The sequence below is a fragment of the Quercus lobata genome, chromosome 5 (assembly GCF_001633185.2).
Source record: "Quercus lobata isolate SW786 chromosome 5, ValleyOak3.0 Primary Assembly, whole genome shotgun sequence".
Taxonomy (NCBI): Eukaryota; Viridiplantae; Streptophyta; class Magnoliopsida; order Fagales; family Fagaceae; genus Quercus; species Quercus lobata.
The window spans coordinates 60,463,243-60,600,875 of record NC_044908.1 but is presented as its reverse complement, the minus strand read 5'-3'; the positions used below and the strand labels follow the sequence as shown (position 1 = coordinate 60,600,875).

The window sequence follows — 137,633 nt, the reverse complement described above, 5'->3', positions numbered from 1 at the left end:
CAACTTCCTTCTTAGAAAAAGCCTAGACTAAGCATTGTCTAATAACATCAAGACGCGTGTCTAAGGTACAAGAAACGTAAGAAGAACCCTCGACAGAGATCTTGATATATATATTCTATATTTCTCGCAGAGACAAAATTTCCTAAAGCTCATTTTACAAGGATCAGAGTAACAAAACTTGAATTCCATCAATGTTTGACCAAAATTTCCAACAATGATAAAAAGATTCAAAACAAACCAATGTAAAACTCACAATCTTAAAGCAATAAACCCTCACGAATCAGCTCTAGATTTAGATAGGAGGGGAAATCAAGTTCTTGAACAAATATCTCCTCATTGAAAATTCAAGCCTAGCGTTGTTTAATCTACATTGTGTTTACACGGGTTTTACACTTGGGGGTATTTTTGGTATTTTCATATTTAGTTGAGGGTAATTTAGACTTTGCGCAATGAAATATTTCAGGATTTAAAAGATTCTGTTTCGTTTAAGTGTGAGTAACAGAATAAGGGTATAAGGTATTTGCTCATTTTTGAAACATAGTGAAAGACATTGTTTGGTTTTAAAGATAATGGAAGGAATTGTGAACTACCCAAAACATAAAGGGGAGAAAGTAATCAGAAAATGCTTTTTCCCCATATTTATTTATTAGATTTTTTAGAATAATTTGCTCCAATTGGTTGGCCCATTTAGGGTTCTTAGTTGCCACTTAACCCATGATGCTTCATGCTAAAAACCAAGTTACTATTTAGCTTCAATTTCTTTCTTTCTTTCTTTCTTCTTCTTTTATTTATTTTTATTTATTTATTTTTATATAGAATAATTTCTCTTTTTTTTTTTTGTTTTTTGTTTTTGTTTGCTAACAACCAACAGTTTTTAGTGTTTCTAATTTTTATGCATATTGGTGTACATAACTGTGGTATTGCAATAGTGTTATATATATGGGCTAATTACAACTTATCCACTTGAGGTTAGCTCAGTTAGTGTTTTGTTACCCACCTCTATTAAAAATGAGGCTAAATATGTATTTTTGCTTTCTTTTATGCCTCTCTCCTCTCAAAACATAAAAAAATATATATATATATATATATATATATATAAAAGAATAAGAAAAAACAAGATCAAAAAGTGAAGTTTTTGGTAAAAATTATTAACAAACATTTACATATCAGGTTTTGATCATCCAATATGTATGCAAACTAGCTTTCAAATTTTAGTTTGAATCATGAAGTTGCTTTACATGCTTGTCGTGGATTCCAAGCTGGGACCATGTGACAACTTCCAAAGTTCCATACAGACCATACCCAGATACCCACCTATCATATGGATAAAAATCAGTAATTCAATTGTCCACAATTTTAGAGTCTGAGAGAAAACGAAAGTGAGACCTAGAAGAGCAATAAAATAGTCAGAATAGCAAGCCATATCAGCTTTCCTTTGATGCATGTCTGATACCAGCCTGACCTCCCTAACTATTCCCCAGTTATCTGCTCAACAAAGAACAAGCCAATATAAATCACCAAAGAAGAACTTGTGGACTAAAAAGATAGAATATATATACAAATCATCATTTGTTTTAAACATTTAAACTCTTATGAAATCCATGAATCTAATAGCTTCTATGGTGGTGGTAATATTTGTTCATAATTTTTACCAAAAAATTCACTTTTTGATCTTGTTTTTTTTTTATTCTTTTATATTTTTTTTTATGTTTTGAGAGGGGAGAGACATAAAAGAGAGCAAAAATACATATTTAGCCTCATTTTTAACAGAGGTGGGTAACAGAATCCTAACTGAGCTAATCTCAGGTGGGTAAAGTGCCAAATTTCAAACTACGAGTAGCCAACTTAAATTTCGGCCAAATTACAGGTGGGTAAGTTGTAATTAGCCCTATATATATGTTTTCAATTTTTTTTAGCTATTATGAACCTTATGTGATTGTCATGCCATTTTATAAGAAAAAATAACCATCGTATCAATATTTTCTTCTTCTTTGTTTTTGGGTGCCAAATTACCTTTAAACTTTTGGCAATTCTTACCGTATGCCTTTTTGTTTTGTGCTGTATTATTATCCTAAGAGTTAAAATCTCCTTTCCAAGTTAAAAAACTTCAATTATATTATTGAAATTTTTTATTTAAGTTAATTCTTGATTAAGCTATACATCAGCATAATAACTAGCATATATTTATAATGCATTACTTGACACAACCACTTAGGTATCCTTGTGGCTAGGCATGCAGTCTCTAGTGCGTAGGCAGAAAAATCAACCCATGACCTAATTCACCAAACTAGTGAACTACCCACAGGTCTTAACAATTATGGGTCAGGCCATGTATCGTAAGCTTTTTGGCAACACTTATATCACCCCCATTTAATCCCATCAATTTGTGTAGTACAATGTATAAGATTCTCACAAGTCACAAAGTGTCTTCATCCTTTTTTAGACGAATTTATCCACCCAAATCACAAATCAGGTGAGATTTTTGTTCCAGACAAGCAGGTCAGTCTGTCAGTGACAATATTATAATGGCCTAGGACTTGGTCTGTGATTAATTAAAAAGAAGAGTTGTACAGGTTATTTAGTGGTTAAACTAGATTTTGATTGGGACTTCATGCATGATATAGTGTATGAGTTTCCATCAAATACTATTACACTAATCATGAATACAATTTCTTGACTGTTTGTCTTTATTGATGGAACAAACTAAATAGATAGAAAGATCACCCTTCTAAATTTAGGAAAGAACTGCAATTTCTCTCTTATCTTTTCCATGGAAAATATTTTCTTTACTTTTTTTTCTCGAGTTACTTAGTGAGACTATTGTTGAGACCCATTTTGACAAAAAAAGAAAAAGAAAAAGGCCAATGGCAAGAAGAAGCCCAACAATATATCAAAGGGTGAAGAAAGAAGAATTAGCAAAGTAAGAAAAAACCATTAGGCCCGAATGGCAGGAACGATGGTACACGAGCCCACAAAATAGTAAAAAGGCCCCAAAGAAAGCAAATTGGCCCAAAGGAGCCCGAAGGAAGGAAGTAATAAGCTCATGAGAATTGTAAGAAGTGGAAAGCAAGATAGGATGGGTCGGAGGAGCCCAAAGAAAGGAATTAGTAAGGGGGTTGGTGCAAAGGCCTACAAACCCCAAAAATAAAGGATATGGTAATTGGGCCGGGAAAGCCTGAAAGATTTAGCAAAAAGCCCATGGATGCCCAAAGGAATGAAGCGGGCCAAGGATGCCCAGAAAAATGAAATGGGCCAAGGAAGCCCAAGATGATATGAAAACTAACCCAGCGGAAGTACTGGGCAACACGAACTAAGTAAGGGAAAAAATAAATACATGGCAGGCCCAAAGGAGGCCTAGCAAGCACAGCTAAGCAATGCATGGCAGAAACAATACAGTGGTGTGGCAAAAATAATACAGTGGCGTGGCAAAAATATTAGTCAACCCACAAACCAACAGTAAAAGGAAACAGGGGCCGAATTGAGGAGGGCCCATGCCCAAGCAAGACCCAGCCCAGAGAAGAAACGAGATGCAAAGAATGAAGATCTAGACTCATCCAAGCCACAAAGGGTTAAAAATAAGCAGCAGAAACGCGCAATGAGACCAAAAAAACCCACAGGCAACGGCAAATGCATGAACAGCAGATAAGCCATGAACTTACATGGGAATGTAGCACACACAAATCTCAGGCACCACCCAATTGTATCCAGCCAATACAAGTGTGGTGGGCCATGGGTTAGAGGTAAGAAAGGGTATGGTTTGGTAGTAGGGAGAAAAGGGAAGTCTATTTTGGGATTCCTGCTCAAGCTCTTTTGGGGGAAATGTCCTGCTAGGATGACATACCACCTAAAAGAGGAAAAGATGAGCTGCAATCACTAGGTGCATGCTGTAGGAGTTAGTAAGAGAGAATACCTAACCCTTATCCAAATGAGAATGTCACAGAGAGCAATGAAATAAAACAAAACTCTTTTTGTATGGGAATGGAATGTGGCACAGCCAGCACAAAATAGTGGTGGTGGCTAAGCAGCCAGCAGACCAGTGGGTGGCTTGGGAAGGACACCCACACCAAGCCAAAGGTAGTTAAGGGGTAAAATGGTAAACCTAATCACGCAGGTAGTATAAAAAGGCCTTAGCTGTGCATAGTGAACAACAAGAAGGACGGGAGGAAAAACAAGAGGGAAGAACGAAAACATAGAAAGAAATAGAAAGCAGAAAGAAAAATAGAGAAGATAAGTAAGGAAAGAAAGAAAAACAAAAGACTGAGAAGTGAAGTGAGAAAACAAAAGTATGATAAAGCATGCACCAATAGGCTTCTCCCTTCTCTCCCTCTCAATAGCCTACTCTCTAGTCAGCCAAGAGATTCGAGAATAAGCCACTTAGGTCCGTTCTTTCAAAGTGGGTAATTTCTATGGAAGGATTTCCCTGTGAGATTACCCACATTGGAGATTGATTCCCTTCTTGGACTTAAATCTGCTAAGGAGCTAAGTCTAGCAGACCAATCCCCTTCCCCTATTTTATCATGATTGTTTAAGCATTAACACTGTTCGTTTCATTATTGTTAATTTATTTCTGCAATACTCATACCATTGAGTTTTCTTATTGTGAAAAAAAGAAAAAGAAAGTGTTTTAATATTATCTTTGGCTGGAAGTAAGCACTTTAGTTAGAATATCTTTCTTATTATCCTGTTCTATTATGTCTCTTGCTATAACATTTTTGTGATAGCATCCTCTGCCGAGGGCACGTGACCAAGATCTCTGCAAAGGGGTCCTAGCTTGTGCACAAGCTAGCTTGAGGTGAGTTTCAATTAAGCCAATCCCAACTCTCCTACCCCAAAACTATTGGGCCAAAGTACGGTAGGAAACAGCCCAGTCTAGAATACAAAAAGGCCTACCACAACTATCACAATCTTAGCTCGCTCATACAAGATTTTTTTGGTTTCTTAGAATAGGTCTCAGTACCAAGAAGTCAAAAGCCTTGTTTTCTTGAAACACTATGCAAGTATAAGTTCTTATTTATTCTCTCAAAGCATGTTTACACTGTTTTTAAAAATACACACACACACACACACACACACACATATATATATATATATATATATACACACACACACATGCCACAATGAATATCGCATGTCAATTGCATAAAAGATTTGAAGCGACATCAGTGGAATTCTTCAATGCCCAAGTAAGTAATATCACCAAAGGATATAGTAATTATGTAAACTGGAGTTGTTCTCTCATACCCTTAGGGCTTGAAGTGCTCACTATTTGTATTACTATTGGAGATTGAATTACGCCATGATTTTAGGAATTTAATCTTGTGTAATTCATTTCCCTCTAATTTCGAAGTTATCCTTTAGTTGGATATGAATATCCTCCCTTATATGTGGAGACCTAGTGGACTTGACACTTCAATATTTCTTCTCCATCAATTTATCTCTTATTTGAAATTTTTTCTTTTATTAAAAAAAAAATTTGAAAAAATTATATTTATTATTATGTTTTAACATTAGGCTTTTATTTTAAGATATTTCACTTAATTCACGACTCATATATTTTCATATTATATACTTGTAATTAAAAAAAAAAAAAAAAAACATAAAGTGATGGGTAATATACTTATACTGGACATTATATAAACCAAAGGATATTTTTAGAAAAATAAATATTTTTTATAAAATTCTTGAGAATAAACCAAATATGGGGATTTCACATTTCCAAAGAATCTTATAAGATTCCTAATTAAAGCACATATTTACATTTCAAGACATCACATTTCCATAGATTATATATAGTATACCAAAAGACATTAGATTCCCGAGTTAAGAATACAAAGCATCTTAACCTCAAAATTACGAGAAATTATAGGGTCCTCATGGTGGACAAGTGATGTAATTCACTATTCCACTAAAAGACTCCTACTTGTTTAAAATTGCTGAGTTATAAATTTTTTTAAATAAAAACTAATTACTGACTCGGCAATTTTAAACAAGTGCAAGTTTTTTAATGGAATGGTGGACAAGTGATGTGGTCTACCAGCAAACTGTATAATTTTTCCAAAATCACAGACCTTTAAAATAGAGATGGCCAAAATTATAGGGTGATTCTTTATTGTTATGATCATTATTTTCAATACATATATTTAGTTCATTAATTCAACAGTGAAAAATCATAGGAAATCTTTTTATAATTATTATTGATATATATATATATATATATATATTTGATAAAAATTATTGTTGATATATATAATTCAATAGTGAAGGAGAAGAAAATTTTGAACCTCAAAACATTTTTGTTGGAAGCAATAGAATATTGAATTACAAGACTTTTTGGCATATTTATATCCTAATATGATGATGATAACAAAGTTTGTCAATTGAACCAACTGAAAGTCACCTCTAAAATCATAAATAATAGCAGTGGACACAAATGTCTTACGAGGGCCTTCTCACAGGAATGTGGGTGCTTATTTAGATTTCATATTTAACCTCACGGAGTATGATTTTAGCTGGAAACAAATCGGCTGTGACTACTACTAGCATTGGATGGATTTCTTACCACGACCACTCTTTTTCTCCTTCAGTGACCGATGGAAATTATTAGAGCAGGAGTGAGAGAGAGAGAGGCAATATATTAGAGATTTGATTGGACCACGAGTATAAAGAAAAGGCAATCACTGAAAATATGGAAATTCTAAAAATAAACAGTAGTTTCTCAAATCGTCCTCTCTGTTCTCAATTCTCATACATTGCAGAAATTTACAAAATTCTGTTTTCAAGGCCTAAAAGCTAGAGAAAACCACACCTCACAAGAAGAAAATAATAATAATACAAAATATCACCACATAGAAACAATAAGAGAGAATGATTTTCTGCTTCGTAGTATCTGTACGGAACTAATTGTGAAGAAACTAGTATCGGACAATATCTTGAAGGCAATCATAAAAGTGAGAGATCTTAATCTTCTCTTTGCCAGCATATATTGCCTCAGAATCTCCACCATGTTCACCCTGGGCTGCCATCTCAATCAACATATAGAGCTTCTTGATAGGCATCTATGAGGAGAAATTGAACAGAAGTAAGAAGCAAGAAGTGAGTGATCATAATAATAAGTTCCTTTCCATACTACTAATTTCTTCAGTAACAAACCAAGCAAAAGAAAAGACAGTTGACAATATCCAAGGTTCAGAATATTTACTGTTTGGTTAGTAGTTCTGTCACGACTTACACAAGTCAACTTCATGTAAACAAGTACAAGCACAAATGATGGATTAAACTAGTTACTGTAAAGTTTCCAGCGAAAGAATTATGATTTCATGAGATGGGAAAATTTTCATTTTTGTTTCTCTTAATCCATTCTTTGATTGGTAAAGGCAGAGTTTATGAGAGGCGTGTGTTGCAAAAATATAAATTAAAATGACCCAAGGAATATTACAAAAGACTGATCAAGTATAAGCTTACATCATTCAGGGACTCTGCAGCTGTATTGATGTCTTCATTAGCAAAAACATTCAGCTGTTCTAGCACCTGAGATGAAAAAGAGTAGATTAAAATACATTGAACTTTGAAGCTAAATGTTTGTTATAATATAAATTTCCTTTCAGCATTCATGAAATATATGTAATGAAATGAACTTGAGGGTCGTAACATTCATCCAGACTCCAAAAGACTACCAAGCAAGGAAAGAATCGAAATAATGACATCCACAAACCACTTGATCAGTCCAAACATCTGTTTAGCAGAGAAATTATCGGAACTTTTACTGGAAGCAACTCCCTAGTTTCCCAGCATTGTAAATCATGAATCAATTCTTACCAACCTCCACTTGTAAAAGCCTTACATACAGATTTCATAATTTCTGAGTCAATTTACAAACATACCCTAAACGGCAGCTTTCTTTCACTACCACAATGAAAGTGAAATAAACACACCCATTTATTAATGGACACAGACTGCCTTATCATAGTTAAACCATAAAACAACTCATCAGCACCATTTTTAGATGTATCATTAGGCATATACTCCATTTTTATTTTTGGGGTGAATCATATACTCCATTTTCCTTGCACAATGCATAAGCATTTCAGCATTACTGCCGACCCCAGCCAATAATATTTCTAAAATAAAAAAAGAAAAAGAAAAGAAGGCTAAATTATTCCCACTTAAAAGTTTAAAATATGATATGCAAAATTTTCAATTCCAGCCCTGCATTCCTGATAATCCATGCAGCATTTCCTAAATTATATTTAATACGTCAAAATATACAGGCCGGAATATACAAAGGGCAATTTGACCATTTCAGCCTAATTAGTGTACTATTACCACACCATCCATCCTCGTGTCCAATTTAGCAAGTGCACAACTACTAGACAAAAATCAGTAAATGTCAGGCTCTTAAAGCAATTACATAAACCACAATGACACTATTCTTTAGCTCCTTTTGTTTAATTTACTAGCATTGATGGAAATTGATGCTAACCAGAAAAACAAGAATACCACAATTACTCATATTTCTGGGACAAGAACAGAAGTACAGAACCACAACAAAAATATTTTACCTTCTTTGCATCACTTGTCTTCAATGTAGGAACATTGTAAGTGACAGAGAAATTATCACAAAAACCAATAGAATCTAAGAAGCCCACTTCACTTGTTGTCCCTATGACCATAAGTTTTTTCCCCTGACAACAAAGCACACAAAATGAACTAGTAATGAGAACTTCAGGAAGGTCAGAAAATTACCATTCATCAAGTCAGATATCACATAACTACTAAAGGAAAACCATGTCCCAAAGATATCAGAAAATATCACACATAAGGCTGTTGATGAATGCTCTTTGTACAGCCAGTGATGGTGACAATATGGGGCTGAATAGTCCCAAACAATTGACCAGACCAGCTTCCACCAGTACATCAAATAGCATTATGATTTTATGCATATATGTAGCTCCCAAAAAAGAGTATATAAGGGATAGAACCTGTGCTCATCCTTTCACTCTGTTATGGGGGAGGAGATCCCAGATCTTAGCTACACTTTCAAAATTTGTAATCTACAATGAATTCATTGTTTTTTTTTTCCTCATTCATGCTGGGTAAGACTCAACGAAGTTGTGTGTCTAAGAGGGTTTGAAGAGTGGAGACTACATATTCAATATGTCACTGGAAAGATAGCATGACCATAGTTCAGAAAGAAAATATAACAATTTTAAAATTGGATTTCACAATTGCTACCACTTTGAAACCATTGACATCTTTGTGAACAATTTATATCTAGGTCTATAGGTTTGGTAACTACCAACATGCATAACACATGACTACAGTCGGTCATAGGGAGGGAATTTCCATACTGCCTATGATCCAAATCATACATGATACATCAACCAAAATATTTTGAACCTGAGGTGTAAAAATAATAATAGTATTAACCTTCATTTCAATTTTGCATAATTTTTCTGATATGTTCTTTTCCCTAAAGGGAGGGGGGGAAATAGGTGATTCGAACTAGTGACCTTTGCTTTGTGAGGCGTAGGTGCCCAGTAGATTAAGCTGCCCTTAGAGTACAGGATTAATCACCTTACTTGCTCTCATGAGGGGAGGAGGTGTCAGTTGAGATAGAGCTCATCAGCCTCACATCTTACCAAGTTTAAATATTTAACTTGAGATAAAGCCACCATTTTTTCCAAAAGAAATTACATACTCCCTCCATGAGATGTTGAGTGTCTTGTTTTCCTTAACGTCCCAAAATGAGTGCACACTTACTAAAAAAAGAAATAAAAAGCCAAGCATTTATACCTAAACCTTCCCATATTGCCCCTTACTAATTCAAAAAACAATCAATACTTTTGGCATTTTGGCTAGAGTGCATGCTCTTTCTTCCTCATTAAATATGTGACATGCCAAACTTAGACATTCAAATTGGTTTTTTGTTTTGAATTTTGATAGGTCTTTGACATTCAAATTGGTATAGAGGGAATACTAAACTTCCACTAATTCTTTCAATCTATTTTTTAAAAAAAATAAGGAAAACAGTTACATCATGCAGAGAATTTCACTGACCAGAATAGAAGCATTTGAACATGTACCTATATTGCTGTCATTGTGTCATGCTCATTGAAAAATTTTGCATAAGAAATCACATTATTTAATTATTTTGGATAGCTCGCACACTCCAGCACAGGGCATTACATGATTTTAAGATTGTGGTACAAATGACAGGTAGAGAAATATATGATGTGACCCAAAAAGGTACTGCATTTACATCACAGGGAAGGAGGGTGGTTACAGGATTGTGAATTGGTAAAAAACATCAAGGACTCAATTGGTTGAAAGTTGTTTCTCCCTGTTCAAAAATTGGAGATTTTCAGTTAAAGTAGTCTTTTGGGAAGTTTATTCAAGTAGAAAAAATTTCATAGTGAAAAGTTTTATTTCATAAGTTCTGCTACATCAAATATTTACCTCAACAGATGGTGAACCACCCAATGCAGAACATCTTATGTCATTTATTTGCCCATCAATTTATCATTACTCACTTCCAGATTTAGTGTATCTTATCATACCTGACATATCTTGAAAAGGTGAATAGAATCCTATGAATTACACTCAATTCAGATATAAATGAAGAGTCTAGTTAACGGGTGCCCTTAGGACATTTGTTAATGGACCAATTTAGGAAAATTTTGATACTACTTTTATGGAAAATATAAAAAGCTGTCAAAAAAATTAAGTACTTTTTCTTTTCGCATTAAAAGTATTTATAAATGTTTCCTAAACCAATGCCTTTAGAGCATCCGTTTACTTTTCCTATAAAAAAATATATCCACCCCTTACAATTATACAATTTGAATAAAGAATTATTCTTCATGAAATTCACTGATAATAATATATTAGGAAATTATAAAACCAGTCCAGCCAATAAAGACAAAGAACAACAAAAAACCTTTGGAGGAAGCCGCTTGAGTAGGACCAATAGTGTCTGAGAGATTATATTTGAAAAACGAGGCCCAATGGCAACATACTCCAATAACCTGCATCAACAATTACAGTAAAATCATCTAAGACAAGTTGTTCATTAACATTAATATATGAAAAACGTGCACCGGGAGAGGGGTGGGGTGTTGTTCTGGAGAAAAGTAGTACAGCTTCATTCGATTCACATCAGTGGATTTACCTTTCAATGTCATCGAGGACAATGATGCTCAATGGTGACTTGTATGCATCCTCAAACACCTATTAAAGAATATCATTATAAATAAGGCTTCAGAATTTCCTCCCAATCACATAAACCAAAGAAAAACATTAAAAAGTATATATCTTTCTAGTGTAAATAGACAATAAATAATTGATAACTCTGCAAGTGCAGTATAAACTTGTCTTAGATACATCAAATCTCAATTTAGACTAGGAACTGGTTCTATCCCATAAAGGAGGAAAAAAAAATCTTTTAAAATGCAACCAAGAATGGTCAAAGTCTTAGGGCCTGTTTGGTAAGTGAAACCAGTTCTCAGTTTTCAGTTTTCAAAGGCTTTTGCAAAATTCTGTTTCAATACATGCTTTCTCAACCAAAACAAAACTTGGTCTGTTTGGCAAGAGATTTTCACTTAAACTGGTAATAATATTCATCTAATAAAAATTTATCACAACCCAGTCTCAGTTCTCAACTGAGATCTGACGTAAACACACAGAGGGAGGAACAAGAGAGACAAACAGAGAGAGGGAGGAGCAAGAGAGACAAACAGAGAGAGGCAGTGGCCAGATTTGGATACCCAGACCCGACACCGCAGCAACACTTGGGATGGTGCTCCACCGCCATCTCTGAGAGTTCTACGGTGTGTGCGTGTGTGTGAGAGAGAGAGAGAGAGAAACAGAGACAGACAGAAACAGAGGAGAGAGAAAGAGAGAGAGAGAGAGAGGAATACGTAATAAAAAAATTTATTATCTTAATAATACTAACTTTGAAAACTGTTGCTCAAAACTAAAACTGCCCGAGGTGTTCTCAAAATTCAGCACTTAAATCCCCTAAATTGAAGACTGATTAAAAACTACTTGCAAAATATTGTTACCAAACACTTTCTTTTTTGGACCCCACAGTTTTCAGTACTTAAATACTAGAAACTATAATTTAAATACTGCTTCCAAACGGGCCTTTGCATTTGACAAACCTTGACAATCTGTGCACACTTAGTGCTTTCATGAAGACCAATCATTGTTTCTGCTGAGACCTACCCAAAAAATGGCAAAAATTAGAAATACGTATAAATGGAAGGGACAGTAGAAGAGACTGCAAAAATTCCTTGAAAGTAACAAGATAGAATATCCAAAATATAGGGCAAGGAGCTTACTATCTTGACATATGGAAAATCACTGTCAATGCCAACAGTAGCTGCTAGTGCGGTTTTACCACTGTCCAAAAAGGGTAAGATTCAAAAAAGATGCAATTAACAAAGTCAATTAAATTAGAGAAACCATGCATACCTGCCACTTGGGCCTTCCAGAAGACAAGTAACAAGCGGACTTCCTTTACTCACTTTAACTTGCTCCACAAGTAGCATAGCTCTTTGATAAATGTGCTTATTTCGCTCACCACAGTCCACCATGCCATTCAGTCTACAAATCATGTTAGTAAATAGAATCAAGCTTCCAGCAGAAACAGAATACCATTTGTTACCCAATTTTTTGGACAGCCAACAATATCATTATCCCAAATTTCTCACATAGTAAACAAATTAGTCATATATGCTATGCAATGCAACATAAACTATTCCACAACAAAGGGATTTAAGTCAAAATTATTAAAATCTCAAAAGGAAGACTTATCTTGAGCATGACAATGTGATGTGAGTTAAAAATAAATAAATAAGTAAAATCTGAAAGATAAAAGCATTTTCAAATTGCTCAAAACTATACCTGCACCGCTCAAGGTCATCAGTGGAGGCTCCAAATGCAGGAATTATTTCGTGAAGTGCATTCAAAAAATCATCCATGGTAACTTTTATACTCTCTTCATCCACTGGCTTGGTGAGATCATCAAGACTTAGTTGTCTATTCAAAGCATAAGATACTGCACTTTTTACAACACCTTCAAGTTCGGCACCACTATAGTTTTTCGTACGAGCAGCTGCACTCACAAAAATAGATATCTGAATCAATCAAGACCTTCATCTATCATTCCTAGAGTCCAAAACAATGCAACAACTTAAACGTTCAACACATGGTCAAAAGTATTTGTATAATAAAGTAAGAAACAATTTAAGAATCACAGCACCCCCACCCCCCCCACCCCCCCCAAAAAAAATAAAAATAAAAAATAAAAAATATCATATCCTTAAGTTTCACCACTTAACAATTGGTTGTAACATATAAAATCATTAAGGGTGTGGTCTTTTGGGGCTAGATCTAAGGGAGATATTAGATTAAATTGAATTATAAATCATTTGGTACTTTAATTTTCTAAGATCCACACAACTGCAATACCTTTTCATGAGTTTGACTATCCAAGCCAGCCTAAAGAATGTTCTAGTATAGATTATGTTCTCAATATATTATAAATTTATATATATATATATATATATATATATATATAGACACACAACTCGAATCAAAACCTGGTGGCAAATATAATTTAGATATAATCGTGTCCCCATATAACAGTCACTTCAGCCATATAATAGATGAATAAGTAGATATCATAAGCATATCTCACTAATGGACATACCAAGCTCTTGAAGGTTCACATCAGGAGCAAGAAAGGAACTCTCTCTCATCTTGTTTGTATGAATTTGAAGAATCTGTAAGCGACCATTCTCATCAGGAAGGCTTATCTCAATTTGAACCTCCAAGCGTCCTGGTCTATAAATCAAGAATAAACAAATTAATAAATGAATTTTATTTAGTAATTACACATGCACCCAACAGGTTTTGAACCCATGATCTCACCCTCCACCTCGCATTTTACGAGGAAGTGCAGTTTGAACTAGAGGTCATTGGCAAGAATAAATAAATAAAATTTACTGGACTTTGATTTAGAGTCCAATGTTGACTAGTAGTTGCTACAACCTACGTACATCAATGTTAACTAGGAGTTGCTATCCATGCTTTTCATGACATAAAACAATTTAAGGTTGCATGGACAGTTACGCAACACAGAAGAGGGAGAGAAACAGACCTTAAAAGGGCTTCATCAAGTAAATCTTTTCTGTTGGTCATTCCAATAAGCAAGACATTATTTAAAGACTCCACACCATCAATCTGAAAAGTAAATAATCTTTTAGTTATTAGCAGAGAAACACTCTGATTTGCAAGTTTGTAAAAGCAATTGAACCTCTAACTAACCTTTGTAAGAAGCTGGTTCACAATACTGTCATGAACTCCTGTACCATCTCTAGTTGAACCTCTTGACTGCAAATGCAAAGTGAGAACATGCATTGAGCTCTTTCCATTTGCTAAAAAACTTGGATTACATAACCAGACAACCTTAAATCTAAAAATTGACATTGTTTCTTTGACATATTAAACAATGCAGACCTCAGGTGGAAATCTAACCATGTAGGTGTTACCAATTTGTTCTTGTGCTGTAGCTTTTAAAATCATACTAATAATAGCATGTTCGCTTAGAGGTCAAGAAGGGAACTAGGATTCAACTTAATATATACATACGCATATATAAATATATTTTATGTTCAAAGGCCTACTCATCTACAACTCTTAGCACTATGTCACTTAGGATGATTCTTTGACTCAGGGTCCCAATTCTTGGAATGGTCATTATTGTTCATTAAGACAACATAAAGAGTTATGAAACTATACAAAGCATTTCTAACCGCATAAGGAAGTTAATCTATAGATTCCGCACAACTTAGATATTCAAATAAATGACACTCCAGGACAATCAAGAATAACAGATTCAGTCAGAGGTAAATGCTAATTAACTAACTAACCAACTAACTATACATACATGCATATATATATATATATATATATATATCTCAAGGACAAACAAGGTAAAGTACTTCCAATTATGCTAATCGTCAAAAGCAACAAATTGATGTCACTATCAATCTACTGGCAGGAAAAAAAAAATGTCAACAAATATTTGAAGAATCATGTACCTTACAAATAGCATCAATTTCATCAAAAATTATGACATGCAGATCACTTTGGTCCCCTGAAAAGGAAAAGAACATGACGGCATTAGTGATCACCAAAAGACCAACCTAGGAAAACACCTGCTATATCTCCCTTACCTCGAGTTCTTTGATCATTCTCAGCATCAGCAAATAGATCCCTAACATTCTTTTCAGTTTCACCAACGAATTTGCTCAAAACTTCAGGGCCGTTAACAATCTATAACAATTTGTCACAAAAAGGGTAAAAAATAAAAAAGATGGTCCATCAACTGCAAGAATAGATTTTCACCATCTTATAGAATGTGAAGCATAGAATACTTATAATTTATTTGTTTTTTTAAGTAATAGAAATTTTATTGATAAAAAATTATTTCGTCTTCACAATGATGAACATTAAGTAATTAAAACAGCATAGAATACTAATAATAATTTGTTGCTATAATAGAAAGCATTCAAACATGTTTAGTTAGCTTTGGAACCTGAAAACAATGTTCCAGCATCAAAACGAAAAGTATGCACTAGCAAGTGAGCATATACTCAAATGAAAATTGAGCACACCAAAAGACCCAGTGACTATTGATATTTAAACCATGGCATAACCAAATGTGGATGGGTGGATGTGCATTAGGTTTTATTTTGCAAGGAAATAAAATAGAGATGACGCTGCCTGCCTTCTCATATAAGATATATCTTCATGAGATTTTGTGTCAATCATGTGCCTGAGAAGCATTTCTGCTTGACAAATTAAAGAAAAAGAGTGCGATTCATCGTGGTCATCATTTCAGGATAAATTTGTATGTCTATGGAATAAAGTTCAATCAATGTCAGTCAAATAGTAAGTGAACTCATGGTCTATGCTCAAACAAGACTAGAAATAATCTTAAACATTTGATATTTGTTTTTTGAATTACTAAAGCAATTCAACTGCAACATACCAACCTAGAGATAGTTAAAAAGTTTCATTCTACTCAATTTCGTGCATTAGATGCTTGTTTTGAAACTTCATAGACCAGTTTTAAAAGATGAACTCAAAGTCTTTAGGTCAATGAAATTATGGAATTACAATAAACAAAATGTACAGAACAAATCAATTCTTTGCTCATTGCAAAGTAAAAATGACAACGCTAAATTTTTTAATAAGATTAGCAGGCCATGTAAATAAGAATATAAACTTATGAGCCTTGAGAAAACACTAGTTATAATTTCATCAAGGTCTAAAAATATTATCAAAATCATTTGTCTTTATAGTTACTATTACTACATTGTTACCGACAAGAAACATTTATTAAAACTTTCTTTGGTTCTTACTTATAAAAAAAATAAAAAAACCTTTCAATGGCTCAACTCTCCCTCTCATTTACAGGACGGGGGGAAGGCAAAAATAAACTCTTAATTCTAAAGATGGAAAATGATAAGGTGTTAGCCTCATAAATCTATAAGTTTTATCATCTGGAGAAAGACTGAAAAGTATATAAATAAAATAAACCAAATACAAACCTTTGGTTCCCTTCCATTCAACATTTTTCCAATTTGACGAGCCATAAGTGTTTTGCCAGTACCAGGAGGCCCATAAAGCAGCATACCCTTCACATGCTTAATCCCCAATCTAGAAGATGAAGAAATTTCCAGGTAAGAGCATGTTATGGAGATAAAACAGACTAGAAGAATTAATGCATAAATGACAAATTGAAAATATTACTTATTTGTCACATGGGGAGGGAAAACACGCGAAGCAAAGGCTCTTCGAAATATATCTGCAAACTCTGCACTTAGGCCACCTATACCAAGTGATTGAAGATTAAACTCCTTCTGCCTGAAGATGTTGCTACTGGCTGCCTCACGCTGATTGACTATCTGCAAGTCAAAATATAAGTTACTGAATTTAATGTTTGACATTAAATTGATCAGCCTATAATTACTCTGAGCAACTGTGATCTGTATAAATGCTTATCAGGCTACACTGATCATGTTCTGTTCAACAGAGGAGGAGGTAAATAATTAAGGGGAGATGATAGTGTAAAAGATATTTTGACTGATTTGTCATGGCAGCACCTTCTCCAGCATGCATTAAGCATAAAAGAAATATCAGGTACAGAATCCACCAATCTAATCGCATTGATTTGTTAATTATGCAAACAAACAAATGATGGAAGAATTTTTCATTAAAATCAAACAATATACCTGAAGTTAGTTTTGTCAATGGCATTATGTATATAGAAAGTTTTTTGTATTATTATATTAAACTCTAGGATAGCAAACCATTTTTTTTATATATTGTAGGGAACTTTTCTAAAGAAGAGCCCTTTGAATTTGCCTCTAGGTAGCAAAACCTAAAGAGCAAATGACCCACCTGCCAGAACTAGTTGCTAGGTAATCCAAGGGAGTTCACCACTGATAGGCAAAGCATATTATGCCCATGGATAGCAAACTCATCACCAATTCAATATAATTAAACCTAACCAGTATAGGATAGCTTAGTGGAATAAGTGGAGAAAGAAGCCAATGAGCACTAGCTCAAATGGCATCTCCTCCTAGTAAGAACAAGGCGGAGGGCGAGTTAATGAGTTCAAGACCCACTAGTGCAAGTGTATTTACCAATAAGAAAAAATTCAAAACAAGAAAAAAAATATGTGTGTACAAAGACTAGTACACAATCAAATACAGAAATATACCTTTATTCCACTCGCATTTGATGTTTCAAAGACAATGTATGTATCACTTGATATCATCCCTCTTTCAATAGTACTAGATTTTTCTTGCCCCTCTACGGCAGCTTGAATGACTGTGAAAATATAGTTATTTCCATGAAACTCAAATGACACCCTTTGCCCTGCTGTCATTACCTGCATATAACAAGAACAATAATCCACAGCTTGAAGTGATATCATCCAAAGAGATTTAGGAAGAAAATAAGGCAGGCAAAACCTATAAATACACTGGCAACATTAATACAAGTCTCATATGTTTCCTGTTAGGGAAAAAAAAGGTGGGGCAAGAAGCATGCTAGGACGTAGCTTTTCCTTCTTTTTCATCTCTCCCTCTCGGAGGGTTTTTTTTTTTTTTTTGGGGGGGGGGGGCTTGAAATAGAACCATTCTTTTGTTTTTGTGAGTAATAAAGAATCTTTTATTAAAAGAATTAAAACTAAAAAAAAAAAAAGCTCAAAAGCAGTCATAAGCTTAAAATGATCCATAAACTCAATTAACATGTTTCAAGAGATCCCCAAAGCATAGTAGGCCATTCACATAAACTGCCCAAAAAATTACACTCAAGCTCAATAAAAGATTTCTCCACACCCTCAAAAATTCAGCAATTCTGCTCCCTCCAAAACACCCACATAAGATATCGGGGTTACATTCCACATGACACATTCTTATGTCTCCCATACATCCCATTACAGCAACAATATACATCAATTATTTTTTAGGGCATCTCAAGAGCTGATAAAAGAAATGACCATAAGTTTTGGGCAACTTAACAGGGTAGCGAAAGGAAATCCACTGAATCATTGTTGGCAATACAGTGTAGCAAAAGATGATCCACCTATTCATTGTTTGCCTTACACATACAACACCAAATGACCGATGGTATATTCCTCTTTATAAGATTGTCTATGGTCAAAATTTTATACAATATTGCTCTCCACAAAGAATGATACTTTCTTAGGCACGTAACTAGACCAAATGCATCTTCTTGTAAGAAGCTTCCAGCTAGCATTTCTAAAACGTTCATAATATGATCAAACACCATTGCTATTCAGTATCCATATCACACAATCAGCACCTCCAGCAAAGGGCGGATTATCATAAAACAAATCCATTGGAGAATAGACCCCCTCCATCTCCCAATCATCAAAATTATGAATAAATCTCATATTGCAATAGCAGGAGCCATTCTGCCCTCCTACACTCACCATAGAAGATATAGAAGCATCCTCTTTCTTTTTTCTTTTCGTTTTTCTTTTTTAAAGTATAAAGCAAGCATCCTTATTTTCAGCAATCAAAAAGATTCAAATACAATTGCTTAAGACCCCAGTTAATTACTAAAATTTCATCAATTTGAATAGGCAAGAACTTTGATTTTAACGTAATCATGTGATAGCAATATTTATTAAATATTTACAATTTTTTTGGGAACGTGGCTCACACGCAGTTAAATAGAAATAAATAGCAACTCAACAAGACTGCTAACCTCCCTTAATCCTTTCCTACCACTCAGCTTCTTCAAGTGAAATGGTTCAAATTACTAACAAAATTATGTGAACTCCCACTTCATGGATCCATGATCTGCTCAGCCTTCCTTCCCCTTGTCTTATAGCTTTTTAACTTTAAAAAAAAAATCCCCTCCTTATGAACACACTTGATGGCTCGTTTAACACAATAACCATCCATGGGAACTCTTATTCTTCCACAATAATTTCAACCCTCATCTTCTCACCAATTACTACATATCTAATTCTATCTGTTACAATCTTACTTTCCATCCATCGCAACTTCCTCATCTCAGCTAGTTACAAAATGGCAATGTTGTTTCTCATGACTAACTACATTTCTATATCATTAAACACGACTCACCTTTTTAGCCATCCGATCAAATTACCCTTTTAATTTTATTAGCATTTAGTGATCAAACAACAACGCTAAAGCGCAAATTCAGGTAGCAGAAGAGAAACCCCCAAGTACCTAAAAAGTCCCATTTATTTCAAAATCCTCAATCAATTACAGCCAACGCGGGCAACCAAGTAATATTACCAAACACAAAATGGAACAATAAGTCATAAACATATAACTCTACCTGGTTCATAAATCTCTTTTTAAGCTGGCCAGCAAGCAAAACAGCATCAACCTACAAAAAAAAAAAGAGAACACCAATTTTTCAAGCATAAAATAAAACCCTCCATGAAGTTAAAACTAAGATTATTGACTGAAAGTCAATAATAACCTGTTCACTTTTAGTCCCCTTTTTCACAAACTCCAACTCAAGTGTAAGCAATGCCAGGTCGAAATTCTCCGGCGGAATAAATCTAAAACAAATTACAAACAACACACAACAATTAGAAACAATACGAAGAAAAAAAAGACGGCGGTGGTGGTGGTGGTGGTGGTGGTATCGAATCGAATGAGCTCTGACCTGTTAACCGATATGGTATCACCAGATGAAACCCTGGCATGCCGACGCTGAATCGCATTTAGAGCTATGTGGCCATTTCGTACGCTCTCGTGAGCAGTATCATCATCAACTCTTAGTTAAGGCCACCAAAACAAGAATAATAAAAAAAAGCCATCAATCTTAACAAAAATTACACGCAAATCTTAGTTATGCATGAAATCAACAAATTTCAGAGCAAATTCTAAAAGCGACTTTTCGGATTTACATCTAAGCAAATAAGATATGGCAAATCTTAGCTTGTGCAAGAAAATTCTACTATAAATGATCAGAATTGGAAATGTGCACGATGGAACAAAATTTCAGAGCGAAATAAGGAGCAGTAAGAAATGAGAGAAAAGGATATGAGAGAGAAAGAACAAAGGAATCGGCGATGGAGGCGAGGTAGAGCTTGGTGCCGGGGACGGCGAAGCCATGAAGATCGGCGTGCGAGCAGTAAGCGAGGTTCGTTAGGGCGAGGTCCGCCGCCGGAGTGTTCGTCACGATCATGTTTGTCGACGACGGTGAAACCCGGTTTTGCTCGGGTCGGGTCCGTGGAGTCGGGGTTCGGATCGAATCGAATGGGTTCGGTTTGCTTAACTGCGAAGGAAAATGGAGACACTTTTAAATGTTTCTTCGCGGAAGATAATAAAGCCACACGAGATTCCAAATGCTTATACTAGACTTAACTATTAAGCATTTCTTTTTCTTTTTCTTTTTCTTTTTCTTTTTTACTTTTTTTTTTTTTAGTTTTTATCCAAAAATATGGCTGCATAGAAAGAGGCGCAATTCGAATGTCCTGAGATTTGGATGAACGAGGAAATGAGGGATTAAGGCCCAAATTAAACCCAATGTCTTGAATAGATGAACGCTGGTCCGATTTGTTTAACAAGAGCATTTGCATCCAAAATTTGTAAACAATTCTATTTTACTATCTCAAAACCTACTTTATCATTTATATCATATCATTTTATAACACTCCAAATATTCCAACTTTTATTTTCCTATTCTACTCATTAAAATAATATTTCTACAAAATAAAATAATATATTCCAAAATCACCATTATTTACCATACAACACATTATTTATTTTTTCTCTCTCATTCTTTCTATTAAAAAACAACCACAAATTTACTGAAACCACTATCACCATGAGCCCACCACTGCCACACTACACACACCTGACACCACCACCACCAACAACCCATAATTTACCATCAACACCCAAAAAAAAAACCCAGACCATCAACACCACCCTCTTCGAGCATCAACACCACAAAAAAGAGAGCAACCCACAGTGGCAAACCCAGGCCCAGACCCACGGCAAACCCAAATCCACACCCATGACAACAAACCCAGACCCATACCAATAAACCCACCCCTTCACCACCCATGGCAACCCCCACCTCCACGACTCCACCATCACCAATCACCACACCACCACCAAACCAACCTAGTCATGACCCACTCAATCTCCACTGCTCGATCAAAACCCATGAACCACGCTGATTTCCACCGCTAATCAAAACCTACGAACAACGTCAATCAAAACTCACGAACCACTCCGATCTCCACTACTAGACGATCTCAACCCACTTGATCAACAACCACGCTGAACCATGCTCCACTCCACCAAGACCACACCGCCAAACCACCATCTCTACCCACTCTGTTGGACCCACGACCATGCCAGAAAAAATGAACCACTGTTGAGAGAGATGAGACTAAGAATGTTCTAGAGAGAGAGAGAGAGAGAGAAGATGAGACAATGTGAAGAGAGAGAAAGTGGCATATATATAGGGGAGAATTTGGTTTTGCAATAATGCTACAATACCATTGCAAATTTGCAATGGTACTGTAGTAATATTGAAATTTTTTTTGCAATGCCAAGCTTTTACAAGTCTAGATGTGGGGTGATTTTTGGGCTTTAATGCTAAATCTATCCTACATATGGCATTTGGCAGTCCGGATGTGAATGCTCTAAGAGTACTAATTTAGTAAGGATGGAATGTAAAATCCATATTTTACACCCTCCAATAAGAGCATGCTACATCAGCATATTACACATTATTACACATGAGTGAATAAGTAATGTCACACATAATCACAACTCACCCAAACCCAAATCTTCTCACTTTCTTTTAGATCAATCAGCCACAAGCTCCACCTCTCGCCAGATTCTGCCATCGTCTATGGAGATGGCTCCCAAACTCTCAAACTGGATCTACCGTCATCCGCCTCTCATTGGATTCTGCCACCTCTCACTGATGGGTTATATTTTCATTTTCATATTGGTATAAGGACTTTCAGATGAGCGAGAGTCGAGTGGAGAGAAAGGGAGTAAGTGAGAAAGAGAAGCAAGTCTCTTGGCCACCACCAATGGTGGTGATTGATTGAGCTTGAGGCAACTCTAGCTATGGGTTGAAATGGAAAAGAGAGATTGAGGGAGTTTTGGGGTATGGAAGAGGTTGACAATGATGGAGAAGATGGAGGGGTTAAAGAGGAAATGATTGATTTTGTGAAGGAGAAGGTGGCGGAGGTGAAAGTAAAAGGGGGAGGGGAGGGGAGCACACAACCATGATGGCTAGCCTGATCTGGGACACAGGAAAGAGAATGCATATGGGTATTGAGGAGAATTAATTGTGTGTGGCCATCTCTATTTAGAAATTTGTAAAATGTTTTTGAAATACTTATGTATCATTATTTAATTAGATGGTGTAAAACAGAGGTTTTATACCACATCCTTATTGAATTTAAACTCATTTAATAATCGTGTTAACTACTAAAAATACAACTTATTTATTAAGTGGGTTAACACAACAAAATCCATTTCAATTGGTTTAGCACACAATCCAAGAAAAATGAAGTGAAAATATAGTTTTTTTCCCACCTTGTTTTGGGTAAAATTTAATAAAAAATTTATCAATATAACCATTAAAAAATTTATTTAATTATATTAGGATTCAAATTTATTTCAAATAAAAAAAAATTGGGGATATTACATTTTAACCCCTTAAACTATGAAAATGCACACTTGGGGTGCAAAATGTTACATGGGTAATAGTTTAGAGGAAGTAAATGTAAAAGGAGGTATAGTTTAGGGAGGTAAAGTGTAATTTTTTTCCCCAATAAAATGACATTTATTTAAATGAATCAAGTCATTTCAGGTTAATTGTAGGTTAAGCAATACAACACAAAATTGACCCATTTATTAACCATGTTAAAGTTTTTGACCTATTTTTATACAAATCCATTTATATTAAATACTAACCTACAGTTGATTGTGTCGTATTCGTGAGTCGTGTCAAATAATGGCAACCGTTATATAGAACAACATATACTTGTGTTGCACTTGCACCTTTATCTTTTTCTTTTTAGAGAAGTACTTGCACTCTTCTTGATTATGCCGCCATTAATTTTAGAGAGGTAAAAGCAACCCGAACTCACTCAATAGATTGAAACCCAAACCCACCAAATTTTTTTTGAGCAAAACTTAGGTACAATGCCTTAGGTCTTGTACCTTAGGTGCCCTTTTAAAATTCAGCCACTCCTTAACATTTTCAATAAACAGCGTTAAACATCTTATGTTTCCCATTAGAAAACCCATCTAAAGTTGAAGAAAAAACCTCATCTAGTCACCCATTTGAAACTGACTTGCATATAACCCAAACATAGACCCATTGAATTATTAAAGATTTAGTATATAAAAGATAGATCAAAGGGAGAGGGGTAAATTAGAGGATCTAATATGGTTTTAGAGAGAGAGAGAGAGAGAGAGAGAGAGAGAGAGAGAGAGAGAGAGAGAGAGAGAGAGAGAGAGAGAGATTAGAGAACCACCACCTGAGGTGGCGGTGATGAGAGGCAATGGCAGTGAAGATGATCTTGATTTAGGGTTGGGCTTAGAAAGAGGTTAGGGAAAGTTAGGGAGAGAAAGAGTGATGAGGGTTCAGGTCGAAGACAGCCACCGCTGCTGGTGAGTGGTAGTAGGCAGAGAGAAAAGCTTGAGAAACTAGCCATGGTGGATCGGCTGTATTTCCAAGAAAGAAAGGCTGAAAGAGCTTTGGGATTTTTTATCTCTATGATTTCAAGGGGAGTGATAGAGTTCATGAGGGAATAGAATAATTTTTCTTTTAACGTGGTTTAGATGTGTTTGTTAAATAGCAAATATTAAGTGGGTTGTTATTGGCTATTTGGGAAAAAAAGTAAAAGTTGTGGATTCAAATTAAAACTAATAACAAATCTTAAGGTGGACAAGTAAGTAATACCCAATTAGATAAGTATTAATTGAGTCTTATCCTAAAAGTACCCAACAAATCAGTCATCAATCTCATATCATATTATTTCATATACCATATAATAAAAGTTGAGCTTAGAAATCATAGTTGCACCAAGTGACTATACCAAAATGCAACAATCCTTTAGATAAAAACAATAACTTTTTTGTTCTTATTAACTTTTTCTCTACTACAGTTTTTCCTCCACTGCTTTATCACTTTTTTTGATAAAGTAACAATTAAGGTCCGTTTGGTTAGAGAAGTGAAAAAGTGGGAGGATAGAAAATTAGTGGAATGATGAAAAAGTGGGAGGATAGAAAAGATTTGGTTTTCCCTCATTTGTGTTTGGTTGGAGGGGTGAAAAAGTGGGAAGGTGGAAAACTTTTTTATTTGGTTAGAGAGAAAAAGGGGAGGATGAAAAATGTAGTTTATATAAATTGACTATTATGTCCTTATTATATAATAATGGGAAAGTGAGAGGGGTAAGTGAGTGTAATAAAGTGAGGGTATTTATGTAAATTATATTATCAACATCTTTTCCTCCCCATTTTCCTCCCAAATTGGGAGGATAAAAAAGTGTGGGCTCGGAGGGATTATTTTCCTCTCCATTTTCCGTCTCTCTTGTTTTCTCTCCTGAACCAAACGGTAGAAAATGCCATTTTCCACCTTATTTTCTTCTCCCTATTTTTCATCCTCCTTGTTTTCACTCCAACCAAACATACCCTTAGTGTTTTAAAACTTCTTCTCCTTTTTTATTTTATTTTTTTTATTAAATGCAAAAAATTATATAATAAAAGTTGGACTTAGAAGTCATAGTTACGCCAAGTGGTTATGCCAAATTACAGCAATTTTTTGATAAAAATAATAGCTTATTTGTTCTTATTGGGATTAGAAATCATAGTTGCGTCAAGTGATTATACCAAATTACAACAAATTTTTAGATAAAAACAATAGCTTATTTGTTCTTATTAACTTTTTCTCAATTGCCCTGCTTTTCTTATCAGCTTTTCCTCCACTACTTTATCACTTCATTGGATAAAGTAACCATTATTGTTTTAATCAACTTGCTCTCCTTCTTTGATTTTTTAATTTTTTTTTTATGTTTTATTAAATGAAAAAAAAAAACTATTTAATAAAAGTTGGCTTCTATGATTTCATCTACCAAGTACATACATGAGTGGGATCTAAAAGTCTCTAAGAAGTTGCATTCTCTTAATATACAATGTTTGTATTATGCACAAGATTAAAGAGAAATGAAAAACTACTTTAGTTTTCATGTGACAGAACCTTCTGTGACATCAATTTGCTCTTCTTGCACCAATATCAATTGCTCGAAGGACGCTTGAGTTACAAAACATTAACTTAGGTGATGGTAAAGTGACGGTGGAGCAATGGTAGAGAGGTAGTGTCACTGTGGTGTCGCGGTGGTGAAGTAGTAGTGGAGCCGAATATGATTTTGATTTGGGAATTTAGGGTTAAATGATTTTGATTTGGGGAGAGGGCTGCTATGCATGCACGAGAGAGAGAGAGAGAGAGAGAGAGAGAGAGAGAGAGAGAGAGAGAGGTTTTGTTTTTAATTGATTAGGAAGAGGGGTTTTTTGGTCTTTTCACTTTATGGTGCAAAGTGTAATCCGGCGGATATAGTTTAAGGTGGTAAATTGTAATTTCCCCTAATTTATGTGAAGCAATCTCTATAACATCCATGAAATGAGTTTTGGTTGGCAGCTTTAAGAAATTCCAACAGAACCCTTGAACCAAACAACTTCACAAAAGAGCAACCCTAGTAGTTTAGGACTCCTCTGTTTCAAACCTTAAAAACCACTAGAGTCAACTTGATTTTCAATAAGAAACAAGACTTGAGGACCTTCCTCCCTCACCAAGCAACAAAGATTCATGTAGTGTCTTTAGGATCCTAAACCCACGACAGTCATCCTGAATTTCCTTTTTTTGGTTTAGGGACTTGAGTGATAAAATCAGTTGTTTTGATAGAATTTTTATCTCGTAGAAAGCACTTCCAACTCCTCAATGTGGATCTATTGGAGACAAAAATTGATAGTGACATATAACATTCTAAAAATAATAATAAAAATGACAAGAAAAAAATTAGTTGACGAGAATAAATATGGAATTTTTTATTCTTAGCCCATTTGGTAATGTTGTTCTAATAACGTTGTTTATATTTTTTGAAAATACGTGTGAGTGAAAAAGTATATGAAAATACGTGTAATATTATTTAAAAATTGAAAAGTGTTGCTTAAAATGCCATATCAAATGGCCCAAATCATTGTGGCACACATATTTTCCTATAACATTTTTGGGTAAATTACAAGTTTGGGACCTTTTGGTATTGTGTCAAAATAATCTCTATTGTTAAGTAATGGATGGAAAACACTGAAGTGGCTAACTGCCAAAATATATAAAATAAAAAAATTATACCACATCTGTCACGACCCAAATCCATAGAACATGAATTTAGATGCATGACTAACCTGCTAAACTTATATAATTCCATAAACATAATTAATCCAAAATAAATCAATGCTCCAAAGAAAATAATACTCTTAAAAAACTCTTACAAAAATCTAAACTCCACAAATGGGAAATAATCTCCATAAAAACATGAATTACAAAATAAGGTAACTAAAATTCTATAAGTCTTCAATGCATACTAAAGTCGCCTACAACTTCCATGCTCTACCTCGCACCTTACAAAGCGACCCAACGGTTCTATATTTCCAACTATACTTTAATCTGAAAAAAAGTAATTGATGGGGTGAGCCACACATCTAGTAAGTAATTATACAGAATATACAACGGAATAGAGTCAAGCAAAGCACGAGTATTTTGATTTTTCACAAACTCATTCAATGATATCAAAAATAATTATTCCACAAAGCATATAATGAATCACTTAATACATATGTAATCACATCTTAAAATCATTTGAAATCACATACATATAATTGATCAGAGCACAGTGTCACATATACACATCACATATTCTCACATACTATGCGAATACCAACATCTAACCCCTGCTGGTGAGGGATCAACACATATTCTCACATATAATCCTGTGAGCGGTTTTACACATATATCTGATATATCTGATCAAATAAAAAAAAACACTTATTTTGAGTCACATATCACAAAGCAAAATTTATACAAAATATAATAATTTACTTGATATTAACAATTTCTTTTCAAATATAGAGGCATATCAAAGATCACAATATCGAATAGAACATAAATCAAAGGATGCTTGCCTCTCATGGGGAACGAATAGAAATTGAGGAGTTTATATAAATATATTACAATTCTTGAGTAAACCTGGAATTCAATTTGCTAAAAGAAATATTTTAAATACCATTTGGAGAATAGGAATATGACTTTGAAATCACTTGGTTTAACAAATTTAAAAAACAAGAACCTTTTTAGAAAACTTACATTGAAACTCAATTATTTACGGAAAATAGTTTAGTTTAGAAATAATCTTTTAAATGAGATTTGGACATTCAAAACTTATTTAAAATTCGAAGTATCTCTTTAAAACATTATTTAATAGTCGAAATTTCTCTTTCAATGATACCAAAAATGCTTTTGACAAACTTTAGAAAATATAAGCTTGAATACAAAACTTTTGAAAACTTTTAAGAACCTAATTGACAAAACTTGTGCATATTATGCATAATTACTTACAGCACTTGAATCTCTCTGAAAGTCATGCCGAAACAACATCCAAAAAGCCTCAAAAAACTCTTAAATAGGACCTATCATCAATCATAAAATATGCTTAATATCCTCTACAAAATATAAAGCTTATAGAACTATACAAATGAACTCATTAGAATTATACTTTGCTGAACTAATAACACTTTCAGCACTAAATTAACGTTTTTCTAACCGATGGTATTCTAACCAATAATACCTCCTTGTATTAATCGAAACTCATTTAACCAAGAGGAATGCAGTAGCAGCACTTTAGAATTTAATATAAGGATTTTTGGTATGAAATCTTAAAATTGCCACTAGCCTTATAAATTTTGGACAATAGTCAACACCTAGGCAATAGACTATTAAAGCTATCAGTAAAAGAAAAATAGGACCTTGACAAAAATAAGAGCCAACTAGTGACAAAGGGTGGGGTCGGGTGCAAATTCTCCAGCAAAACAAAATTAATATTACAGTATGGATCAGCAACCCAAAAGTTCTTATAGCCTTACAAAAGTGATGCTAGCCTTATACATGGATTTAACAATTTCGGCTTTTGTTCAAGGGTCCGAACAGTGGCAATCTAGATTCCAGAATAATTGAAACCGTGTAAAATCATAACCTAAGAAATTACCAATTCAACAATCTACACATCACTAAAATTTTCTATAATAAAAATATAAAATTCTAACTCTTTAATTCTTATTTCTAATGGTGAGAAATCATACCTTGAACAATCTGATTGCCTTTTCACTTGTACGTGCTTTAAACTCCAAGGAAAGACCTCTTAACCTCTTTGATAAAACCCTTTCTATGAAAATCCTAGTTTATCTTTTCCTCCACCTTATATATTAACAGGGGCGGAGCCAGGAATTTTTATTTGGAGGGGCCAAGTTGCAACACTAATATATTTATCAAGACAACCCCATACACACACATAAATACACATGCTTTTTTTATTATATACACACTTTTTTATTTGATAAGTTATATATATATACACACACCCAACAAAAAAAAGAGCTTAATATTTTCAATCAAAATTATGTTTGATGGCTATCTTTCATAAAATTAATAAAATACATTTTCACAATTTTCATAGTGAAATTCTTAAAAAGTTTTTGTAAGGACGCGATTCGTGGCGGACCGTAACAGTGTCGGGTTCGCACGTAAAAAGGCCCCTAACAATATCATTTGTAGAGCGTGGGTTTGGAAGGCTAGGCCCTGGTTGACAGGCGGTGGGTTTTTCGCGGTGTTCGTACGAGTTTAAGTTTTCCTTCACCCCTGGAGTCTTTCTCCTGGAGGTGGGCTGGGAGGCTCTGGTTTTTGGCCACTTTTCCCAACCCCTGTTGGGTGCACTAACTTTTACATTATATAGTCCTTCTTGGTTGATCCTAGCCCTCCACTTGTAGGTCAGGCAGGAGCTTATTTCTGTATCCATCCCATCAACCGTCCCGTCTAACTTTCTATTAGTTGCATGGATCGAAGTTTACACCGTCCAAACGTCTTTTCTCATTAATCAGCTCTGAGTATTGGCAGGTGCATTTACTGAAGAGGGGACGCATTTTCCTTGGTCCAATTTCACACCCTGCTTCCCTATGGGTCCCATTCCGTTCACATCCCCTTGAGGGGGCTTTTTAGGGATTGCCTACACCATGGTGTTGGTCTTCCCATTGAAGCTTTGGAATGCCGAGGACAGGGTAGGTTCTCAGCCGTTCCCCTTGCTACCTCGGCCAATGATCATTCGTCTTCGGCAAGATACCTCCTCGGCACGGGCCTTGGGCCCAGATAGAGTTTGGGCCGGATTGCAGACCTCTCGGACCCACAGTTTTATTTTCTATAAAAATTATCAAATTTTATACTAATGTAAGTAAAATTATTCAATTGAACTAATGTAATTTTCAAACACAAGAATGATCCAAAACTTGGAGGAACAAATTAGGCTCCAAACATATTTGAAGTTATTTTGCTTTGACCCATTGTGTGGCAATTAAAGAGACATTTCATGTGTAGTTTTAGTGACAATAATTTTAGTCAATGACTTGTTAATCGCCACATAACAAGTTGAAAAAGATAAATTTAAACATGTTTGGTGCCAAACTTTTTCAAATATTTAACAGATATAAAAACACATTTTACAATAAAAAATAGAATTGCGAAAAATAAAGTTATGTCTTTATAACTATTAGACCAATTTTTTTTTTTTTTTTTTCTAAATCATCATTGGACTAATTCAAATACTTAGGGAAGGCCAACTCTTATTTTTGTAGACTAAATTTTAAAAACATTAAAATAATTATATATATATATATATATATATTTTTTAATTTTCAAAATTTTGGGGAGGCCATGGCCCGCCCACCCTTTAACATGGCTCCGCCCATGTATATTAACACATAAGAGATGTGGGCTTGGTGGGGTAGTGGGCGGGAGTTTAAAACCCACTTGAACTTATCTCTTTATTTTGCAAGGAGCCCATAAAACATCTTCATCTCTTCTTTTTATTTATTTATTTATTTATTTTAATTGCCTCACTAAATTGTATGCACTAAAATTTTAATTTTCTCACCTATTTGTAGCACCACAAAATTGTCTACTCCCATCTTATTGTGCACACACATATAGTACCTCAACTCTATATAAAAATTGACAAGGTACAGTGATAATCATAAAATCAAAATTGGGGTATTACAACATCAGTTGACACATGTAATGCCAAATGGAATAAAAAAAATTAATAAAATTAAAGATTTTGTTGAAATATCAAATCTAATTTAATCAAAATCTATTTTTTTTAATTATCAAAATATGCTTTAAAATTATAAATTAAAAATCCCAACCTGAAAATATTTCAAACAATTGAGATCCCTGGGTTTGGAAACTTCAAGGTGCTGTTGGGTTTTATCGTGGATAAGAAAAATCAAGAACTATTGGACGGATATGGAAATACAATCTTTATAATTTTATTCATTTTTCTTTTTCCTCCCTGCTACTACATAAAAGAAAGAGGGCTTGCCTTCATTTTCCTCAACTTCATCATTATGCTTGTAACTCCATCCTATGAATCATAATGTTTTTAATGTATATGAAAAATTAGAAGGTGTTAAAAAAAAGAAGAAGATAATTTCAACCTATAATATCCATTGTTTTTTATTCAATATAAATCTATTTGGTGATTTAAATACAAAAAAATGATGGGTCTCACTAAAAATCAATTTATTTGGTTTGGTGTTTTCCAAAATCAACTTAATAACTATGATCCCAAATAAATATTGTGCAAAAAAATCTTGGGGTGCTATTGGGTTTGAATAATTCTCGGGAAATGCAAAAATTACATTTTGTAGTTATGGTTTTCTCAGGTTTGAAACTTTGAAGCAGAGGGGTTGCCGTGGGTCTTGGTCTGAAAGGTGTTTTGAGGCTCAAATATGGATTAGATGTTCTGTTTAGACGCTGAGAAAGTGACGAGAATATTTTAAAATGATTTTACTTTATTTTGTATTTTTTAAATTTAAAATTTAAATCATATTTTGATCAATTAAATTTTTTTTTGATTAAATTGTATTTGATAATTCAACAAAAATATTTAATTAATATTTTTATTTCATATGGCATTACATGTGTCATCTAATGTGACATAAAAACAATTTTTTATTTTGATTGTTAGCGAAGTTAGTGTTTTTCATTTATCACTTAACAGCAGTGACAACTTTGACATGGTACCAAAAGGTTAGAAACCAAAATTACACACTTGAAAGGTTAAATACCAAATTGACACATCATGTAAAGGTTAGAGACCAAACCTATAATTTGCCCAATTTTTTTGTTCTTATCTCATTGTCACGCACATAATTTCATAAAGTGAAAGTTTTTGTTGTATATAGGGGTATGTAACAGCAAAAGAAAAGGACAAGTGTTTAAAGTTCATCTGGTCATGTGCATTGCACACGTCCCTTTCTATTTGCTGGCACATACCCCTGTATGTAACAATTGCTGCATAAAAGTATGCAGCAGAACATTTCCCTTTCAAAAAAACAAAAAACAAAAAACAAACAAAGGGCTAAATGTTTTTGGAGTTAAAAACTAATATAGAATTAAAAATTAGCAAAAAAATAAAAGAAAAAGAAAGAGAAGTTGATAAGAATAAATATGGAATTTTTTTTTTATTCTTATCTCATTATGGCACATATTTTTCTCGCCTTGTTTTTTTTTTTTTTTTTTTTTTTTTTTTTTTTGAGAATGCTAAATATTTTTAATATACACGAGGAGAGAGGAGAAGTCAGTGCTGTGTATTCAAGAGTTAGGCTATTTCTCGCCTTGTTTGTTTCAACAATAACAGTTTTAGAAAAATGAATCATTTTTCAAAAAGCAATTTCTAGAAAACTATTGCATTTTCCTATGTTTTGCAGCGATCTTAAAATGGATTAGAATATTTTCTCTTGACTTCCCTTATTAAGATTTGTGTGAGATAGAGTCATTTTTCTTATTTAACTTGGTGTGAAATGGTGTCGTTTTCCAAAAAAAATTAGCGAAAAAAACTCTATCTCATGTCAAACTAAATAAGGGAAGTTAAGAGATCATTTTCATTTGACAATTTTCTTTTTATATTACCAAACTTAAAAAAAAAAAAAAAAAAGCATAAAAATATATTTATATGAGGTTTTCCATTGAAACAAATGAAGCAAACTATTTTTTTTTTTTTAGAGCAGCAAACCATTTTTTTTTTAATCTCATTGTCCCACACTTATTTTCATAAATGAAATAGAAAAGGTAAACGTTGTTGGAGATAAAAATTTGATATAAATTGTAAATTTGTAATTTACAACTATGTTTTGTTGGTTTTAATTTTGTACCAAATTTGATTGTAATTATGTTCAATCTTTTGTACCCTGTATTTCATGTGGGTTTTATTTGTAAGGGTTGTGTGTGAGAGAGAGACTGTATGAAGACTTAAGGCAAATTGAAGATTGAAGTGTTTTCGCGGGTAGCTCACAAGTAAGCTTCCCGCAAAGTGAAGCATATGCCCTACACATGACTGGAATGCGAAGAGTCAGAACAGGATGGAGACAACTGGTTTTTGTGAGTGTCTCGTAGGTAAAGCCTTCCCGCGAGATACCCGCGAAACATTCTGTTTTGCTGAACTGTCATTTCTGATACACACTATCTGTACTCACACTATATATACCCCCATTACCCACAGATTTTGAGGAGTGCTTCTGAGAGAAAACCCTAACCACAAACCTTGAGAGTTAGAGATTGTTATACCCACAATTCTCTACACAATTGCTTGTGGATTTTCCTAAATTCCTACCTCTCCATTTCCATACCATTGAGAGGTAGATAGCCCAAACACTTACCACATCCTTTCAGAGTATTCAGTGAGGTTTTGGTACTGCTAGAAAGCATTGGAAGAAGCCAGGCTTTGGCGGATGCAATTGAACGTATTGCGGGATCTGGAATGTTAGACAAGATATGGTTCCGAGAAGCCTTGTTGGAGTAGGAGCTTAGAGGGCTTAGGTGCATCGAGTAGATTAGGCTTGGAGGGTCTCTTGTTAACCCATGTATCCTAACTAATTGTCTAGTGGATCGATTATCGCTTAGAGGGTGGCGGAGAGATTTTACGCTGAGTACTTCGGTTTCTTCTTCAATAACACATCAGCGTGTTATCTTATGTTTGCATTCTTCTTCCCTACTCTTTTAGCTTTCATATTACTGCTGTGTTATATTGAATATGGCTTAGAGTAGTTTATTTGTTTATCCACTCGCATTTACTCTATTCTGTACTTAGTATAAGTTAGAGTAAAATCTATTGAGCGGTAGTTTTTTAATTTGGGGGTCTAAACAGCTCTTGTGTTTTAACACATTTTCAAGCTTTCAATTAGTATCAGAGCTGGTACATTCGTTGTGGTTTTATTACCTGAGTGTGATTCTTGACCCTTTGTGATGGACCGATCACAATCACTCAATGCCCCACCATTCTTTGATGGGAGCAACTATGCATTTTGGAAGGTCTATATGAGGGCTTTCTTGTGTGCTATAGATGAGTCGGTATGGGATTCTGTCGAGAATGGGTATGTTAAACCCACGACAACCAAGTCCGAATTGGGTAAGGCAGCTCTTGCATTGGCAAATGCAAACAATATGGCTATTAACGCTATATTCTATGATGTGTCTACTGATGAGTTTCATAGGATATCGCATGTGGGGACTACCAAGGAAGCTCAGACGATTCTTAAGACTACCTATGAGGGTACTAAGAAAGTTAAGGATACAAAACTCTAGATGCTTATCACCAGATTTGAAGAGCTCAAGATAGGTGACGATGAGTCTTTTGATTCATTCTATGGGAAGCTCAATGAAATTGGAATTGCTAAGCTCAATCTTGGAGAGAAGATTGAGGATGCTAAGGTGGTGAGAAAGATTTTAAGGTCTTTACCAGAGAGCTTCCGAGCAAAAGTCATAGCTATAGAGGAAAGTAAAGATTTGGATGAGATCAAAATCCAAGAACTCATTGGATCTCTCCAAACATATGAGTTGGGACTACCTTCTCACAAGATAAGCAAATCTCTTGCTCTCAAAACCATCACCGAGAGAATGGATGATTCCTCTGAAGAAGATGATATAGAGAAGGAGGTAGCATTCTTTGCAAAGAACTTTCGAAAATTTCTGAAGATGAAAAACAGTGGGATGCCATTCAGTAAAGGAAAGTTTTCATCCTCCAAGGGTGATAGGAAGGAGTTTAAGAAGAAAGATGGGAAGGAGTTTTAATCCCCTCAAGGAATTGTGTGTTACAAATGCAATGGCCATGGGCATCTCAAGGAGTGTCCTAACTACTTTAGAGGGAAGGGCAAAGTGTTTGCCACTACTTTTAGTGATTCTGACTATTTGAATTCAAACACTGAAGGAGAATGTGATAGTGAGGGGAACTACCGAGCCTTCATAACAATTGTCTCCATTGATTTAAAGAATGATTTGAGCAAATTGATTGATGAACTTGGTGATCTTTCCGAGGATGAGGAAGTTGAAAAATCGGAAGATAAAGACAGATACCAAAATGAAGGCAAGAACAATCTTCAAGAAGCCTATGATTCTATGCTGGAAGATTGTGGCAAATATGCCAAAGTTGCAAACCTTGCTATGAAAAAGATGAAAAAGGTTGAAGAAGAGCATAGGTGTATACTTGTGCAACACAAGGAAGCAAAGTGTGAAGTGGAAAGCCTCAAGGGAGAGTTGGTTGAAGCTTACTCTAAGATCAAGTTTTTTGAACTTGAAATTATTCAAGCTAATGTCAAGGTTGAGCGCATCTCCACTAAGAAACTTGACAATGTGCTGTCATCTCAAAAACTTTCACATGATAAGACCGGTTTGGGCTATACCGGAGAAGGAAGTTCTAGCAGCGAGCCCAAGAAGGAAGTAAGGTTCGAATCAGCCAAGAATGAAAAGAAACTCAAAAAAGTGAAGCCTAAGATTGAGACCCCTGCTATAGTAAAGAGAACCATTGGTGCAAGACCAAAGGAAAAAGGGAAGTCATTACCCAAAAATCAAAGGGGGCCTTAAGTAAAGCATTTGTGTCACCATTGTGGCGCATAAGGGCATACCAGGCCTAACTGTTTCAAGCTTCATGCACTCAAAAAGGCTGACTCTATGCGTGGCCAAGAAATTTCAAAGAGAAGACAAAGGGAGCACAAGCTAAGGGAGATAGTGAGGGACATCTCATTGCAGACGTTATGGAGATGTTGAAAAACATACCACTGTGTCTTGCTAGCTTCACTTTGAGGTTTGAAAGTTATGTTGGTCGTACCCTTCTATCTAAGGCTCTCACCCAAAATACTATAAAGAGTGGGTGAAGAAGGGTACCTATGCATGATCACTCTCTATGCCCATGCATTAATACTTCCGATGTTTAGGGTCATAGGTTCATGCATCATGACATACATAATTCAATTTGTGTCATTGCTTTAGGTTTATAGCATGTTTCTTTTACAAGTTTTGTTTTGTACTTGTTTTTGTTGATCATACTTGTTCTATTTTTGAGTGTGTTTAAAAAATTCAAAAACCCATAAAAATTGAAAAATCTCCAAAAAGTTTGATTGCTTGTGTTGTGTATATCACATGTGAGTTTGGCCTAATACCTTCGTACTTATAGTGTAGTGCATTTACGAGCTCAGCTTGTTTTGTATGCGCATATATCTGTGTGGGAGAAATCTTGAAAATTATGTGTGATTATTGTAAATAGATCTTCAAGCTTGTCATGAATGATTGGTCAATAGTCTTGATGGTCTTGATACTTGCATAGACTTGTGCCTATATATCTTTCCACCTTTATTTTTATATTTTCGCATTAGAGCTCACCAAATATAAATCTCAAAATGAAAAAGAGATTATGAGCAGCAAAAGCCGTCACACATACTAGTATTTGACTAGGAAAAAGGGAAAGCGACATTTTAAATTGAAACGTATAGTGCTCAAAAAGCCAAATGCTAACTCTCAATGTTGAAATATCAAAAATTTCAAGCACCGATCTCAAAAATGAGATGTATTATTCAAAAAATGATCAAATGTTATGATTTGTGTAGAAGCCAAATGAAAAGCTTCTAAGTTTTGTAATCATTTTCTTGTGGGAGGTCATATATGTTTATTTCTATAATTGAGATAAACCACTTTACTTAGTACCAGTTGTGTATGACTTGATTGAATTGATCATTGAAGCTTCACTCTGGTCTAAGGATTATTCCACATTTGATACTCACCCACAACACACAAGTTTAGTTCAATTAATGCTTATCTCATTTGTGTGATTGTACATGTTCAAATGTGATTTGTATGCTCAATTGCTTGTCGATCAAACTCAAAAAGATTTTTGAGTATTTTATATGTTTTTTAAAGTGATTTTATACTTTTGTGCTTTTAGTTTTTGTTCAAAATGCATTTTTGGGTTGTTCTTCAAAAACTTGTTCAGAGGCATTTTTGCAAAAATCTTGCAACTAAGAGCTTCCTGCGAAAAGAGTTTAAGGGAAATCTAAAAATCTCATTTTCATACAGAGAGTATCGTGACTGTCTCGCGACTATTTCGCGACCAAGCTCTTCCCGCGAAATGATTTTTAGGCAAAAACTGGAAAAACACAAGTTTCATACAGAGGCTATCGTGACTGTCTCACGAGTGTTTCACGACTAAAAGCTTCTTGCGAAAGCTTTTGTGCTTCAGTGGTGTTTTTCGCGACCAATTTCACGACTGTCTAACCCACTAAAAACGCGTGTTTTTTCAGTTTTATAAGGCTGATGTGACAGTTTTTTAAACACTCTTTATTTCCCTCGCACTGCCTCTCTTGAACCTCTCTCAACCTAAATATATTTTTCTCTCAAAACCCCATCATTTTTAGGCTTATTTTCTGCAAAATCAACTTCAAGGTATGTTTTCTTAAACATTCTTTTTCATTTTTGTCTTAAATCATGTAGAAATTAACTTAGGGTTTTAAAATTGGGGATTTTTGAAAAAGGGGTTGGGTTCATGATTTTTAAGCAAAATTTTCCAAAATTTTGACTGGGTTGTGTCCCATTTCACTTATGTGTATCTGTGTTGGCCCCTTGTGGCATTTTAAACTTGTATTGAGGCATTTTTCTATGTGTTCATGCATTGTCCATTCATGTAGTACAGTGTTGCATGCTAAGTATTTGTCAAAATGTTCAAGTGACATTTTTGTATTGATTTGGACTCAAATGAGTTCCAATTTTTGGGAATACCCTTGATTGAACTTGGTTACCATGTTTTGATAATTGGGTATGTGTTTTACACACTTTGCCCAATTTGTGCCTCACAATGCCATGCCATGCACCACCTAGGCACACACTAGGCACACACATGCACACTAGATGCACACACATGCACAGTTGCTTATTTCTTGCACTTTGCTAAGGTTTACATGTCTTAGCACTTATAGCATGATGTTTTAACATTGTTTGTGTTTTGTTTTGAGTTTTTTTTTTTTTTTTTTTTTTTTTTTTTTTTTTTTTTTTTAACTTTTTTTTTGGACTAACATGAAGCTAATAATGTTTGTGCTATGTTTTTGTGTTTGTGCACCTGTTTCCTTTCTCTATTCTCTATGTACATGTGTAGATGTCTCCCACCAAGCATTCAGCGTCCAAGAAATCCTCCAAGTGTGCTCGCACGGATTCTGACAACTTCAAGTCTATTGAAGCAAACATGACCTATAACGACTGCTACAAGCAAGCCACGATAATTATGGAAATGGTTGTTAAATTGGATACCCTTGAGGACACTTGCATACCTAAAATGTTCAAGAAAAGGACATGGACGAGGCTGCTGAATCTGAGTGGAGTTGTATACTTGGAAATCATTAAAGAATTCTTCTCGAATGCTAGTGTGGAAGGAGATCATATAAACTGCTGGGTGAGACATAAAGAGTTTGTTATCACAAGGGAAAGCATACAAGAGTTCTTGGAAGTTTGTCTTCTTTCACAGCCAATCACGGTGCAATATGATGATTGCTTGGAATCTATAGAGGAGATGGTGACCATTCTTGGTGGTACACTTAAGAAGTCCTCCATGAACACAATTCCATTCAATCCGGAGATAAGGATTTTAGCTTATGTGATGATCCACAATCTGTATCCGGTCACCAACCTAATGACATTGTTCGCTCCAAGGACAATCTTCTTGTATGAGCTCTTCACTCACAAGGAGATTGATATTTGTGGACACATCTTCCACCTCTTGACCGAGAGCATTGAGAAGCGGAACTCCAGAATAGTCATGCCATACCCCTCTCTCATTATGGGCCTCATTGCAAAGGCGAGGCTCAAACTTCCGAGTGGTCTCATCGTCGTACATAGAGATTACCTTATTGGAGCATACATGGTGACTTGTAGCACAACTCACATTAAATGATCCAAAACCGATGTGTCTTAAATACCGAGGGATCATGTTGAGGAAGAGGGAGTAGATACAGAGGAGGAGATTGAGAGATTCACCACTGCTCCAGAGAGTTCTGCTTAACCATCATCTTCAGCACCAGCACGGGGACCCGATAGACTTGATCGCCTCCTTGCTAGAGTAGAGCAGATGTATACTATGCTAGACTCCCATGTGCAGCACACCGCGGACTAGTTTGCATACATCCAGGGTCAAATCACTACAATATCTTCACAGATCGAGGATTTGTTCATGGAGCAAGGAACAGATTCAGAGTCCAACCAGTTCTAGCCTCTTTGGCCATTCCGGTCAAAAAGGGGGAGAAACTTTTGAGGGGGAGCTTGCACAATTGAGGCGGAGCATAGCTTAGACCATAGATTTTGGTTCATTTCAGGTGGTTTAGCATTATTTTTGTTTAGCTTAAACTATTTTAGTTTTTATAACTCCTGGATAGTTGTTTTATTGCTTTTCTTTAAAGCTTAAGTACTTTGTTTTTTATATTTCAGTTTATTATTCAGTACGTGTGTTTACTTCATTGCTTTGTAGCAATTTTTCCACTTTTAAGATATTGCTAATATGTCTTAAGTACCTCACACTTGTACCCTTGTAGGATCTTGTATCCTAGATGCATATACTTCTTGTATTTTGCATTGGTTGTGTGTTGGACTGTGAGAGACCGCGCCCCCAGCCCGTTTTCATTTGGAATGTTGGGCCAAACCCACGTGAATGGGTGGAGTCGTGTTATTGTCTCTCAAAATGGAGGTTCGACTAGTTATATTTTTCCCTTTAGATTAAGGGTTTTACAATGGAGTCGCCACTTATTTAATTATTGGAAAAAATAAGAAAACCATGAATGAAAAATTCCTCATTTTATTAATTTGAAATTGAATTTACATTGATCATAGGAAAATTACATGGCTTTGGATACAATCTAAGATAAAGTACATGGCTTTGTTTCCTAATTACAATCTAAAAATCAAAAATTACATGGATAAGCATTTGATCTACTAACCCTTGATCTAAGCTCGGAGGCTATGTTACAAGATGGGAAGGTATTAGGCACCCACCTTGCCCGGTGAAACCAGTCTTCTAGACTATGGTGGCCAACATTCATATCACATCATCCAATATGTCAATCAATTTGTATGTTGAATTTAATGTGTGTGCATGTGATAAACCTTAATTCAATTTATTAAGCATGACGTTTGGATTAAAAAATGAACTCTAGTGAATGTGTGTGGATAGTGATAAACCTAGATTCAAGGATTTGAAAGAATTACTAAACAAACATGTTTTTCATATTTTTGATGTGGATTTAAGATTAAATCTAGTGATATGCATGAACATGTGATGAACAACTAAGAACATGTGAAGAACACAAAGAACAATTAAGAACATTCAAACATATTCAAGAGAATTATCATGCTTTAATCCTAAATTTTCATCATGACAATATAAGCAAACAGTTAGGGAAGAGGATTATACCTTCATGCAAGATCCATATAATGGAGGAGGAGATTCTTGATGGAGGTCCTAAGGGTGGAGGAAAAGAAGAACTAGGAGAGGGAGAGTGAGTCTCACTCAATACCTTGAGTCTCAGGAAGACCAAGATATGACAAGACTACTCAACTTCACTAGAACTCAAGAGAAGAGAAGAGAGGGGGATTTTTTTTTTTTTTTTTTGTCTCTTGGAATGAAGGAGAGGAGGGTTTATATAGTAGTGGTGGAGGAAATATGAATGGAAGACCATTTAATGAGAGTTGACAAGGAATCATGAACCTAGACCTCATTTTAGCCTTTGGGGAAATCTGGTGCATTAAATGGAAAGACTGGTAGGAGTGAGGAGCAAGCCAAAATTCGGTTTTCCCGTAGCTGCTGTCACAGCCCATAGAGCCAATTTTGAAAAATCATATCTGCCTCAATTCTGATCGGAATTGTCTCATTCTTGTACTCAAATTGAAGCCCCGGATGTCTAGTTTCTGGGAAAAATAACCTCATTCACAGATTCAAAATATTCTGAGAGATATCAATGAAATGGTAAGCAGAGGTCATTTGTTAGAAAATGGTTTCAGCACAATTAACATTAATAGGTCCCCAAATTAGCTCCCAATTAACATTAAATGGCTCCAATCACTCCCATTTCAGACTTAATTGGCTCTAAATTTACTCTAATTAAAAGATAATTGCATAAATTACTCATTGAATAATTAATATTTAACTATCTAGTTAATTAGGTGTATGCAACTCTACCATAAAATGTAGTCCTAACCAATCAAATTATGATACATCATCGATCTCAAATTGATTATATTTATAACCAATTGAAATCAATTGTTCATAATCACATATAGTCAGACTCAATTTGTAATAGTGCATCTCAGCCATTAAAACTTGATTTGATGATAATTTTCAATCTAATGGTCCGATTAAGGCTCATGACCAGTCGATTTGATCGTTACAACATCAAGATCATTTTGGTGAAATGAGATTAAGGATCTAATGACCAGAATCAAGATGCATATTTCTAATGTGAAATTACCCTTTTACCCTTCATGTGAGGTTAAATACGGGTTGCAAAATAGGGTGTCAACATGGACATGCAATTGATCATTGTGATTGGTCTTTATTGCTTTGCATGTTCGGATGAGCATTTACTGGTTAAATGGTCATTGTAATCATTCTTTAATAATTGACCTTGTTTAATCAAGATATGCTTACATGTTTTATAGTGTTTACAAACTTGATCGCACTTTACTTGCTCATGTACGTACCATGTATTCAACTTGTCATAAGCTTAATGAAAGTTTTGTTTGTGTGCGAGTGTTTCAGGTTACAAGTATATACGTGCAAGTGCTTCACAGCTTCTAGATTAGGTGTGAGTGAGTTTTGCCACTATTCCCAAACTCACGTTTAAGTCTAGAGTCTGTTTTTGGGGTTTTGTCACGGAATAGCCAAAGGGGGAGATTGTAAAGTTGTAATTTACAACTATGTTTTTGTTGACTTTAATTATGTGCCAAATTTAATTGTAATTATGTTCAATCTTTTGTATCCTGTATTTTATGTGGGTTTTATTTGTAAGGGTTGTGTGTGAGAAAGAGAGAGAGAGAGTATGAAGACTCAAGGCAAATTGAAGACTGAAGTGTTTTCACGAGTAGCTCACGAGTAAGCTTCCCGTGAAGTGAAGCATGTGCCCTACACATGACTGGAATGCGAAGAGTCAGGACAGGATGGAGACAGCTGGTTTTCGCGAGTGTCTCACAGGTAAGGCCTTCCCGCGAGATACCCGCGAAATATTTTGTTTTACTGAATTGTCATTTCTGATACACACTATTTGTACTCACTTTATAAATACCTCCATTACCCACAGATATTGAGGAGTGCTTTTGAGAGAAAACCCTAGCCACAAACCTTGAGAGTTAGAGATTGTTATATCCACAATTCTCTACACAATTGCTTGTGGATTTTCCTCAATTCCTACCTCTCCATTTCCATACCATTGAGAGGTTGATAGCTCAAACACTTACCACACCCTTTCAGAGTATTCAGTGAGGTTTTGGTGCTGATAGGAAGCATTGGAAGAAGCCAGGCTTTGGCAGATGCAATCGGGTGTATCGTGGGATCCGGAGAGCTAGACAAGACACGGTTTCAAGAAGCCTTATTGGAGTAGGAGCTTGAAGGGCTTAGGTGCATCGGGTAGATTAGGCTTGAAAGGTCTCTTGCTAACCCATGTATCTCAACTGATTGTCTAGTAAATCGATTACCGCTTGAAGGGCGGGGGAGAAGTTTTACGGCGAGTACTTCGATTTCCTCTTCGATAACACATTGGCGTGTTATCTTGTATTTGCATTCTTCTTTCCTACTCTTTTAGCTTTCATATTACTGCTATGTTATATTGAATATGGCTTAGAGTAGTTTATTTGTTTACTCGCTTGCATTTACTCTATTCTGCACTTAGTATAAGTTAGAGTAAAATCTATTGAGCCGTAATTTTTTAATTTGGGGGTCTAAACAGCTCTTGTGTTTTAACCCATTTTCGAGGTTTCATAAACTATAGATTGTAATCTAGAATATATATAGTCTGTAGGGTAGGGTGGGTGGTACCGCTTAGTTTGTGGCCAATCACCCTGGTCAAGCCTAGAGCCTGTGAAACTCATCATTAACTTGTAAAGGTGTTGAGACCTTAACATGGCACATGAAACTCATCAAGACTTCTCCAATAAAACTCCACTTTAGTCTGTTATAAGCTTTTTCTAAATCAATCTTGATGGCCATGAAATCAATTCATCTCTCTTCTTGCCAATCATATGAATATTTTTTTGAACTATAATGACATTATCAATACCTTTTATGTTTGGGACAAAAGCTTAATAGAATGGACAAGTCAAGTTATTAAGAAGGGGCCTTAACCTAGTTACCATAATTTTGGTGACAATTTTGTGTTATATAAACTAGGGGAAATTACATTTTACCATTTTAAATTATACCCCAAATTACACTTTGTATCATAAGCTTTCAGAATGCACAGTTAGCATCCTAAACTATAACTCGTACTATACTTCACACCCCATTGTCAATTGGGTTATTAACTTGGAACGGAAAAACATGACATTACATGAAAAGATGTAATTGCCCCATCAATTTAATCTTTTAAAAACAAAGAATAAATTACACTTTTACTACCAAAAATTATACTCTCAATTACATTTTGTACCAAAAACTTTGGTTTTCCATCCAAAATAACAGAGGGTGCAAATTATAACGCGAGTTATGGTTTAGTTTAGGGTGCCAACTGTGTATTCATTCCAAAAGTTTAGGGTATAAAGTGTAATTTATGTGGCGTTTGGTATGAGGGAATCCATATTACTCCTGACATCCAAATTACTGAGAATGTAATGCTTTGTAATCTGGATGTCTAAGAATGTAATTATTCCTATGTTTGGTTTAATTGGGAACTAATAGGATTCCTATGAATGTGAGATTATAATATTTGGTTTATTCCTAGGATTCTTAATTGAATTATTTATTTTTCCCATTCTATCCTTAGATTTGTAAATCCAATATAAGTCTTTAAAAAATATATATATATATATATATATATATTTATATATATATATATATATATATATTCCTCTAAATAAATAATGAAAAAAATATATAAATTGTAAATTATGACAAATTCATTAAAACTATAGTCTAACATTTCAATTTTTTTTTCACACATGAAACCTAAATAGAATTTTGCTCATGAATATATCAACAGAGTTATTTATCTTGTTTATGTTGTTTTGGTGGGAAAAGATAATGTTGTTTAGGTGGGAAGAGATAAAGACAAAAGAAAAGATATTGATGATTTGTTTTATATTTGATCTCAATTGATTAAATGATAAGGAAAGAAGGTTAAAATTGTCAATTTATAAAAAAATATAATTTCCTTTAAGCTTGGAAATCTGACCCAAATGTTTTAAAGGAAATCCACATTCCTACTGAAAGGGGGAATTCAGATTCCCCTGGCATCTGAATCCCTAGTATGATTTGCAACCAAACATGAGAATCTTTAAACATTATCAGAAATCCTAAAATATTACCCCTTACCAGACGCCACATTATGGTATGATTTAAGGTAGCGATGTCTAATTACCCATAAACTAATTGGTCTAAAATTTCCTAAGATTTTTGGCTCTTGAATTTTTGGAATAAGGGTAACATGAGTCTGGTTTAGAGATTTTGGAATTTTTTTTCACCCTAAAAATCCTTTTCACTTCCTCAACAATTATTTCTCTCGGACCTAAATTAAAATAGTAAAAAAAATCTACGACACAAATAAAAACACCCCATAAATAAAGGGGCAAAAATTAAAAAATTTACATTATTTTAACAAGAAATGATCATGGATAATATATTACTTGAAAATTGAAATTATTTTCAACTAAAGATTACATTTCTCCTCTGTGCCACCTTTTCCGCCAAAACAAAAGGTATAACCTACTTTGTTGTTTTTGTATGACTGATCTCCTTCTAAGTAACAACGAGACTCCGCAGTTTGAATATCATTTGGTGAATTAACTAATTGATAATTGTTATCAATATATCGTACATTAATCATGTTAGCAGTTCGTTGATATATTCCATTATCAAATTTTCCACTACCCATTTGAGGGCTAGTCTCATCCCCTGGCTGAGTGAAAACATAGCCTCCCCATTTCAATGTGTCTGCTCCATCACTTAACTTAGTAAACAGTTTGTTTGAAAAATACCCAATTGGTGTAGGTTCTTCATTATAAAACAGCCACCAAGGTGATTCCTTCTTTGGATCCTGTTGTTATCAAAAATGAGAAAAAGGAAAAGGAAAAAAAAATTGAAGATCATAAATTCTACAAATTTTTGTGTCCGTTTAGTAAGGCGTTTTGGAAGATTAAAAGAACGTTTTAGAAATCCAAAATTTTGTTTTGCAACTATATCTCCTCGTAACTTTTAAAAACATTCGTTTTAAACTTAGAACGCAGATTTCCAACAACTTATAAAAATAAACATAAACATAAAAGGTAATTATTACCTGGAGGAGGCTGAAACGCAAAAACACTTGATCGTCGGTACCGTAGTCAGAGACATCATGTATAGCAGTGCCAATTGGAACTTGGGTATTTATTTGTACAAAACCTTGGCAATTAAGATCAAAACATCCTGGAACATTTGTTATGTTCTAGTTCATGTACAGTACATGTGAAATCAAATTAAGTTAGTACTATATTCGTTAATATATATATATATATATATATATATATTATCCTCCCAAGAACCTTAAATCTGTTTAAGGATAAAAAATACTTACGGTTACTTGAAAAAACCAATGAGTGAAACTGTCCTGGAACTGCAATGGGAACACCTGAAGAATACCACAAATAGTTACCAATTCCACATTTTCATATTATAAATTATATATAGTCATGATAATGTAAGAAAAAAATTTATATTTGAGAGATTAAAAGAGCGTATTTAGAACCCAAAACCCAAAGCTCTGATTTGCAACCACAACTCCCATAGCTTTTTTTTACAAACGTTTATTTTAAACTCAAAACACTTTTTTCCAACCATTTATAAAAACGCACCCATTCTCAAATAAAAATTAATGATAACCGACCAATTTTCAAATCCTTTTCTCTTCCCTAATACTTACAGTCCACCCAAATTGTATTCGAGTGTAGTCAGGTCCCTCTCCTACTTCAGCTGAGATTGCAACTGAACTATATTGGTTAGGTCCAACGTGTTTTGGATTCCATACAGTCATCACGCCTGAGACTCCTTTATACTTTTTGTCTGGGGTTGTTTTCGCAAATATTCCTGCAAACTGATTATCAAAAAGAAAAAAAAAAAAAATGCATGCAAACTATGAGGATGATCATTCCATTAAAGATAAGAAGACTCTAATTGCATTACAAAAATAAAGAAGAGAAAGGAAAAACGAAAATTTTCGACAAACATTAAATAAGAGAAAACCCATATAATTCACTTACTTCTAAACCATGTTTCCACTGATCATCGTTCGGAAAAAATCGAGACTTATTTAAGTTTGATACATTTTTCAATTGGTCTTTGTCTGCGACCCTCAGAACAGGGACAGTCCCTTTTGGGCAAGCTTCATCTAACTTTATCTTTGCATAACGATGACCAGGCGACAGCTTCTTGGATAGCATTTTGGCTCTTAGTTTTCTTACATGATGGCTTGGTCTCATCTGTTGAGTATTTTATATACTTCAGTAAATCAACATATCATTTAAAATGAAATATTATCAAATAAGCATCCGAGTTGTTAGAGTAGCATCAAATTTTATATATATATATATAAAACTGATTTTCACGGACAAGAATGACGCATTTTGTGGCAGCAACCTTGGAGATTTGGAAGTCAACAATAACCAAGACAATGATGACAATTTGTGGAAATTATTTGAGAGTTACTTGGGATCAAGCATATCTACAAGATTACGTTGCTCATTTAGGGTAAGTTTGGCATTAGCTTTAAACTTTAGTTTTTACTTTTTATGTAACAAAGTTTCTCTCTAAACTTATCATATATCTCTTTTTCGGGTGTGAATTTTGAAAATCTAACCTTTGAATTTCATGTTTTTTATGTTTTTAACATGCATATCAAATTTCGTTCAAATCGGATTTTATTTACTATTTGATCAATGAACTTATTTTTTATATACAATTTTAGATTACAAAAACTTGAAATTTTAACATTTATTTGATGACATAACAATTGATCTTTGATCTTCTTGAAATTTTGCAAGCACAAAAGATATAATAAGAACATGCAATCTAACGGTTAGATTTTCAAATTTCACACTTAATATAAAAATATATTGGAGAGAAACTTTATTAATTTTTTAAAACCTCACTTCTTTCTCACTTTTTCAAATTTTTCGAGGTACAAGTATACTTTAGCATACTTTCAACAAAAAACTAGATAAGTTGTTTCCATACAGACGCTTAATGTTAATTTGCCAATCACACACAAGTTCTGCAGAAGATATCTTCAATAGAAGTCCTGAGGTAGAAGTTGGAAATCAGCAAATCACGTCCTTAGTTGATTTTTTTTTCCCCTCTCTCTTATTAGTATCTTAGCTAACTTAGGAGCCTATTTGAATTTGAATTAAAAGATATTTAGTTTATTTCATTTCCTTGTTTATCACAATTATCATTAGATTTATTGTTATCCTTAGTCTCCAAGTCTACGGTAGGTGCACTTGTACTATAAAAGGGGATGTAAGGAGACCTTGGGTAAAGGAAGTTGATGTTATATAAAATTGATTATTATAATGAAACCTGTAGATTTTCATCAAGAGTTGTTGTAAGTTGTAACACTCTTCTATCTCTTTGTCTTGGTCATGACTTGACAAACCATAGATCGGAGTAGAATCATACCGTTGACTCTTGTTTTATACATCATTCCATTGTGTTGTTTTTCAATAGCCACGGGCCCAACTTCCCGAGAAATTATAAGGTTTTCATTGTGGACAAGTGACGTGGTCCACTAGAGTACTGTATAATTTCTCCAACTTCCGCCACGTCAAGTGGTATCAGAGCAGATCTTTCATGTGCAAGCATGACAAAACTTTTAAAATTTCCTAGATTTGATAGTCTTTCATATCATTTAAAATTGAAAATAAAGTGTCACGATATACACCTTTAGATTTATAAAATTTAATATGAATTATTAAAATGATAAGTTTCAAAATGATTATGGCGTGGACTATGTAACCTTGTGCCTGCCCTGCTCCTTTTCTCCAATACCTTGAAATTGAACTTAAATTTTGAAGAAATATTAAACGCAAATGAAGTAATAATATGAACCTGAATTGTATGGTTCCAGAGCAAAGGATTTTTAAAACTTGCTTGCTTGTATATATCCACGCAATCATAGGTGTCTCCATGCTTAGTCTGGATAAAATCTTATTATTGTGAGACTAAATCTCAAGCTATAAGTAATGCAAATACTTAGTTAGAACGAAAATTGCAGTTGCTTTTGCACTAACTTGACATGTAATATTTAGGAAGAAAAAAAAGAGAACGTTAAATAATGAATATTATTTGCACAAGTAAAACAATTGACGAGCATATAATGGAAAATACCAAAATATCTTTGATGGGTGGTAATTCTGAATTCAAATCATTGAGATTATTCCCCTTTACTATGGCTTCATTATGGAATGAGCCAAAATATAACAAGACATATAAAATAACAAACGCTTTGAAAGCCATTGATCCTTAGTTCTCAACAACAAAAAAGAAGAAGAAGTTTATTTTGAATGTGCACTTTCTCATGTCTATATATACTTATATATAAATGGATTCTAAATCACACACCATGTAAATGCAAATAATAAGAATAGAATTTCCCTCTAATTATAGGTTAATCCCTGCATTCATGGGGATAACGATAGAGGAAAATTTTTTAATAAGTCAACTTTACAACATTTTAGGGCTAGTTAATGCACAAAGATTGGAATTTTTTCCCCTACTTTCCGAGAAATTATAAGATCCACATGATGGACAAGTGATGTGGTCCACCATTCCACTAAAAAACTTCCACTTGTTAATTGTTAGTTAGAATTTTTTTTAAAACAGAATTTAGTTACTGACTCACCAGTTTTAAACAAGTTGAAATTTTTTAGTGGAATGGTGGACAAATGACGTGGGAGTACTCTATAATTTCTCCTACTTTCTGGGTATGGGTTTATAACCTCTTAAAATACTCCAAGCAGGTGCGATGTAAGAGACAAAATGAGAGGCAACTTATTTTTTAAGCATACGTTACATTATCTAAAAATAGGAAAGTACTAATGAGAAGTTAATAAGAATAAATATTGAATGATTATGATTTGGGTGGGGTTTTCGGTTGAGAAAGAGAGGCTGTGACTTCGGTGAGCAGTTTGCTGTTGTAGATGATTTGGGTGGGGTTTTCGGTTGAGAAAGAGAGGCTGTGACTTCGGTGAGTAGTTTGCTGTTGTAGAATGGGTAAAAAGGAGAGAGAGAGAGAGAGAGAGAGAGAGAGAGAATACTAATGAGAAATTGATAAGAATAAATATGGAATGGTTATGATTTTGGTAAGGTTTGGAGAGAGAGAGAGAGAGAGAGAGAGTGTATCAAAAAAAAAAAAAAAAAAGAGAGAGAGAGAGAGAGAGAGAGATCCTCTAACTTTACTTTTGTTCAATTGAAACCTTTAAGCTTCAAATATATTCAATTCATACATTTGGCTCTATTCCATTAAAAAATTGCCATTAAATTTTTTTTCCTCACATTAAAAAAAAATTTATAAAATTAACAAAAATGTTTTATAATTTTTTTATGCATACTTAATGGCAAATTTTTAACGGAATTGGATGAAATGCCTGAAATGAATAAATTCGAAACTTAAAGAACTTAATTGAACAAAAGTAGCCAAGGATCTTGTAGCTTAATTAGCATCTCCTCATGCACAAAGTGTTTGGGAGTTCCGAGGGGGAGGGGGGAGTTTGAGCTAGTTAGCAGCATATTGTAATTGTATTTACCTTTTACAATTTATATGAAAGATACTTAATTTTATCGTGCATGTTCCAAATAGGAAGTTCTCATGAGGGAGGCACAAATAGCTAATGTAGAGACACAAATGGTGATAAATTGAAAGTTAACAAAGTTAAATTTTTTTTTTTTTTTGAGAATCCAAACTTGTCGTTATTTTATTAAATAACTGGAAAATCTGCAGATACAAAACAAAAAATATCTGGTGGAACATCCTCCATCCAGATTAAAACAGGAAAAGAAAGCCTTGCTCTCTGAGTTAAGGCATGGGCCACAGTGTTACCCTGCCTCCTAACATGAGAGAAAGATTTGGTTTGTAATAAACCACTTATAGACTCAATGTCTTTTACAATGTGTCCTATACTATGCAAAGAACTGTTCCCTTCAGCAAGTGCCTTAGTAACAATCTCTGCATCTCCTTCAAAGATGGCATGTGCAAAGCCCAACTCAAGAGTGAACTGTACTGCTCTCTGTGCTGCCAAAACTTCAAGTACCTCTATGGAAGCTGGTTTGGGGATTTTTTCTGCTAAGGCCGCCATGACATGACCCCTATGGTTTCGAACAACCACACCTATCCCTGCTTGGTCCGATTCTACAAACATAGCCCCATCAAAATTCATCTTCACCGTTACTCCGTCTGGTGGCTTCCATTTGATGTTTCGCTGTGTCATTGTTTTTGCTCCATACTTGACACTGTTCTAAAATTCCATCAACAGGGAAGCCGCACTCTCCAAGATTTTTCCCAGTGGCACGCTCGGTTCGTTGCACCTGGTCTTGTTCCTGCGACACCAGATGAACCAAGCTACCGTTGCAAAGAGCTCCAACTGTTTTTCTTGCTCGCCAACCAGAGCTACCAGGTCCGAGAATTCTGAAATCGCTGGGTAGTCTTTAAAAACCCATCCAAAAACCGTTTCCCACACCGTGAGCAATTGTTTGCATTCCCATAGCGCATGCATCGTGTTCTCAGCTTCCGCACCGCACATAGAGCAAGTTGGATCGTCTAACACTTTCCTCCTAACCAAGTTGCATCTTGTAGGCAGCGCATCGGTGCACGCACGCCAAAGAAATATTTTTATCTTATTTGGAACTCGCATCTTCCAAAGGCGTCTCCAAAAACCCCTATAACTTGACGAGTCCGACCCTGATGCTTTGTTCTGAGTGTCCATCTCGCAGAATAGGTGGTAACCAGTTTTCACCAAGTATAAACCATCCCTACACCTTGGCCAAACCATGCAATCAGTCTGATTAGAAAAACATAAAGGGATTGACTTAATTTTTGCTGCTTCAAATGGAAGGAAGAGGAGATCAATCTTTTCTAAGTCCCACTGTATTGTGTCTTGGTCGATCAGGGAATCCACACGCACATCTCCTGGTACACCTACCCTTGGAGACTTAATTGTGGAAGGGAATTTTCCTGGTAGCCATTTATCCCAATATACCCAAATAGTTGATCCATTCCCCACCCTCCACATCAGCCCAGCTTCTATGACAGGTCTAGCTTTTAATATACTTTGCCATGCATATGAGCCGGATGACTTCTTTGCTTCAAACACCGTCCCATGGGGGAAATATTTGGCTTTGAAAACCTGGAAAAATAGGGAAGACTGATCATGCAGCAACCTCCAGACCTGTTTAGCGAGCATGGCCTCATTGAACTTAACCAAATCTTTGAACCTCCCAACTCCTTGGTAAATTTATCTATCTACTATGGTCAACACTTTCGCCAGTTTTAAATTCAAACCCTCACTTAGGCTTGCCAAATATGTTTATAATTCTTAAGGAAAGAAAAAAGTCATCAACACACATAGGAAAACCCTTATAATAATAATAATATGGGAACTATATGATAATATAATTATTTCTATTGAAATTAAGTTATAAATCCTAATCTATCTTGCATTTAATGCTCTCAATGGAGCTAGAACATGTGACACACCCTCCCTCCCATTGAAGTCTTTGTGAGGTGATCACCACGTCATAGTTCATTGTGGTTCTTACACCAATTAATGTGTTTTAAGCAAAAAAATTTTAAACTTTGGATGTTCCCAAGGGTCAGCCCCCATCAAAGAATGATGTTTTGGGGGCCCAAAACTCAAGTTTTCCTGGTCTGGGAATGAGTCTACTTAGGCAAGTTCGAGGCATGCGTACACATGCTTCCCAAAAACCCTAATTTCAACTACACTGGTAGCCTAATTTCAAATGGCCATAACTCACTCAATATAAATCCAAATCATGCAAAATATATGTTCAAATTGAATTCCGAGATGTCTAATTTCCAATAAAACAAACCCTTACTCAAAAATTAGAATTGACCACATAGACATAGCTGCTGCCTGCCCGTTATATATGTTCACTTTTTTGTTTTGCTTTGCTTTGGAGTAAAACGGACTGAACTTTTCAGTGAGAGTTTTATTGATTAGTGGTGAAGGCTAAAGAAGAGCCTAAAGTTCAACTTTAGCAATGTAGCAATAAACTTAGGCTCTTCATTTTATATTCAGTGTATTCAAGGTGTTCGAACGCTTGTCCAATTTATGCTAACAATTATACTATTGTGAGAATCGATGGGAATTAGTGTTCATCTGATTTACTGTTTGGAGAAAGACATGTACTGAAATTGAAACTTTGGGATGCAAACTTTGCCTTTCAATTGAATAGCACTAAGGTTTTGTTTGAATCGAGTTCCAAAATTTTTGCTTTGGCTATTCCTTTCAATTGGTTAGTGCTCCTTATTGCTTCCTGTTATTTCTTTTAATTTTTTGAGAGGAAGTATGTAACTTATAAAGGCTTTTTTCTTAGGTGTGAAATTGCTGAAATCTTGTGACTGAACATGTTCTGTTCTAAATAGCAAATATAATCCTGTGTAGCAGTATATATTCCTCTACTGTTGAAAAGTTTCAATTCTTATTTTAATATTGCTTTTCGTGTTTTTTCGGCCCATCATCTTAACTAGTTTATTGCTACATCGCTTTTCACTTCATTAGTTGCTAGTACTGGCAATTAAAGGGTTGGTTTTTTTTTTTTTTTCCCTCTTTAAGAGGAGATGGCTGTTGTGTTGGGATTGTTATAGTATTGCTAATTGATATGTCTTAAAGCTTCAGTTGAGAATAGTTCTTTAGGGATAAAATGAAGCCTTTTTCTATATGAAATAATGGTATGAACTATGTTGCAGTAGTGCCAACTGATCTGTCTTAAAGCTTCTTTTGTTCCTAATTTTTTATGGATCATCATGCTACATCATTAACAAACCTATGTTTTGTTTAGATGAGTAAGAAAAAGGAGACTTCAAATATCAACACTAAACCATCCCAAAATATCTCAAATTTTAGAGTTCAATGGACATCAAGACTAACGCCAATCTTTTGTGAAGCTTGTGTGGATGAGGTATTTAAGGGTAATCGACCTAATATCCTCTTTAGTAACTAGAAGGAATATTCAAGGATGAACTATATGGATAAGTGGGATAGATTGAAGAAAAATTAGATACTTTGAAATAAGTTTGCCAAAGGAACAATAGCTGCAACTTGCAACTGATGAGTGGTGGGAGAGGAAGCTAATGGTATGTTTCATATAAACCATTGTACTTATGTTGTATAAAATTGATAATCAAACATGTAAAATGCTATGAGCTTGGGTTAAACAAAATTGATAGATAATAAAATTGTGCCACATATTCAAATCCAAGCAACAAATGATGGTCTCAATCATTGATGACAGCGACAGTAAAACATGATAAACCATAAATTTACTTTCAATTATTTGTGTTCTCATACATTCTCACACGCAAAAAAGGCGAGAGGGAGACACTCTCACACATAAAAAGGGTGAGGTAGACACACTAGTGATAATTCGCTATCTAATCTTGAGAACAAGGGAAATAGAAAGAACATCTATATGCTACCTGTGGTGGTGGTGGTTGTTTAAAAAAAACCCCACAAACCATGCCATGTCTAGCAGTAACTTGAGCAATGCATGAAAAAGCAACTTGAATGATCCTAGCTATATCTCACAATTAAAGGTGGTAATTGTCCCAATAGCTTGTGTAGTGGGTAATAGGGTTGTATTTTTGTGGAGGCCTTGATAGAAAACATGCATATGGTGATGGCAGTGGTGGTGGTAGTCGAGAAAGCCCAGGAAAACCATGCCATATCGAATTAAGGAATGGCCTTGAGAGTGATCTATATGCAGGCCATGGTGTCTTAAACAACCTTGAACTACTAGAGGGAGGGACACGACCAACTGTGCTGTTACATCCACCCCAACCATGTTTGATGCCATGCATTGTACTGCGAGTAGTACTGCTCCTTTTGGATACATACTCATCATCATCATCATTATCATCGCATGCAAATTGGACATTGTTCTTGACATTAGAACCACTTTTCTCTTGTGAGGGGGACTTCTCAAAGAATAAAAGCTCTGCCGGTTTGCCAATCTTTTCAAACATCTGCATTAATATTGTAGGTACTATGTCACCTATAATCGTGATGGTCCCTTTTTTTGAATCAATATTGACTGAAGCCACTCCTAATTAAAGATATGAAAATTAAATCAATCACATGTGACAAAAAAAAAAAAAAAAATGGTACAAGTGGAAAAGATAAAAAAGTCATAAATTTTTTTTTAACAAAAAGCTAAATAAACTGTTCCTAAACAAACATTGCGTATTCGACACAAAATACTCAGATGAGATTGCATGAGTTGAAAAACAAAACACACCTTTGGTCTTCAGCAACTTCTTCTTCAATTTAATGGGACACTCATCACAACAAGTGATCTCCACTTTCAAGATACAAATCTGATTGGAGAGGATCATTTGTTCAAATAAAAAATTTTAAAAAAATAATAATAATAAAATAGAAAGAAAATGCACATACATACTGATACTGTGAACAAGTGAGTTTGGACCCAAAAAGAAGAAGAAGAAATATTAATTTACCGAAGGTGATGGCATATGCTGATACCCCATTGAAATAGCTTCAAATAAAGCAGCCAATATAACTTGTATTTGCAAAGAGAGAACTATTTTATTTATAGCGGGCTTCTTCCTACAAAAATTTAAAACTTCCCCCAAATATTTGTATGCGAGAATAAAGAGGCAAAATAATAAATTGAGATATGGAAAATTTTGAGAAAAATAAAACGAAAAGGAAAAAGAATCACGGTAGATTTTTCATTTTTACTAGAATCTCGAACAAATCATATATAATATCTTAACAAATTTGTAGCTGCTTGTTAGGAATATATATATATATATATATATATATATATGTGTGTGTGTGTGTGTGTGTGTCACATAAGATCTGGAATTACACTAATAAGGAATTTTTTTTTTTGCTGAATACACTAATAAGGAAATTGTGTATAAGATTCCATGCCTAATTTATTTCTTAATTCTATAATATGAATATGTTAAGTGCTCATGAGCGTCAAACTGATAATGAAGGACGGAAACCATATTTACAAGATAATATTTTCATCTAGGATTCTAACTATTATTTTTAAGAAACGTGTTATAAAAATATGGTGTAAAAAAAAGGGGAAAATAAAACGTAAATAGACATTACAAATTTAAAGAAAACATTCGTCACCAAAATAGTGGTTCTATATTTATAATAGAGCAAGACTTAGGTAAATATAATATATATGAAGTCATTTCTTATTATATTCCAGTTTTTTTAACATAAAATAAAAAATCAACTAAATTTCTTTTTTATGTGAAAAAAATCAACTAATTAAGTATTTGATATTCTTCTTTTCAATTTTAGTTGTGATTTTAAGCTATTAAAGTATTAAATAAGTTAACCAAAAAAATGATATTATATAAATATATATATATATATATATATATAGAGAGAGAGAGAGAGAGAGAGAGAGAGAGAGGTGATTACATATAAATATTAACACAAACAGATTTAATTTATTTATGATAATTCAATAGTTGAAGTTGGAGGTGTACATGCTTTGATAATTCAACAGATTCAATATTTAAGGTTCAAACATGTTTTAATCTTGAATATTTCTATTGGAAATAACAAAAAGAACCAGTTGAGTTACAAGAACTTTGAAAATTCTTTTTTATTTTATTTTATTTTAATTATAGATCACATATACATTACGCTGAAATGATAGTATTAATTATAGCGTAAGTAATATCAGTTAGGTTAGTTACTTTGAGAGTGTTATCTGATATCGGTGATTCACGTAAGGGGGGGCTCTTTTTGTATTCAGCATCACAATCGACTGCTTTCCTAGCTACATCCGTAATAAAACCTATCACTTCCCGATAAGACTTTGCACTTGAAGCCGTGTATGCAGCTCTCAATTTCACTAGTGCATCGCTAAAATCAGTTAGGCAATTCTGAATTCGATACTTATCCAGTGGGTCAGTGAGCGTTTTAAGAATATCTGGGATTTGATCAATGGTAGCTTGTACTGTATCAGTGTTTATAGCAATAGAAAGGAGGGCAAGACCATCTTGATCAGCTAGAGCAGTACGTTCGTCTTCATGAAAAGTTGACATGCAAAAGTCATAGTCCTGGGTCTCCTGGCAAATGCTATCAAGTAAGGCTTGGTCAGCCTTCACTTCAATTATTGCATTTGAAGCTTGGTAGAAAAGAGAGGTGACCAGTAGAGGGATTACCAAGATTGATAGGCAGCTAATTAGAGAGGTCATTTTCTTTTCCTCTTTTCTAAGTTCTTTGTCAAGAATGATATTGATTCATCTATATAATTTGTAATATATATATAAACGAAATCATTTGATTTTTGTTTATTCTCATAATATTATATTATATATATACCACATAAACTTTTGATGTCTTATAATTTTATACATCATTATTTTAATATATATATATCTTTCAATTAAGTTTAAATTCTATTCTATATTTAAACCCTTCATTAGAATTTTAGTAAATTATATTTTCTCTAAATAGTAGAACACTTAATTTCAGGATTTCAAAAAAGAATATTTAATTTCATATACATGCATAATTATAATAAATACCTAATTTTAGAATATATAGTTCCATTTTAAAGCCACAATCATAATAAACACATAATATTAGAACATATAGTTCCATATAAAGTCAATTATAATAAATGTATATAGAGCTTATCAAAAAAATAGTAAATGCATATAGAACACATAGTTAATAAGATTGAATTTATCAATGTAATTCTTTTTTTTTTTTTTTTTTATTTTTTATAGGTGCAATAGAGTTTCAATCTATGATATCCGCTTCTGATGATTGATCTTTATCATCAAGTCAATACACTAATAGATTTTTAGTGTAGGTGGGATTCGACTCTCAGATCTCTTATTTGATAACACAAGATTTTACGAGTTAAGCAAACTGAAATCCACATATTAGTGTAATCTTAATTCCACTCGCTCAAATTAGTTGATCGTTAGCCTTATAGAAAATCATCCATGGTCTGTAAAGATTCCATAAAATATTGTTATGTACAGACTTTGTGAGCACTCGCATTACTAGTAGCATTAATAAGAATTTCACTATAAATTATAATAAATAAATAAATACTTTAGGTATAGTATTTTTGGTACACTACATTAATCTTTTCAAATCAATTCAAACACATAACTGCATTTAATTTAATTGTCCTTAAAAAAAAAAATACCAAACTAAGTTTTGCCCCTTGCCCCAAAAAAAGACTCCTCATTGTTTTTTATTCTTTTAAACCCCTCATTGTTTGTTGTTCTTCAATTTTAATTTACGCTCTATTTGTTTCAACATTAACAATTTTTACAAAACAAAACATTTTCCAAAATTCTCATAAAATTATCTCATTTTCCTATGTTTTGTAGCAACTTTAAAATGTGTCGGAATTTTTTTTTTTTTAACTTACCTTATTTAGTTTGGCATGAGGTAGAGTTGTTTTCCACGAAAATTTTCCTTTGACCCACTATTTTTTGATACTACCAAACGCAAGAAAACACAAAAAAAAAAAAATTAATAAATAAATCTTCATGTAAGGTTTCCTATAGCCGCTTTGCTTGTTTCGACATTAAAAATTTCTAGGAAATGAATTATTTTCCAAAAACAAAATTAATAAACTATCTCATTTTCGTATGTTTGGTAGCAACCTTAAAATGAGTTAGAAAACTATTGTTTGACTTTCCTTTTTTAGCTTGGTGTGAGAAATAGTTTTTTTCTAGAAGAAAATAACTCTATCTATGTTTGATGAGTGAGATAGAGTTGTTTTCCACTTCTGGAAAACAATTCTATCCCACGCCAAGCTAAATAAGATAAATGTAGAGATAAGTTTCTTTCGACCCATTTTTTTTTTATATCTCTAAACATAAGAAAACACGAAAAAACTATCTTTACATATGAGTAATTCTTAGATACTCCCAAAGTATGATAAATGGTGTTCCTTACTCTCACATTCATGGGTATAAAATTTATCTCTAAACATAGGAGTGAGTACTATTTCACTATACTCTGGAAGCACCTAGATATTTTCCTTTACATATAGTTTTCCATTAAAAAAAAAAAAAAAACTTTTTGAGTTACATGCCACAATGAATTTTGCGTGTCAATTCAATTGCATAAAAGATTTGAAGTAACAACAGTGGAATTCTTCAATGCCCAAGTAAGTAATATCACCAAAGGATATAGTAATTATGTAAACTGGAGTTGTTCTCTCATACCTCTTAGGGCTTGAAGTGCTTACTATTTGTATTACTATTGGAGATTGAATTACGCCATGATTTTAGGAATTTAATTTCGAAGTTATCCTTTAGTTGGATATGAATATCCTCCCTTATATGTGGAGACCTAGTTGACTTGACACATCAATATTTCTTCTCCATCAATTTATCTCTTATTTGAAATTTTGTCTTTTCTTTAAAAAAAGAAAAGAAAAGAAATAATTATATTTATTATTATATTTTAACATTAGGCTTTTATTTTAAGATATTTCACTTAATTCACGACTCATATATTTTCATATTATGTATTTGTAATTACAAAAAAAAAAAACATAAAGTGATGGGTAATATACTGGACATTATATAAACCAAAGGATATTTTTAGAAAAATAATTTTTTTTAAAAAAAATTCTTGAGAATAAACCAAATATGGGGATTTCACATTTTAAAAGAATCTTATAAGATTCCTAATTAAAGCACATATTTACGTTTCAAGACATCACATTTCCATAGATTATATTTAGTATACCCAAAGACATATTAGATTCCCAAGTTAAGAATACAAAGATTCATAACCTCAAAATTACGAAAAATTATACGGTTCTCATGGTGGACAAGTAATGTGATTCACTATTCCACTAAAAGACTTCTACTTGTTTGAAGCAATAGAATATAACAATTGAATTACAAGACTTTTGGCATATTTATATCATATGGCATATTTATATCCTAATATGATGATGATAACAAATGTCTTACGAGGGCCTTCTCACAGGAATGTGGGTGCATTTAGATTTCATATTTAACCTCACGAGGTATGATTTTAGCTGGAAACAAATCGGCTGTGACTACTACTAGCATTGGATGGATTTCTTACCACCATGACCATGAAGCCACCTCTTTTTCTCCTTCAGTGACCGATGGAAATTATTAGAGCAAGAGTGAGAGAGAGGCAATATATTAGAGATTTGATTGGACCACGAGTATAAAGAAAAGGCAATCACTGAAAATATGGAAATTCTAAAAATAAACAGTAGTTTCTCAATTCTCATACATTGCAGAAATTTACAAAATTCTGTTTTCAAGGCCTAAAAGCTAGAGAAAACCACATCTCACAAGAAGAAAATAATAATAATACAAAATATCACCACATAGAAACAATAAGAGAGAATGATTTTCTGCTTCGTAGTATCTATACGGAACTAATTGTGAAGAAACTAGTATCGGACAATATCTTGAAGGCAATCATAAAAGTGAGAGATCTTAATCTTCTCTTTGCCAGCATATATTGCCTCAGAATCTCCACCATGTTCACCCTGGGCTGCCATCTCAATCAACATATAGAGCTTCTTGATAGGCATCTATGAGGAGAAATTGAACAGAAGTAAGAAGCAAGAAGTAAGAAGTGAGTGATCATAATAATAAGTTCATTTCCATACTACTAATTTCTTCAGTAACAAACCATCCAAAAGAAAAGACAGTTGACAATATCCAAGGTTCAGAATATTTACTGTTTGGTTAGTAGTTCTGTCATGACTTACACAAGTCAACTTCAGGTAAACAAGTACAAGCACAAATGATGGATTAAACTAGTTACTGTAAAGTTTCCAGGGAAAGTATTATGATTTCATGAGATGGGAGAATTTTCTTTTTTGTTTCTCTTAATCCGTTCTTTGATTGGTAAAGGCAGAGTTTATGAGAGACGTGTGTTGTAAAAATATAAATTAAAATGACCCCCAAGGAATATTACAAAAGACTGATCAAGTATAAGCTTACATCATTCAGGGACTCTGCAGCTGTATCGATGTCTTCATTAGCAAAAACATTCAGCTGTTCTAGCACCTGAGATGAAAAAGAGTAGATTAAAATACATTGAACTTTGAAGCTAAATGTTTGTTATAATATAAATTTCCTTTCAGCATTCATGAAATATATGTAATGAAATGAACTTGAGGGTCGTAACATTCATCCAGACTCCAAAAGACTACCAAGCAAGGAAAGAATCGAAATAATGACATCCACAAACCACTTGATCAGTCCAAACATCTGTTTAGCAGAGAAATTATCGGAATTTTTACTGGAAGTAACTCCCTAGTTTCCCAGCATTGTAAATCATGAATCAATTCTTACCAACCTCCAATTGTAAAAGCCTTACATACAGATTTCACAATTTCTGAGTTAACTTACAAACATACCCTAAACGGCAGCTTTTTTTCACTACCACAATGAAAGTGAAATAATAAAACCATTTATTAATGGACACAAACAGCCTTATCATAGTTAAACCATAAAACAACTAATCAGCATCATTTTTAGATGTATCATTAGGCATATACCCCATTTTTATTTTTGGGGTGAATCATATACTCCATTTTCCTTGCACAATGCATATGCATTTCAGCATTACTGCCGACCCCAGCCAATAATATTTCTAAAATAAAAAAAAAGAAAAGAAAAGAAGGCTAAATTATTCCCACTTAAAAGTTTAAAATATGATATGCAAAATTTTCAATTCCAGCCCCGCATTCATGATAATCCATGCAGCATTTCCTAAATTATATCTAATACTTCAAAACATATAGGCCGGAATATACAAAGGGTAATTTGACCATTTCAGCCTAAGAAGTGCACTATTACCACACCATCCATCCTCGTGTCCAATTTAGCAAGTGCACAACTACTAGACAAAAATCAGTAAATGTCAGGCTCTTAAAGCGATTACATAAACCACAATGACACTATTCTTTAGCTCCTTTTGTTTAATTTACTAGCATTGATGGAAATTGATGCTAACCAGAAAAACAAGAATACCACAACTACCCATATTTATGAGACAAGAACAGAAGTACAGAAGCACAACAAAAATATTTTACCTTCTTTGCATCATTTGTCTTCAATGTAGGAACATTGTAAGTGACAGAGAAATTATCACAAAAACCAATAGAATCTAAGAAGCCCACTTCACTTGTTGTCCCTATGACCATAAGTTTCTTCCCCTGACAACAAAGCACACAAAATGAACTAGTAATGAGAACTTCAGGAAGGTCAGAAAATTACCATTCATCAAGTCAGATATCACATAACTACTAAAGGAAAAACATGTCCCAAAGATATCAGAAAATATCACACATAAGGCTGTCGATGAATGCTCTTTGTACAGCCAGTGATGGTGACAATATGGAGCTGAATAATCCCAAACAATAGACCAGACCAACTTCCGCCACTACATCAAATAGCATTAGGATTTTATGCATACATGTAGCTCCCAAAAAAAGAGTACATAAGGGATAGAACCCGTGCTCATCCTTTCACTCAGTTATGGGGGAGGAGATCCCAGATCTTAGCTACGCTTTCAAAATTTGTAATCTACAATGAATTCAGTGTTTTTTTTTTTTTCCCTCATTCATGCTGGGTAAGACTCAGCGAAGTTGTATGTGTCTAAGAGGGGTTTGAAGAGTGGAGACTACATTTTCAATATGGCACTGGAAAGATAGCATGACCATAGTTCAGAAAGAAAATATAACAATTTTAAAAGTGGATTTCACAATTGCTACCACTTTGAAACCATTGACATCTTTGTGAACAATTTATATCTAATTCTATAGGTTTTGTAACTACCAACATGCATAACACATGCACTACATTTGGTAATAAAGAGGGAATTTCCATACTGCCTATGATCCAAATCATACATGATACATCAACCAAAATATTTTGAACCTGAGGTGTAAAAATAATAATAATATTAACCTTCATTTCAATTTTACATAATCTTTCTGATATGTTCTTTTCCCTAAAGGAGAGGGGGAAATAGGTGATTTGAACTAGTGACCTCATCAGTTGAGATAGAGCTCATCAGCCTCACATCTTACCAAGTTTAAATTTTTAACTTGAGATAAAGCCACCATTTTTTCATACTCCCTCCATGAGATGTTGAGTGTCTTGTTTTCCTTAACGTCCCAAAATGAGTGCACACTTACTAAAAAAAGAAATTAAAAACCAAGCATTTATACCTAAACCTTCCCATAGTACCCCTTACTAATTCAAAAAACAATCAATACTTTTGGCATTTTGGCTAGAGTGGCATGCTCTTTCTTCCTCATTAAACATGTGACATGTCAAACTTAGACATTCAAATTGGTTTTTTGTTTTGAATTTTGATAGGTCTTAGACATTCAAATTGGTATAGAGGGAATACTAAACTTCTACTAATTCTTTCAATCTATTTAAAAAAAGAAAAAGAAAAAAGGAAAACAGTAATATCATGCAGAGAATTTCACTGACCAGAATAGAAGCATTTTAACATGTACCTATATTGCTGTCATTGTGTCGTGCTCATTGAAAAATTTTGCATAAGAAATCATATTATTTAATTATTTTGGATAGCTCGCACACTCCAGCACAGGGCATTACATGATTTTAAGATTGTGGTACAAATGACAGGTAGAGAAATATATGATGTGACCCAAAAAAGTACTGCATTTACATCACAGGGAAGGAGGGTGGTTACAAGATTGTGAATTGGTAAAAAACATCAAGGACTCAATTGGTTGGAAGTTATTTCACCCTGTTCAAAAATTGGAGATTTTCAGTGAAAGTAGTCTTTTGGGAAGTTTATTCAAGTAGAAAAAATTTCCTAGTGAAAAGTTTTATTTCATAAGTGCTGCTAAATCAAATATTTACCTCAACAGATGGTGAACCACCCAATGCAGAACATCTTATGTCATTTATTTGCCCATCAATTTATCAATATTCACTTCTAGATTTAGTGTATCTTATCATACCTGACATATCTTGAAAAGGTGAATAGAATCCTATGAATTACACTCAATTCAGATATAAACAAAGGGTCTAGTTAACGGGTGCCCTTTGGACATTTGTTAATGGACCAATTTAGGAAAATTTTGATATCACTTTTATGGAAAATATAAAAAGTTGTCAAAAAAATTAAGTACTTTTTCTTTTGCCATTAAAGTATCTATAAATGTTTTCTAAAGCAATGCCTTTAGAGCATCCATTAACTTTTCCTATAAAAATATATATCCACCCCTTACAATTATACAATTTGAATAAAGAATTATTCTTCATGAAATTCACTGATAATAATATAATAGGAAATTGTAAGAACAGTCCAGCCGATAAAGACAAAGAACAACGAAAAACCTTTGGAGGAAGCCGCTTGAGTAGGACCAGTAGTGTCTGAGAGATTATATTTGAAAAACGAGGCCCAATGGCAACATACTCCAATAACCTGCATCAACAATTACAGTAAAATCATCTAAGGAACTTCTTCATTATCATTAATAGATGAAAAACGTGCTGGAGAAAAGCAGTACAGCTTCATTCAATTCACATCAGTAGATTTACCTTTCAATGTCATCAAGAACGATGATGCTCAGCGGTGACTTGTATGCATCCTCAAATACCTGTTAAAGAATATCATTATAAATAAGGCTTCAAAATTTCCTCCCAATCACATAAACTAAAGAAAAACATTAAAAAGTATATATCTTTCTAGTGTAAATAGACAATAAATAATTGATAACTCTGCAAGTGCAGTATAAACTTGTCTTAGATACATCAAATCTCAATTTAGACTTGGAACTGGTTCTATCACATAAAGGAGGGAAAAAAATCTTTTAAAATGCAACCAAGAATGGTCAAAGTCTTTGGACCTGTTTGGTAAGTGAAACCAGTTTTCAGTTTTCAAAAGGTTTTGCAAAATTGTGTTTCAATACATGCTTTCTCAACCAAAACAAAACTTGGTCTGTTTGGCATGAGATTTTCACTCAAAAACTGGTATTAATACTCATCTAATAAAAATTTATCACAAACCAGCCTCAGTTCTAAACTGAGATCCGACGCAAACACACAGAGGGAGGAACAAGAGAAAAACAGAGAGGAGGAGGGGTCAGATTTGGATACCCAGATCTGACGCCACAGCAACACTTGGGATGGTGCTCCACCGCCATCACTGAGAGTTCTATGGTGTGTGTGAGAGAGAGAGAGAGAGACAGACAGAAACAGAGGAGAGAGAAATCAGGTTGAGAGGGAGAGATCAGAGAGAGGGAGAGAGAAAGAGAGGAATACGTAAGAACAAAATTTATTATCTTAATAATAACTTTGAAAACTGTTGCTCGAGGTGTTCTCAAAATTCAGCACTTGAATCCTCTAAAGTGAAGTCAGATTAAAGACTCCTTGCAAAATATTGTTACCAAACAATTAGATACTAGAAACTATAATTTAAAAACTGCTTCCAAACGGGCCTTTGCATTTGACAAACCTTGACAATCTGTGCACACTTAGTGCTTTCGTGAAGACCAATCATTGATTCTGCTGAGACCTACCCAAAAAATGGCAAAATTTAGAAATAGGTATAAATGGAAGGGACAGTAGAAGAGACTGCAAAAATTCCTTGAAAGTAACAAGATAGATATCCAAAATATAGGGCAGGGAGCTTACTATCTTGACATATGGAAAATCACTGTCAATGCCAACAGTAGCTGCTAGTGCGGTTTTACCACTGTCCAAAAAGGGTAAGATTCAAAAAAGATGCAATTAACAAAGTCAATTAAAATAGAGAAACCATGCATACCTGCCACTTGGGCCTTCCAGAAGACAAGTAACAAGCGGACTTCCTTTACTCACTTTAACTTGCTCCACAAGTAGCATAGCTCTTTGATAAATGTGCTTATTTTGATCACCACAGTCCACCATGCCATTCAGTCTACAAATCACCATAGTAAATAGAATCAAGCTTCCAGCAGAAACAGAGTACCATTTGTTACCCAATTTTTTGGACAGCCAACAATATCATTATCCCAAATTTCTCACATAGTAAACAAATTAGTCATATATGCCATACAATGCAACATAAACTATTCCACAACAAAGGGATTTAAGTCAAAATTATTAAAATAATGTACCTTAGGAAGACTTATCTCGAGCATGACAATGTGATGTGAGTTAAAAATAAAATAAATAAATAAAATCTGAAAGCTAAAAGCATTTTCAAATTGCTCAAAACTATACCTGCACCGCTCAAGGTCATCAGTGGAGGCTCCAAATGCAGGAATTATTTCGTGGAGTGCATTCAAAAAATCATCCATGGTAACTTTAATACTCTCTTCATCCACTGGCTTGGTGAGATCATCAAGACTTAGTTGTCTATTCAAAGCATAAGATACTGCACTTTTTACAACACCTTCAAGTTCGGCACCACTATAGTTTTTCGTACGAGCAGCTGCACTCGCAAAAATAGATAACTGAATCAACCAAGACCTTCATCTATCATTCCTAGAGACCAAAACATTGCAACAATTTAAACATTCAACACATGGTCAAAAGTATTTGTATAATAAAGTAAGAAACAATTTAAGAATCACTGCAACTTTTTCAAAGAGATCAATTTTGGACACATTAAACAGCATCCCCCCCACCCCCCAAAAAAAAAAAAATCATATCCTTAAGTTTCACCACTAACAGTTGGTTGTAACATAGAAAATCATTAAGGGTGTGGTTTCTTGGGGCTAGGTGTAAGGGAGATATTAGATTAAATTGAATTATAAATCATTTGGTACTTTAATTTTCTAAGATCCACACAACTGCAATACCTTTTCATGAGTTTGACTATCCAAGCCAGCGTAAAAAATGTTCTAGTATGGATTATGTTCTCAATATATTATAAATTTATATATATATATATATATATATATATAGACACACACAACTCCAATCAAAACCTGGAGGCAAATATAATTTAGATATAATCGTGTCTCCATTTAACAGTCACTTCAGCCATATAATAGATGAATAAGTAGATATCATAAGCATATCTCACTAATGGACATACCAAGCTCTTGAAGGTTCACATCAGGAGCAAGAAAAGAACTCTCTTTCATCTTGTTTGTATGAATTTGAAGAATCTATAAGCGACCATTCTCATCAGGAAGGCTTATCTCAATTTGAACCTCCAAGCGGCCTGGTCTATAAATCAAGAATAAACAAATTAATAAATGACTTTTATTGGTAATTACACATGCACCCAACAGGTTTTGAATCCATGATCTCACCCTCCACCTCGCATTTTGCAAGGAAGGGCAGTTTGAACTAGAGCTCATTGGCAGGAATAAATAAATAAAATTTATTGGACTTTGATTTAGAGTCCAATGTTGACTAGTAGTTGCTACAACCTACGCACATCAATGTTAACTAGTAGTTGCTATCCATGCTTTTCATGACATAAAACAATTTAAGGTTGCATGGACAGTTACGCAACACAGAAGAGGGAGAGAAACAGACCTTAAAAGGGCCTCATCAAGTAAATCTTTTCTGTTTGTCATTCCAATAAGCAAGACATTATTTAAAGACTCCACACCATCAATCTGAAAAGTAAATAGTCTTTTAGTTATTAGCAGAGAATCACTCTGATTTGCAAGCTTGTAAAAGCAATTGAACCTCTAACTAACCTTTGTAAGAAGCTGGTTCACAATACTGTCACGAACTCCTGTACAATCTCTAGTTGAACCTCTTGACTGCAAACGCAAAATGAGAACATGCATTGAGCTCTTTCCATTTGCTAAAAAACTTGGATTACATAACCAGACAACCTTAAATCTAAAAATTGACATTGTTTCTTTGACATATTAAACAATGCAGACCTCCGGTGGAAATCTAACCATGTAGGTGTTACCAATGTGTTCTTGTGCTGTAGCTTTTAAAATCATACTAATAATAGCATGTTCGCTTAGAGGTCAAGAAGGGAACTAGGATTCAAGTTAATATATACATACACATATATAAATATATTTTATGTCCAAAGGCCTACTCATCTACAACTCTTAGCACTATGTCACTTAGGCTGATTCTTTGACTCAGGGTCCCAATTCTTGGAATGGTCATTATTGTTCATTAAGACAACATAAAGAGTTATGAAACTATACCAAGCATTTCTAACCGCATAAGGAAGTTAATCGATAGATTCCGCACACCTTAGATATTCAAATAAATGACACTCCAGGACATTCAAGAACAATAGATTCAGTCAGAGGAAAATGCTAATTAACTAACTATAAATACATGCATATATATATGTGTGTGTGTGTGTGTGTGTGTGTCAATCAAAAGCAACAAATTGATGTCACTATCAATCTACTGGCAGGGGGAAAAAAAAAACGTTAACAAATATTTGAAGAATCATGTACCTTACAAATAGCATCAATTTCATCAAAAATTATGACATGCAGATCACTTTGGTCCCCTGAAAAGGAAAAGAACATGATGGCATTAGTGATCACCAAAAGACCAACCTAGGAATACGCCTGCTATATCTCCCTTACCTCGAGCTCTTTGATCATTCTCAGCATCAGCAAATAGATCCCTAACATTCTTTTCAGTTTCACCAAGGTATTTGTTCAAAACTTCAGGGCCGTTAACAATCTGTAACAATTTGTCACAAAAAGGGTAAAAAATAAAAAAGATGGTCCATAAACTGCAAGAATAGATTTTCACCATCTTATAGAATGTGAAGCATAGAATACTTATAATTTATTTGTTTTTATAAGTAATAGAAATTTTATTGATAAAAAATTACTTCATCATCACAATGATGAACGTTAAGTAATTAAAACAGCATAGAATACTAATAATAATTTGTTGCTATAATAGAAAGAATTCAGACATGTTTAGTTAGCTTTGGAACCCGAAAACAATGTTCCAGCATCAAAATGAAAAGTATGCACTAGCAATTGAGCATATGCTCAAATGAAAATTGAACACACCAAAAGACCCAGTGACTATTGATATTTAAACCATGACATAACCGAAAGTGGATGGATGGATGTGCACTAGGTTTTATGTTGCAAGAAAATAAAATAGAGATGACGCTGCCTGCCTTCTCATATAAGATATATCTTCATGAGATTTTGTGTCAATCATGTGCCTGAGAAGCATTTCTGCTTGACAAATTAAAGAAAAAGAGTGCGATTCATCGTGGTCATCATTTCCGGATAAATTTGTATGTCTATGGAATAAAGTTCAATGTCAGTCAAATAGTAAGTGAACTCATGGTCTATGCTTAAACAAGACTAGAAATAATCTTAAACATTTGATATTTGGTTTTTGAATTACTAAACCAATTCAACTGCAACACTACCAACCTAGAGATAGTTAAAAAGCTTCATTCTACTCAATTTTGTGCATTAGATGCTTGTTTTGAAACTTCATACACCAGTTTTAAAAGATGAACTCAAAGTCTTTAGGTCAATGAAATTATGGAATTACAATAAACAAAATGTACAGAACAAATCAATTCTTTGCTCATTGCAAAGTAAAAATGACAACGCTAAATTTTTTAATAAGATTAGCAGGCCATGTAAATAAGAATACAAACTTATGAGCCTTGAGAAAACACTAGTTATAATTTCATCAAGGTCTAAAAATATTATCAAAATCATTTGTCTTTATACTTAATATTACTATATTGTTACTGACAAGAAACATTTATTAAAACTTTCTTTGGTTCTTACTTATAAAAAAATAAAAAACCTTTCAATGGCTCAACTCTCCCTCTCATTTACGGGGACAGGGGGAAGGTAAACAAAAAAATAAAAGAATAAAAAAAATAAAAACTCTTAATTCTGAAGATGGAAAATGATAAGGTGTTAGCCTCATAAAGCTATAAGTTTTATCATTTGGTGAAAGACTGAAAATATATAAATAAAATTAACCATATACAAACCTTTGGTTCCCTTCCATTCAACATTTTTCCAATTTGACGAGCCATAAGTGTTTTGCCAGTACCAGGAGGCCCATAAAGCAGCATACCCTTCACATGCTTAATCCCCAATCTAGAAGACGAAGAAATTTCCAGGTAAGAGCATGTTATGGAAATAAAACAGACTAGAAGAATTAATGCATAAATGACAAATTGAAAATATTACTTATTTGTCACATGGGGAGGGAAAACACGCGAAGCAAAGGCTCTTCGAAATATATCTGCAAACTCTGCACTTAGACCACCTATACCAAGTGATTGAAGATTAAACTCCTTCTGCCTGAAGATGTTGCTACTGGCTGCCTCACGCTGATTGACTATCTGTAAGTCAAAATATAAGTTACTGAATTTAATGTTTGACATCAAGTTGATCAGCCTATAATTACTCTGAGCAACTGTGATCTGTATAAATGCTTATTAGGCTACACTGATCATGTTCTGTTCAACAGAGGAAGAGGTAAATAATTAAGGGGAGATGCAAGTGTAAAAGAGATTTTGACTGATTTGACATGGCAGCACCTTCTCCAGCATGCATTAAGCATGAAAGAAATATCAGGTACAGAATCCACCAATCTAATAGCATTGATTTGTTAATTATGCAAACAAACAAATGATGGAAGAATTTTTCATGAACATCAAACAAAATACTTGAAGTTAGCTTTGTCAATGGTATTATGTATATAGAAAGTTTTTTGTATTATTATATTAAACTCTATGATAGCAAACCATTTTTTTATATAATGTAGGGAATTTTTCTAAAGAAGAGCCCTTTGGATTTGCCTCTAGGTAGCAAAACCTAAAGAGTAAATGACCCACCTGCCAGAACTAGTTGCCAGGTAATCCAAGGGAGTTCACCACTTACAGGCAAAGCATTTTATGCTCATGCCCAAGAGCTAGGATAGCAAACTTATCACCAATTCAATATAATTAAACCTAACCAGTATAGGATAGCTAAGTGGAACAAGTGGAGAAAGAAGCCAATGGGAACTAGCTCAAATGCATCTCCTCCTAGAGGTAATGAGTTCAAGACCCACTAGTGCATGTGTATTTACCAATAAGAAAAAATTCAAAACAAGAACAAAATATGTGTGCGTAGAAAGACTAGTACACAATCAAATACAGAAATATACCTTTAATCCACTCGCATTTGACGTTTCAAAGACAATGTATGTATAACTTGATATCATCCCTCTTTCAATAGTACTAGATTTTTCTTGTCCCTCTACGGCAGCTTGATTGACTGTGAAAATATAGTTATTTCCATGAAACTCAAATGACACTCTTTGCCCTGCTGTCATTACCTGCGTACAACAAGAACAATAATCCACAGCTTGAAGTGATATCATCCAAAAAGATTTAGGAAGAAAATAAGGCAGGCAAAACCTATAAATATACTGGGAACTTTAATACACGTCTCATATGTTTCCTGTTAGGGAAAAAAAAGGTGGGGCAAGAAGCATACTAGGACGTAGCTTTTCCTTCTTTTTCATCTCTCTCTCTCTCTCTCTCTCAGAGGGCTTTGTGGTGGTAATGGGGGGGAGGGGCTTGAAATAGAACCATTCTTTTGTTTTTGTGAGTAATAAAGAATCTTTTATTAAAATGATCCATAAGCTTTAAATGATCCATAAACTCAATTAACATGTTTCAAGAGATCCCCCAAGCATAGTTGGCCATTAACATAAACTGCCGAAAAAATTACACTCAAGCTCAATAAAAGATTTCTCCACACCCTAAAAAATTCAGCAATTCTGCTCCCTCCAAAACACCCACATAAGATATAGGGGTTACATTCCACATGACACATTCCTATGTCTCCCATACATCCCATTACAGCAACAATATACATCAATCATTTTTTAGGGCATCACCCTCTGCATCTCAAGAGATGATAAAAGAAATGACCACAAGTTGTGGGCAACTTAACAGGGTAGCAATAGGAAATCCACTGAATCATTGTTGGCAATACAGTGTAGCAAAAGATGATCCACCTATTCATTGTTTGCCTTACACATACAACCATTGACCGATGGTATATTCCTCTTTATAAGATTGTCTATAGTCAAAATTTTATACAATAATGATGTCTCCACAAAGAATGATACTTTCTTAGGCACGTAACTAGACCAAATGCATCTCCTTGTAAAAAGCTTCCAGCTAGCATTTCTAAAATGTTCATAGTACGACCAAACACCATTGCTATTCAGTATCCATATCACACAATCAGTGCCTCCAGCAAAGGCAGTTTGTTATAAAACAAATCCATTAGAGAGTACACCCCCTCCATCTCCAAATTATGAAAATTACGAATAAATCTCATATTCCAATAGCAGGAGCCATTCTTCACACCCGAAACCAAAAAACCCAAAAAATGACCAAAATACCCCAAAGCCTAAAAATTACCAAAATAATCACGAAATCTACAAAATGACCAAAATACCCCTAAAACCTAAAAATTATCAAAATAATCACAAACCTACAAAATGACCAAATACCCCCAGGAATCCAAAAAATGACCAAAATATCCCTGAAATCTAAAAATTACCAAAATACCCCCAAAACCCATAAAATGACCAAAATATGCCCGAAACCAAAAATTACCAAAATACCCCCCAAAACATAGAAAATGACCAAAATACTCCTGAAACCCAAAAAATGACTAAAATACCCTTGAAACCTAAAAACGAACAAAATACCCCAAAACCCAAAAAATGTCCAAAATACCCCCGAAACCTAAAAAAATTACCAAAATAATCTCGAAACCTAAAAATTAACCAAAATAACGCCAAAACCTAAAAATGACCAAAATACACCAGAAACCTTAAAAATGGCCAAAATAACCCCGAAGCCTAAAAATTGACCAAAATAACCTAGAAACCAAAAAATGATCAAAATACCCTCGAAGCCTAAAAAATGATCAAAATACCCTCAAAACCCAAAAATTAACTGAAATACCCCTAAAACCTAAAAAATGACCAAAGTACCCCTAAAACCTAAATATGACCAAAATAACACCTAAACCTTAAAATGACCAAAATATCCTCGAAACCTAACAAATGACCAAAATACCCCAAAACCTATAAAATGACAAAAATGCCCCTTAAACCTATAAGTCGATAAAAATACACCCTAAACCTAAAAAATTACCCAAATCCCTCCTAAAACTAAAAAATGACCAAAATACTCCCTAAACATAAAAAATGACCAAAATACCCTCTAAACCTAAAAATGACTAAGACAACTTGGAAACCTAAAAAGTTATTAAACGACCTCCAAAACCTAGAAAATTACAAAAAATGGCCCCAAAATCTAAAAGTTAACGAAACACCCCTAAAACCTAAAAAATTAGTGACATTCCCTCAAAACCTACAAAATGACTGAAATACTCTTAGAACCTTTAATTTAACGAAAATACCCTCGAAACATCCAAAATACCCCAAACCCCCTATGTTGGTAATTTTAGAGGCTTCGGGTGTTTTTTTTTCATCTTATAGGATTAGTGGTATGTTGGTAATTTTAGATATTTTAAGGGATATTTTGGTCGTTTTATAGGTTTAGAGGTACTTTCGTCGTTTTACGGGTTTCAGGTTATTTTTAGTAATTTTAGAGGTTTCAGGTTGTTTGTGGCCACTTTAGAGGTTTTGGGTTTATTTGGGTCATTTCAAAGGTTTAGGGGTATTTTCGTCGCTTTATAGGTTTGAGGGTATTTTGGTCATTTTTTAGGTTTCATGGGTATTCTGGTAATTTTTTAGGTTTAGGGGGTATTTTGGTCATTTTATAGCTTTAGGGGGTATTTTGGTCATTTTTAGGTTTCTAGATTATTTTGATCAATTTTTAGGCTTCGAGGTTATTTTGGCCATTTTTTTAGGTTTCAAGGGTATTTTTGTCATTTTTTAGGTTTTGGGGTATTTTGGTCATTTTTTAGGTTTTGGGGTTATTTTGGTCATTTTTTAGGCTTTGGGGTTATTTTGCCCATTTTTTAGGTTTTAGAGAGATTTTGGTAATTTTTAGGTTTCGGGGGTATTTTGGTCATTTTTTGGATTTTAGGGGTATTTTTGTAATTTTTAGGTTTCGGGGGTATTTTGGTAATTTTTTGGGTGTCAGGGGTATTTTGGTCATTTTTTGGGTTTTGGGGGTATTTTGGTCAATTTTAGGTTTTGAAAGTATTTTGGTCATTTTTTGGGGTTCGGGGGTATTTTGGTCATTTTTTGCAATTTGGGGCGGTATTTTGGTAATTTTTAGGTTTTTGGGGTATTTTGGTCATTTTATGGGTTTTGGGGGTATTTTGGTCATTTTTAGGTTTTGAGGGTATTTTGGTCATTTTGTAGGTTTTGGGGTTATTTTGGTAATTTTTAGGTTTTGGGTGTATTTTGCTCTTTTTTTAGGTTTGAGGGGGTATTTTGGTCATTTTTAGATTTAGGTGTTATTTTGGTCATTTTTTAGGTTGAGGGGGTATTTTGGTAATTTTAGTGGTTTTGGGACATGTTAGAGTTGGGTGATTTGTAGAAATGATAGTTAGATCATAATTGGGTACTCAATTAAAACCCAATAAACATTAATGTTAATTAAGTTAATACCCATTTAATCCAATTAATAATTGGGTGGGTTTGGGTCTCATTTAAGTGGGTTAATTTGGGTGGGCAAATGGGTTTGGGATGACAAATGGGTTTGTGATGATTTTACCACCCTTTTAAATATTTACAATTTTTGTGGGAACATGGCTCACACGCAGTTAAATAGAAATAAATAGCAACTCAACAAGACTGCAAACCTCCATTAATCCTTTCCTACCACTCAGCTTTATCAAGTGAAATGGCTCAAATTACTAACAAAATTATGTGAACTCTTACTTCATGAATCCATGATCTGCTCAGCCTTCCTTCCCCTTGTCTTATAGCTTTTTAACTTTAAAAAAAAATAATAATAATTAAAAAAAAAAAAAAAAATGTCCCCCGTCTTACTAACACATCTTGAATGGCTTTCTTTTAAACACATAACCATCCATGGGCAACTCTTATTCTTCCACAAGAATTTCAACCCTCATCTTCTCACCAATTACTACAATCTAATTCTAATCGGTCAATCTACTTTCCATCCACACACACACCACTTCATATCAGCTAGTAAATGGCAATGTTGTTTATCATGACTTAACTACTCTATTCATTAAACACGACCCCCACTTTTAGCCATCGCGATCAAATTCCCTTTTTCATTTTATTAAGCATTTAGTGATCAAACATTCAACGCTGATGCAAATTCAGGTAGCAGAAGAGAAACCCCCAAGTACCTAAAAAGCCACTTAATTTCAAATCCCTCAATCAATTACAGCCAACGTGCGCAACCAAGTAAATAACCACTTCTCTCAACAAAAAAAAAAAAAAAAAGTAAAATTACCAAACGCAAAATGGAATAATAAGTCATAAAAATATAAACTCTACCTGCTTCATAAATCTCTTTTTAAGCTGGCAAGCAAGCAAAACAGCATCAACCTACAAAAAAAGGAAAAGAGAACACCAATTTTTCAAGCATAAAATAAAACCTTCCATGAAGTTAAAACTAAGATTATTGACTGAAAGTCAATAATAACCTGTTCACTTTTAGTCCCCTTTTTCACAAACTCCAACTCAAGTGTAAGCAATGCTAGGTCGAACTTCTCCGGCGGAATAAATCTAAAACAAATTACAAACAACACACAACAATTAGAAACAATACGAAGAAAAAAAGACGGCGGTGGTGCCGTCGTGGTGGTGGTATCGAATCGAATGAGCTCTGACCTGTTAACCGACATGGTATCACCAGATGAAACCAGTGGCGGAGTCAAGATTTTAATTTAGGGGGGGCAAGATGAAAATAAAGAGCCGAAGATAAAATCAATTTCAATTTTTTTAATTAGTATAATTAAAAAAATACTTAACTAATTAAAAAAATTGATTAAAATATAAAATATAATGTTAGTGTTAAGTTTTTTTTTTTCCCCCACGTTTGTAACGTTAGATTTAGTATAAATGTTGTTGTACTTAAGATACTTCATAGGTGACTACAAGTATATTTTTCAAATAAGTAAAAGATTTAAAAAAAAATCAATATATAGTCATTATTATACGAAGTTAATGGAGCTTCTTACTAATCACCAGCCAAGAAAAGTGTATTAAAAGTGGAGCCAAGAGTGACAGCCCTGTAGCACAATTACATGCAGAGTTGAAGACCATAAGCTTAGAGCAAAGAGAAACATATATAAAGCAAGACTAAATCTAAAAGAAAGAAAGATATATATATATTAAGGGGGTGGGGTTTGGGTGAGGTCAGGGGGGGCAATTGCCCCCTCTCGACCCCCCCTAGCTCCGCCCCTGGATGAAACCCTGGCATGCTGACGCTGCATCGCATTTAGAGCTATGTGGCCATTCCGTACGCTCTCGTGAGCAGTATCATCATCAACTCTTAGTTAAGGCCACCAAAACAAGAATAATAAAAAAAAGCCATCGATGTTAACAAAAATTACACGCAAATCTTAGTTATGCATGAAAGCAACAAATTTCAGAGCAAGTTCTAAAAGCGACTTTTCGGATTTCCATCTAAGCAAATAAGATATGGCAAATCTTAGCTTGTGCAAGAAGTTCTACTGTAAAGGATCAGAATCAAGGTTGATCAGAATTGGAAATGTGCATGATGGAACAAAATTTCAGAGCGAAATAGGGAGCAGTAAGAAATGAGAGAAAAGGATATGAGAGAGAAAGAACAAAGGAATCGGCGATGGAGGCGAGGTAGAGCTTGGTGCCGGGGACGGCGAAGCCATGAAGATCGGCGTGCGAGCAGTAAGCCAGGTTCGTGAGGGCGAGGTCCGCCGCCGGAGTGTTCGTCACGATCATGCTTGTCGACGACGGTGAAACCCGGTTTTTATTCGGGTCGGGTCCGTGGAGTTGGGGTTCGGATCGAATGGAATGGGTTTGGTTGCTTAACTTTTTTTTTGATGAACAAGAATTTTTATTCACAAAACAAAGACAGAAAATACAACTAGCAAACAAGAGACACTTTTAAACGCTTGGTTGCTTAACTGTGAAGGAAATTGGAGACACTTTTAAATGTTTCTTCGCGGAAGTTTAATAAAAGCCACACGAGATACGTTAGTGAATAGTGACTTTATTGACTCTTTTTTTTTCAGACCAGACTTTATTGACTTAACCATTAAGCATTTCGAATCTCTCTCTCTTTTTTTTTTTTTCCTAAAATTTGGCTGCATGGAAAGAAGCCCAATCCAAATGTCCTGAGATTTGGATGAAGGAGGAAATGAGGGATTGAGGCCCAAATTAAGCCCAATGCCTTGAATAGATGAACACCAACCCGACTTATTTAATAAGAGTCTTAATTTAGTAAAGATAGAGTGTAAAACTCATATTTTACATCCTTCAATAAGAGCATGCCATATCAACATATTACACATTATTACACATGAGTGAATAAGTAGTGTCACACACAATCACAACTCACCCAAACCCAAATCTTCTCACTTTCTTGCTAGATTCTGCTATCGTCCATGGAGATAGCTCCCAAATTCTCAAATTGGATTTGTCACGCATCCACCTTTCATTGGATTCTACCGCCTCTCGTTGATAAATTAGCTTTTCATATTGGTATAAGGATTTTCTGATGAGTGAGAGTGTTGATTAGAGAGAAAAGGAGTAAGTGAGAAAGAGAAGCGAGTCTCTGGGCCACCACCAATGGTGGTGAGTGATTGAGTTTGAAGCAACTCTAGCCATGGGTTGAAATGGAAAAGAGATATTGAGGGAGTTTTGGGGTTTGGAAGAGGTTGACAATGATGAAGAAGATGGAGGGTTTAAAGAGGAAATGATTGATTTTGTGAGGGAGAAGGTGGCGGAGGTGAAACCAAAGGGAAGGGAGTAGGTAGCCATGGTGATTGGCCTGATCTGAGACACGAGAGAGAGAGAGAGAGAGAGAGAGAGAGAGAGAGAGAGAGGTATTAAGGAGAATTGATTGTGTGTGGCCATCTTTATTCAGCAATTTGTAAAATGTTTGTGAAATACTAATGTAGCATTTTTTTTTAATTGGATGGTGTTTTACACCACATCCTTATTGAATTTAAACTCATTTAATAACTGTGTTAACTGCTAACAATACAACTTGTTTATTAAGCAAGTTAACACAACACAATCCATTTCAATCGGTTTAGCACACAATCCAAGAAAAATGAAGTGAAAATATAGTTTTTTTTCCCACCTTGTTTTGGGTAAAATTCAATAAAATTTTTATCTATATAACCATTATAAAATTTTACTTAATTATATTAGGATTCAAATTTATATCAAATAAAAAAAAATTGGGAACATTACATTTTACCCCCTTAAACTATAAGAATGCACACTTATTACCCCTACTAAACTATGCTCATTTTATATTTAACCCCTCTTAAACTATGAGAATGCACACTTACTCTCCTAAACTATTATCCATAGGATGGGGTGCAAAGTGTTACACGAGTAACAGTTTAGAAGAAGTAAATGTAAAAGGAGGTATAGTTTAGGAAGGTAAAGTGTAATTTTTTTTCCCTATAAAATGACATTGATGAATCAAGTAATTTCAGGTTAAGCAATACAACATGAAATTGACCCATTTATTAACCATGTTAAAGTTTTTTGACTTGTTTTGACACGAATCCATTTTCATTAAACACTAACCTACAATTGATTGTGTCATGTTCGTGAGTCATGTCAAATAATGGCAACCCTTATATAGAACGACATATACTTGTATTGCACTTGCACCTTTACGCTTTTCTTTTTTGAGAAGTACTTGCACTCTTCTTGATCATGTTACCATTAATTTTAGAGAGGTAAAAGCAACCCAAACCCAATCAATAAATTGAAACCCAAATCCACCAAATTATTTTTAGGCAAAACTAAGGTACAAGAGTCTTGTACCTTAGGCACCCTTTTAAAATTTAGCCACTCCTTAACATTTTCACTAAACAGCGTTAAACACCTTATGTTTCCTGTTAGAAAACCCATCTAAAGTTGAAGAAAAACCTCGTCCAATCACCCATTTGAAACTGATCTGCATAAAACCCAAGCATAGACCCATTGAATTATTAAAGATTTAGTATATAAGAGATAGATAAAAGGGAGAGGGGTAAATTAGAGGATCTAATAGGGTTTTAGAGAGAGAGAGAGAGAGAGAGAGAGAGAGAAGTGGAGATAAATCAAGATGAGAGAACCACCACCTAGGGTGGCGATGATGGGTGGCAGTGGTGGTGAAGATGATCTTGATTTAGGGCTAGGCTTAGAGAGAGGTTAGAGAAAGATAGGGAGAGAAAGAGTGATGAGGGTTCGAGTAGAAGACAACCACCACTGCTGGTGAATTGTAGTAGGTGGAGAGAAAAGCTTGAGAAGCTGGCCATGGTGGATCGGCTATATTTCCAAGAGAGAAAGGGCTGAAAAAGCATTGGAACTTTGTATCTCTATGATTTCAAGGGAAGTGATAGAGTTCACAAGAGAATAGAATTATTTTTTCTTTTAATCTCGTTTAGATGTGTTTGCTAAATAGCCACATGGTTTATTTTTAAAAGGGGAACCTAAGGTACAACCCCTTACCTAAAATATATCTAAGTTTTGTCTATTACTAAAAAATGCTATGTCCACAATATTTTTACAACACTTTCACAATAAATCTTAAGTAGCTGGATGTTATTGGCTGTTAAGGGTGGGTAGCAACAAAGTAATTTAAGCCATGGATCATATTAGAACCAATAACAAATCTTAAGTTGTGGATTCAAGTAAGGAATTACCCAATTAGATAAGTATTACTTGAGTCTTAACTGGGTTACTAAAAGTACCCAACAAATCAATCATCAATCTCATAATATATTATTTTATATACCATATAATAAAAGTTGAGCTTAGAAATCATGATTGCACTAACTGGCTATACCAAAATGCAACAATCCACTAAATACAAAAAATAACTTATTTGTTCTTATTAACTTTTTCTTCTCTACTATAGTTTTTCCTCCACTGCTTTATCACTTCTTTTGATAAAGTAACAATTAGTATTTTAACTTCTTCTCCTTTTTATTTTATTATTTTTTATTAAATGCAAAAAATCAATATATATATATATATATATATATATAAGTAGAGACCTCATGTGCGAGAGCATGAGGTTCTACAAAGTGGCGCATTGTATGACAATTTTTTTTATTTGGGCTTCCACCTCATCTAAATTTAGCATTTATATCAAACTATTAAGCGTGCATTTGGATTGAGATTATAAATGAAAAATTATTTCACTATTTAATTTATTTTTGCAACTATTCATGGATCCCACTGCACTTGTTGGCACTATTCGTGGGTCCCACTGTACTATTTCAACTAACTTTTACCTTTATCTATAGTACTTTCAGCAATAATTTTTTAATTTCAGCAAAATAAGTGGTATCCAATCACACTCTAAGTAAAATTCAAAGAATTTGTATATATTTATAATTTGAAATGCTTTGGATAGATACGGATGAATCTAAAAAGTCATGAGAAAGATAGGAATTAAGAAAAATTTTCAATTTTATGCATAAGACTAACTTCAAAGCAGAACTGCAAGAGTCAGATTCAATGAATATTGAGTAATATGATTATTTGTCTCCACATTTGTCTAATATAAATCCCCATTTCCTTTGAACTTAAAAATCAAACTTCCATAATTTCTCTCACGATATCTTTAGTTCCCTTTTCTGAGAGGTATGTTAACTTCCAAAATATTATGTTCGTCTTTAATATTTTGTTTAGATTTTATGTAGTCGTTTTTACTAAAGTAGCATTGTAATGTGGTTAGGATGGTTTTTTCATATTATGTGCTAATTTAGATTTTGGGTTTTCCGTATGATGCATATACTTGTCAAGGATTTGCAGTATATTTGGTGTTTTGGCTGCTTTTAGCTCAATTAAAATTTGGAGGTTAAATTATGATATTATTGCGTCATTATGGCATTATTATTTCTATTGTTGTATCATGAATTCTAGCAATTTTTATAGCTAATTGATTAAGATATCATTTTTTCAATTTTCACCCTATTATAGTTAAGGTCTTAGAAAATCAAACTTTTCTTCAATTAAAATATTAATGGGCCTTAATTTTATCTATTATCAATTTTGAAACTAAAGAAAGGCTACTTTCACTGACATAAAAATTATAAGTGTTGATATAATGGAGATACAGACTTTAGTGGCATAATAAATGTAGAAATTAACACTATAAAATCTATATATAAAGTATAGGGATAAAGGGCCCAGAAATGGATATTGGGCTGTGGGCCATGTCCGAAGACGTTAAGTCATCCGAGGACAAGTAGATACTAATGGGGGCATACAAGTTATTAGTCCATAGAAGAGGTCTGGTCATGAAGGATTGGGAGTGTAGTCCGAGGAGAAATACCTCCTCGGCTAAGCAAAGTAGAGGTCAAAGGTTCGACCTTTCATCAAGAACAACACACTAGACAATCATACTGGTAAGGATAAGCATCAAAAGGGGATAAGACAAAGGAAAGCTAAGAAATATCTAAGAGAAAGCTGCTATCACCGCATTGAATGCTCTGCAGCTAACTCTCTGGCCGCATTAATTTGAAGGTGATACCTGAACAGTAACATTTAGCCTTACAACTACCCACAAAAACTTCACAAAGGTGTTGATGGGACAAGGATCAAAACTAGTAATTTGATCTACATGTGGAGGGCTGAGATGAAGTAAAGAAGGAGAATATAAAGAAGAAAAACCCCCATTACAAAGGGGATCATCAGATAAAATGTAGAAAAATACTGTACACTCAAGAACTGTAATTATGCTTAAGTCCAAGAGAAATATATAAGAACTACCTTCCTCGGACTTTGTCGAGGAGGATTTTCCTTGCATAAAACTGTTTATTCTTACTTTGTAGTATCATTTAACCTACTATGATTGTTGTCCAACTCATAGAAGTCCAATTTCTAGCCCACTCTTTACAAATTCATTATATTGGGTTCTTTAGGCCTTTGTCCTTTTCATTTTTGGGCTTGGGAAGCAAAACGTGCCCTTACATAAAGCATAAATCATACAATAAAGACACCTAAGAACCACCGGGTTTGTATTTATGACAAACAATAAAAATATTCATGAAATCAATTGATCATAAATAATTTCTTACTAAATTTATCAAAATGCACCGCGCATCGCATGAGATATCCACTAGTTATGCTATAATACATATACAACATTCTCCAAAACCATCTTACATAAAACATTACAACATTATCTGTGCATTGCATGGATAACTTACAAGTTATATAATAAAAGTTAGGCTTAGAAGCCATAGTTACGCCAAGTGGCTATATTAAATTGCAACAATTTTTTGATAAAAATAATAGCTTATTTGTTCTTATCGGACTTAGAAGTCATGGTTGCATCAAGAGATTGTACCAAATTCCAACAAATTTTTTAATAAAAACAATAGCTTATTTGTTTTTATCAATTTTTTCTCTACTGCCCTGCTTTTCTTATCAACTTTTCCTCCACTACTTTATCACTTCATTGGATAAAGTAACAATTATTGTTTTAATCAACTTGCTCTCGTTCTTTGATTTTTTTAATATTTTTTTTATGTTTTATTAAATGAAATATATATATATATATATCTCTAATAAAAGTTGGCTTCTATGATTTCATCTACCAGGTACATACATGAGTGGGATCTAAAAGGCTCTAAGAAGTTGCATTCTCTTAATATACAAGATTTGTATTATGCACAAGATTAAAGAGAACCAAAAACTACTTTGGTTTTCATGTGACAAAACCTTTAGTGACATCAATTTGCTCTTCTTGCACCAATATCAATTACTCGAAGGACACTTAAGTTAAAAAACATTAACTTAGGCAATGGTGGATTGATGGTAGAGCAGTGGTGGAGCAATGGTGGAGAGGTGGTGTCATGGTAGTGGAGTAGTGGTGGTGCCAAAGATGATTTTGATTTGGGGAGAGGGCTACTATGCGCGCGCGCGTGCACGAGAGAGAGAGAGAGAGAGAGAGAGAGAGAGAGGTTTTGTTTTTAATTGATTAGGAAGAGGAGGTTTTTGATCTTTTCACTTTAGAGTGTAAAGTGTAATCAGAGTGTATAATTTAGGGTGATAAATTGTAATTTCCCCTAGTTTATGTGAAGCAATCTCTATAACATCCATGAAGTGAGTTTTGGTTGGCAACTTCAAGAAATTCCAAACAAAACCCATGAACCAAACAACTTCACAAAAGAGCAACCCCAGTAGTTTAGGCCTCTTTTCTTTCAAACCTTGAAAACCACTAGTCAACTTGATTTTCAATAAGAAGCAAGACTTGTGGACCTTCCTCCCTCACTAAGCAGCAAAGTTTCATGTAGTGCCTTTAGGATCCCAAACCCACGACAGTCATCTTGAATATCCTTTTTTTGGCTTAGTGACTTGAGTGATAAAATTAGTTGTATAGCGAGAATAAATATGGAATTGATAATGACATATAACATTAAAAAAAAAATAAAAGATGATAAAAATCACAAGAAAAAAAAAATTAGGTGATGAGAATAAATATGCAATTTTTTATTCTTAAATCATTGTGACACACATATTTTCCTATAACATTTTTCGGTAAATTACAAGTTTTGGTTTCTAACTCTTGCACTGTGTGTCAATTTGGGACCCTTTGCTATTTTGTCAAAATAGTCTCTACTGTTAAATAATGGATGGAAAATGTTGACGTGGCTAACTGCCAAAATGAATAATAATAAAAAATTATTTTTATACCAACATCAGTTGACACATATAATGCCAAATGGAATAAAAAATAAAATTAAATATTTTGTTGAAATATCAAATCTAATTTAATCAAAGTCTAATATTTTTTTAATTATCAAAATATGCTTTAAAGATTAATAATTAAAAATCCCAACCTGAAAATTATTCAAACAATTGAGATCCCTGGGTTTGGAAACTTTATGGTGCTGTTGGGTTTTATCGTGGATAAGAAAAATCAAGAACTATTGGACGGATATGGAAATACAATCTTTATAATTTTATTCCTTTTCTTTTTCCCCCTGCTACTAAATAAAACTAAGAGGGCTTGACTTCATTTTTCTCAACTTCATCATTCTGCTTGTAATTCCATCCTACAAATCATAATATTTTTAATGTATATGTAAAATTAGAAGGTGTTTTTTTTAAAAAGATAATTTTAACCTGTGGCATCCGTTTTTAACGATCGTTATTTATCCAATATAAACCTATTTGATAATTTAAATACAAAAAAATTATGGGTCTCACTAAAAATCAATTTATTTGGTTTAGTACAATCTTGGGTGCTTTATGGTTTCTCTCTCTCTCTCTCTCTCACTCTCTCTCAAGTGCTACTGGGTTTGAATAATTCTCAGGTTGAAATTTGGAAATGCAAAAATTACATTTTGTAGTTATGGTTTTCTCAGGTTTGAAACTTTGAATTAGTGGTCAAGGAGAGGGGTTTCCGTGGGTCTTGGTTTGAAAGGTGTTTGGGGCTCAAATATGGATTAGATGTTCCGTTTATATGCTGAGAAAGTGATGAAAATATGTTAAAATGATTTTACTTTATTTATAGACTAGTTAAAGGTCCGTGCGTTGCACGGTTTTATCATAAACTTATAGAATATACATTTTGATAGGGGAGCAGAAAATTAGTCCAACTCCAATTCGTCCAAAGTGGTCGTCCAGATCAAATTGAGCAAGTTCGACTTGGAATCACCCTAGAAGAAGTAAAAGTGTTCATAGACAATAATACTATTCTTGATTAGTAAGTCTCCCATGGATGATAAAGTCGTCCATGATGAAGGTCGTCCATGGACGACCTTCAGATGTCCATGGACGACCAAACAGTCGTCCACCAGATGGACGAATACGCAACACTTGGAACTTTTGACTCTCTGTAGCGGTTACTAAACCCGCAACTATCTCGACGAATCCATCAAATAAGTTAACTTCCGTTAGCGGTTACAATTTTAGTAGCCGTTGAGGAAGTTAACTCCGGACTCGTTGGCTTCCACAAATCTTGGGAAGGTTATTGGATAAATAACCGTCCCCAAGATCCCTATATAAAGGACCGGTCTGAACCCGACAAAGGTAAGATTTTCTCTGAGACATTACCCCCAAATACTTGGAACTCCCTTCTCTGCGAGACTAACTTCTTCATCGGAGAGGGTTTGGCCGGTATCCTCCGGTCTCCTCTTTGACTGTTTGTTTCTTGTAGGCCTTCCACCACAGAAGTAGCCCACCGAAGCCAGATCATCCACCTTACTGATTCGGAGCGATATCACATTTTATTTGATAAACTATAATCTCTCAAATAATTATTATAATAAGAAAAGGAAAAAAAATTGGTATAATAATTATCAAATATAAAATGATAACACCTACTAAAATTATTATTTTGTAACCTACCAATTGTGCTGTAATGAGAATTTTGTATCTTTGGGAGATTGTTGAATACTTCTTTGTACACTATATCCTTGTTCTTGTTTGTCATTGTTCTTTATAATAAAATTTTACGATTGATAAAAAATCATGTCAAACCATATTTAATGATTGATAAAAAAATAAAAATAAAAACTAAATGGATAGATTGACTTCTTTTATAGATCAAAGTGTACAACTCTAATAGTTAGCCAAAGTTGTTCAATCAGGAAAAAAAAAAAAAAAATCAAATTATTATGAACAATTTATAATCAAATTTATATCAAAACATGCTTAATTGTATGCTAAAAAGAAGATTTTTCTCTAAATCAAAATTGAGAGGATGAAAGAAACATATCACCATTAGAACCCATGTCATAAAACAAAAAATAATTTAAAAAATCATGCCGAAGCATATTTAATGATTAATTCTCAAACCATAATCATATAAATTGTATAAATCATAAGCAAATTAGGTTAAACAAAAAACAAAAAAAATACACAAAACTTATTCAATTTAATGAAAAAAAATTAGAGCAAACAAATACATCTTTGAAAGGTTGTAGGTAGAAGAAGAGAAGTATAAAGAAAAAGAACCGTATAGTACATATTCATTATAAATTATTTAGTATATATACACTCCACATTGAAGAAATTGATAGTCTAATGTTAGTCTAATTTGTGGGAGTGTAAAGCTGAAGTCTAAATCTTAAAAAATGTGGCAAGAGGAAATTCAAAGAATTTATTGTTTTATTTAAATACTACATGTACTACCTTGCTGATTTTTTAAAGTGTACAATGTTGCTTTCTTTTTCTTTCTTTTTCTTTTTTTTATTTAAATTTTATACGTGTAGTAATATAATTTAAATTAAAAAATAAGGATAAGTTGAAGATTTTGGATTGTAATCAAATTGATATTATTTATCAACTTATAAATTATAATAAGAAAATGATTAGATGAAGAATTTGGATTGTAATCAAATTATAAACTTAGAAATTATAGGAGAAGAAGATAAGAACAAAAAAAATATGTCTATTTTAAAATAATAAAAAATCTAACAAAATTTCTACAATTTGATGGAGAGGGAGAGAATTTTCAATTGTGTGGAAATTAGATTTCTAATCATTTTAGGAATTATAAGAGAAGAAGAATCAACTTAGGATGTATGTTTATCCAAAATCTTCATCTAATACTTTATTTTTACATGTACTATGTTGATTTTTTGTTACTCGTGATAATATAATTTAAATTAAAAAAAGGATTAGATGAAGAGTCCATTGATTTTAGACTTTGTTGATAGCATTTTAAATTAACACAACTGTTATAATTTTAAATGAAATACTATTTTCTTTTATTACTTGATTTGTCATATTTGTTCAAAAAATATGTTTATATCTATTCTTAAAATCTAAAAATTTATTAAAATTTCTGCAATCTAGTGAAGTTACTTGGCGCAACCACGGCGTCTAAGCTCAACTTTTATTATATATAATATGATATGATTTAAAATTTAAAATTTAAAGCATGTTTTGATAAATAAAAAAATAGATTTTGATTAAATTATATTTGATAATTCAACAAAAATATTTAATTTAATATTTTTTATTTCATGTGGCATTACAAGTGTCATCTGATGTGACATAAAAACAATTGTGTATTTTTTTTTTTTTTTTGAGTAACTACAATTGTGTATTTTGATTATTAGCAAAGTTAGTGTTTTTAATCCATCACTTAACATGGTACATGAAACTCATCAAGACTTCTCTAATAAAACTCCACTTTAGTCTGTTATAAGTTTTTTCTAAATCGATCTTAATGGCCATGAAACCAATTCATCTCTATTCTTGCCAATCATATGAATATTTTTTTAAAGTATAATGCCGTTATCAATTGCTTTTATGTTTGCGACAAAAGCTTAATAGAATGGACAAGTCAAGTTATTAAGAAGGGGCCTTAACCTAGTTACTGTAATTTTGGTGACAATTTTGTACATTGTGTTACATAAACTAGGGAAAATTACATTTTACCATTTTAAATTATACCTCAAATTACACTTTGTACCATAAGTTTTCAAAATGCACAGTTAGCACCCTAAACTGTAACCCATGTTATACTTTAAACCCCATCGTCAATTAGGCTATTAAATTGGAACAGAAGAATATGACATCACATGAAAAGACGTAATTGCCTCTTCTATTTAATCCTTTAAAAATAAAAAAGAAATTACACTTTACCATAAAAAACTACACTCCCGATTACACTTTGCATCAAAAACTTTGGTTTTCCTCCAAAATAACGGCGGGTGTAAATTATAACACGAGTTATGGTTTAGTCTAGGGTGCTAGGCTGCTAGCTGTGCATTTTAAAAGTTTAAGGTGCTAATTATACATTCTGAAAGTTTAGGGTATAAAGTGTAATTTAGGGTATAGTTTAATTTAGAGTATAGTTTAAGATAGTAATGTGTAATAACCCCAAAAACTAATTGGTCTAAAATTTCCTAAGATTTTAGGCTCTTGAATTTTTGGAATAAGGGTAGCATGAGTCTGGTTTAGAGATTTTGGATTTTTTTTTTTCACCCTAAAAATCCTTTTAACTTTCTCAACAATTATTTCTCTAGGAACCAAAGTAAAATAGTAAAAAAAAAAAATCTAGGACACAAATAAAAACACCCCCATAAATAAAGGGACAAAATTGAAAAATTTTCCATTATTTTAACAAGAAATGATCATGGATAATATATTACTTGAAAATTGAAATTATTTTCAACTAATGTCCATAACACCTCTCCTCTGTGCCACCTTTTCCGCCAAAACAAAAAGTATAACCTACTTTGTCGTCTTCGTATGAGTGATCTCCTTCAAGGTAACAACGAGACTCCGCAGTTTGAATATCATTTGGCGAATCAACTAATTGATACTTGTTATCAATATATCGTACATTAATCATGTTAGCAGTTCGTTGATATATTTCATTACCAAATTTTCCACTACCCATTTGAGGGCTAGTCTCATCACTTGGCTGAGTGAAAACATAGCCTCCCTATTTCAATGTGTTTGCTCCATTGCTTAACTTAGTAAACAATTTGTTTGAAAAATACCCAATTGGTGTAGGTTCTTCATTATAAAACAGCCACCAAGGTGATTCTTTCTTTGGATCCTATTGTTATCAAAAATGAGAAAAAGGAAAAGGAAAAAAAAAAAAATTGAAGATCATAAATTCTGCAAATTTTTGTGTCCATTCAGTAAGGCATTTTGGAAGCCTAAAAGAACGTTTTTGAATTCCAAAATTTTGTTTTGCAACTACAACTCCTCTTAACTTTTAAAAACATTCGTTTTAAACTTAGAACGCAATTCTCCAACAACTTATAAAAATAAAATAAACATAAAAGGTAATTATTACCTGGAGGAGGCTGAAACGCAAAAACACTTGATGGTCGGTATCATAGTCAGAGACATCATGTATAGCAGCGCCAATTGGAACTTGGGTATTGATTTGTACAAAACCTTGGCCATTAAGATCAGTGGCGGAACCAGGAATTTATCTTTGGGGGGGGCCATCTATAAAATTTTTTGTGCATGTATGAAATCTAAAATAGTAATGTACAATACTACATAACTCAATATGTGCTATAAACAACAATTAAATACATGTTAATTTTTTTTGAAGTGCTAAATACATGTTAATATAGTAGTATATACTTTATATTTTAATCAAACTAATCAAGTACATTTATAAATTATAATGTCATATGGTATATAATATATTGATTATTATAATAACAAATAATGTATTATAAGGAATATAAAAAAGAAAGCAGATGAAAAGTAAAGTAAAGAAATCAAAAGAAAACAAATGAAAAGTAAAGTAACACATACAAGAGCACTATACATGGGTGAGGGGCCTACGGAAGCTTCAAACTTGTCTTTCACTCTTTCTTGTTTAGTTTAGTCACACTGAACTTTTACATTTATGTTGTAAACACAAAATTGTAGTAGCATTAATATCACTTTTTCATCTACCAATTACTACTCATCAGATCAGCCATTTGTAATATTTTTTGTAAAATAGTTTGTATCTCTAACATTATTTTTCTATTTAAATGAGAGTTATGTTTATTTTTAGACTTTCTTAAATATATATGTATATTATTGGGTATGGGGCCAAAATGATAAGGTTCTTTTAAAAATTTTCAAATTATTTAGGATAATTCAAAAAAAAAATATTCATTCATTTTTTTCAAAAATTTGGGGGGGCCAAGGCCCCCTTCAGTCCTTGTGATGGTCCGCCACTGATTAAGATCAAAACATCTTGGAACATTTGTTATGTTCTAGTTCATGTACAGTACATGTGAAATCAAATTAAGTTAGTACTATATTCGTTAATATATATATATATATATATATATATATTATCCTCCCAAGAACCTTAAATCTGTTTAAGGATAAAAAATACTTACGGTTACTTGAAAAAACCAATGAGTGAAACTGTCCTGGAACTGCAATGGGAACACCTGAAGAATACCACAAATAGTTACCAATTCCACATTTTCATATTATAAATTATATATAGTCATGATAATGTAAGAAAAAAATTTATATTTGAGAGATTAAAAGAGCGTATTTAGAACCCAAAACCCAAAGCTCTGATTTGCAACCACAACTCCCATAGCTTTTTTTTACAAACGTTTATTTTAAACTCAAAACACTGTTTTCCAACCATTTATAAAAACGCACCCATTCTCAAATAAAAATTAATGATAACCGACCAATTTTCAAATCCTTTTCTCTTCCCTAATACTTACAGTCCACCCAAATTGTATTCGAGTGTAGTCAGGTCCCTCTCCTACTTCAGCTGAGATTGCAACTGAACTATATTGGTTAGGTCCAACTTTTGGATTCCATACAGTCATCATGCCTGAGACTCCTTTATACTTTTTGTCTGGGGTTGTTTTCGCAAATATTCCTGCAAACTAATAATCAAAAAGATAAAAAAGAAAAAATGCATGCAAACTATGAGGATGATCATTCCATTAAAGATAAGAAGACTCTAATTGCATTACAAAAATAAAGAAGAGAAAAGAAAAACGAAAATTTTCGACAAACATTAAATAAGAGAAAACCATATAATTCACTTACTTCTAAACCATGATTCCACTGACCGTTCGGAAAAAATCGAGACTTGTTTAAGTTTGATACATTTTTCAATTGGTCTTTGTCTGCAACCCTCTGAACAGGGACAGTCCCTTTCGGGCAAGCTTCATCTAACTTTATCTTTGCATAACGATGACCAGGCAACAGCTTCTTGGATAGCATTTTGGCTCCTAGTTTTCTTACTTTATGGCTAGGTCTTATCTGTTGAGTATTTTATATACTTCAGTAAATCAACATATCATTTAAAATGAAATATTATAAAATAAGCATCCGAGTTGTTAGAGTAGCATCAAATTTTTTATATATACTAGCCTCATCACACGCGCTTCGCGTATGTGATGAGTCTTTTTTTTTTTTTTTTTTTTTGTTAGTGGTCCTATTTTGTAGAAAAAAAAATTGTGTTTTTTTATTTATTTTATATATATAATTTTTATTTTGAAAATTTAATTTATAAGTGTATAAATCAATTTAAAAATTAATATGAGAGTGGTTCTATTTTTTAGGCAATGTTTTAGAATTTTAGTGGGAATTAGAGTTGCATTTTTACTGGATTGTCCTTTAATTTTGTCTTTACTTAAACATAAAGGTGTAAGGGCATTTTTGAACTAAAAAATAAAGAATCCAAACAGGGGAAGCCCCTAATAATAATAATAATAATATATATATATATATATATATATAGAGAGAGAGAGAGAGAGAGAGAGAGAGAGAGAGAGAGAGAGAGAGAGAGAAATGATATGTCCATGACATTTTCACAATATTTTTACAACAAATTTTAAGTGGCAGGTTATTACTGGTTGTTATTGTTGAGGCAAAAAAGTAATCTTAATGTCAGGTTTAAATTTGAACCAATGACAACTAACCATTTATGATTTGTTGTAAAAATGTTGTGGACGTACTATTTTTCATATATATATATATACTAGTCGCTAACCCGTGCGATGCACGGGATAGTTAAATAAAATTGAGTTAAAAATGAAGGAAAATAAATAATCTAGTTCAAAATAAAGGTTCAACTAAAAAATTGGTCAAAAATACAATTAGTTTTTACTTTCTTTGAAATTGAACCTACAAACAGAACCGTACATATGTGAGGACAATGAAAATGATATCAAAGACATTAAATTCACAACTACATTAAATTTAAAGAACAAAGACATTTGTTTCACAGCATTATATGAAATGATTAAAGCCTTTAAAATGAGTGAGGAAGAACAAACTTTTGCAGACCAAGAACATAGAGTAATTTGCTAAAATTGTAAAGTAACGCTTTCTTTCATATGCAAAAATATCATCCAAAGTATAAAGTTTCTAATGGAACCATAGAATGTGAAAATATGTGCTCACTAAGATACAAATAGCTTAATTAAATTTATAACTAATCAACAACAGCATGGTGTGGAAATTGTTTACCAAAAAAAAGGAGTATCTAACGATCAAACATATGTATCTAACAATTCTAACCATAAAGCAAGACATGAGAATTTGGTTCAAAGTATTAAAACAATAACTAAATTTACAAAATGCCCTTTATATATATTTGTAGTGATGGTGTTCTTTCGGGAAAAGATGAACAAATGAAAATCAATAAACTTACTATTATGTATTGAATACTATTTTACAACTAAAATCTCATACTACTCTTAATATGATTCTTCTTTGTTTTTTTTCCTTGAATGCTTAGGCTCTCCAAGTGGCATCAGTAGTTGGAAGAATTGGAGCTTGAGCTTCATAGCTTTGGTGATATAAAAGCTTTTGCCAAATCAAACAAATGTTAGACATGTTGGTGAGAATCTATAATTCCATTTAGTTTTGGTGAGAATTTGTATCTTCCCAAGCAACATTGTAAAAGTTGCACAATATGACTCTACACTATATCCCAAAGGATCTCTCTTGGATTGCTTCATTCTTCTATCAAGCACTACAACTAAAGCTCCCCCATCATAACTTTCCTGCCTTGCAAAACGTCACAAACAAAAGTAGAATTCCATAATTTTCATTTCCTACTTTTGCAGCCCCCAATCAAACTAACTAATAGATAATTTGAAATTGCTATCAAAAATTGACCATGATACTTGATAATAAACAAAGGCTAGGAAGTAAGAGATCAACATATTTGATAATAGCAATCAACACTTACCAATTATAATTCACCAGCACCAATATCACAGGACACACAAAACTAATGTGAAATTCATGACAATTGAAGATAAGCCAAAGACAACAAATACAGAAACCACTACTATGAATAACAGTTTTGAACCTTCCGCACTAACCAAACACTGCCACCAACAAAGCGAAGGGAAATTATCAGAATCCTTTTGGTCTAGAAATTATTTTGGAAAAAAATCATGCTCTCAAAACCTTCAGGTACCTAGAATATTAATCACTTCAAGAATATGGAAATAACAATTAGGCACTTACCTGGAGTAACTGAGTCATGTTCAACCTCTTTATATGTAGTTGTCCGCTCCAAATGCTCAAGAGCATTTGCAACTAAAAAAACCCCAACAACAATTGTAGCTTTTTCTCATTTCATATATAAATTCAGTGTGATTGATTTGATTAGTGAAAAACACACCTGAGTACTTCCTGTTATGCACTTCACCAAGCACCTTATTTGCATCCCTCTTCCTTAAAAAGAAAAGAAAACAAAAAAAAAAACAACATGAAAAACATTCTCTACTATGGGTTTCAATTACAAAATCTAATCAAGATTTACAAAATCTCACACATTATTTCAGCTTACTTAAGCATAACTTTTAATTTCTCACAAACCAAAAACACAATAAGTAAATAAAGTAAGATCTGTATTTTCTTATTTACACGACATTCAAAGCAACCTTAAAAATGGTTTGCAGACAACTATTTGAAAAAAAATCCCCTAAAACTCCTTTCACATATTCTTAGAAATTAAAATTACACAGCAAAGGATCTCATCAATTGTCATGCTATTTCCAAGTAAAGCAGAATAGATTCACAATGATGGAATTTCCCTCCAAAGCAATTCATTTTTATTTCTAATTGAAGAGACAAATACACAAACCATAATAAGAAATGAATGTGCTGCTAAAAAAAAAAAAAGCAACTGGAAATATTGGACTATAATGACGTAATTGAAGAAGTTGATCACCAAATATGTTACTGCATATTAAATTAACAACATAGTAAAGAATACAGTGTGTTTGGAGGCAGATTTAACTATACATTTGAACCTAAAATTTAAATCTTTATCAAATTTAAATAAGTCTATAATCATTTCTATTAAAGATGAAGAATAATTGATTGATAGTTGCTATCATAGGCTGTCTACCAGTTGAGGAAATTGCTGCAGAAGCCAAGAAGTCTGAGTTTTTTTTTTTTTTTTCAAAAATATAACAACTCTAGAACTGTGCAAAACTTCATTGTATAAAGTTAAAAGTTATATATTCTATAGAATTAAAAGTTACATATTTTACTGATAGATTGAGAAATAAAACTACAGTCAAGAAAATGAATAAACTTGACATCTACACTGCTTTAAAGAACAGAAAAGCAAGGTTGTGGCTTAATTTATTTTTTGATACACTCATCATTTGCTAATCATAAAGGCAAAAAAATATTAAGTTCCCATATCATTTGCATCTTTTTTTAAAAAAATAAATAGCTTCAGCAATGCAATCGACTGTTGAATTTATTTCTAATCTTCATTTGCTGTTCGGTTTTATTTCTACTTGAATTTAAGATATAGATGAGACTTACAGAGTCCATATCCGTATCAATTTTCTAGGGCTTTTCTCTCTCTCTCTCTCTCAATTAATCAATTATATCTCTGTCAAAGACCCAAACTCTCAGACCAATAATAAAGATTCAATTTTGAATGTGTGTTTGTCTTCCTTATAATCTCAGAAACTGAGTTGTGTGTTCAAAACCGAGTAGCAAACCATTACTACCAATCCATATAACAAAATGTAATAAGGGAAACAAAAATCATCAAGCAAAAGAATGGAGAGATACCTCAATTGAAGCAGCCACGTTCTGTGAGGAGAGGAAGACAGGAAGGAAGGAACTCAGATACACTGTGAGAAAGAGAAAGGCTCTTCTTCGATCCAGAGAGTTTGCGGTTGTTGTGGGTGGTGCTGCTGCTACTGCCGCCTGTTGACTTATGGTGGTTGTGGGTGAAACGGGAAAGGAGAAGGGGTTAGGAGAAATAGGGTTTGTGGGTATTGATTGAGTGGGTTTGTGTTTAAAGAGTTTTAGAAAAGTTTTATGTTGCGTGAAAAGTTTTTTTTTTTTTTTTTTAAATATTGTGGTGATGTGGAAAATTGTGGGAGTTTCAAAAGTTTCGGTTTTATATATATGTATATATATATATATAGATGAGAGATGTTATGTCTACAACATTTTTATAATATTTTCACAACAAATCACAGCTGGTTAGTTATTATTGGTTCAAATTTAAATCTAACACTAAGATTACTTTTTTGCCTCAACAATAACAACTAGTAACAATCTACCACTTAAGATTTGTTGTAAAAATGTTGTGAAAATGTTGTGGATATATCATCTCTCTCTCTCTCTCTCTCTCTCTCTCTCTCTCTCTCTCTCTCTCTATATATATATATATATATATATATAACTGATTTTCACTGACAAGAATGACGCATTTTGCGGCAGCAACCTTGGAGATTTGGAAGTCAGCAATAACCAAGACAATAATGACAATTTGTGGAAATTATTTGAGAGTTATTTGGGAACAAGCATATCCTAAAGATTACGTTGCTCATCAGTTTGGCATCAACTTTAAGTTTTAGTTTTTACTTTTTATGTACAACTTTTTAAAACCTTACTTTTTTCTCACTTTTTCAAAAAATTTTGAGGTACAAGTATATTTTAGCACACTTTTAGCAAAAAAACTAGATAAGTTGTTTCCATACAAACGCTTAATGTTAATTTGCCAATCACACACAGGTTCTACGGAAGATATCTTCAACAAAAGTCTAGAGGTAGAAGTTGGAAAGCAGCAAATTACGTCCTTAATTGATTTTTTTTTTTTTTTCTCTTATTAGTATCTGAGCTATGCTAGTGCCACAACTCACCCACGTGGCGAGTTGTGGCACAAGTTGTGCCACTTTATGTGACACAAGTTGTGCCACTTTAGTATCTTAGCTAACTTAGGAGCCTATTTGAATTTGAATTAAGATATTAGTTTATTTCATTTCCTTGTTTATCACCATTATCATTATTGTTATCCTTAGTCTCCAAGTCTACGGTAGGTGCACTTGTACTATAAAAGGGGGTGTAAGGGAACCTTTGGAAAAGGAAGTTGATGTTTTATAAAATTGATTATTATAATTAAACCAGTAGATTTTCATCAAGAGTAATTGATCATGTCTTGTGTTGTTTTTGGGTAGCCGCGGGCCCAACTTCCCCCACGTCAAGTGGTATCAGGAGCAAGCATTTCATGTGCAAGTATGGTGAAACTTTTAAAATTTCCTAGATTTGATACTCTTTCATATTATTTAAAATTGAAAATAAAGTGTCACTATATACACCTTTAAATTCGTAAAATTTAATATGAATTATTAAATTGATAAGTTTCAAAATGATTATGGTGTGGACTATGTAACCTTGTGCATGCCCTGCTCCTTTACTCCGATACCTTGAAATTGAATTTAAATTTTGAAGAATATTAAACGCAAATGAAGTAACAATATGAACCTGAATTGTATGATTCCAGTGCAAAGGATGTTTAAAACTTGCTTGCTTGTATATATCCACGCAATCATAGGTGTCTCCATGCTTAGTCTGGACTCTGGATAAAATTAGTGGTGTCAATTCAAGTTAGCGTGTCGGGTTTGTGTCGTGTTGAGGTAGGGATATTCAACTAAATGGCTCAACCCTAACCCGACCCATTTAATAATCGTGTCATGATCCTTCAACCCTAACCCGGCCTGTTAATAAAGCAGGTTGACCTGACCCAACCCATTTGACACACTTAATATACAAGTCATGTTAGGTTGACACGAATGTAACACAACCTATTTTAACCTGTATAATATTAAATATAACATCCATCTAGAAATAATTTTTTTTACATCTCAAAAGTAATGCATACACTTCAAGTCTTCAACCCACATTCTTGTAATCTTTAAAAGCAAACCCATCAGATCTAGACACACTTAATATACAAGTCATGTTAGGTTGACACGAATGTAACACAACCTATTTTAACCTGTATAATATTAAATATAACATCCATCTAGAAATAATTTTTTTTACATCTCAAAAGTAATGCATACACTTCAAGTCTTCAACCCACATTCTTGTAATCTTTAAAAGCAATACCCATCAGATCTAGTTTATAAACTATCTCAATAAACCCATTTGCGCAAGATATGCAGACGGTGTCCAACACTAATACAAACACCAAAAAAAAAAAAAAAAACACGGCACAAGACAAAAGCTACAACTGTGGCAATCAACAATTAATATATCTCATATATTAATAATGGCACATGGGTTAAAGTTTATAGAATAAAAGCATTATGCAAAAAAAAAAAAAAAAACACATGAGAGAGAGAGAGAGAGGGCAATAATCGATTTGAGACTTTGACTTTGAGAATTGGGCGTGAAACTGTAGGATAGTAGCTAGAGTGAGTAGTACGGAAATTTTTTAAAAAAAAAAAAAAAAAAAAGATATTTATAAGAAGCTTTAGAGATTTAGGGTTTTTAGAGATCTAGGGTTTGTAGAGTTTCAATTTTCAATTATATCCCTTGTAAGTTTTTGTAATTACTTACTTTTCTTTTTAAATTTAAAATATGTGTTGGATATAAAAGTTATTTGAAAAATCTAAAATAAAATAAATATTTATTTGTTATACAAATTAAACGGGTTGTGTTAAGTGGGTCATTTTGAGTTGACACAAATAAATTGGCGTGTCAAACTTGTCTATTACGGGTTACGCGGGTTTACCCGCTTATGTCACGTTTATTATCGTGTCGCTTTCGGGTTGACCCGTTTATAATCCAAACCCATTAAGGCTTAACCCTAATCCGAAAAAACCCATGTTGGGTTCGTGTCATATTCACGGGTTGGGTCGAGCATTGACAACCCTAGATAAAATCTTATTATTGTTAGACTAAATCTCAAGATATAAGGAAATGCAAATACATAGAACGAAAATTGCAATTGCTTTTGCACTAATTTGACATGCAATATTTAGGGAAAAAAAAAAGAACATTAAATAATGAATATTATTTGCACAAGTAAAACAATTGACAAGCATATAATGGAAAATAACAAAATATTTTTGATGGGTGGTAATTCTGAATTCAAATCATTGAGATTTTTCCCCTTTACCATGGCTTCATTATGGAATGAGCCAAAATATAACAAGACATATAAAATAACAAACCCTTTGAAAGCCATTGATCCTTAGTTCTCAAAAAAAAAAAAAAAAGAGAGTTTGTTTTGATTCTTTTGAATGAGCACTTTCTCGTGTCTATATATATTTATATATAAGTGGGACTATAAATGGATTCTAAATCACACACCATGTAAATGCAAATAATAAGAATAGAAAATCCCTCTAATTATAGGTTAATCCCTGCATTCATGGGGATAAAGATAGAGGAAAAATTTTGAGTAAGTCAACTTTACAACATTTTAGGGCTAGCTAATGCACAAAGATTGGAATTTTTTCCCCTACTTTCCAGGTATGGGTTTATTTTTTCTGAAGAATAAGTAAGTGAATTTTATTAAGCTAAATCAAGATTGAATACATCATCCAAATCCCCAGGTAGTTCTTCTACCCATAAATCAGTATTTGCAGATACAACTGCTTTTCTAGCTAAAGGCATGTGCCAATTTGTTTCCCTCCCTTTTTACATGTTGGAATCTACAAGCCATTAAAGCAGAACTAAAACTCCATATTTCTTCAATAATGTGGCCAAACAGAGACTTGCATGGCTCCTTTGTGTTAATAGCTTTTATGTCTCCTTCAAATATTACCTTAAACAAGCTAAGCTCCCTTGCAAAAACCACAGCCCGAGATGCTGCAAGTGCCTCTGCATGTTCAATTGATTAAGGCAAAGCTATTTTCTGACTCAGAGCACCAATAATATTACCATTATAATCTCTAATCACCACTCCTATGCCTGCCATATTACTGTTCCCAAAGAGAGTTGCATCAAAATTGGCTTTATAAAAGTCCTCTGGAGGCTTTGTCCACCGCACCTGAGGGCCTTGCACAGCTGGTCTATTTGGCTGTTTATAGGAGTCGAACAATTCCACCACTAAGTCCTTCGCTTTCCTGCTGATATCATGTAGAGGCCATGAAGGTTGTCCCACCCGCATCTTGTTCCTTCTCTGCCATAAGCTCCAAGTTATGGTTGAAAACAGAGCAACTTTGAAGGCTGAACCGTGATCGAGAACAGCCTCAAGGAGGTCAATAAAGGATCGATACCCAATCTGGTACATTCGTGTGAAGCTTGGGACGGATTTCCACACCGCCTTGGCTTGGTCACACAACCATAACACGTGCATGACCGATTCTTGCTGCTCATCACACAGTGAACAAGTTTCGTCTAAAGCGATTTTCCGTCGCGCTAAATTCTGTTTTGAAGGTAAAGCATCCTTAGCTGCTCTCCACATGAAATGCCTGATTTTTGGGGGCGCTCTGATCTTCCAAATACTCCTCCACACCTTTGAACCTTCCCCATTTGACGATGATGGAGCTGCATTGATTACCTCTGTTTCAAGCATCTGATAGGCGGACTTTACCGAGTAGCAACCATCCGATGTCTTGGACCAAACCAGGCAGTCCGTGTTGCACGCCTCACTTACATAAATTTTTCTTATCACTTCAGCCTCCCACGGGTAGAAGGATTTCTGTAGCACCTCCCAATTCCATGTTTTTGTATTAGGATAAAAGAGGTCACACACCCGGTTCAGCCTTTCATCCATTTTTGGTGACACCACTCTGCTCATACCAGGTTCAGGCAGCCAATTATGATCCCAGATGCTTATATTTCGCCCATCCCCTACTCTCCAAACAGCTCCTTTCTGAGTCACCCACCTAGGCTGTAGGATGCTCTTCCAAGCATAGGAACATTTCGTAGGAATTGGTGCCTCTAAAATATTACCCTCCGGAAAATATTTAGCACTAAATAGCTTATACAACAAGGTGTGTTTTTGGTGGAGGAGCCTCCAAATCTGCTTCGCAAGCATGGCCTCATTAAAATTTTTTATATCACGAAACCCCATACATCCGATTGATTTTGAAGAACATAGTGTGCTTCATTTTACCCAATGAATCTTCTTTCCTTCCCCACTTCCCCACCAAAATTTCCGGATCATAGCCTCAATGTCCTTGCATAAACTTACCGGCAACTTGAACACATTCATAGAATAGGCCGGGATTGATTGGATTACTGCTTTTATCATGCCTTCTTTGCCCGCTTGAGATAGCAACTTCTCTTTCCATCCTTGCATTTTAGACCAAATCCTTTCTTTGATGTGAGTAAAACAAGCCTTCTTATTCCTACCAACAAAGGAAGGTAATCCCAAATACTTCTCATACTGTTGGATAGCCGGAAGACCAAGGGAAACTTTGATTTCTTCTTGGGTAGCATCATCTGTATTTCTACTAAAGAATAAAGTGGTTTTATCCTTATTCACCATTTGATCGGAGGTAGCTTCATGAGTGTTCAATATATTTTTTATTTTCTCACATTCTGCCAAGGTGGCCCTGCAAAATAGTAGACAATCATCTGCAAAAAAGAGGTGAGTTATCTTTGGCCCTCTTCTACAAAGTGAAAACCCATTGATGTCCCCATTATTGGCTGCCCTTCGAAGGATAGCATCAAGACCCTCCACACAAAAAAGAAAAAGATAAGGGGACAGTGGGTCCCCTTGTCTAAGTCCCCTAGTTGGGGTAATCATAACTTGTGGCTCCCCATTAACCATAATAGAATATGTCACCGTAGTGATGCACTCTATAATCAAAGAAACCCAAGAATTTTGGAATCCCATTTTCAAAAGGATTTTCTCCAGAAAAATCCACTCCACCCTGTCATATGCCGTACTCATGTCTAATTTTAAAGCCATATATCCAAATTTTCCTGTGCAACTAGTCTTCATGTGATGCAAGGATTCAAATGCAATCAGAATATTGTCAGTGATCAATCTACTAGCAGTGAAGGCACTCTGTTATGTTATTATGTTTCACTATAGCCCAATTTAATAGGTGTGTCTCTTTTCTTATCTTTGGGTTGCTACTGATGGCTATAATAAATTTTTGGACTTGGATATGTGACTTTTTGTTAGAATAATACACCTATTGGTATTTGATGCAAGTTTCCCAAAGTTTATGTTGGTTGAAACTTGGATTCTTATTGTTGTTAATTGTTCTACTGATAGGGAGCATTTTAATTTTCTTGGTAGGATTGCAAAAATATGTTTTTAACTTAATGGAAACACCACTTTTGAGTGTTTGATCATGGGGAAACACCACTTTTGAAATTTAAAAATCTTTAAGCAATATTAAAAAAAAGGGGGGGGGGGCATGGGTTTTTTGTTTCCCAGCAAGTATTGGTTATTATAGTTTATGATGGAAGCCATGAGATCAAGCTAACTTGAGCTACTCAAAAACAAGTTCATAAAAAACTCTTAAATTTGATCAAGAGTGTATGTCAACAGATTATGGTTTAAGAGTGTTTGATCATAAAGCACTGTTATGGTCATGGTTTAAGAGTTTTTGATCATGGAGCCATCCCAAGTTAACACTCTTAAGATCATAAAGCCATGAGATCAACTGCTATTGATACTGGTGTCAATATATTTTCCATAGTTTGTCAACAGATTAATATTGAGAGATTTTATATTGCCATGGAGACCTACTAATAGAAGATATTAACAACAAAAATGTGTTAAATATTATTTAGGTTTTGTTATTTTGGGTTAATTTAGTTATTTGGGTTATTGGTTTTAATTAAGGTTGAATGATGAGAAAAGCAGAGCATGATAGAAGACATCTACAACAGTCTAGGGGTGAGCAAATGAATACCGGAGCCGACCCAACCGACCGGCGCCGACGACACCGTCCCGACACCAGCACCGACCGAATGAGCCGAGGCCGGCGTTCGGAGGGCGAAGCTCGTTCCGACGCCGGTGCGGTGCAGTCACCGGATCAAAGAAGGCGAAACCGATCCACACTGATACCGAACCGATACCAAACCCAGTATTCGTTTTTCCCTACAGTTTGGATACAATGTCGTTCACAGGTTCGGATTTTAATTTTCTTTTAATGAAACGACGTCGTATGGGTGTTATTAAAAACAAAAAACAAAAGCTAAAGCAAAACGGTGCGTTTTATGCTAGGTTTTCAGATTCTCAAGACCATATAAATTCATTCTTTTTGTCCTGAATCTCCTGATATCCTTTAACTCTCTCTGGCCTCTTTGTCTCGCCTGACGCAGCGGCGCTTGCCTGAGCTCTCGCCGTCGCTCACCAGTCACTGCCTGACGCAGCCACCAGTCACTGCCTGACGCAGCGGCGCTTGCCTGAGCTCTCGCCGTCGCTCACCAGTCACGGCAAACCAACGGTAAGCATGAATGATTCTTAATCTCATGTACTTCGTAGTTTTTTGGGGTTATAAAATATAGTACAATGGGTTTTAGGCTTGTAAGAGAAGTGAAGTTTATGATTTTGATTTATTGGTGAGAGCTTGTGTTTGTGTTTGTGTTTGTGTCTGTATTTGTCTTTGTGTTTGTGAGTGATTGAGAATTTGAGAGTGTTTTGTATTTGGTGAGGTACTGAGTGTCGTGTGTACTGTGTATCGCTGGCATAATATAAATGACTTTGTGGTTGTGTTTGACTTTAGTCCCACTTAGGCACTTACTTTAATATCTCTTTGTATTTCCGAGTGTCGTATGTATTTGTCTTTCTGTTTGCGAGTAATTTAATATGTCCTTGGATGAGTACTATTTGGGTGAACATATTTGTTGAACAGTGTTTTTTTTATGCGAACAGATTTTATTTTTGTGAATAGATTTGTCGAACAAATTTTTTATGTGAACAGTGAACAAATTTTTTTTGGTTAATGTTTCAAATCAAACCGACCAAACCGACTAGACCGAGCCGATTAAACCGCACTGCCATAGGTCGGAAAACCGACCCTAATCGGTATGCATCGGTTTTAATTATTACAAAACCGATTCCTATCGGTTCGGTAACAAATTTGAAAAAATACCGAATAAACCGAACCGCGCACACCCCTATACAACACCAAGAAGCCATCAAAATCCTATTCCAACACAGACAATTAGGCAGCCACAGTTTACTGCAAATAGTGGTGGAAATTGGTGGCAAAGAAATAGTTCTGATAGAGTTGGCAGAAATTTTAAATTTGGGTCTCGAGGGCATTCACAACGAAAAATGCATCAACATCGGCAGGAGCCTCCACAAAAGTACCCAAGGGCTGAAATGGATGCTCAACTGCCTTTAAGTCAATGTTATTCCAATCAGTCTTCTCAAAATGCACAAGTTCAGCAAAGCAGTCAAGGACAAAATCAGTTTCAAGAAGTAGCTACTCATACTAATTTAACGACTAACAATGCCTGGCAAGTGCAAAATGTGCAGCAACAGAGTATTGCCACTGCATCCGAGTCTCAGCTGCCTACTCTACCTATTGCTTCACAGACTTCTCAGTATGTGATACAAAGTGATGGGCAGTATGGGCCTGTTCAGAATAATCATATGTGGCAATATTATTACTACCAGCAACAGCAGTTTCTTCTACAACAACAACAACTGCAACTGCAACAACAGCAGCAACATCCCCAGCAACAGCAGTATTAGCAGCAACTGCAACAACATTACCATCAATTGCAGCAAAATCCCTTTCAGCAGCAGCAGCAGTTGCAACAGCTTCAGCAACAACAGTTACAATACAATCAGCAGCAGCAGCTTTCACTGCAACAACCTTATCAGCAGCAACAACAACAACTGCTCTACCCACAACAGCCTCTACAACATCAAGAGCAGTAACCATTGCAACAACAAGAAGAGGTAGAACAGAGAGAACACCAGCAATAGAATACTCCATCAGAGATTCAGACATAGAATGTTAATTGTTACCAACAAGATGTTTCTAGAAGCTGATTATATGACCAATTAAGGATTACTTGTTTACTTCATTGTAGATGGTAATAGGCAATACACACTAGAATTACAGGGCAATATCCAGATTGGATCCCCTTTGCTTGGTGGGTTGTGGTAGCCAGATGCAAAGCTAAAATGGGAAAAAGAAAAAAATTGTGTGCCAATGATACAGTGTACAATCATTGTAACGCCCCAAAATCATAAGCAATAAAAGTCTATTTAATCTGAATAATCCATAAAAATATTAAATAAAAGAAACTAGCAACCTTGAATCTCATCACAAAATTCAGAGCTCTAATTCACCAAATACAAAACATCTTCAAAATAATTCTCCAATACAATGTTTAATGCCATAAAATAATAATAAAATCTTCAATTCTACAAAAATAGTTCGTAACTGCTGTCTCCCAAGAATCTCTACTCCCGTAATCCCTCTAATGTATCTGTAATGGGAAATAAAGGGGGGGTGAGATAACTCAATAAGTGGAATTCACTAATATTGAGGTGTGGGAACAAACCTTCAATAAATAATTCTTACAGCAATTTCATAACTTGTAACTCATCAATATTTATCCTTAAATATTTCATGTAAAAGAAAAATATCTTTATATCGTGAGCCATCATAATATATATATTAATACCATCACATAAATAATTTCCTAGGCTTTTCTCGTGGTCAACGTTTACACCCCGTTGACAGGGTTGTGCTGTCCCCTTTTTGGGACTGGAACCTCCTTTTCATCCCATTTCTTAAGGATGGCTCCTTTGGAACTTAAAGTTGCACTCCCTTGCTAAGGAGCTTCCTTTTTGGATCCTCAATAGTATACTCCCTTGCTAAGGAGCTATCAAATGTGCACTATCCCATTTTGGGACCGTCCCTTGCTAAGGACTAGCTGCAATATGATTGTCCCTTGCTAAGGACTAAATACCATACTGAGCTTCTAATCACGACTTGCCATAGGTTTTCAAAACATATACAAGATGCTCACATAAATAATCCATTCAAGATGCTCACAAAAATAATCCAATCATAATTCTCGAAAATATAAGGATACATCGCACATACAAATTTAAATAAATTTAGATTGTCCCACAAGTTTTTCATAAAACAAATAATTAATGTGCACATCAAGAAATTATAAAATATCCATTTATATGTATAGAATAACAATATATTTCATATATATATAATAATGTAATAACCAACACTGTTTGGGAAAACCCCCAAAATTAGTAAACACCACTTACCTCTTAGTTGCAAAAATAAAGGAAATCAAACCTCCCTTGAATCACAACAATTCAGTAGAATTAGAACCTATAATCTCTACTCACAGCCACAGTGAAGAGAAGCAAAGTTCAATAGTGTGATGCGGCTGAAGCAAAAAGGAAGCCTCATAAGAATATGTACGTGTAGCTTAAGGGGTAAAAGACTAGGGTTTTCAAGGCCCATATATTTACTTATGTCACCTCACTTGGGCTTCATATTCCATAGTATTTTTTTTTTTTTTTAATATCTTAGGCCCAAATCAATTAAATCCATTTTATTGTAGGCCTCCTTTATAATTTACGTATAATAATTAAATTGGTATCAAAATTATTGGTTGTTACAGTCATTATAAGACTGAAGATCACTGATAATGCAATTACCATTTGATGTGATTTTAAGACCATTAAATTGCGAGAAAGCAGCAATTAGCCAAAACATTTAATTAGACCCAATTTCTGTTGTTAAACACTGAACTTTCTTTCCTCTTTCCCTTTTGGCAGGAATTCAAATCTTCAATTTCCCATGGGGTTCTTATTAGTTGGGCATGAGTATAAATTCTAATTCTAAATTTTAATAAATTGGTATCAAAATTAAAGGTTTATTCTACTATGAATCCTCAATATGGAAAAAGAAAAGAAAAAAAGAAAAAAAAAGAGGTATAATTTTGCACTTATTTTGATTTAGGCACATACAAGCTTGGCTTTAGTGGAAACCATGATTAACATGTTCAAAAAATGATTGTTTGGATTAAGGTGGAGTTGCTCCAAAAAATAAAGAGATTACCTAGTGGAATTTGAGTCAAAGCGGAGATTCACTAGAAATTGCATCAAATTCCAAAATTTTCTTGGTTTTGTGTCTTATATAATTGTGTTTTTATTTCTTATTGTGAAAAAAAAAAAAAAAAAAAAATCCCCTTTATGTTTAGTGTAATTCACAATTCTCCCACTTATCTTTGAAACCAAGCAATTGTGCTCGTCCCTTCAAGCAGAAGCTGCTGCCCTACAGTGGGCTGTGGAGATTGCAATCCGTGAGCAGTGGCACCAAGTTGTGTGAGAAGTGGCACCAAGTTGTATTTGAAGGCGACGCTAAGGCGTGCTTCGACCCCCTCTCCAATCCTGCTCTTATCCCTGACTGGACTATCAGTACTTATATTTATAACATTTGCCAAAGTTATAACTTATATTATCAAAAAAAAAAGAGAGCAATGTTTCTCCTATGTTTTGGACATGAGCAAATACTCTCATTCCATTAATATAAAGGAAACTGTTGATTCTCGACATATTTTTTTTTCAAAGTTTAAAATATTCAACTAAATAATGAAATTACATCTCATGGCAATGCTTCTGAAAAAATATTTCTACTCGTAATAGGCGGAGCAAAGAGAACATGATATATATATTCTATATTTCTCGCAGAGACAAAATTTCCTAAAGCTCACTTTACAAAGATCAGGGTGAGAGTAACAAAACTTGAACTCCATCAATGTCTGACCAAAATTTCCAATAATGATAATAAGATTCAAATCAACCATGTTAAACTCACAATCTTAAAGCAATTAACCCTAACGAATCAGATCTAGATTTAGACAGGAGGGGAAATCAAGTTCTTGAATAAATATCTCCTCATTGAAAATTCAAGCCTAGCGTTGTTTAATCTATGTTGTGTTTACAAGGGTTTCACCCTTGGGGGTATTTTTGGTATTTTCATATTTAGTTGAGGGTATTTTAGACTTTGCACAATGAAATATTCCAGGTTTTAGAAGATTCTGTTCCGTTTAAATGTGAGTAACAAAATAAGGGTACAAGGTATTTGCTCATTTATGAAACATAGTAAAGGACATTGTTTGGTTTAAAAGATAATAAAAGGAATTGTGAACTATACAAACATAAAGGGGGGAAAGTAATCGGAAAATGCTTTTTTCCCATATTTATTTGTTAGATTTTTCATAATAATTTGCCCCAATTGATCAGGCCATTTAGGGTTCTCAGTTGCCACTAAACTCATGATACTTCATGCCAAAAACCAAGTTACTATTTAGCTGCAATTTTTTTTTTTTTTTCAAGAATGATTTCTCTCTTTTTTGGTTACTAAAAACCAACAGTTTTTAGTGTTTCTAATTTTTATGCATATTGGTGTGCATAACTGTGGTATTGGAACAGTGTTTGTATATATATATATATATATATATGATTTAATAAAACACTTTGAAACTTTGAAATGTATAATACTATAGATAAAATCTCTTTCTTAATAGTACTATAATTAAGCTGAGTGGGAGTCCAAATTCCTGAGTGGAAGTAGACAATTTGTTCCGAGGAATTAGGACTTACACGCTGAAGGAGAATACCTCCATGACCAATATTAGAGGCATTTGTCTGGACTCTATATATATGTGTGTGTGTGTGTGTGTTTTCAACTTTTTTTTAGCTATTACGAATCTTATTATGTGATTGTCATGCCATTTTATATGAAAAAATAACCATCATATTAATATTTTCTTCTTCTTCTTTGTTTTTGGGTGCCAAATTACTTTTAAACTTTTGGTAATTCTTACAGTATGCCTTTTTGTTTTGTGCTATATTATTATCCCAAGAGTTAAAATCTCCTTTCCAAGTTAAAAAACTTCAATTATATTTGAAATGCTTTATTTAAGTTACATATAATTCTTAATTAAGCCGTATATCACGAGGGCATAATAACTAGCATATATTTATAATGCATTACTTAACACAACCACTTAGGTATCTTTGTGGTTAGGCATGCGGTCTCTGGAGCATAGGCAGAAAAATCAACCCATGGCCTAATCCATCAAACTAGCGAGCTATCCATGGGTCTTAACAATTAAAGGCTAGGCCATGTATCATAAGTTTTTTGGCAACACTTATATCACCACCCCCCATTTAATACCATCAATGTGTGTAGTACAATGTATAAGATTCTCATTTCTCACAAGTCACAAAGCGTCTTCAAACTTTTTTAGACGAATTTATCCACCCAAATCACAAATCAGGTGAGATTTGTCCCAGGCAAACAGGTCAGTGACAATATTATAATTGCCCAGCACTTGGTTTGTGGATTAATTAAAAAGAACAGTTGTACAGGTTATTTAGCGGTTAAACTAGATTTTGATTGGGACTTCATGCATGATAGAGTGTAGGAGTTTCCATCAAATACTATTACACTAATCATGAATATAATTTCTTGACTGTTTGTCTTTATTGATGGAACAAACTACATAGATAGAAAGATCACCCTTCTAAATTTAAGAAATAACTGCAATTTCTCTATTATCTTTTCCATGGACAATATTTTCTTGTTTTCTCCTGTTACTCGGTGAGACTATCACAATCTTAGCTCGCTAATACAAGGTTTTTTTGGTTTCTTAGAATAGGTCTCAGTAGTCAGTACCAAGAAGTCAAAAAGCCTTGTTTTCTTCAAACGCTATGCAAGTATAAGTTCTTATTTATTCTCTCAAAGCATGTTTACACTGTTAAAAATACACACACACACACACACACACATATATATATATATATATAATTGGCATAAACTCACTTATAATATTAGAGACAACAATGCCATGTGTTAACTAAGTAGACACGCCATGTGTGATTTGACAAATTACGCCATGGGGTAAGTAACATAACCCCTTATCTTGAGAAGTGGATAATTAGTATAAAAAAAAACTAAGTTTTTGAGTTACATGCCACAATGAATGTCGCGTGTCAATTGCATAAAAGATTTGAAGCGACAACAATGTAATTCTTCAATGCCCAAGTAAGTAGGACAAAACTTTGGTACAGTATTTTAGGTGATGTTCTTTAGGTTCCCCTCTTAAGATTCAGCTATGTAGCTACTTAATTAAAAAATACATTTCCATCCCATGAGAAAAAAATTCACATGGCAGAATCCTAAAAGGAGAACTTAAAGAACAGCACCTAAATCTTGGTTAAGTCAGTAATATCACCAAAGGATATAGTGATTATGTAAACTAGAGTTATTCCTCTCTCTCATACCTCTTAGGGCTTGAAGTGCTCGCTATTTGTATTACTATTGGATATTGAATTACGCCATGATTTTAGGGAATTTAATCTCGTGTAATTCATTTCCCTCTAATTTCGAAGTTATCCTTTAGTCATTAGGGTTGATGTCGTGAAATCTAACTGTAATAGTTGGATATGAGTATCCTCCCTTATATGTGGAGATTTATTGTTGGCAAGTTTTGAATGGTTTGGTCAACCTACCACTTCATCAATCCTATCTTCCATATCATTTGGCTCGTTCAAGACCTTACTGACTTGACACATCATAATTCCTCCCCTTTAATTTTTATCTCTTTTTTTATTTTTTTGTCTTTTATGAAAAGTAAAGTTTTGAAATAATTATATTTATTATTATGTGTTAACCTTAGACTTTTATTTTAAGATATTTCACTTAATTCACGATTCATATATTTTCTTATTATGTATTTGTAAAAAAAAAAAAAAAAAAAATACATTAAGTGATGGGTAATATACTTGACATTATATAATCCAAAGGATATTTTTTATAAATTTTTTGGGAATAAACCAAATGTGGGGGTTTCACATTTCCAAAGAATCTTGTAAGATTCCTAATTAAAACACATATTTACATTCCAAGACATCACATTTCCATAGATTATATTTAGTATGCCGAAAGACAGTAGATTCCCAAGTTAAGAATACTAAAGCATCTTAACCCCATAATTATAGACCTTTAAAATGAAGATGGCTGAGATTATACGGTGATTCTTTGTTGTAATGACCATTATTTTCAATACATATATTAGTTCATTAATTCAACAGTGGAAAATCAAAAAAAAAAAAAAAAATTAGATATATATAATTCAATAGTTGAAAGAGAAGAAAATTTTGAACCTCAAAAATATCAAAACATTTTTGTTCCAAGCAATAGAATATAACAATTGAATTACAAGACTTTTGGCATATTTATATCCTAAATTCCTAATATGATGATAACAAAGTTTGTCAGTTGAACCAACTGAAAGTCACGACTAAAATCATAAATAATAGTAGTGGACTCACACAAATGTCTTACGAGGGCCTTCTCACAGGAATGTGAGTGCTTATTTAAATTTCATATTTACCTCACGAGGTATGGTTTTAGCTGGAAACAAATCGGCTGTGACTACTACCATTGGATGGATTTCTTACCATGATCCCGTGAAGCTACCTCTTTTTCTCCTTCGGTGACCGATGGAAATTATTAGAGAAAGAGAGAGAGAGAGAGAGAGAGGCAATATAGTAGAGATTTGATTGGACCATGAGAATAAAGAAAAGGCAATCACTGAAAATATGGAAATTCTACAAAATAAAGTAAACAATAGTTTCTCAAATCGTCCTCTGTTCTCAATTTCTCATACATTGCAGAAATTTATAAAATTCTGTTTTCAAGGCCTAAAATCTAGAGAAAACCACAACTCACAAGAAGAAAATAATACAAAATATCATCACATAGAAACAATCAGAGAGAATGATTTTCTGCTTCGTAGTATCTGTACGGGACTAATTGTGAAGAATCTAGTATCGGACAATATCTTGAAGGCAATCATAAAAGTGAGAGATCTTAATCTTCTCTTTGCCAGAGTATATTGCCTCAGAATCTCCACCATGTTCACCCTGGGCTGCCATCTCAATCAACATATAGAGCTTCTTGATAGGCATCTATGAGGAGAAATTGAACAGAAGTAAGAAGCAAGAAGTGAGTGATCATAATAATAAGTTCCTTTCCATACTACTAATTTCTTCAGTAACAAACCAAGCAAAAGAAAAGACAGTTGACAATATCCAAGGTTCAGAATATTTACTGTTTGGTTAGTAGTTCTGTCATGACTTACACAAGTCAACTTCAGGTAAACAAGTACAAGCACAAATGATGGATTAAACTAGTTACTGTAAAGTTTCCAGGGAAAGTATTATGATTTCATGAGATGGGAGAATTTTCTTTTTTGTTTCTCTTAATCCATTCTTTGATTGGTAAAGGCAGAGTTTATGAGAGACGTGTGTTGTAAAAATATAAATTAAAATGACCCCCAAGGAATATTACAAAAGACTGATCAAGTATAAGCTTACATCATTCAGGGACTCTGCAGCTGTATCGATGTCTTCATTAGCAAAAACATTCAGCTGTTCTAGCACCTGAGATGAAAAAGAGTAGATTAAAATACATTGAACTTTGGAGCTAAATGTTTGTTAAAATATAAATTTCCTTTCAGCATTCATGAAATATATGTAATGAAATGAACTTGAGGGTCGTAACATTCATCCAGACTCCAAAAGACTACCAAGCAAGGAAAGAATCGAAATAATGACATCCACAAACCACTTGATCAGTCCAAACATCTGTGTAGCAGAGAAATTATCGGAATTTTTACTGGAAGTAACTCCCTACTTTCCCAGCATTGTAAATCATGAATCAATTCTTCCCAACCTCCAATTGTAAAAGCCTTACATACAGATTTCACAATTTCTGAGTCAACTTACAAACATACCCTAAACGGCAGCTTTCTTTCACTACCACAATGAAAGTGAAATAAACACAACCATTTATTAATGGACACAAACAGCCTTATCATAGTTAAACCATAAAACAACTAATCAGCATCATTTTTAGATGTATCATTAGGCATTACTCCATTTTTATTTTTGGGGTGAATCATATACTCCATTTTCCTTGCACAATGCATATGCATTTCAGCATTACTGCCAACCCCAGCCAATAATATTTCTAAAATAAAAATAAATAAATAAAAAGAAAAGAAAAGAAGGCTAAATTATTCCCACTTAAAAGTTTAAAATATGATATGCAAAATTTTCAATTCCAGCCCTGCATTCATGATAATCCATGCAGCATTTCCTAAATTATATCTAATACTTCAAAACATATAGGCCGGAATATACAAAGGGTAATTTGACCATTTCAGCCTAAGAAGTGCACTATTACCACACCATCCATCCTCGTGTCCAATTTAGCAAGTGCACAACTACTAGACAAAAATCAGTAAATGTCAGGCTCTTAAAGCAATTACATAAACCACAATGACACTATTCTTTAGCTCCTTTTGTTTAATTTACTAGCATTGATGGAAATTGATGCTAACCAGAAAAACAAGAATACCACAACTACCCATATTTATGAGACAAGAACAGAAGTACAGAACCACAACAAAAATATTTTACCTTCTTTGCATCATTTTTCTTCAATGTAGGAACATTGTAAGTGACAGAGAAATTATCACAAAAACCAATAGAATCTAAGAAGCCCACTTCACTTGTTGTCCCTATGACCATAAGTTTCTTCCCCTGACAACAAAGCACATAAAATGAACTAGTAATGAGAACTTCAGGAAGGTCAGAAAATTACCATTCATCAAGTCAGATATCACATAACTACTAAAGGAAAACCATGTCCCAAAGATATCAGAAAATATCACACATAAGGCTGTCGATGAATGCTCTTTGTACAGCCAGTGATGGTGACAATATGGAGCTGAATAATCCCAAACAATAGACCAGACCAACTTCCGCCACTACATCAAATAGCATTAGGATTTAATGGATACATGTAGGTCCCAAAAAAAGAGTACATAAGGGATAGAACTCGTGCTCATCCTTTCACTCAGTTATGGGGGAGAAGATCCCAGATCTTAGCTACGCTTTCAAAATTTGTAATCTACAATGAATTCAGTGTTTTTTTTTTTTTTTCCCTCATTCATGCTGGGTAAGACTCAGTGAAGTTGTATGTGTCTAAGAGGGGTTTGAAGAGTGGAGACTACATATTCAATATGGCACTGGAAAGATAGCATGACCATAGTTCAGAAAGAAAATATAACAATTTTAAAAGTGGATTTCACAATTGCTACCACTTTGAAACCATTGACATCTTTGTGAACAATTTATATCTAGTTCTATAGGTTTTGTAACTACCAACATGCATAACACATGCACTACAGTTGGTAATAAAGAGGGAATTTCCATACTGCCTATGATCCAAATCATACATGATACATCAACCAAAATATTTTGAACCTGAGGTGTAAAAATAATAATAATATTAACCTCATTTCAATTTTACATAATTTTTCTGATATGTTCTTTTCCCTAAAGGAGGGGGAAATAGGTGATTTGAACTAGTGACCTCATCAGTTGAGATAGAGCTCATCAGCCTCACATCTTACCAAGTTTAAATTTTTAACTTGAGATAAAGCCACCATTTTTTCATACTCCCTCCATGAGATGTTGAGTGTCTTGTTTTCCTTCACGTCCCAAAATGAGTGCACACTTACTAAAAAAAGAAATTAAAAACCAAGCATTTATACCTAAACCTTCCCATAGTACCCCTTACTAATTCAAAAAACAATCAATACTTTTGGCATTTTGGCTAGAGTGGCATGCTCTTTCTTCCTCATTAAACATGTGACATGTCAAACTTAGACATTCAAATTGGTTTTTTGTTTTGAATTTTGATAGGTCTTAGACATTCAAATTGGTATAGAGGGAATACTAAACTTCTACTAATTCTTTCAATCTATTTAAAAAAAGAAAAAGAAAAAAGGAAAACAGTAATATCATGCAGAGAATTTCACTGACCAGAATAGAAGCATTTTAACATGTACCTATATTGCTGTCATTGTGTCGTGCTCATTGAAAAATTTTGCATAAGAAATCATATTATTTAATTATTTTGGATAGCTCGCACACTCCAGCACAGGGCATTACATGATTTTAAGATTGTGGTACAAATGACAGGTAGAGAAATATATGATGTGACCCAAAAAAGTACTGCATTTACATCACAGGGAAGGAGGGTGGTTACAAGATTGTGAATTGGTAAAAAACATCAAGGACTCAATTGGTTGGAAGTTATTTCTCCCTGTTCAAAAATTGGAGATTTTCAGTGAAAGTAGTCTTTTGGGAAGTTTATTCAACTAGAAAAAATTTCCTAGTGAAAAGTTTTATTTCATAAGTGCTGCTAAATCAAATATTTACCTCAACAGATGGTGAACCACCCAACGCAGAACATCTTATGTCATTTATTTGCCCATCAATTTATCAATATTCACTTCTAGATTTAGTGTATCTTATCATACCTGACATATCTTGAAAAGGTGAATAGAATCCAATGAATTACACTCAATTCAGATATAAACAAAGGGTCTAGTTAACGGGTGCCCTTTGGACATTTGTTAATGGACTAATTTAGGAAAATTTTGATACCACTTTTATGGAAAATATAAAAAGTTGTCAAAAAAATTAAGTACTTTTTCTTTTCCCATTAAAAGTATCTATAAATGTTTTCTAAACCAATGCCTTTAGAGCATCCATTAACTTTTCCTATAAAAATATGTATCCACCCCTTCCAATTATACAATTTGAATAAAGAATTATTCTTCATGAAATTCACTGATAATAATATAATTGGAAATTGTAAGACCAGTCCAGCCAATAAAGACAAAGAACAACGAAAAACCTTTGGAGGAAGCCGCTTGAGTAGGACCAGTAGTGTCTGAGAGATTATATTTGAAAAACAAGGCCCAACGGCAGCATACTCCAATAACCTGCAACAACAATTACCGTAAAATCATCTAAGGCACTTCTTCATTATCATTAATAGATGAAAAACGTGCTGGTGAAAAGCAGTACAGCTTCATTCAATTCACATCAGTAGATTTACCTTTCAATGTCATCAAGAACGATGATGCTCAGCGGTGACTTGTATGCATCCTCAAATACCTGTTAAAGAATATCATTATAAATAAGGCTTCAAAATTTCCTCCCAATCACATAAACTAAAGAAAAACATTAAAAAGTATATATCTTTCTAGTGTAAATAGACAATAAATAATTGATAACTCTGCAAGTGCAGCATAAACTTGTCTTAGATACATCAAATCTCAATTTAGACTAGGAACTGGTTCTATCACATAAAGGAGGGAAAAAAATCTTTTAAAATGCAACCAAGAATGGTCAAAGTCTTAGGACCTGTTTGGTAAGTGAAACCAGTTTTCAGTTTTCAAAAGGTTTTGCAAAATTGTGTTTCAATACATGCTTTCTCAACCAAAACAAAACTTGGTCTGTTTGGCATGATATTTTCACTCAAAAACTGGTATTAATACTCATCTAATAAAAATTTATCACAAACCAGCCTCAGTTCTAAACTGAGATCCGACGCAAACACACAGAGGGAGGAACAAGAGAAAAACAGAGAGAAGGAGGAGCAAGAGAGACAAACAGAGAGAGGCAGGGGTCAGATTTGGATACCCAGATCCGACGCCACAGCAACACTTGGGATGGTGCTCCACCGCCATCACTGAGAGTTCTATGGTGTGTGTGTGTGTGAGAGAGAGAGAGAGAGACAGAGACAGAGACAGACAGAAACAGAGGAGAGAGAAATCGGGTTGGGAGGGAGAGAGAAAGAGAGGACTACGTAAGAAAAAATTTATTATCTTAATAATAACTTTAAAAATTGTTGCTCAAAACTGAAAACTGCTCGAGGTGTTCTCAAAATTCAGCACTTGAATCCTCTAAAGTGAAGTCAGATTAAAAACTCCTTGCAAAATATTGTTACCAAACAAATGTTTTTTTTGGACCCCACAGTTTTCAATACTTAAATACAAGAAACTATAATTTAAAAACTGCTTCCAAACGGGCCTTTGCATTTGACAAACCTTGACAATTTGTGCACACTTAGTGCTTTCGTGAAGACCAATCATTGATTCTGCTGAGACCTACCCAAAAAATGGCAAAATTTAGAAATAGGTATAAATGGAAGGGACAGTAGAAGAGACGGAAAAAATTCCTTGAAAGTAACAAGATAGAATATCCAAAATATAGGGCAGGGAGCTTACTATCTTGACATAAGGAAAATCACTGTCAATGCCAACAGTAGCTGCTAGTGTGGTTTTACCACTGTCCAAAAAGGGTAAGATTCAAAAAAGATGCAATTAACAAAGTCAATTAAAATAGAGAAACCATGCATACCTGCCACTTGGGCCTTCCAGAAGACAAGTAACAAGCGGACTTCCTTTACTCACTTTAACTTGCTCCACAAGTAGCATAGCTCTTTGATAAATGTGCTTATTTCGATCACCACAGTCCACCATGCCATTCAGTCTACAAATCACGTTAGTAAATAGAATCAAGCTTCCAGCAGAAACAGAGTACCATTTGTTACCCAATTTTTTGGACAGCCAACAATATCATTATCCCAAATTTCTCACATAGTAAACAAATTAGTCATATATGCCATGCAATGCAACATAAACTATTCCACAACAAAGGGATTTAAGTCAAAATTATTAAAATCTCAAAAGGAAGACTTATCTCGAGCATGACAATGTGATGTGAGTTAAAAATAAAATAAATAAATAAAATCTGAAAGCTAAAAGCATTTTCAAATTGCTCAAAACTATACCTGCACCGCTCAAGGTCATCAGTGGAGGCTCCAAATGCAGGAATTATTTCGTGGAGTGCATTCAAAAAATCATCCATGGTAACTTTTATACTCTCTTCATCCACTGGCTTGGTGAGATCATCAAGACTTAGTTGTCTATTCAAAGCATAAGATACTGCACTTTTTACAACACCTTCAAGTTTGGCACCACTATAGTTTTTCGTACGAGCAGCTGCACTCACAAAAATAGATAACTGAATCAACCAAGACCTTCATCTATCATTCCTAGAGTCCAAAACATTGCAACAATTTAAACATTCAACACATGGTCAAAAGTATTTGTATAATAAAGTAAGAAACAATTTAAGAATCACTGCAACTTTTTCAAAGAGATCAATTTTGGACACATTAAACAGCACCCCCACCCCCCAAAAAAAAAATAATAATTAAAAATATCATATCCTTAAGTTTCACCACTAACAGTTGGTTGTAACATAGAAAATCATTAAGGGTGTGGTTTTTTGGGGCTAGGTGTAAGGGAGATATTAGATTAAATTGAATTATAAATCACTTGGTACTTTAATTTTCTAAGATCCATACAACTGCAATACCTTTTCATGAGTTTGACTATCAAAGCCAGCCTAAAGAATGTTTAGTATAGATTATGTTCTCAATATATTATAAATTTATATATATAGACACACACAACTCCAATCAAAACCTGGCGGCAAATATAATTTAGATATAATCATGTCCCCATTTAACAGTCACTTCAGCCATATAATAGATGAATAAGTAGATATCATAAGCATATCTCACTAATGGACATACCAAGCTCTGGAAGGTTCACATCAGGAGCAAGAAAAGAGCTCTCTTTCATCTTGTTTGTATGAATTTGAAGAATCTGTAAGCGACCATTCTCATCAGGAAGGCTTATCTCAATTTGAACCTCCAAGCGTCCTGGTCTATAAATCAAGAATAAACAAATTTAAATGAATTTTATTGGTAATTACACATGCACTCAACAGGTTTGGAACCCATGATCTCACCCTCCACCTCGCGTTTTACAAGGAAGTGCAGTTTGAACTAGGGCTCATTGGCAGGAATAAATAAATAAAATTTATTGGACTTTGATTTAGAGTCCAATGTTGACTAGTAGTTGCTACAACCTATGTACATCAATGTCAACTAGGAGTTGCTATCCATGCTTTTCATGACATAAAAAAATTTAAGGTTGCATGGACAGTTATGCAACACAGAAGAGGGAGAGAAACAGGCCTTAAAAGGGCTTCATCAAGTAAATCTTTTCTGTTGGTCATTCCAATAAGCAAGACATTATTTAAAGACTCCACACCATCAATCTGAAAAGTAAATAGTCTTTTAGTTATTAGCAGAGAAACACTCTGATTTGCAAGATTGTAAAAGCAATTGAACCTCTAACTAACCTTTGTAAGAAGCTGGTTCACAATACTGTCACGAACTCCTGTACTATCTCTAGTTGAACCTCTTGACTGCAAATGCAAAATGAGAACATGCATTGAGCTCTTTCCATTTGCTAAAAAACTTGGATTACATAACCAGACAACCTTAAATCTAAAAATTGACATTGTTTCTTTGACATATTAAACAATGCAGACCTCAGGTGGAAATCTAACCATGTAGGTGTTACCAATGTGTTCTTGTGCTGTCGCTTTTAAAATCATACTAATAATAGCAAGTTCACTTAGAGGTCAAGAAGGGAACTAGGATTCAAGTTAATATATACATACACATATATAAATATATTTTATGTCCAAAGGCCTACTCATCTACAACTCTTAGCACTATGTCACTTAGGATGATTCTTTGACTCAGGGTCCCAATTCTTGGAATGGTCATTATTGTTCATTAAGGCAACATAAAGAGTTATGAAACTATACAAAGCATTTCTAACCGCATAAGGAAGTTAATCTATAGATTCCACACACCTTAGATATTCAAATAAATGACACTCCAGGACATTCAAGAACAATAGATTCAGTCAGAGGTAAATACTAACTATACATACATGCATATATATATATATATATATATATATCAAAAGCAACAAATTGATGTCGCAATCAATCTACTGGCAGGGGGAAAAAAAAACGTTAACAAATATTTGAAGAATCATGTACCTTACAAATAGCATCAATTTCATCAAAAATTATGACATGCAGATCACTTTGGTCCCCTGAAAAGGAAAAGAACATGATGGCATTAGTGATCACCAAAAGACCAACCTAGGAAAACACCTGTTATATCTCCCTTACCTCGAGCTCTTTGATCATTCTCAGCATCAGCAAATAGATCCCTAACATTCTTTTCAGTTTCACCAACATATTTGTTCAAAACTTCAGGGCCGTTAACAATCTATAACAATTTGTCACAAAAAGGGTAAAAAATAAAAAAGATGGTCCATCAACTACAAGAATAGATTTCACCATCTTATAGAATGTGAAGCATAGAATACTTCTAATTTATTTGTTTTTATAAGTAATAGAAATTTTATTGATAAAAAATTACTTCATCTTCACAATGATGAACATTAAGTAATTAAAACAGCATAGAATACTAATAATAATTTGTTGCTATGATAGAAAGAATTCAGACGTGTTTAGTTAGCTTTGGAACCCGAAAACAATGTTCCAGCATCAAAATGAAAAGTATGCACTAGCAAGTGAGCATATGCTCAAATGAAAATTGAACACATCAAAAGACCCAGTGACTATTGATATTTAAACCATGACATAACCGAAAGTGGATGGGTGATGTGCACTAGGTTTTATGTTGCAAGGAAATAAAATAGAGATGACGCTGCCTGCCTTCTCATATAAGATATATCTTCATGAGATTTTGTGTCAATCATGTGCCTGAGAAGCATTTCTGCTTGACAAATTAAAGAAAAAGAGTGCGATTCATCGTGGTCATCATTTCCGGATAAATTTGTATGTCTATGGAATAAAGTTCAATGTCAGTCAAATAGTAAGTGAACTCATGGTCTATGCTCAAACAAGACTAGAAATAATCTTAAACATTTGATATTTGTTTTTTGAATTACTAAACCAATTCAACTGCAACACTACCAACCTAGAGATAGTTAAAAAGCTTCATTCTACTCAATTTTGTGCATTAGATGCTTGTTTTGAAACTTCATACACCAGTTTTAAAAGATGAACTCAAAGTCTTTAGGTCAATGAAATTATGGAATTACAATAAACAAAATGTACAGAACAAATCAATTCTTTGCTCATTGCAAAGTAAAAATGACAACGCTAAATTTTTTAATAAGATTAGCAGGCCATGTAAATAAGAATACAAACTTATGAGCCTTGAGAAAACACTAGTTATAATTTCATCAAGGTCTAAAAATATTATGAAAATCATTTGTCTTTATACTTAATATTACTAACAAGAAACATTTATTAAAACTTTCTTTGGTTCTTACTTATAAAAAAATAAAACACCTTTCAATGGCTCAACTCTCCCTCTCATTTACGGGGACGGGGGAAGGTAAACAAAAAAATAAAAAAATAAAAACTCTTAATTCTGAAGATGGAAAATGATAAGGTGTTAGCCTCATAAAGCTATAAGTTTTATCATTTGGTGAAAGACTGAAAAATATATAAATAAAATAAACCATATACAAACCTTTGGTTCCCTTCCATTCAACATTTTTCCAATTTGACGAGCCATAAGTGTTTTGCCAGTACCAGGAGGCCCATAAAGCAGCATACCCTTCACATGCTTAATCCCCAATCTAGAAGACGAAGAAATTTCCAGGTAAGAGCATGTTATGGAAATAAAACAGACTAGAAGAATTAATGCATAAATGAAAAATTGAAAATATTACTTATTTGTCACATGGGGAGGGAAAACACGCGAAGCAAAGGCTCTTCGAAATATATCTGCAAACTCTGCACTTAGGCCACCTATACCAAGTGATTGAAGATTAAACTCCTTCTGCCTGAAGATGTTGCTACTGGCTGCCTCACGCTGATTGACTATCTGTAAGTCAAAATATAAGTTACTGGATTTAATGTTTGACATCAAGTTGATCAGCCTATAATTACTCTGAGCAACTGTGATCTGTATAAATGCTTATTCGGCTACACTGATCATGTTCTGTTCAACAGAGGAAGAGGTAAATAATTAAGGGGAGATGCAAGTGTAAAAGAGATTTTGACTGATTTGACATGGCAGCACCTTCTCTAGCATGCATTAAGCATTAAAGAAATATCAGGTACAGAATCCACCAATCTAATAGCATTGATTTGTTAATTATGCAAACAAACAAATGATGGAAGAATTTTTCATGAACATCAAACAAAATACCTGAAGTTAGCTTTGTCAATGGCATTATGTATATAGAAAGTTTTTCGTATTATTATATTAAACTCTATGATAGCAAACCATTTTTTTATATAATGTAGGGAACTTTTCTAAAGAAGAGCCCTTTGGATTTGCCTCTAGGTAGCAAAACCTAAAGAGCAAATGACCCACCTGCCAGAACTAGTTGCCAAGTAATCCAAGGGAGTTCACCACTTACAGGCAAAGCATTTTATGCTCATGCCCAAGAGCTAGGATAGCAAACTTATCACCAATTCAATATAATTAAACCTAACCAGTATAGGATAGCTAAGTGGAACAAGTGGAGAAAGAAGCCAATGGGAACTAGCTCAAATGCATCTCCTCCTAGAGGTAATGAGTTCAAGACCCACTAGTGCATGTGTATTTACCAATAAGAAAAAATTCAAAACAAGAACAAAATATGCGTGCGTATAAAGACTAGTACACAATCAAATACAGAAATATACCTTTATTCCACTCGCATTTGATGTTTCAAAGACAATGTATGTATCACTTGATATCATCCCTCTTTCAATAGTACTAGATTTTTCTTGCCCCTCTACGGCAGCTTGATTGACTGTGAAAATATAGTTATTTCCATGAAACTCAAATGACACTCTTTGCCCTGCTGTCATTACCTGCGTACAACAAGAACAATAATCCACAGCTTGAAGTGATATCATCCATAAAGATTTAGGAAGAAAATAAGGCAGGCAAAACCTATAAATACACTGGGAACATTAATACACGTCTCATATGTTTACTGTTAGGGAAAAAAAGGTGGGGCAAGAAGCAAACTAGGACGTAGCTGGTTATTTTAAAAAATTTATTAATTATATAATATATTATATATATATATATATTAAATTAGTATTAATAGGAGGAATCGAGGAAGTGCTGCTCTACAGCTAGTTTTTTTTTTAAATTATTAAATATATAATATATATTTAAATATATATATATATATATATAAGAGCCTACAGCTGGTTTAAAAAAAAATTATTAAATATATAATATATTTTAAATATATAGTAAATATGGGTGAGTCGGGTCGGGTCGGGTCGGATTTGGTGGATTTGTAATTTTATAACCCAAACCCAACCCGACCCACTATAAAAGAAATTTTTGTAACCTAACCCAACCCGGCAAGTTGGGTCGGGTCGAGCTTGGTGGGTCGGGTCGGGTTTTCTGTACACCCCTACCCCCAAGTACCTAAAAAGTCCCATTTATTTCAAAATCCTCAATCAATTACAGCCAACATGCGCAGCCAAGTAAGCATCTCTAGCAGCTTCCCCAAATTTTTGTATTGTTTGGAGAATGAACAGTGACATTTAGCTTTTACCTACTCACTTTTTCAAATACACTTCCAACAGATTCTCTATCCCATTTTCTATCTCATTTAAATATTATTTCTTCATTCATTGTTTATTCTTTTTTTAATCATCATTTATTCTTTTTTTAACAACTATATTTTTCAATGAGAAGTGTTATGTTCACAACATTTTACGCAATACTTTTACAACAAAATTTATGTGGAAAGTTGTTACTAGTTATAATTTGAACCTACAACTGAAATTATTTTTTTACTTGTCAATATTAACTAATAACAATCTATTACTTAAAATTTATTGTAAAAATATTATAGTAGTATTTTTCAATTAGGATTTTTTATTTTTTATATTATTTTTCTTCCTTTCATTTCATTTTCACCCATGTTTCATTTCTTTTTTTCTTTTTTCTTTTTCTTGTTTTTCTCCTCCACACAAGACACACAGCCCCCCTTTCTTTTTATTTTCTTTTTCACTTCAAAAACATTCCAGCGCTTCACATCAGAGAAGAGAGAGAGAGAGAGAGGAGAGATCGGCTTGGGCCTCCACCGCATGCATCTCGCCGCTCTAGCATCTCCACTGCTGCTCATCGTCCTCCCCACCGATCGGCTTGGGTCAGATCGGCTTGTTCTTTTTTTTTTTTCATATTTGCTTGTTTTAATTCAACTTTATTTTAAGAATTGGATTTTGTTTTGTGTTTTGTGTTTGGATTATGTGAGAAACGGGGTCATATCGGCTTCTTCTTTTTTTTTTTCATATTTGCTTGTTCTGATTCAACTTTATTTTAAGAATTAGATTTTGTTTTGAGTTTTGTGTTTGGATTATGTGAGAAACGGAGAGAATGAGAGAAAAAAAGAAATCTGGAGGAGAGAGAAAGAATTGATATAATAGTAGCTGAAATAATTTTTTAAGCAAAAAAAATTGATTTGAAGGTACTACAGTATTCTCTAGATTTAGAGAACTACTCTAGCAACTTCAAAAAAAATTTGGAGAACCCGCGCGTTTAGAGAAGCTGTTGGAGCATGAACAGTAATATTTGGCGGTCCGGTCCAAAAATGACTTTACGGTGGCTGTTGGAGATGCTCTAAAACTAACAAACACAAAATGGAATAATAAGTCATAAAAATATAAACTCTACCTGGTTCATAAATCTCTTTTTAAGCTGGCCAGCAAGCAAAACAGCATCAACCTACAAAAAAAAAAAAAAAAAAAAGAGAACACCAATTTTTCAAGCATAAAATAAAACCCTCCATGAAGTTAAAACTAAGATTATTGACTGAAAGTCAATAATAACCTGTTCACTTTTAGTCCCCTTTTTCACAAACTCCAACTCAAGTGCAAGCAATGCCAGGTCGAACTTCTCCGGCGGAATAAATCTAAAACAAATTACAAACAACACACAACAATTAGAAACAATACGAAGAAAAAAAAGACGGCGGTGGTGGTGGTGGTATCGAATCGAATGAGCTCTGACCTGTTAACCGATAAGGTATCACCAGATGAAACCCTGGCATGCCGACGCTGAATCGCATTTAGAGCTATGTGGCCATTCCGTACGCTCTCATGAGCAGTATCATCATCAACTCTTAGTTAAGGCCACCAAAACAAGAATAATCAAAAAAAGCCATCGATCTTAACAAAAATTACACGCAAATCTTAGTTATGCATGAAATCAACAAATTTCAGAGCAAATTCTGAAAGCGACTTTCGGATTTACATCTAAGCAAATAAGATATGGCAAATCTTAGCTTGTGCAAGAAGTTATACTGTAAAGGATCAGAATCAAGGTTGATCAGAATTGGAAATGTGCATGATGGAACAAAATTTCAGAGCGAAATAGGGAGCAGTAAGAAATGAGAGAAAAGGATATGAGAGAGAAAGAACAAAGGAATCGGCGATGGAGGCGAGGTAGAGCTTGGTGCCGGGGACGGCGAAGCCATGAAGATCGGCGTGCGAGCAGTAAGCGAGGTTCGTGAGGACGAGGTCCGCCGCCGGAGTGTTCGTCACGATCATGCTTGTCGACGACGGTGAAACCCGGTTTTTATTCGGATCGGATCGAATGGAATGGGTTTGGTTGCTTAACTTTTTTTTTGATGAACAAGAATTTTTATTCACAAAACAAAGACAGAAAATACAATTAGCAAACAAGAGACACTAGTAAATGTTTGGTTGCTTTAACTGTGAAGGAAATTGGAGACACTTTTAAATGTTTCTTCGCGGAAGTTTAATAAAGCCACGCGAGACACTTTTATTGACTCTTTTTTTTTGAGACCAGACTTTATTGACTTAACCATTAAGCATTTCGAATCTCTTTTTCTTTTTCTTACCTTTTTTTTTTTTTTTTTTTTTTATATCCAAAAATTTGGCTGCATGGAAAGAGGCCCAATCCAAATGTCCTGAGATTTGGATGAAGGAGGAAATGAGGGATTGAGGCCCAAATTAAGCCCAATGCCTTGAATAGATGAACACCAACCCGACTTAGTGTGCGTTTGTTTGCACTTTTAGGAGCTGAAGAAAAATTGCATTTGGCTCAGCCCAAAACGCAACTTTTTGGGAGATTCTAGCATTTTGCCCTTAATTTTTAAAAAATTTAGCAATATGCCCCAATTTCGAAACTATATAGGGATATGCCCCTGTTTCGATACTCGATTACCTTAAAATCGAGTTCCAATGAAATACTTGATTCGTAAAAAATCGAGTTATGCCCAATAAAACTAAAACTAATAAAATAAAAAATAAAAAAAAAGCAGCATGAAACTCAATTTTAGGGAAGTCGAGTTTCAAAACGTCACTATAGGGATTTAAAACGTCATTATAGGGCTCCTTGAACCTGGTATTGGAACTTATAAAAAATTTTTGCAAGAAAACGCCGCTATAGGACTTTAAAACGTCACTATAAGGCTTAAAAACGCCACTATAAGGCTACTTGAAGGGGGCAATCACACTAATAAAAAAATTTACAGGAAAACGCCGCTATAGGTCTTTAAAACGTCACTATAGGGCTTAAAAACGCCACTATAGGGCTTAAAAACGCCACTATAGGTCATCCTGAATATGGGGCAATCACACTTATAAAAAAAAAAATTTGCATGGAACTCGATTTCCTGAAACTCGAGTTCGTTGTAATTTTTTTTTTTTTTTTTTTTTTAAGTTTAATCGGGCATAACTCGATTTTCTACGAATCGAGTATTTAATTGAACTCGATTTTAGAGTAATCGAGTATCGAAACAGGGGTACGCCCCTATATAGTTTGCAAACAGGGGCATATTGCCAATTTTTAAAAAAATTAAGGGTAAAATGCCAGAATCTCCAACTTTTTGATAAAAGTTGCGTTTTTGGCTCAGGCAAATTCGCGTCCAAAACGCGCAAAATTTATGGACCTCCTGAGGTCCATAAATCAAAACGCGCATACTGTTACCGTTGGGCTGATGATGAATTACGAAAATACCCATAACAATTCTTCTCTCACGCCTGAAGCCTCACGCCCCTCATCTGATCTCTCTGCTCTCCCTTTGCACGAAGCTCCTCTCACGCCTCCCATCTCAAGCATAATCAAAATACAAACTCAAAAACATAATCTTAAAATTAATCAAACCACAACAATAAAAGCAAAAAAATGCTTGCTCTCATAAAACTGATATAATTTAAACAACAAATCTAAAATCAAAACAACAACAACAGCAGATCAAGAACAGGAAAAAAAAAATTAGAACAACCAGAAAAAAAAAAAAAATATGACCCTTAGTTGCATGCACTCCGCAGTAAGGAGGAGGAGTAGCGGTGGCCGTGTGGTGGAGCAAAGACAATTTCTCCTCTCTCCATGCGTGTCTGTGTCTGTGTGTGTTTGAACTTTGAAGATAATGACACCTAAAAGGCAAGCAAGATTATGGAATCAAGTATCACATATAGAGCTAGAGAATTTATGGAATCAAGTAGGAAAAGAAAAAAAAAAAAAAAAATGAGAGAGCCGAAGAGCTTCTTGAATCAAGTGGAAGTAAAGGAAAAAAAGAAGAAGAAAGAATGAGGAGCTTCTGGAAAGTGGAAGTAAAGAAAAAGAAAAAGGAGAGGATGTGGACAATGGTATACGTGTGTGGTGGACAAAATGCAAGAGAAAAAAAAAAAGGAAAAGGAAACGTATGGATGAAAGAAATGAAAAGAATTAGAAATCACAATTTAAAAATATTACCACAATATTTTCACAATAAATTTTAAGTAATTGGCTAATATTGATGAGTAAAAATATAATTTCAGTGGTGGGTTCAAATTAGAACTAGTAACAACTTTCCATATAAGATTTTGTTATGATTCTTGTGAAAGTATTGCAAAAAATATTGTGGATGTAACACTTTTTGTTGAAAAATATAATTGTTGAGAATGAATAGAAAAAGAATAAATAAATATTAAAAAAGAATAAATTTGATTACAAAATAAAAATTAAAAAAGTGGGTAGGCAAAAGATAAATGTCACTGTTGATTGTCCAAACAGTACAAAAATTTGTCTAACCTGCTGGAGATGCTCTTATATATACATTGTCCTCTTTGGTAATTTATCCCTCAAACTGCCACTTTTATAAGTGCTAGCCATATCAGCATATTACACATTATTACACATGAGTGAATAAGTAGTGTCACACACAATCACAACTCACCCAAACCCAAATCTTCTCACTTTCTTACTAGATTCTGCTGTCGTCCATGGAGATAGCTCCCAAATTCTCAAATTGGATCTGTCGCGCGTCCACCTCTCATTGGATTCTACCGCCTCTTGCTGATAAATTAGATTTTCATATTGGTATAAGGATTTTCTAATGAGTGAGAGAGTTGACTAGAGAGAAAAGGAGTAAGTGAGAAAGAGAAGCGAGTCTCTAGGCCACCACCAATGGTGGTGAGTGATTGAGTTTGAAGCAACTATAGCCATGGGTTGAAATGGAAAAGAGAGATTGAGGGAGTTTTGGGGTTTGGAGGAGGTTGACAATGATGGAGAAGATGGAGGGTTTAAAGAGGAAATGATTGATTTTGTGAGGGAGAAGGTGGCAAAGGTGAAAGCAAAGGGAGGAGGGGAGGGGAGCAGGTAGCCATGGTGATTGGCCTGATCTGAGAGAGAGAGAGAGAGAGAGAGAGAGAGAGAGGTATTAAGGAGAATTGATTGTGTGTGGCCATCTTTATTCAGCAATTTGTAAAATGTTTGTTTAATACTAATGTAGCATTTTTTTAATTGGATGGTGTTTTACACCACATCCTTATTGAATTTAAACTCATTTAATAACTGTGTTAACTGCTAACAATACAACTTGTTCATTAAGCGGGTTAACACAACACAATCCATTTCAATCGATTTAGCACACAATCCAAGAAAAATGAAGTGAAATTATAGTTTTTTTTCCCACCTTGTTTTGGGTAAAATTCAATAAAAATTTTATCAATATAACCATTAAAAAAATTTTACTTGATTATATTAGGATCCAAATTTATATCAAATAAAAAAATTTGGGAACATTACATTTTACCCCCCTTAAACTATGAGTATGCACACTTATTACCCCCACTAAACTATACTCATTTTATATTTAACCCCCCTTAAATTATGAGAATGCACACTTACTTTCCTAAACTACTACCCATAGGATGGGGTGCAAAGTGTTACATAGGTAATAGTTTAGAGGAAATAAATGTAAAAAGAGATATAGTTTAAGGAGGTAAAATATAATCTTTTCCCTATAAAATGACATTTTATTTAAATGAATCAAGTCATTTCAGGTTAATTGTGGGTTAAGCAACACAACATGTTAAAGTTTTTTGACCTATTTTGACACGAATTCATTTACATTAAACACTAACCTACAATTGATTATGTCGTGCTCGTGAGTCATGTCAAATAATGACAATCCTTATATAGAACGACATATACATGTGTTGCACTTACACCTTTATCTTTTTTCTTTTTTGAGAAGGACTTGCTCTCTTCTTGATCATGCCACCATTAATTTTAGAGAGGTAAAAGCAACCCGAACCCACTCAATAAATTGAAACCCAAACCCACCAAATTATTTTTGGGTAAAATTTAGGTATAATACCTTAGGTGCCCTTTTAAAATTTAGCCACTCCTTAACATTTTCACTAAACAGCATTAAACACCTTATGTTTCCCGTTAGAAAACCCATCTAAAGTCAAAAAAAAAACCTCGCCAATCACCCATTTGGAATTGATCTGCATAAAACCCAAACATAGACCCATTGAATTATTAAAGGTTTAGTATATAAAAGATATATAAAAGGGAGAGGGGTAAATTATAGGATCTAATAGGGTTTTAGAGAGAGAGAGAGAGAGAGAGAGAGAGAGAGAGAGAGAGAGAGAGAGAGAAGTGGAGAAGGATTGAGATGAGAGAACCACCACCTAGGTGGCGGTGATGGGAGGCAGAGGCGGTGAAAATGGTCTTGATTTAGGGCTAGGCTTAGAGAGAGGTTAGAGAAAGATAGGGAGGGAAAGAGTGATGAGGGTTCGAGTTGAAGATAACCGCCGCTGCTAGTGAATGGTAGTAGGCGGAGAGAAAAGCTTGAGAAGCTGGCCATGGTGGATCGGCTGTATTTCCAACAGTGAAAGGGCTGAAAGAGCTTAAACACTTTGTATCTTTGTGATTTCAGGGGAAGTGATAGAGTTCACAAGGGAATAGAATAAGTTTTTATTTTAATGTCGTTTAGATGTGTTTGTTAAATAGCCACGTGGTTTATTTTTAAAAGGGGAACCTAAAGTACAACGCCTTACCTAAGATAATATATCTAAGTTTTGTCTATTACCAAGAAATGCTATGTCCACAACATTTTTACAATATTTTCACAACAAATCTTAAGTAGTAGATTGTTATTGGCTATTACGGGTGGGTAAAAAAATAATTTAAGCTGTGGATTCAAATTAGAACTATTAATAAATCTTACATCGTGGATTCAATTAAGTAATTACCCAATTAGATAAGTACTAATTGAGCCTTAACTGGGTTACTAAAAGTACCCAACAAATCAATCATCAATCTCATATCATATTATTTCATATACCATATAATAAAAGTTGAGCTTAGAAATCATGGTTGCACTAAGTGGCTATACCAAAATGCAACAATCCTCTAGATAAAAACAATAATTTATTTGTTCTTATTAACTTTTTCTCTACTACAGTTTTTCCTCCATTACTTTATCACTTCTTTTGATAAAGTAACAATTAGTGTTTTAACTTCTTCTCCTTTTTTTATATTTTTTATTTTTTATTAAATGCAAAAAAATCAATATATATATATATATATGTATATATCATATACTATATAATAAAAGTTGGGCTTAAACGCCATAGTTGCGCTAAGTGGAATTTTTTTATTATAGATTTTTAGATTTTAAAAAAAATGTTTATATATAAAAAAAAAGTCTATTGCATCTTAAATTGCAGCAACGTATACCACACTAAAAAAAAGAGGTCTAATGTTTCTTAAAAAATAAAATAAAAATAATATCGTAGTTGTTCTTATCAACTTTCCTTCAATTGGTTTATCACTTATTATCTTCTATTGGTTCATCAGTTAGATAAAGTTATGTTGATAACAACTTCTTCTTTGTGTGTGTGTGTTTTTTTTTTATATTTAATTTCTATACTGATAATTAGGGTTAAAAAAAAAAAAACAACAACAACAATTCTATCCTATTTCCTTCCAACCATCAATCACATTTGTTTTTTGTTTTAATTGTTACTCTCATATGGGTTTTTTGTTTTGTCTTTTAAAAAAAAATTTAAAACTTAGGGGAGACCTAAATTATCACCAGGAAAGTTTTAAATGAAATAAAAAATTATTATATTTATCTTGATTGGTTGTATTTTTAATAAAAGGTAGAAAATTTATTGCTAAAATTATATATATTACAAAGGAGTATGATAAGCTTAGAACTGCCAGGTAATACAATTTAGCAGTATCATGGCATTGTAAATCTATCCCAAAAATCCGTATATATCACACAGAGAGAAAAATAATAATAATAAAATTAAAAAAAATTAAAAAAAAACGTTGTTGGTGAGGATAAGAAGTTGACCCGCAGAGAAAAACTTCAGTAGATATAATATGGTGATATATATTAGCATAGTATCTAGGCATTTGATGAAAAATGCATTGTTGGTGATGATAAAAATTTGATCGGCAGAGAAAAAGTTATATATATTTATATATATATATATATATATAATAGCAAAATCTAAATTAATGTAGACTTCAAGAAGTTTAGGGTATTTGATTTTTACTTGGACTCTTTTTAGGTGGAGTATGTATATATATACACGGTTAGTTAGTGTATTTTTTTTGTTCTCCAACCTATTGTATAGTCTTTTGGTATAGTCTTCAATTTTCCTACCTCCAATCATGTAGGTATGTATTTACTTATCTAATTTTTTATTATAATCAAATTGAATATGTATTTGTGGCCTTTTGTTTAAGTTAACTTCCTTAAGTTTGATCTAATTTATATGTTTATAGTTTGATCCAATTTAATTATTTTGTTGTCCAATATTTAACTTCTTCTTTTTTTTATAATATATATATATATAACAGTTGTCTAATATTTAATTATATCCTAAATTCGTTCAATCTTCATCGAATCAATTTGAAGCATAAGGGTAAGAGTTTCACATCAAAAAATTTTATTGAATTGTTCTTATAAACATGTTTTTACTTTTACTTGCCCATGAGATCATTTATTTGTATCAATTTCTTTATTGAATTCTTCTTATAAACTTTGTACTTACAGTTTTTATTTAATTCTTATATTATGTTTTATATACTCTCATTAATTCATTAATTCAAATAGAGATGGTTAACGGAAAAAAAGATTTTTACAATTTGTCTATATTCCAAATGCATCATTTACTTATAATGTGGATTGCAAAAAGGTATTACTTTTTAATTCTCATCATATCTCAATGCTAATGAAGCCATTTTTAAGTATTGATGCAAACTTATTTCCAAGGTCTTAACTCTTCTTTTTTATCAAAAAGATTTCAAAGAAAAAAAATTCAATTCTTATTCAACTATTAGAGACTTTACCAATTGAGCTAACTAGAACCCACAATATTTAGTAATTTAGGTTGTTCATAATTCTTAACTATTAAATTAAGGTTATCACTTAAATATGATTTCAATTATAACTTCTTTAATCGTTTTTAATTATTGAGTTCAAGGTTTTTCATTTAAATGTGTGGTGGTGATTACTTGAGCTTTAAAGCTTAATAATTATTATGCAAACTCCCTTTTTAAAGCTTAATATATTATTATATGCAAACTCTCTTTATATTTTTTTAGGTATATCCTTTTATATTAGTCATGTAGTTATTTACCATATTCCATTAAATTAATTTTGGACTTTATTTGATTTTTTTTTTTTTTTTATAAAAACTTAATCTTATAGCATTCAAAAAAGATTACTCAACTTCTAGAAATAGGAAGTAAAAGATTACTTTATTTTTATTATCAATTTTATTATTTAATTTTAATTAAATTAAAAAATTATTATTTTTTAGTTTACACATTATTCTTAATTGAGCTGTGCATCCCACGGACATAATACTAGTATATATATATAGGCAAAGACCTCATGCGAGAGAGCATATGTAACACCCCGACCCAACTTTATAATTAAACTATGCGTTTAAGTGGTTAATTACTATTTTAAGCCACTTTCTTTTTATAATTAATAGAAGAGTATTTAATAAACATATTATTTTATAATGCCATTAAATAAGAATGGTAAACATTATAAATAATTGAATGGGTATTTGTATTATAAATATATACTTAGTATGTACAAAACTATATTAAGTGGTTTAAGTTATTAGATACATAGTTGGTGTTTTAATTAGACATATGATACATGAGATGTTATAGTGGAAATTTCACCCACATGCAACCAATTAAAATTCAACACATGTAGGGCCAAAGCATCATGCATGTTGACTTCTTAAGCCCCAAGACCAACACTTGGCCGGCCATGCAACAAAGAAATCTTCATCTCAATTCTTCTTTGACTTTTCAAGACAATTTGAGCTTCCAAGAAACTCTCTTGCTCTCATTTTTCCACGGGTCCACACACAAATCAGAATTTCTCACTCACTTTACTCTCTTTTCTCTTAAGAAAAGAGCTAGGAAGCTCCCTTGAGTCTTTCTCTCAAGTCCACGGGTTCACACACCAATAGAAAGACAAGACTCATATCATTTCTTATTCACACTTTCTCAAAGAAACTAGAAAACTCAAAAACTCTCTCAAGTTCTCTACCTCTCATACTTTCGGGTCCAGCCACTAAGAAAGGGAAATCCTTTCATGCAAGAGTGATTTATTTCTATTTTCACCTCAAGAACCATAAATTTGGTAAGAATTCTAGCTACTCTCACCTTAGAATCCATGAATTCTTCAAGGAATTTTTAGTAATGGTATTTTAAATAAAACGCACTATTTCACTATATATTACCAAAATAAAAGACTTGAGATTGATAAAACATTTGGAAGAGAGAGAAAGAGGAATCTAAGGGTCGGGGTTACCACATCCGTTATACTGGCCTCCCACCACCATCAAGACACCGAAACCCCTATGGGTAATTTTTTTTCTTTTTTTCTTTTTAAAATTGGGGTCTTAAATATGATTTAGGTTTGGGTAATTTTGTTGGATAGTTTTTGTTTTGGGTATATGAGTAGAGAGAACATTTGGTACATAATGTAAAGCTATATTCTACCATGGTTTAGTTTTAAATAATTTATAAGACACATGAATACACACTTGCCCACGTCATGTCTTAATGTCACACTTTCGATGAGTAGAAGACTGAAGAGAGTTGGGTATACTTTCATTTCATGGTATGAAATATGTGAATACAACACAAATTAGTTGATTTTCATGGTCCTGTTACTTTTTGCATTTATCTTTGGTTTCATTATTTAAAAATAAATAAATAAATAAATAATAAAAACCTTACCTTGAGAAGGCTACAAATATGTAGTGAACCTACTAAACTAATTTTTAATATCTCAAAATGTATATGTTTTTTTACTCGAATTTAGTTTACTTTTTCTTTATAATATATGTATAACATTACCTAAAACCGTATTTCATAAAATATCATAAAATTATACATGCATCACACGGGCAACTTACTAGTTATATATTAAAAGTTAGGCTTAAAAGGCATAGTTACACCAAGTGACTATATCAAATTGTAACAATTTTTTGATAAAAATAATAGCTTATTTGTTCTTATTGGGCTTAGAAGTCATGGTTGCATCAAGTGATTATACCAAATTACAACAAATTTTTTTATAAAAACAATAGCTTATTTGTTCTTATCAATTTTTTCTCTATTGCCTTGCTTTTCTTATCAGCTTTTCCTCCACTACTTTATCACTTCATTGGATAGAGTAACAATTATTGTTTTAATCAACTTGCTCTCTTTCTTTCATTTTTTTAATTTTTTTATGTTTTATTAAATGGGAAAAAAAAACTATGTAATAAAAGTTGGCTTCTATGATTTCATCTACCAGGTACATACTGGGATCTAAAAGGATCTAAGAAGTTGCATTCTCTTAATATACGAGGTTTGTACTATGCACAAGATTAAAGAGTAACCAAAAACTACTTTGGTTTTCATGCGACAGAACCTTCAGTGACATCAATTTGCTCTTCTTGCACCAATATCAATTACTTGAAGGACACTTGAGTTACAAAACATTAACTCAGGCAGTGGAGGAATGATGGAGGAGCAGTGGTGGAGCGATGGTGGAGTACTGGTGATGCCAACGCACAAAAGAGAGAGAGAGAGAGAGAGAGAGAGAGAGAGGGAAAAAAAGAGGTTTTGTTTTTTAATTGATGAGGAAAAGGGGTTTTTTGCTCTTTTCACTTTAGAGTGTAAAGTGTAGTCGAAGGGTATAGTTTTGGATGGTAAATTGTAATTTCCCCTAGTTTATGTGAAGCAATCTCTATAACATCCATGAAATGAGTTTTGGTTGGCAGCTTCAGGAAATTCCAACAAAACCCTTGAACCAAACACTTCACAAAAGAGCAACCCCAGTAGTTTAGGACTCCTCTGTTTCAAACCTTAAAAACCACTAGAGTCAACTTGATTTTCAATAAGAAACAAGACTTGAGGACCTTCCTCCCTCACCAAGCAGCAAAGTTGCATGTAGTGTCTTTAGGATCCTAAACCCATGACAGTCATCCTGAATTTCCTTTTTTTGGTTTAGGGACTTGAGTGATAAAATCAGTTGTTTTGATAGAATTTTTATCTTGAAGAAAGCACTTCCAACTCCTCAATGTGGATCTGTTGGAGATAAAAATTGATAGTGACATATAACATTCTAAAAATAATAATAAAAATGATAAAAATCACAAGAAAAAAAATTAGATGACGAGAATAAATATGGAATTTTTTATTCTTAAGGCCTGTTTGGTAATGTTGTTTGTATTTTTTGGAAGTACGTGTGAGTGAAAAAGTATATGAAAATACGTGTATTGTTATTTAAAAACTGAAAAGTGTTGCTTAAAATGCCATACCAAATGGCCCAAATCATTGTGGCACACATATTTTCCTATAACATTTTTGGGTAAATTACAAGTTTGGGACCTTTTGGTATTGTGTCAAAATAATCTCTACTGTTAAGTAATGGATGGAGAATGCTGAAGTGGCTAACTACCACAATAAATAAAATAAAATAAAAACATTTTTATACCACATCAGTTGACACATGTAATGCCAAATGGAATAAAAAAATGTGTGAGTGCCTTTTTTTAGCTCCCAGGCCCAAGGATCCTAGGCCAAATACTTGTAGTTTGGTGGACTGGGCTTGGTTCATCGCAGCTAATGGGCTGTTTACGAACCAAGTAGTGCACAGGGCAAGGATCCTACAACACGTATACACTAGCAAGCAGGAATATATATATATATATATTGAACAGCAAGGATAACAGCAAAAGGAAAAAAATGATGTAATAAGGAAAAAAATGATGTAATAAGGAAAAAAAAGAAAAAGAAAGAGCACAAAGACTGTTGGGGATCCTCAAGTCAATACGAAAATATTTGATTTATTTTCTTAATTATGGATTGCAATGTGCTCACTAAGACGTGTTACAAGGTCCAAATAAGCTCAAAAATCACAAACTTGGATGGTTATTCAAGCCTCCAAGACTTGCAAAGTTTGAATCTCTTTGAATCCAAGTATGTTCTATAGTGGCTGTGCCGGGATGCCGGGGAGCATCTCTCTCTCTTTTCTACTTTCTCTAAGTTTTGACAGGGTTTTCTCAATGATTTTGTTATGGTTTACTACTGCCTGATTGCCTCTTCAACGCTGGCTACCTTCCCCTTTTATAATGTCATGGTAAGGTTCCGGAGTACCACTAACTTCTCTCTTTTGCTCCCCTAGGCACCAGAGCTCGTGCAGTGCCAGTCACTCAGAGGGCAGGTCCTTTCTTTATTCCTCATAATTTTCTCCTTTTAGTGCTGTCTCCCTGAAAGTCCCTTGCTCTTTCCATTCCGAGGTGCCCTTAGGTAGCTGACCTCAGCTTTTCGGCTCTTTACCTTTTCAGCTTTTGGCTGTCCCTTTTCTTGTCATTTTTCCCAAGTAATCGGAATCCTTTCCTACTGGGTTGAAGGTTTTCCCAGCCACTTCTCCTTATAGTTCTTCATTCTGGGTTTCCCAAGGTACCAGCCTTTTGTTCATGAATTGTCATTCTCCAAGCTTTCTGGTTCTTTGCTGCACCACTGGGTGTTTGAGAAGGACATATATGTTCTTCGTTTCTTGTATTTCATGGTACTCCTTCCAAGTTGTCTCCATCCTACCTTAGCTGTGCTGTGCATCCCAGGGATCTCGAGCCTTTGGCAGCCCCTGGGGATCCCGACCCAACTCTTTCTATTGGACTCTCCTCAATTCCTTGATCCTGGCAGGCTAAGCCTTTTCCTTCCCTGGATTTTTGGGCTTCAAAACTTTTGGGTTTCAAAACTTTTGGGGCTTACCAACCTTTTTCTTTGTGGAGAATTCATCCCTTTTATGATTACTTGTCATGAGGTTGGCCCATTGTGTTATTTCCTTGGGCCTGGGTGTCATGATTTTTTTTACCTCAACATTTAGCCCCTCGAGCTTGTGGGTTGCCTGCAGCCCACGCATGAGTAATTTAGAGTTTTAGCTTCCGCAAGACTTCTTTCTTCACTCTTTTAATATTTTCTTCTCGGGTCCCCCTTTTCTTCCGTCAGGATCCTGACTCCTTGTTGTCGTTGGGTATCCTGGGCTTCTTTACATGTTGCGCTTCTTTTTTTTGTAACTTCCCCCTTTTGCACGAGACGTGGTAGTTGATTTTTGGAGTAAAACTTCCCAACCCACTTTTCACGTTCCCCGTAATTCTCATTAATAACGGCCAGTTACTTTCTAAAAAATTAAATTTTGGCACCTAGCGCGCCTTTCCATACATCATCTTCTCCAACTGCTTTTTGCACCATTATTGCAGTCAATTCATATTCTCTTTTACTTCTCCGAGTCTTTAATTCTAAGCATATCTTCTCCCTTACAGTCAATCTACCCTCTTTGCTTTCCTTCTCCGCATTCCTTATTCCCTCAATTTACTTATTTCCTAACACTCACCGCTTTGATGGCTTCCTCTTCCTCACGCAAAAGGAGGGAGCATACTCCCAGCCCCTCTGAGGGCGAGAGTTCCTCTGGTTCTGCGTAAGGCGAGTCACATGGGGTCGCAGAGCGCCTTGCCTTCCCGTTACGGACCCCTGGTACACCCCCAGTCTGTTCTTTCCTCAGGTGTCTCATGGTAAGGACCCTCCATCCCCTCACGCTTGGGTATTCTCCAGTCAAGTAGGTTTTGCCAGTTCTACCTAGGTCCCAAACCCCAGAGAGATTTTAGACCTCCAGATCAGGCAGGGATCTAGAGAGGCGGTCCCTATCTTCTTCGATTTCGTTCTTGGGAGGATCCAAGGTTAGCCCATTTGGGTGGATAGGGAACTTTCTGATGAGGAGTTTGTGGGTTGTATGAAGCGTGTTGAGATCTTGAAGGCAGTGGCGATTTCCAGGAACCTTGAAGGTTTCTGAGATGCTAAGGGCCTCAGGCATCTGGTACGCCGTTGGTGCCCTTCTCTTCACACTTTCTCCTTTTCTGTTGGAGAGCTTATGATCACCTTAGAGGATGTGGTAAATAACTTCCTCCTTCCAGTGTTTAGAGATGAGAATCCCTTTGGTATTAGTCTTTCCAATGAGGATCTCAAGGTGGAAGATAAATTATTTAGCCATTTTGGTGAGCGTACCGCTTCTCCTGGTAGGAGGATGGGTAAATGGGTCATGAATCTTTCATGAGAGAAAGATAAGGAAGTCAGGTGAGCTGGGTTCCTAGCACTCTAGCTTAGTAAGTTCTTGTTTAGTGAATTCCCTGGGTACGGGGTTAAGTCCGTTTTCTTTCCATTGGCAATCAGGTTGGCCCGGGGTACTCAGTATCCTCTAGCCCCCATATTCTTGGGTCAAGTTTATTCTCAACTGGATTAGCTCCATGGAGACAAAATTGAAGGTGACTCTTGCTACATGATCACCTCATCCCTCCACTGTGCCATTCTTTAGGTATTCATGTGGGACCGTTCTTTGGTTACTTTAGCAAAGTGTAGAAATTTGAAGTTTGTAAAAGATAAGTTCCAGGGATCCCCCAATGTCATTAAAGGTCTGTGTGGTAGTTCGACTGATAGTCATCAAATTATTTTTCGTTGGGCCAGTTTGAAAGGTGGT

At 33.9% G+C, this 137,633-nt stretch overlaps 4 protein-coding genes, 1 long non-coding RNA gene and 1 pseudogene across 5 annotated transcripts; all 6 read right to left on the bottom strand.

The window, feature by feature from the left end:
* Positions 1-6,660: 6,660 nt before the first annotated feature.
* Positions 6,661-20,941, bottom strand: LOC115989713 (vesicle-fusing ATPase-like). Its single transcript, XM_031113534.1, has 21 exons — positions 20,633-20,941; positions 20,251-20,346; positions 20,062-20,143; positions 19,915-19,965; positions 17,795-17,965; positions 16,822-16,976; positions 16,620-16,728; positions 15,240-15,339; positions 15,105-15,160; positions 14,329-14,394; positions 14,162-14,244; positions 13,712-13,845; positions 12,904-13,114; positions 12,472-12,603; positions 12,339-12,399; positions 12,159-12,218; positions 11,168-11,226; positions 10,937-11,024; positions 8,559-8,681; positions 7,462-7,527; positions 6,661-7,055 (listed from the first exon to the last, which is right to left on the bottom strand). Exons 1-21 carry the CDS (start codon positions 20,773-20,775, stop codon positions 6,912-6,914), a joined length of 2,190 nt encoding a protein of 729 aa, XP_030969394.1. The 5' UTR covers positions 20,776-20,941; the 3' UTR covers positions 6,661-6,911.
* A 24,132-nt stretch (positions 20,942-45,073) lies between these two features.
* On the bottom strand, positions 45,074-48,965 carry LOC115988800. Its single transcript, XM_031112413.1, has 7 exons — positions 48,812-48,965; positions 48,533-48,619; positions 46,690-46,908; positions 46,353-46,523; positions 46,008-46,061; positions 45,732-45,878; positions 45,074-45,491 (listed from the first exon to the last, which is right to left on the bottom strand). The coding sequence occupies exons 1-7, from the start codon at positions 48,938-48,940 to the stop codon at positions 45,105-45,107; spliced, it is 1,194 nt and encodes a 397-aa protein (XP_030968273.1). The 5' UTR covers positions 48,941-48,965; the 3' UTR covers positions 45,074-45,104.
* A 1,435-nt stretch (positions 48,966-50,400) lies between these two features.
* On the bottom strand, positions 50,401-50,910 carry LOC115990836. Its single transcript, XM_031114608.1, has one exon. It carries the CDS (start codon positions 50,908-50,910, stop codon positions 50,401-50,403), a length of 510 nt encoding a protein of 169 aa, XP_030970468.1.
* A 9,007-nt stretch (positions 50,911-59,917) lies between these two features.
* LOC115990835 lies at positions 59,918-76,718 on the bottom strand (annotated as a pseudogene).
* Positions 76,719-89,470: 12,752 nt separating this feature from the next.
* LOC115991683 lies at positions 89,471-90,047 on the bottom strand. Its single transcript, XR_004092279.1, has 3 exons — positions 89,963-90,047; positions 89,618-89,671; positions 89,471-89,488 (listed from the first exon to the last, which is right to left on the bottom strand). It is a non-coding gene; the product is annotated as an uncharacterized LOC115991683 (long non-coding RNA).
* A 20,010-nt stretch (positions 90,048-110,057) lies between these two features.
* LOC115991868 (vesicle-fusing ATPase-like) lies at positions 110,058-124,051 on the bottom strand. The gene is made up of 21 exons (XM_031115822.1): positions 123,725-124,051; positions 123,329-123,424; positions 123,149-123,230; positions 122,993-123,043; positions 120,994-121,164; positions 120,030-120,184; positions 119,828-119,936; positions 118,450-118,549; positions 118,315-118,370; positions 117,601-117,666; positions 117,434-117,516; positions 116,987-117,120; positions 116,177-116,387; positions 115,744-115,875; positions 115,611-115,671; positions 115,431-115,490; positions 114,437-114,495; positions 114,233-114,320; positions 111,943-112,065; positions 110,836-110,901; positions 110,058-110,427 (listed from the first exon to the last, which is right to left on the bottom strand). Exons 1-21 carry the CDS (start codon positions 123,865-123,867, stop codon positions 110,284-110,286), a joined length of 2,190 nt encoding a protein of 729 aa, XP_030971682.1. The 5' UTR covers positions 123,868-124,051; the 3' UTR covers positions 110,058-110,283.
* Positions 124,052-137,633: the final 13,582 nt, after the last annotated feature.

Excerpts from the sequence above, each read along its gene's own strand:
- LOC115989713 (XM_031113534.1), bottom strand. The coding sequence starts at position 20,775 with ATGATCGTGACGAACACTCCGGCGGCGGACCTCGCCCTAACGAACCTC. Across the intron at positions 19,966-20,061 it reads AGGGGACTAAAAGTGAACAG|GTTGATGCTGTTTTGCTTGC; the intron begins GTTATTATTGAC and ends TTTTTTTTGTAG. Across the intron at positions 11,025-11,167 it reads GTCCTCGATGACATTGAAAG|GTTATTGGAGTATGTTGCCA; the intron begins GTAAATCCACTG and ends TTGTTGATGCAG.
- LOC115988800 (XM_031112413.1), bottom strand. The coding sequence starts at position 48,940 with ATGGCTTTCAAAGCGTTTGTTATTTTATATGTCTTGTTATATTTTGGC. Across the intron at positions 48,620-48,811 it reads CACCCATCAAAGATATTTTG|ACTAAGCATGGAGACACCTA; the intron begins GTATTTTCCATT and ends GATTTTATCCAG. Across the intron at positions 46,524-46,689 it reads AGTGGAAACATGGTTTAGAA|TTTGCAGGAATATTTGCGAA; the intron begins GTAAGTGAATTA and ends TTTGATAATCAG.
- LOC115990836 (XM_031114608.1), bottom strand. The coding sequence starts at position 50,910 with ATGACACAGCGAAACATCAAATGGAAGCCACCAGACGGAGTAACGGTG.
- LOC115991868 (XM_031115822.1), bottom strand. The coding sequence starts at position 123,867 with ATGATCGTGACGAACACTCCGGCGGCGGACCTCGTCCTCACGAACCTC. Across the intron at positions 114,496-115,430 it reads AGTGTGCACAAATTGTCAAG|GTATTTGAGGATGCATACAA; the intron begins GTTTGTCAAATG and ends ATTCTTTAACAG. Across the intron at positions 112,066-114,232 it reads TCAAGCGGCTTCCTCCAAAG|GGGAAGAAACTTATGGTCAT; the intron begins GTTTTTCGTTGT and ends CTTTGTTGTCAG.